Source organism: Chelon labrosus, assembly GCF_963514085.1.
Source record: "Chelon labrosus genome assembly, chromosome: 8".
NCBI classification, from domain to species: domain Eukaryota; kingdom Metazoa; phylum Chordata; class Actinopteri; order Mugiliformes; family Mugilidae; genus Chelon; species Chelon labrosus.
Genome location: NC_140358.1, coordinates 11630083 through 11761091, shown reverse-complemented (window position 1 = coordinate 11761091; position 131009 = coordinate 11630083). Strand labels below are relative to the sequence as shown.

Below are 131009 nucleotides of genomic sequence, written 5' to 3'. Positions count from 1 at the left end.
GAGGAACAAAAAGAAATGTTTCTGTTTTATTTTTTTCTTTGGTTGGGTTGGAAAATATTAAATTGTAAGAGAAACGCATACAGTAGTTCAAGAAACAAGTGAGGAAAGAAAAATGGCCACCTTCATCATCCTAAAATAGTTTAGATGTATTCTGTGTGGGTTTCTTTCTGCATTTATTCCATGTTCTTTTTTTATAGGAGGTTATTTAGAATGACATAAAATAGTGTACTGCTTTCTATGACTCCACTGTCAAAGAAGGATCCTCATGCAGAGCTGGAGCGCTGGCTGTGGGAGACTACCTGCCGAGAGCTGAGGCAATTAAACACAACCAGATAGACAAGCACTAACACCCACCTGTAGGCTCCAATGTTTGACGTACATGGGAGAAATAGAAGGAGGAAAGGTGGGGCGGAGGAAAGACAGAAGAAGTACTGTGGATTCTTAAAAGGATAGCTTGAGGTTTTGCCATTGAATTAATGATGCATATGTTTCATCATCCTTGCTCACTTTCTTACAACGGAGTTAAATGTTATCAGACCAAATCCAATGAGAGAAACTGTGGAAAATATTAAAACAAAACAAAGAGAAAGATTACATTCACTATGAGAATCAGCACCTTGGACGGCAGCAGCTCCAACTTCAGCACCTCACAGTGCAAAGAGCAGGACCTTGACATTTGCACTGTGAGAGCTTTGTCACAACTGCGTCACTATAAACGGCACTTTTGCATCTTAAAAGCAGTCTAAGGGCAGCGACAGCACAGCAACACACTGTTGATTTCACACCTCTTGCCGACAGAATAAAAGACTTGAGGCTTTTGACACATCTGAGTTATTTGTGTGGCTATGTTAAAAGCGTATCAAACTGTTTTCCTTTCAAAGGTCTGTGCTGTGGTAAGATGAAATTCAAGCACATTTCTAATTTATTGCACAGTGGATTTAATGCATTGTGAACTGGGAGAGATTGACAGTGATGAATAGGAGTGGTTGGCATTGTAATTGAGATTTGCTGTTAAAGTGAACAATTTATGTCATTGAGATATTCATTCGCACACAATATTTTATGCTGTGAGTATGTGATTACAAAGTGAATTCCTCTGTCACAAACTCAGACAAGTCAAGGCTTTTGTGATGCCGTCGCTCAGAGTTTATGTGAGTGTGACACATCGCATATGTGGCCGCGTGACAGAAGATGCCTCATTATTTGCCTGTCCTGTCCGGAGGCAACTGAAGGTTGCACAACATTTCTGCGACTCCAGATGAGAAATGGAGACTGATTTTTCCCAGGACAGCAGGCACTGTGAACTCATCATTGGCACACAGAGTGGCGGAACCCAGACAAACTTTCTGTTGAGTCCTCAGGGTGCTGGGCCCTGAGGAGTAACCGCATCTGGGGAGCACACAGACTAGATACAAGTACAGATATACAAAAGCTATGCAAAGACACAGACAGACACACTCCACATGGTGATAGCACACCGTGTGGAGGCTCGTGAAGCAAACGCTGACAAGAATATTGGCAAACTTAAAGTCACTCATACATCTATGTGTAGATACAGAGGAGAAACCTGCACAAACACACAAAGCTGACTCACCTTGGATGACAACATCTTTGGTGTGCCAGTGTTAATTCACTCTTCACCAACTGGCTCTGGATGGAAGTGTTCTGACACACACACACAAGCCCATAGTGAGAACGCAGCAAGGGTCCTGATACAAATAAACAGTGAAGCTGAAAATGGATGGCGAGACAAATATCATCAATCATGCCTTGCAAGATATTCAATAGTATAAACATATATTAAAATGGCACAGTTAATGGCAACACTGCAAAGTGTTAGGGCTAAAGTACATTTGATTGGAGTGTTTTATTCAAACATCCACTTTAAAATCTGAGTATGCAGTCCAGACTCAGTATCTTGTTTCAATTCTGAACGCCTGTCGAACCTTTTTCAAATTCCCATCTAAACTCTGAATCCTCGATTAGTTTAAACCTCCAATGTTCCTTCTCATCTCATTCATTCTGTCAGTATAAAACCTGGTCATTTTTAAAGCTCCAGAAACTTCTGCCAAATATTTATATTTACTCGAAGGAAATACAAAGATTTCATTGAAACAGCAATTTGAATACTGTATTTTAATTCTTAACATTCAATTTAAACATTACAGATTACATCCAAACTCACCTCATTCTGGCTAATATTTTAATCTGAACATCAAGTCTCAGTTTCAACTACAAATAGTGTATTTAAACTCTGAACTCTTTAGTTTAAAGCTGGACTCTGAACTTTCTATTTAAACTGTAAACACTCTTTGTTTTATCCAATATGTTTTATCTAATCTCAAACTCAGATTAGCCTATTTAAACTGGACACATGTGTTTAAACTATTTAGAGGCTATTTGATTTAAAATGTTTAATAACTACGATTATTCTGTTTCAGACTCTGAATTCTGGGAACAAACTCTTGACATTCTGTTGAAACTTAAACCTCAAAGGGATTTTTAAAAGCTCATATGACTTGATTTCCATTTCATTGCCATCCATCTAGTGATGTTTCATTCAAATCTAATTTTGTTATGGTGGTGCTTGAAGGATCACTGCTATCACTGGGACGAGGCCAAGCACCCACTGATGTATTTCAGTGTGAAGCAGCAGATTCAAGAGACCACAAACTTAACCGCTACCTCATTAAACGTAACCTTGTTTAACCTTAAACCAAGGTATCACCCTAAAATGTAAAGATTTATATCATAGGGTCATAATATTGGTCTCCAAAAGTGAGAGTCTGTCATGTCCCTCCAAGGTGACCATGTGACTATGTCTCAGAGCACACAGACACATCCCAATAAATATTTCACCTTTCTGCTGCTCGTGATTATTGCTCCATTACAAGTTATCTGAAGGAGACAGTATTGTAACACAGTCTGACTGGCTTGAGTTTCAAACAGTCAGCGGCCCTTTCTTTTTTTTTCACGTCACTCAGGTGAAAACAAAAGGAAAATCAGTGTGAGCCTTCTGGACTGAAGTATCACGTTCAAGGTCAATAAATATTTAGTGTGTGTGTGTCTGCTGAGTGAGAAAGCTCACTCTGCTGCTAATCTTTTCCAATCAAGCATGGGCTGATGTTGAACTTGTTGACAGCGGAGCACAAAGTCCTTCATCTGTCCCAGAATGCAATGGGAATTGTTACCATATTATCTTAATCCTTCTTTCTCTGTCGAGACTTTTAACATAAAGTTATCAGTCCTGGTCGAAATCATAGCTGCTAGTTTGATCTGCAGGTCTTTGGTACTTTAGAAGATTAACACATCAAATTACGGATTTATTACTTAATCGATCAATGGGGAAATTTGCATGAGATCTTTTTAAAGTTTGACCGATAAAAGTTTTCAAAATGCTGTGTGTTCCACTGTTATAGAAAAATGTACGAGATTATCAGGTTTTAATCAAAAGTGCTGGTGCTAGCAAATGTGAGTTTATAGTATTAGCATGTGGGAGAGCACTGATTTCGTGCTTTCCTTTTAAGCTTGTGTGAGGTTTGATTTCCTTTGCTGTTCTCCCTCCTGCCTCTATCTCCAGTTCTTTAAAAAAAAAAAAATCCTTAAAATAACAAACAGATTAAGATTAAACCCCCAGGCCTTGAGAGACAGAGCTGTTTCGCTGTATTTATTAAATATTTCTGCTTCAAGTGAATTTATGCAGACTTTAATTATGAGCGCAACAACGGCTGAGAAAACAAGAACAACACCAAACAGAGGCAAGAGGAGAACACACAGACACACAAACAAGCTCAACAAGCTTTGGTAAACACAGAGACGCAGAAAATGTACTCTCCTCGCACTTTGTGTCTTCACTCTCTCCCTTTTTCCTTCCAACTCACACATACGTGGACAGACACACCGCAGCTGCCCACAGTCATCTGGGATGGGGCCGGCAGGTTCCAAGCCCATGAGAATTTATGTTTCCAAATGATTAGAGGCGAAGCGAACGGGACGATCTTGGAGGCAGCAGCTGCCCGCCCCACAGCTCCAAGTGGAGCAGAAAATCGGGATAATTTCATTGTGATAATCAGCCTCACTTTCACCCATGGAAGAGGAGAAAGGAGGAGGCCTTGGGGAGAGGGTGTGAGGGTGAGCGATCTATAAACAGAGACAGACGGGATGGAGAGGGAGGAATAAAAACACAAAAGAGAGAAAATGTGTGCTTCATGCCTGGTTAGCTGCTGAATAGATAGACGTCTGTGTGAGTGAGATGTGGAGTCAAAAATCCCTCTTCCTATTTCTTTACTGTCTTTTCACCCGACTCTTTAACTTTAGCCGTAATAATTTTGGTTATGCTTTTGATTTTCAATTGCTTTTGATTTTGTAGCGTCTCTACAAATTAAATAAACTTAAATCTCTACAGCAGCAGCAGTGTGTGGGAAGCTTGTCACCAACTAAACAAACCAAAAAAAATAAATCTCATCTATTTATATCAACAGCTAATTTCTCATCTTGACTAAACATTTTTACACCCCTCTAAAAGTCAGCTGGTGAAGCACACATTTCATATCACACTTCATTTCTTAATCAAACGTGTTGTTGTTGCTCTCCGCTGTGGTTTATAAACCATCTATGCCATCTCGCCATCAATGTTTGTTTGGGAAGTGGTCTGTGTTAATGAGTTTTTTCGCTCACTCTGTCTTAGTGTGTGAAACAGACCTTCTGTTCTGTTTTTCTTTTCCTTTATTGCACATCTAACTGCACAGTGTCCCACTCGTTCCTTTCCTTTAGACTCTTTTTTTCCGTTGATGATCCCATAAGGCTGGACAACCTGCTGGCCACCCTTGTTCCTGTTGTTCTGTCCATACATGTGGAACACACACACAAAAAACACACATCTTGGGAAAGACAAAGCCCCTCTGGCTGAGAGTCTGACACTGGAAAGATCTGGCAGCAACACACGACTTTGTGTGTAATGTCTGTGTCTCCATGTGTCCAATCAGAGTAAGAAACTGTCAGCTATTCTGCTTTGCTGAAATAACCAGGCTTCCCACGATGGAAACACCTACACTGTCAAGAATAGTAGCAAGGGAGGGAGGACCACATGCAAGACACCAAGGGGAGGCAGGAGCAGGCAACGAAATGACTTTAATAAAAACTCAAAAACCAAAACTTAAGGAGCAGAAGGGATGGCAGGGTAATCCAAACATAAAAATCCAAAAGAAACTGGTGAAGACCAAAAACCAAAGATGAACCACAAGTAAAAATCGAAAGGTAACAGCACAGGGGAAATATAACAGACAGCTTGACATGGGTAACAGAACAGAGGGAGCTAAGAAGGGGTAACATCACAGATGACCTGACAAAGAATAAAGCAAAAGGCAGGTTTGTATATACACTCACACACAAGGGTTGATGGTATAATGAGAGAAAGGTGGGACCAATGAGGGGAGGAGGCAAGACAGGTGAGAGGAATCACAGAGGAGGGGAACAGACAGACAGGAAGTAGAAAATCGATTAAAAAATAAAACCAAACAAGTTTAAACAAAACATTCAAAACTCAACACCATGACATAAACAAAATGGACAACTTCATGTGTAAATAAAATGGACACTGGAGAGAAACCTTCTTTCCAGTTTTTGTGCATAATCTCATCATTCACACAAACAACTAAAATGAATTTAGCCAAAGTAATCAGCACTGGCTGAAATGATGTCGTAATGCCACAGTGAACACAATTCTGCAAGACATTTGCACTCTATTACTTAGATGTTTCATGTGTTTGCTGACTTTGACACTGCAATGCACTGGCCCTCCTCTCCACAGACACTGAGAATCGAGTTTTTAGTGAAGGAGAGGTCTACTTTTACGGTAGATAAACTTAAATTATTAATTGTTCAATGTTGTGAGTCTTAACAAGGTGCATTTAGTATGTTTAAAAAAAAAGATGTAAGACTCAAAGTCTTTTTCAGATGTGTGTATTTTACTGCAGGCTACTAGGATGGAATCTAGGATCTAGGATGGAACTTTAAATAACATAAAAGGCTTTTGCTCAAATAACGTGATGTCGTGATTAGGGCTTTACAGTGCAGGATGGAGTGACATGCACGTACATGCTATACAATTAGACTGGGATATTACTTTATTACTTGGGGCCATACATTTCCCTACAGGGAATAAGGTACTACAGCAAAACCTCCAATCATTTCCACGCAACTGTAATTACTGCACAAGTTATTATTAAGGTCAAAGCAGATGAAGGTTACAAGAGAAATTGAAAATCAGCGAATGCTATAATTCAATTTTAATTTTATTTTTATTTTTTATAGAAAATGTAAAGTGCAGGCTCGCAGGCTCATAAAAAACTATTCCTGAACTACACTTCTCGGCTGCACTTCCCGGGCATCCCTCCTCCTCCTCCTCCTCCCCTCACTTTTCCTCTTCCCCCTCCTCCTCCAGAGAGCCTCCCTGCTGACCGACGCTCCCCGTGACGCCTCGACCGGGATCACAGCACACGAAAACCGGCCACATGCGCCCTCGCATCGTCCCCATGCCCCCTGGAAAACGGCAGCAGTGTGGCTGTTTTACGCACGGCGTCGACCACCAGCGTTGATGGGATCCTGGGTGTCTTCATATCGTTGTGTGTGTGTGTGTGTGTGTGAAGTCCTCTCCAGCTGAGCAGCACTTAGTAACAGGAGGCTGCAAGAGCTGTCACGCGTACCGGGACAACACCATGAAGTTGTCAGTCCACCTCCTCCTCCTCCTGTCGGTGTCCTGCCCGCTGTCCGTCTTCAGCATCGCCGGTGAGGAAACTCTTCATGTGTTTTTCTAAATGTTTATTTATGCAAACACCGCTGCATGTGCACCGTATTGTTTATGCAGAAAACGCTTGCAAGATTAACGCCACGACAAACAGACCATGTGGTTCAACATCTGCTAGTAGAGGTTTGTATCAGCTCCTCTGATGACCTAAACGAAAAACAAGTTTACGACCCACTTAATGTCTCTTTACAGCAACTGTTCAGATATTTAACGTTCATGGAAACTGGATCTGGGATGTAGATTTAAAGAGTTAAGCGTTGCTGCTCAACTTTAGCTCCACAATTAATAATTAATTAATTATTGCAAATTAAGCAATTTTTTTTTTCTGGATATATAGTTGCAGTGACAGCAATTAAATATAAATATTTATTTGGAGATTAAAAGATAAAATGACTCATACTTGCAGAATGACTTATCACCCCTCTCCTACACTCCTGCATATAACCGTGATGTGATGGCCTCACGCAGCTCTGTTTCTGTTGAACTTGACTGGTCATCAGAGAACAGGAGCACAGGTGTTAGATATCAGTGTCCATCTCTCTGCGCCTGTCCTTGAGAGTACAACCAGAGCTTATGGCATTAAAGATCCCAACAGTGCGTTGTTGTTGTTTTTATGTTGGCTTACTGGGTGGTAATCAGATGATGTCAGACAGATGTGAAGTCAGATGAGAAGCTGACTGCAGGTCAAAGGTAAACACTCCTCCTGCCTCTCCCTCAGCACAAACATGGTCTCAGATGTCTCCTGTGTCTGACATTATAGCTGTCTCTTATCAGCGTTACTGTCTCTTTCTCTCCAGGGGCGTCATATCAGCTCAGGCTGACTGATGTGCTGACTGCCCAGTTTTCTGGCCACAGCTTTACTGTATATATCCGTGATTTTAACCCTATATATTGTGACATATATGAAGCTTTATTGTTCACTTGTCATTCTGTTTCAGTGTACCTGTAAAACCTGTCTTCATATACAGTGTCCTGTGATTTCCCAATGGAAGGACATATTACAGATATGACATAATATTCTGTATATTTTATCCTAGTTTTCCTAAATTAATCATATGTTTGAGTCCTTTCTGTGCCATCCTGAGTGTGAACATTTCACTACTACAACAAATCATCAATCAAACCATGTCATATTCAGTAGCATGGTGTGTAGGAGAAGAGTTTCAAAGTGAAATGAATTTGCGTTTCCACAGGATGCTGCAGTCAGCGCAATATCTTTCAAGCTCAAAAATGTCTCCAAAGAGAAACCTAATGCAAATTGCAGCAATTATTATTATAGTTAAATATTTTTTTTTATATATATATAGTTTATATGGTTTAAATTATGACAGAAAACGTGATTCTACCTCATTGTAATGATCCACTTTCTACTCATCTATTGAAATGGCAGAATGGTCACATTGAAGGAGGTTTACAGAGGAAGGACAGTTGTTAATCCTTTCTCCTCCTCATTGTTCCAGCTCAGAATGAGTTTGTGTCCTTGGCGGAGATGGAGGACGCCCTGCTCAAGAACCTTTTCCAAGGATACCAGCGCTGGGTGAGGCCCATCCAGCGGGCCAACGACACCATTAAAGTGCGCTTTGGACTCAAGATCTCTCAGCTGGTTGACGTGGTGAGGTGACACCTACACGCACATTTAACACATCTGTTTGCCGCGTCTTGTTTTTCTGAGGCTTTGACCTTAACTTAATCTAAACCGAATTCAAACATGAGTTGTCAACAAAACATAACATAACAAGTTATTTTTTATCTGTGGCTTACAACTGTTCCCAAACAGGGTATTTACCCCAATTTGGAATTTTTGAAAACTAATTCTATATTTGACAATTGATTTGGAAGTTTTAGGTCAATGAATAAAACAGTCTTATTCGAAAGAAGAGACTGAATTAACACTTATAGAAATATACTGTAACCATTTAAATTCAGCCATGTGTCGCTGTCCACGGTGCTGAAGCCAAACAGGCCACTGGCAGCTCCTCAGCGTGGAGCTTTCCATGGCCCTTAAATAGATCTGGAACACTCTCCTCATATCTACAACTACACTGTCTCTCTCTGGAGTGCTCCTTTAATATTTCAGAGGCTGGCTGTGATAGGTTGAGATGGTTTAGGTGTTCAGGAGGGGAACACCGAGGATGCTAATGGACGGGCCGCTCTTCACAGCGTGAAATATTCATTTCAGCCTGTTTGGATTTAACTCTTCATCTCTCCTCTCAAGACAACCGAGGATGCATTAAAAAAGGCCCCTTCGTGTTTCTGTCCAACAGAAAGATATGGACTGTTGGATTTTGGACAAGAGAAATTGAAACAGAGCTGACTTGTAAACAAACCAGCCTCTGTGCATGTCTCCTGAGTCTTTCTGGGCTGCTGCATGGCTCTGAATTAGATTATTGTTCACCTCTGGTCTATGTGATCACCAAAACATCCAATTCCCTCTGACAGCTGAGGCCTGGCCTGGAAGCATTGAACGGCTACAGCTTCGAATACGTCTCTTTCTTTTTTGGTGCGTTTATTTTTGTCTTTTCTGTTCGTTCTTGTCTCAGACTTGCCTCCGGTGATGTGGACATAAGTTAATTGCTCTCCCTCTATCTATTCTTGTCTTCTTCCACTTACTTCTTGATGTATTTATATACGGCCCTGGCTTGGTCCACTGCACCCACCTTTAGGTTTATGTTTCTTTTTCTAGTTTGCTAAGGAGTTAAAACAAAAATCTGTCTGATTTTACCAAAGACAGGATGGCTTGCTTTACTTTCCATCAAGCTTACAACAAGATTACACGATGGAACGGCCAGACTAGAAAGTAATATCTGAATATCTTTGAACTCACTTTTTTTCATCTCTTTCTTAATATCAATATTTTCTCTGTTTTCTGCTGTGTGTTTTAGGATGAGAAAAACCAACTAATGACAACTAATGTGTGGCTGTGGCAGGTAAGACACAAAAATTAAGGTTACATGGTCACTGGGACTGTTATTGAACTGAAACTCTAGTTCCAAGTCTTAAAGAGGATCTTAATCTGCTAGATGCAAACAGGTCTCAGTATTGCTTCGAGTTCATTAAAAAAGCTACTGACATTGTGTCCTGTGTTTTGCATTTATGTTGACCAGGAGTGGATTGATTACAAGCTGCGGTGGAATCCAGATAAATATGGAGGAATCACCTCCATCAGAGTTCCCTCAGAGAACATCTGGCTCCCAGACATCGTCCTGTATGAGAAGTAAGACTGATCTTGTGTTCCGTATTATTTATACGATCTTTATCTGATTTCGAGTGGATTTTAATTTTCATTGTGTAACCAAAGTGTAATACTTTAATCTTTGCCAGAATATAAGTAACTAACTAGTTACGGTTATGCAGCTATGCACGTATGATCAAAAGTTATTTGACTCATAGCAATGACAATATAAAATGCATACTGGATTCTTCAACTGTGCAAATAACAATAAAAATAAATCACAATAAATTACTACTAAATATACATCACACACAAAACCATACAGTCTATAAATGCAGTTCTGTTCAATCTAACTTTGTCTTTTCAGTGCTGATGGACGGTTTGAAGGATCCCTGATGACCAAAGCCATTGTCAAGTTCAATGGTGCCATCACCTGGACGCCACCCGCCAGTTACAAATCTGCCTGCACCATGGACGTCACCTTTTTCCCCTTTGACCGGCAGAACTGCACCATGAAGTTTGGCTCTTGGACCTATGATGGCAACATGGTGGACTTGGTTTTGATGGACAATCAGGTTGATCGGAAAGACTTCTTCGATAACGGGGAGTGGGAAATACTCAGCGCCACGGGGGCAAAAGGAAACAGGAAGGATGGCTTGTATTCCTACCCCTTCATCACATACTCCTTCATCCTGAAGAGGCTGCCGTTGTTCTACACGCTTTTCCTGATCATCCCATGTTTGGGTTTGTCCTTCCTGACTGTCCTGGTGTTTTACCTCCCGTCTGATGAAGGAGAGAAGCTGTCACTCTCTACCTCTGTTCTAGTGTCACTCACTGTGTTCCTCCTGGTCATTGAAGAAATCATTCCCTCCTCTTCCAAGGTGATCCCGCTCATCGGAGAGTACCTGCTCTTCATCATGATCTTCGTCACCCTCTCCATCATCGTGACCGTCTTCGTCATCAATGTGCACCACCGCTCGTCAGCCACCTACCACCCCATGTCGCCGTGGGTTCGGAACCTTTTCCTTCAGACGCTGCCTCGTTTGCTCTGCATGCGAGGACACACCGACCGCTACCACTACCCAGAGCTGGCTCCTGAAAGCCCTGAGCTCAAGTCTCGCTCTGGAGGTCGGAGAGGAGGCCAGAGGACAAACAGTGGAGCCCATGGGCAAGCGACTTCTGAGGGGAAGGAGGACGAGGCCTGGGCCACCATGTTGGAGAAAGCTATCTATTCAGTGCGCTACATCAGCAGACATATCCGCAAAGAGCACTTCATCCGCGAGGTGTGTATAGGATTAACCAAAAAAAGATTCACAGGAAATAATTATAATCTGCAATGACATCTCTGCTTCTCAACAGGTCGTACAAGACTGGAAGTTTGTGGCGCAGGTGTTAGACAGGATCTTCCTGTGGGCTTTCCTCACTGTTGCAGTTCTGGGAACCATCCTGATCTTCACCCCAGCTCTACACATGTTCCTGAAAATCCCTCCACCAACTGCAAGTGAGGATCCACCCTCAAACTAGGAGCCAAACCCAGACGCTATCACAGGCAACTAATGATCTGCATATGAAACATGTTACCACTGAGCAAGAGGACGCCATCACATAGGAATTTGACAGGAGCACTTTGACTCTTTGACTTCTTCTCTTGATTCACTGTGTAAAATGTTGTGTACATCATTAAGTCATCAATAACGTGAATATTTTTGTGCGGGACTGTGTTTCAGATTGTCTTCATGGGATACCATTTTGTCCGTGGATCAGTAAGATAGTCTAAGTGAAAGTTGGCGACACCTGTTATTTTTCAGACTGTTAGATGCCAAAGTCAAAAAAATATCTAAACTTAGAATTCAGCAGCATCCAGCTGGGAGTGCACTAGATAACACATGCTTGTCGTTTCAAAAAGGCTGTCAAGCTAAACTAAATGAAACTTGGAAGTAAAAAGTAAAAAAAACAACCAGCTCCACACAGCATACTATTAAACTATGAAAGCACTACAGATTTTATTAAGCTGATTTCCTCATTATTATTTATGATTCTAACTGACGTCAACTTTATTTTGATGCAAGTTTTCACCATGCTGCAAAACAATCCCATTGTCCCAACTATTTCTACTTTTTTACATAATTGTTCTGTCACTTACCTGAAGCGCACATACCTCTTGTTGTACTTTTGTGTATAGTGTGTATAGTAAGGCAGAGAAATAATTTTATTCTTTCAAGGTACCAACAGTGTTCAATCTACTTGATACATTCATTAGAGATAGTTTGCAAAATACTTTCTCATCCAAAATTTACTTTGTTTCCGTCGCTCCAGTTAGAATTCAGCTTAGTTAAATTACAAAAACCTCAAAAGTACAATATTATGCATTATTCAGCTGTGCTTCCTCACACTAACAAATGATGATATGCTACTATTAATGCTATCTTTACTGTAGTTGTTTATAGCATCATGCACAAAACAGTTACACTGATTTAACGGATGCTGTAACAAATAAACAAGAAGCAGCTAGTACTACAACTATATGGAGGAAATGAGCGCCGTAAAGTAATAGCTGCAGCTGACAGCACCACTCAGTGGTAAACTTGAGGGATCACAGAACACTTTTTTATTTTCACAGCAATTTCTGAAATCAATTCTTATTTCTTCCTCTCATGTGTTAAATGCTGCTTCCATCAGTTTAGCAAAACTTAAACCTCCAAAAGCAATAAAATCTGTAATAAAGGCTTTTTGTGTGAATCCTTATTCCACCGTTGAGAATATTTTTATATTAACTGCATACAACAATTTTATTATAGGTTTACTAAACCATCCAAACACCTTTGGTATAAAGTAATGTACACTCTCTTCACAAACCAAAAACATTATTTTTATATTCTGACATACAGTAGGATAAATGAGTGTTTTTTCATATTCCATATTCCATATTAGACATTGTTTGGTCACACTTAAACACATTATACAGATGTAGGATTGTATTTAATTGCAAAGCTAAGAAAAGTTCATGGCTGAAAGCTTAGAATATAGAACATTTTATAATGTGAACCTGGTCAATGTGTAAATCATTTTAGGATATGTAAAGATAAATGTTTGAGCTTGGCTTAAGTATTATTTCCGTCCACATCTTGATCTATTATCCATTTAGTCGTCCTCATCTTTGTCTTCTACCTGCGTCGACCCGTCTGACTGTCCAGGTGAGCCCGTGCATTGCGCAGCATCTCCATGTAGAGCCTGTTGTTTTCACTGCAATATAATCAGATAAAAGAAGAATACATAGCACTATTTATGAAAAGTTTATTTGTCCTTTGATTTGACATTTGGGCACAGAAAAAATTTTGACCAAAAAAAAAAAAAAAAAGTAACAAGGTAAAAGTAATGAACTAGGTGGATACTATCCCGTGTCAGTGAGATCTTTCTACAGGGATGAATATGGCACAGAAACTGCTTGCACTTGCAGAATAACATATTCTAATATTATGCACTTTATATAAAAGTGGATTATCTTACTCAGCCACAGAGCGGTCAAACATCAGGTTACCCATGTCCATATAATACTGAGCATTTGTTCGAAGGGCTGTCCAGTACTCATTAGCCTGCAGACAAAGGATAAAACTTGCAATCCCTTTCAAGAGATTATGCTGGAACTCTCATATTTAATGAAATCACACCAGACAGCAGCGTTACCTGCTCCTGAATGGTGTAACCCCACTGGTTCTGAGAGTGGTGTGGATCCCAGTATCCAGTTTGTCTCTTCACCCTGATGAAACGACTTGCCTCCTCTTCCTTCATGAAAGGGGCAGCAAGAACCCCTGAAAACAACGCAAATGAAGACAGTGTTATTATAAAACCAGAGGGACACACTTCCCTGGTTGAAATATAAGATTAAAAAGAATGACTTACCACTCAAAAGAGCCGACAGAATCAGAAATTTCATGCCTATGAAAGGTTTATACTGTAAGTAATTAGTAGAAATGTTGACATATATTCACATAATGTGTGACTCTTTGTGTTTGTTTCAGCTCAGCAAAAAAAAGTGGCGTACATAAAGAAGAAATGTTTAAAAAGCAGCAGAGAGTGAGATTTACCTGCAGCCAGCAGTGAGTTGTTGATCAGCTGAAAGCCAGTCCTCAGAGCTCAGAGCTCAGAATCTTTCATCCAAATGTGAAAGTGAACAAGAGATTCTTTCACAGATTTTTTTTTTTCCTTTTCCTGTGAGAGGAATGAATGGACTGAATCAGGCCAGGCCGGTCAGCCAAAGTAACCACTCTTCTGGACGCAGAAGTTGCAGCAGACTATCCAAACATAAAGTACAAACCTGCACTGTGGTCACAGTCAGGCTGTGAGATTCAGCATAAGGACGGTGCAGTATGGACTAATAGTCAGTAGGCAAATGCAGTGCAGGAGTCCTGATCTGAGCAAACCTACATGACAGCCTTATATGTTATTAAACTTTCACTAAGTTTTACGCAGACGTCTTTGAAATAAATTAACATGACTGCACAAAATGTGTTCTGTTTTTGTTGACATTTTTATTGTGTTGGCTACACAAAAGAAAAAAATGCATTATTACACTATAGGTACCCCCAACTGCATTCTTAACATGTCCATATCTTTCTGTTGTTGTGCAATGTATTTTTATATATATTTATATATTTCTGTGAAATTAATATAAAACTGTATTACTAAATTCCTCATGTTTACTTACTGTTGATATAAAATCATGCTACTAACTATATGGTACGTGTTTCAGTCCGCATCAACGGGGCGAATCATGGTAGATTTGTTTGTTTGGCTCGTGGTTCAGTCCGCATCAACGGGGCGAATCATGGTAGATTTGTTTGTTTGTTTGTTACGTGGTTATTAGTTACTATATTAGCTGTTGATAGACATCGAATGGTGAGGGAAACAGGGTTGTGCAGTGGCGGTGTGGAGGGGGGTGACTCCAGGACGCTGGAAGTCACTGTTAAGCCTTCTCGAGGTGTCGTGGGCCTAACTTAACGAAACATCGGTGAAGGGAGGTGCCCACTTGAAAACCCCAATGACATGCTGCATACTGCTGTTGTCTTCTTGTTACGTGGTAGCTATGGTTAGCTGCTGAGCGGGCCATACAAGCCAGCAGCGTTTAGTTAATGTTTTACAATGTCTGAACTATGCTGCTCAATGGGCTTACAAGCCAGCAGCTTTTACTTAGTTTATGTAGATTATAGGTTAATTGTCATATTATATGACCATAGGTTAGGTAGGGTCTCTTAGCTGAACAGGGCCTCTAAATGTGTTTTGCCTGGGATTTTGGCACAAGGGATTATAACATCTTATCCTGTGTATTACTGAATGATTTGGATTTTATGATGTGGTTTTGTACACTTAGTTGTAATCTGTGTATTATTAAACAGAGCAATTGAGTGCACATCCACATAACTTCCACTAGATGGAGTCCTAACCACGGCTAGACATCTAACCAGAGATTTAATAGAAGAGTGTTCACTGTTTTGGAACCAGACATTTACCTCATTTGAGGCAAAATGTTCAAAAATATCTTTCGCAACTATTGAATAAATCATCAGAAGAGGAAAGTGACATCTTCAAGACGTTTAAAAAAACCAAAACATAATCAAAACATGTGAGCACATAAGCACTAAATCAATGACATAAAATCAGGAATAAAACAACAGTAAGAAAGATATTACATCTAATTTCTATGATACAATTAACGAAGGAGGGAAGTGTTAACGTTATAGACACTCTACCTAAGGGAATGTAATTTAAATCAGTTTCTGAATTGAAGAAAGCTCGGCTAAGACTTCAACTATTTCAAAGCAGGTCTCTGGAGTGTTAATTTTGGTTTCTACTAGTTGAGGTGCTGCATTATGTCTCTCATCCTTTAAAGCATGAGCAGGAGCCTTCAAGTGATGTAATATTTACGCTCTTGCTCAGACACAGATGCAGCCATGTGAAAAATGACCGCATAAAAGCTGAAGCGGGGCTAATTCCCAGAGAAAATGAACGAAAAGATCAATAGTCATTAATAATTTAAAGCATTTATGAACACTAGCATTTCTGAGTTTGTGTACACAGATGTGTGAGAGTATTTGTGTTTGGGCCCTTCTTGATGTTTTAAAGTTTTTCTTTGATCATACATCATTTTTGTCCTCCCACACAGCGCACAAACCTTTAAATGTCTTTTTGCTGTTTTGTTTCTGTTTTCCAGACTGTCTGACTCTGACTCTCCCTCACCCTTGTGTGCCCTGCTGACCTTTTCCACAGTAAACTCCTAAGTGTGTGTGAGAGTTCTGACCTTTCTGTGACATCCCATAATAACAGTACAGTGTAACAGAGACAAATGGCGAGCTGGCAGCAGTACAGCAGAGGAGGAGGTGTCACAGGAGGACCCAGATGCACTTCATCGTGCGCGATGGATGATCACACGGTGCAAGAAAATGCTGCATAATAGTTGTTCTTTTAGTACATGTCATGTATATATTGTTAAACAATTATGAACAACGAGTACGCGTGCACAGTTTCGACAACGACACGCACCATGTGCACTCTCACTTGCAGATTGATGGACTTGCACACCTTGGCGTCTTCCGCACTTAAAAGGAAGCAACTCAGACTAAAGCTAAAGCTCATCTGACCCCAATCTATCACACACATGCACACGTATGCGCCATGCTGGAGACGGTGAATATTTCTAATATTTAATTTAAAAACCGGGGAAACGGGCGAGACAAATGTTTAACAAAATGCAGTCTTCTGTTGAAAATTTCATGCAAGTAATATTTAAAACGCGTCAACTGACATGAGAAGACATCTGTCTGCTGTTGCTGAGTTCATGGGCTTTTGCTCGCGCCGTGGTGTTCACATACGTCGCCATATGAGCGGAATAACATGCTGTAGCTCTGATTCTGTTGCTGGTAATTATCCACGCTGGGTTTGCTTTATGTACTAGAAAAATACCACAGGGATGTGGCAGGGGGGAAAAGGACAAAGAGAGGAAGAAATAGAGGCAACGGCACAACATTAAGTCCATTAACAGAACACTCCTCATTTATAAAAGATAGAGAATTAACAGCTCCCCCTGGTCTTAACACTCTTTTCTGTGCTTACCCTTTCCTCTCGATTGTTCAACTCTTGGTGGGAGGTTTGTGCATTTAGATTCCCTCACTGTCCTAATTCTAAATGGAGAGATTTTTCAGCCTGCAAAAATAAAGTGTTGGGCCTTTAAAAGTCTCACGTCCTAAAGATGCTTTCACTAACACAGACCAAGCCTAAATACAATTATATGAGGCAAAACCTAGATTTATTTTTTTTTTGGTCAGAACTGTAACACACGTCAGCAACAGAACTGCTTTTCTTCAGCTGGGACTGGTGCTTTAGTGAAAGAAAGGGAAAGGAGCATGAACAAAGAACCTTCTACATGAGGACAAATTTAACCTTTCAGCATCACGATGGTCCAGAAAACATCTAAATCAACAAAAGAATGGATTAAGCAATAAAAGATTAATGTTTTGGAATGGCCCAGGAAGAACCCAGATCTGTTTCCTACTAAAGATCTGTGGGCACAGATTGTGGCGGGGTGTTGAGAACTGAGACAAACAGCAAACAGGGTGAGTAGGGTTAGACACACCTGTATAGGTAGGTGAGCAAAATGGATTTATGGCCTTGCTCCTGAACCGAAATTATACTAACGTCATGAATCTCTAGGGTGCTGCTAAAAAAAGATCTTCGCTTTAACTAATAAATGTCAGGTGTGTTTAAAAAGAACCCAGGGCTAATATTTAAGCTCCTGTTTCTGAATCTGTAATGCTTGGTTAAAAGAGTCGCAGCAGTTAAAATTTTGCTGGGGGCGAGACTCTTTTGTTTCTCTTTTGTTGTTTGTTTGTTGGTGCAGTTGTGGTCTAAGAGAGCGTGTGTTATTGAGTGCCCCCAGCTCACAAAATCATGAGTGTAGAAGGATGCATCAAAAAAAATAACTATATAAAACTGCGTGGTGCAACAGACCTGCTGTCTAAACACAGACACACAAGTACTGTATTTGTAATAGAACAAACCTATAACTGCGATCTATCTTCAGACAGCACAAGCCACTTTTTATATTTCATGCTATCAGACTTTTGTGGTTCACAGCTTTTTCTCACCTTTGAAATTGATTTGACATTATTTATCTTTGATGTTTTCTTGTTATAGGTGTCATTTTGTGGCACAGATCAAACAGATCAGATCATTATAACCATGAACTGCCAGATTAGATTAACCCCAATAGGCCAACTTTCATCACATTTTTTATTTTTTTTTAAATTAGATTTCATGCCATTTTTAGGGTTTGACATCTTTGATACTTTTTAACATCCAAATGCCACTGCTGGTGACGTGAAGCAGCTGGTGATTTCAGCACTATGGACAGCTCTGCCTTAAACCTCAGTAAAGTTACTGATAGTTATAGCAACACTTTTAGTTCTTAGTTCACAGCTGGCTCAATATTTCTTTGCCAAAATGTGTTTAATGTCACTGCTTTCTCACTGACTGGATGTTTATCCAGCGGGAGCTTGAATAAGGATGAAGGGCATGATCAGAGGTTTTGTGGACCCCACTTTGGCTGTCGGCCTACCCAAAGCACAGACGCATACGCAACACGGGACAAAATCTGACAGCTGAAGAAGCTTCATGGGACAAACACACATGGGGCACAAAAAAGGGCACAAACCGGTCTAACGTCTCTGGCACAGGACGACCATTTGGATAAGTATGCACTAGTGTTCCCTCATTATTGCCTGCCAGATCCTATTTCCAAATGAAATTATTTATGGCCCGGAATAAATAGGTCATTTGATTATGAGCCAGCCTGGCACAAAGAGGAGACAAATATGACAAAATACAGTTGATGAACCTCTTTGTAACGCTAGGAAGGGGGGAAATTGCCGTGTGACACAGGGCGCATTCATAAATGATAGTCTACAGCTGCTGGAGAAGTGGAGGGTGATCTGCGCTTGTTTTATGAGCCAGAGCAGTTACTCCTGTCCAGCACAGAGAAAAACAGTGAGATGAATGACGTGAGTGTTTAAAGCTACAACTCTTCGGCTTTGATTTAAACCGACACGAATCTGGTTTTACCTGGCCTCTTGGGGCAGCTAAACAAGTCTTCTTGTAGTGTATACTAATTAGAAGTTAGATTAGATTAGAAATGTTGACATAAGCACAGTTATTTGGAAAGTATTGGTAAGACGTAAATGATCACTGAGTCCCTTGAGGGAAACAAATGCAGCTGCAATGTTCTGACTGGTGTTTTAATTATTATTATTTATGCAAGTTAGAAGAGAACATTGATGTCATTTGGGATTACATAATAGACTATGACCAGGCGCACTGATAACAAACTACCTTTTGTTTCCATTTGCTCTTTGGGTTTGTACAGAATTATCAAATGAGATGTGATATATTGAAAAATGAACTTCACCGTAAATCCATGTTAGCTGAAGAGGGCATCTAGCAATGCAAACAACAAATGCTGATTTATATCTAAAAACTGACCATCAGTAATTATTTGTTCACTGAGAGACACACCGTAGTCTGTGACCAGATCGGTGGACCCATAGTTTATAATGTAGGCTCCATTGAATACAAATGTACCTAGCACAACTCTTACACACGGAGTTTTATTTCCATCACTTCAAAAGACATTGTGATGACTGACATTATATTTCTGGAGACTGACAGTCATAATCCAGGCATCCATCTTGCTCCTATGGTTTTCTGTGTGTCCCGTTTGTTCTGTGCTTGTGTTTCTGTCTGTGTGCCTGGGCGTGGCTCAGTTGGCCATCCTACCTGCACACCTGAGGCTCATCTAACGCTCCAGCTTCTGCAGTATTCTAGCCTGCATACAGTACACCAACCCACCCTTCATGTTCAGTCACCCAGATGGTACATCCAGCTCTGGGAAAGTTTGAAGGGTCCCACAATGGGACTGTGTCTTCTCAACCTGCAATATAGGTTCAACATAGAATTAAATTTAAGACGCTTATCTCAGTGGATTCACATCTAAATTAACCACTGTGTGTCAATACTCCAAAACCGCCTTTGGTTACCTGTTACATCTGATTATCTCGGGTTCCTGCCTGCAGCGCAGCGCCGTGTCTGCGTGTGTAAGAGAGAGAGAGGGGGGGGATTGTGTTACGTGAACGCACCAATCTCAACTCTTGTCTGTCAGTCTTTTCACCTCACACACAGCTGCCCCCCTCCTCTTCCTCTCTCTCCAGCCTCATGTTCATTCTGCCGCCGAGCCGGAGCAGAGTCGCTGTCTTTAGCCCACACTGAGAGCCCACTGCCGGGCACCGGCGGAGTTCACTGAGCGGTGCCAGGATGCGGTGCCACAAGTTTTGGGGACCGTGTTCGGTTGGATTTTATATTTGGACAGCCGTCCTTTTCAGAGGTAGGCTTGGGTCCTTCTTGATCAGTTTTTTTTGTTGTTGTTGTTGTTGTTGCAGTTCTTCAATGGGTAGATAAATTAACGTGATGAGGGTTGATGAGGCTGTAATTTAATTCACTGACTCATGGCGTAAATTGTGATAAACCTAATATTCCTAAACAGACTGGCGAGGTTTGGTGAGAAGAGCTTTATACAATAAATAAGTTCTCTGACATTAGACACGGTGTATGCAAATATTTAAACCTAAACTTGAGAAATTTTCTCATGCTTAGTTTAGAGTTTGTATTTTCTGTTGGGATGACAGAGATTGACAGAGAACTTTCCGTTAGTCTCTTTTATAATTTTGTGTGAAGCTCACAAAGGTGGACTGAAATGCTGCAATTTGTTTAATGGCAATGGCTGATGAATCTTTGAACTGGCAGCGTGAGGTAGTTTAAAGACTCCACTCTATCTCAATCCTGGTTGTGCATTAGTTCTCCACGCTCTGTCATGTTTCAGTTTATCACCAAAATACTTAAAGAACTGTGCACATGTCTGCATGCATTTAGATGTGTGAACGATAAGAGTGTGCACATTAATGTTTGCTTATTCGTGTGCAACGAGATGCGCATGCATGAATCTATAAATCTCTGCTAAGCCCCATCCCATCATCAGAACCATCTGCAACATCTGGGTTGTTTACTAGTTTCTTACACAGTGGCTTTGCTGAAGCTATACCCTTCAAACCCCTCTTCCTGTGTGTGTGTGTGTGGGTGCATGAGCTATATGTGAGTATGTCCACCGTGTGCAAACTCAAACCTGCCACCTTCCATTCCCCATTCACCTCACCATGCTGCATCAGTCAATGGTCACCTTGTAGTGAAGAATGGATGGGTGGGGGGATGGGGATACTAAATGGATGGATAGGAACAGGATGGATTACATGCCAGTCCATGACAGGAGGCCTTCACGTCTTTTATGGACAGTATTGCGGTTTCACGGTGGGTTGGTGTTGAGTGTGCATCCTGCCTGCAGACCAAAAAAAAAAAAAAAAAACGTACAAAAGATGCACTGTAAATAAAGCTACACAAGTCATGCATTGAACCCAACTTTCTCCATTTTTTAACTTTGACATGTACCAGCAAGAGGAGAACTTGGTAGTCATTGAAAACCAACATTCGTTAATTACTGTAGGCTTTTTAACGTTGCGATTGTGATTTAGTGACACAGACAGCCACACACCACAGCAAGCTTTTCAAACGGGTTATCTATTGGATTTCCTCATTATTTAGTGTCACGACGTGTCACAGCTGACTGTTGGAAGCAGAATAGGGGCTTTGTGCGTGGAGATTAAAGAACGAGTTCGCCGCTTGTAAGCCTAGTGTGTGCACATTCGCTGTGCCGCTGATAAGCAGCTTTAGTTTGTCAAGAGAAACCCAAGACAATAGCCCAAAAAGGAGATGTAGAACTTGTTAGCTTCCTTTAATCAGATGCACGGTTTGGTTACAACTTGTGCCACACGCAGCCACTCGAAATGCGGAGACATAGGACAGATTTCACTCAGATTATTTGAATAAATTTACTTAACAGTAACTTAAAGGTTTAAAAGTATTATTAGCCCCCAGTACATCTCAAATAAATAGTCTCCCTAACTCTTATTAAGACTGAAGTTGCGTGGTACAGAGTTTGCACTATAATAATCTGCTTCAGTTCAATGGAACGCTTCATCTCTTTCCATGTCTTTGAGTTTATTTCCCTCCTTGTGTTTTTTTTTTTACGTCATCAGCAAAACGTATCCCTTTCCTCTTTACGCTCTTTAATCACTGATCTTATGTAAAACTGACTTTATGCACCCAAACAGGTTGTGCTGCCTTCAAGTTAATTCAAAAGTTTGAAAGTGTAAAACAGTATATAAGCAGTTATGGATCTAGAGCCACTGATCTAGAAATGTGGCAGCCATGCACTCCAGCAGAAGTCTTAGCCCTTGGATTAGGATTAAACATCCAGCGGGTATAGGACTCGGAGTCTTCAACCATAGATTATGAACCTATACGTGAATCCGTTCATTCGAAAGTCCATTAACACGCGACACGATACACTCTGATCCCTGCTCACAACTGTGGTCAGTCACATGATGCGGGAAATTATGTGTTAATGGAGGAGTTCATCAGTTGATTTAAACATCTCACACACTGAAAGGTCATGAGCATGTGTGCATGGAAACATAGCGGGTTGAAATCTCATTTTATATCCTTTACGTTCTCTAATTTGTCCCTCTTTCATCCTCTCTTCTACCTCGACTTTTATCCTCATCATTACCCAGTTTACACATCACTCCTTCTCACAGACATATTTCCCTTCTTATACTTTTTATTGCCAACTGGAAGTGTGTTGAAGGCACAGCTACAAGCATGAATGTACGGATGCTGCAAGACTAATAATGGCTAAATATTTGGAAAGGTATTTTCATATGGTGGTTAACATGTCTTTGTATCAAAGTGGCTGGGAGTGCAGAAAATAAAAAAGTGACTTTCAATTTTATAATTTCATATAAATAAACCATGTCACACTTGATGAAATTTCATGTTGATAAAAGGACATCATTCTGCAGTTTTTCTATGACATTGAACAAATAACTGGAAAACATCCCACTCTCCTTTACTGCATTTTCACCTCCATGTGGCTCTGATTTTCCACCCTGCCTTACTTAAATGTTTGGCCTCCCTCCTTTTTTGTGCCTCCAGTGTAATTCCACTCATTTCCCTGACTCTAATCTCCCCTCTATATCTCTCCATCTGTGTTCTGAAACAGGTTAGGTAATAGGCTAGCCACCTGGGTTAAGATGTAGGTTTAGAGCAGCTGAACATCTGGATGCTTCACCGCCGACCTCCCCCGACTGACTCATTCCACTGCCAAATGATTGATAGTGAAATAATGCGGCACTAGACCATTGCCAATGAAGATGTGACCTTAATTTAAATCAATTCACACACTTGGTTAGTGTTAGAGGCAGAGCTGTGTGTCAGCTGTGCACACATGTGAGTGCACATTGAAATTCATCCACGATAACTTCATGGCCAGACTAAAGACGCACTTACTGAAGATTAAGTATCCTCCTTAGTCTGCCATCTTTTGGAGGACGCTTGCTACAGGCGTGAACACAAGACAATGCATTTTCACTCACATGCGCACTTTCATTCACCCAAACACAGTCACACACTTTGTTTGTCGCAGCCCTTCGAACATTATAGTGCCCGAAGCTCGTAATTTCTTCACACAGGGGTTTTCAAGGTTGGCCATAATCTAAAGGAGAGATAGATGGTCTCTGTTTATGTGGGCGTCCATTTGCAAGCTTGTGGACGTGTTAGAATGCACATTTGGCAAGGAGTTGTTGCCACAGAGTCACTGCCATAACAGTGTCATTTGATCATATAATTGGACTGATTGATATCTGAAAGATTTATTGTTGATTGTGACATTTTGGTGAGTGAAAATTAAAAGAGTGGCGATATAAAATGTAATAAGGACCGAATGAAGTTAAATCCATGGACTACATATGGAGATGGATGAACCCTCAGTGACATCATCCATAGGATTCCTGAAGAGCAGTTATTGAAGCTCAGCATGGTGGCCATCTTGGCAGTGTCTGACTTCACCTAGATAATCTAAATGAGGTGGGCGGGTGACACCTAGATAAACTGCTGTTGAAAACACATCAATCAACGTGTCCTCACCATTAATTATGCATAAGCGTTGGTGCAATTTAAATACCAGAGCGATATGGAAATTGACTCCAGTACAGTTGTCATGAATGTGAAAATTAACCATGCAGACCAAAACTGTACTAGACTGTCAACTGTAAAGCTGGACCATTTAACGTGGGGGTGTTTGGGGATTGATGCGGTTTGAAGCCTGGCCATACGAGGAACTGCATGTTTTGGCATTTCTCAGATTGGATGAATTTTTCCGGATCATTGTCACTTGTTCGCTCTTGCTTTGTTTCATCGTGTCATCACTTTGTTATGCACTATTTCCTAATTTCATCACAGTCAGTTAGAATTTTCAACCAAACTATTTGTTCTTCACCCGGTCTAGAACCTAGTAGATTCAAGGTTTAAATTCGGCAGATGTAACATACAGTAAAAGCATTTGTCTCTATTATAGCTCTCCTCCTACATTACCATTCGATTTGCATCAGAAAGGCCCTAGATATGTAGCATTTGTCGTGGTGTTGACTCTCCAGGCCTTCAGGGAACGGCGGTCTGTCTGTGGTTTCTTTGTGCAGCTCAGTACCCCCTCAGGTTCGTAACTCTGGTCCCTCTGTCTCTTTCCGGGATCAGTGCCCTTTTTGTGTTCCGGACCTGATAATAGAGTTAGCTTTTTGTGTCAATTTTAGAGATTTAGAAAGCACTTTATATGGAATAAGATTACTCTGTGTAATGAAGGATTCGTTTCACTACAATGGAATTCAATGTTAGCGTTTCAAGTACTTTCTTTCAAAGACAAGAAAGAACTTGCCGGCAGCATGTAATTTAATGTTCAGTCAAACTGAAGCGGTTGTCTTTTTCACGTCTGTTCTAATATTCCCAGCCCTTTTGTCACCACTGCCTGTTGTTTATTCCTCAGGATTTGCATTACATAATTTAAACCTCAAGGGCCCCAGCTACACAAGAGGCCTCAAGTTAACACTTTCTGCAGCCTGTCTAGCATCAAGATCACTGGTGTGAACAACAGTTGGTGAGGCCTGTTACACTTAAGATGTAGAACCACATGGGCATGGTAACTGTTACGGCACACAGAAGTCTGTAGGGATGTTTTGAGATGTGGAGTAAGCAGCAACCTCTGCAGCTGTGACATCCTAAGAAAGAGGCATTTTTTTCTTGGACCCTGTTCCCTGTCTAAATGGAAAAGGAGGAATTCACAGAAGGAATTCTTGATACTTAGTTTATCTCAGGTCCCTAATATTCTTAATAATTAATTTGAATGGACTGATTATCGTTGGTTTTGTTTCTTGTCACTTATACAAACAGGTAACATAACTTTTGCAACTAAAATGGGAATGCTTGTGTTGCATTAAAATGTGAAACTGTGTGTGAAAGTGCCTCCATTCAAGGATTGTATTGGGGTCTTGCTTTTTAATTATGGTTTTAGCTCACATATGCACGCAGACACTAAATGTCACAATTTGCACAGAAATGTGTAGATCAGCTAAGCAATACGGTGATTTCCAGTTGGCTCTTTTACTCATTTTACTTGCCGATATCAATTCAAAGTTTGATGACATCATTTCTGGATTTCCCAAATGCGCAAGAGTACTATAATTATGTCTAGTATTATAATAGATTACCTAATCTACACAGTAGGGCAGATTACCCTGGCAGAAAGAGACCGATAAACAAAGCCATGATCATTTCTCTGCTTCCGATGTGTGTGCTGGAAAGCAGCTGAGCCTGGATGGGTTTAGCTGGCCACGTCAGGGGCACTAAAACACCCTGATGTAAGAGGTGGTCATTTAGTGCTCGGCCAAAAATAGCAACCCTGTTTTTTTTTTTTTGTTGTTGTTTGGGTGGATGCCTATGAGGTGTGTGTGAGGGAGTAGGGATGAATCCCTCAGGCTGTCTGTTTGTGGATAGACTCATCTGAATTCAATGACCCAGTAAAAATATCTTCAAATGGGGCACCATTGCATAGTTAAATTTCTGAGCATACATTACTGTGAGTGTGGGGCAGAAAGAGAAGAAAGTAACGTGCTTAGATGCCAGCACAAACAAATATATTTTGGGCTGCACAGTTGGAACAGATCAGTTTGCACCAGTCACCTTCTACCGGTTTATTTGGCTTCACTTGCCCTCTACCTAAGTTACTTTATCCTAGAGTCCCACCATTTGTTTGCCAACTCAGAGGTTGGGTCATTTTTGAGGCTTGTTTCTTAACAATCTATTTCGGCTTTAGAATGATCTCTTTCACTGCAGTTAAGAACCAAAATGCTGAAAGTACGAGACAAGAGAATGAAAGGGGGGAATATATCTCGAGATTTGGAAAGGCTTGTGAAGGGATAAAGGCTGGGGATAAAGGTTTGAGGAGAAGAGGTGCAGCGAAACAGAGAAGAGAAGGCAGAATAGCTGTGCGCAGCAATAAAGGAGCCAAAAGAGAGGAAATATGGGAATGATCTACTTTTGATTTTCACTTTATAGATTTCCACATGACATTTAAAACTGCCTACCTCCCTGCAATGTGTAGGTGTGTCTGTGACCTTCTGTCTTTCCATTGACAAAGGGTGATGAATTGCGTCACACAGATTACTGATTATTATAACTATACAGATGATGATTTTAGATGCTGAGCATGGTTTGCCTGTAAACTAAAGTTGATGAGTCAAGCCGAACATTTAATCAGCTCGTCCTCCGGGACTACCCGCTGTACAGTCATATTCCTGGCAATCTGGCAAACATTTAACTTATTTAATGGATTTTCTACATCTCATTGGTTTTCAGTTTGACAAAATCTCTCTCTCTCTCTCTCAAATAAAGAAGCGTGGAAGTTGACTTTTATTTGTCTGACTTGAAATCTTTGAGTAAACGTAGGGTTGTTTTAACAATTGTCAACCATGGGAGTCTGGCCGTCTCTTCCTTTCTGTCATGTTTATATAGAGCTCTGGTGTGTCTGCTAATTTGATTTTCTTCCTATGCAAAATTTCTGCATTGTAATCTGAAGTTTTTCTCATTGCATTGCTCTTGAGGGTGATACATTCATGGACAGGCTGTCTCTCCACCATTATATGGAAAAAAGATTATACAGATATAATTTGCATCTATATGCATCTCTCATTTTTCATTTCCTGCCCATTCGCTTTCACAAGAATCTGCCACAAGGCGCTCGCTTCCAATATTCTTCTAATAAATGATGATGTCAAGGAAACACAGATAAAATTAGCCTGATCTCAAAGGAGGCATTGTGAATATGTGAACTGTGTTAATTTTAGTCCCCTCGGATGGCGATGCCCTCGGGGACACTGAGGTGCGCAGGAGCAGTCTTGGTCTGCTTATTACTGTGAACTAGAACTAATTCTATATGCAGACATCCTCTGATCCTGCAGGATGAGGGAGGTTAGGTAACACAGTTTATACAGTGTTAAACATAAGTACAGACAGAAACAGTGTTAAAAACATGGAAAGTTTGTCAGTAAGTTGTGGCCGTAGCAAAATGCAAAAATGTGATTTAATTTAACTTGACCTGTGACATGATTTGTTTGGGCAGTTAAGCACTTTAAGAGTTTTCACGAAGTTTGAGAGGAAAGATTTTCAATGACTTGTGAGAAAAAAAGTTGACTGAAGCAGAAACACTTGTGCACAAGTGTGCAATGCCCGATCCTTCATTGTGCACACTGATACGTGTTTGTACTGGGTTCACTGGGAGCTGTGGTCTTGAATCAACTCTGCTGTTCTGCTCTTACTCTCCACTCAAAGACCTGTATGCATTCTTACAGAGATGCACAACTATTTGAAGCATTTTGAAGATGTTTTATATATATTTTCTCTGAGCTTTTTAGCCAAGCTGTTATTCCTGTAAAGTGCGTCAGCAGCAGTGCTCTGCTGAATGCATAAATGTATAAATGGTAGTAAAGACACTGGTACATACAGGGTAAGCAGGTGGTCAAAGCCATGGGACAGAACTGAACACAGTTAGCTGGGAGGGAGACCGATAAAACACAGCCTGCTAGATGGGGCTGATCATCACAACACAGCTATCCATCTCAGTGTCTCATTGAGCCACCGGCGTAGTTTGTGTAATGGCCCATTGAGCAAACTTCAGGTTCTCCTGATGACCTCTCTCACCCTGTGTACGTGTTTGTAGGTCTGTGAGGGTCCCCTCTGTTTCATACTAGCCCCAGTCATCTTTGCACAGAGTAAAAAGTGCAAGTCACAGTGATTATTTTTAATCATGAATATTAATGAACCGTCTGTGATTAATAGATGCATAAGTTCAGGTACAACATTAAAACTTTGCTTTCAGTAGTGCATCAGCTTTTTCATTCTTAACTGACACATTCACCAGCTCTGTGGTTTTCAGCTCATAATGTCGAGTCAAATCCATGCAGGTGAACAGCGAGGTCATTCAAGTGTGACTCTTCTCACTACTGAAGAACCCGAATAACTGGATCTCCCCGGCCCACCCCAATGTGCTCCCTGTTATCTATTTTACTCACTCAAATTTAATTCTCACATATGGGTTTATCAAGGGGGTGTTTCATATTCCCAACAAAATCTGTGTTGCTAATCAGATTCTTTCAGAATGTACGTAAGTGATTTGTTCATTTATTCATGTCATGTCTCTAAGTGAAGTAAGATAGTTTTACAAAAAACACTAAATTCTCTGTTAACTTGGACAGAATGACTTAGTCCTTTGTTTTTTGGTGTATTTTTTGTTTTTCCAGCAATGCTGTCATCCACAACGATCCACATTTATGGACTGTGACACTCCCCCCGAGCAGTGTGTGGGCTATGGGGTTGTGTGTATTTGTGACCTTCTGGAGGAGGCTGGATAATATTTTTACTGCATTTTTGATGACACCCACCACAATGCTAGTTATTAAGTACCATTTTGAGTTTGGGAGCCCATATCAGGACGAATTGTTTCCTGACCTTCTCTGCATCAATTGATATTACCTTTAAATGGTTTGACCTTAACATATGGGGATAGCATTCAGTAATACACAGGATAAGATGTTATCCTGTGTATTCTTCTGATAATCAATAATTTGTATAATTCCACTAATCACTGACCTTCTCACAGACCTGATCTGGACAGAGTGGTGACCTCTGACATTTCCTGTAATGACCCACATTATGTTAGAATTGGATGTATTGATCTGTGTTTGTTCCTCATCATTAGCGTGTCTTAGTTTAGCATGTACACAAATGTTATACTGTTATTCACACCAATTTTCTTCTCCTTAGCAGGAAATTAAGGTCAGTGGAAGTAAAGGTTGCGTGTTTGTATACACAAAAAGGTGAACCCAACAACCCCTAAAGTGACACTCAGAATAAACATACAGTTTAGTGCAGAAGTTTCAAACTCATTTTAGTTCGGGAGCCACATACAGCCCAGTTTGATCTCAAGGGGGCCGGACCAGTAATAATAACGTACAAATAACAACAACTGCGAATGTTTCCCTTTGTTTTAGTGCAAAGAAGAACAGGTATATTATAAAAATGTCTTTTCACAAAACATTTTATGAACAAGAGGACATTTTTTTTAAGAAAAATAAGTGCAACTTCAGCTCTTTGCTGCCATCTGCTATTTAGTTCTGGTCTCGGTGTTGTGTTTTGTCCTTAACTCTGACTAAAACAGTGCGACCACTAGTGGACAGATTAGGAATAGCAGTTGATTTTGTTGAAAAATTGTAGTTAATGTCTTCTATGAAGTTTTCACACTTCCTTCTTCTCCCTCCTCCTCTTTCTACTCTTTCCCTATCTGCTTCTCCTTATCCTTTGTAAATTCATCCCATGGGGCCAGGTTGGACACTCTGGCAGGCCGATATTGGCTCTCAGGCTGCATGTTTGACACCCCTGGTTTAGTGTCAAAATCAATATTATTATTTTATATTCTCTTGATCCTACTGGTGAGAACATGCTTTAGATTAAATAACAACTGTGGAACTCTATCCTTTATCCCTTGCCAAATAGGTACACACAGTGCTTATTGTGCTAATCAGCACAAGGAAAATCTTTTTCTTTTTCAAAGTATACCAGAATTTTGAATGTAGTATTTGTGGTAACATTCCTACTAACTACACTTTTTTGTGTGAACTGGCACTGATTGGTTGCCAGAGCTGAAGAGGGGAGCAACTGTATAGCCTAAAGCAACTAGGAGCATCTCGGAACCTATGGTTATACATGTAACTATAGTTATATGAATCCTGGATGACCGCGTCTAGAAGTCCTCAGAGGAGGAATTAGAGTTTGTGTAATTACTGTCACTGCCAGAAGCATGACACGGAAGTTCTGCATTTTAGCTTTAAGTTGTGACAGTTTCATCATACATTTTGATCATCAGATACATTTACATATTTAAAAGGAGAACATTAATAAGAATGACAATGTACAAAATAAAGTATACATATATATATATATTATTATAAATAATATTTGATTAAAAGATAATATGAGAATAAACTGGACTCTTTAGAATCTTCTCCAGCATTGTTTGCCTCATTGCTTCTCTGAGGAACATCTCTTTTATATCCTGTCCTTTGAATAAAAAGACATTGTTAGAGAACAGGGAGATGAATTGAATTTGTGATGAACAAATGATAAGTCTTCCAGTTCTCCGACTTCCTTTGCTTCCCGTTTTCATTAGCACTCCTGGAGTTTTTTTGATGATGCCTCCTGTGGTGTTTGAAAGATGATACCTTTGTGTCAGCTTCTCATTTTAACTTCATCAGTAAGATGATTAAAGAAAAAAACAACAACTCATGGATCTATCCCTTCTTCCCTAGCGTACTCTGCACACGGTCTGTTTGTGAATTAAAGTTGGCACGGTGGTTTGTTTCATTTGAGTATTTAATTCCTTCTGGTTTTATGAGACAAGCGGCAACAGAGAGTGAGCTTTCAATTCTTCTTCATTGACTTTATTAGTTCAGTTATGTTTGTTCAGTCCCAGTTCACGTTCCACAGCAATAAAACACAGGAAAGACACAAGAGGGAGGCTGTCAGAACAGAAGCTGTAGTAAAGGCTGTATCTGAATTTCTGTGCATGTTCAGATTTGTGCAAATAAGATATTCATGGCTTGGTTGTTCCACCTCTTGATTTATTAAGACGGCATAGAACGTAGAACCATTTGGAAAAACAACCTTTACAACACTTGCACCGTTTCCATTCAAGTATGTTTACACACTGAAAGACAATATAGTGCAAACTGTCTCAGGGCTTATGTCTGTGGATATGAATGTATTTGTGTCTGGGGAAAGCAGTGGATCATTCAGTCATCCACAGAAGGTAGTGGAAGTTGGGTGGGTGGATGCACCGGTGGAGAGAATAAACTAATGATGATGTATTAATCCTTGTAGCTCCTCAGGAGCAGTGGAAGTATTTTGCTGTGCTGAGCAGCTTCTTGCAACTCCTCTTTCTCTGACCTCAGGCTCAGTCCTGCCATCACTCTCCTCATTACAGCCTTAATGGGCCAATCAGCACCATGCTAGGCCAAAGGCATACTCCTCTCCTCTCCACAGCTTTACACGTCTGTGTCTATAATCCTCGCTCCTCATTTCTTATTCAAACTATATGTCTCTGATAGAGTTTATTTCCTCCAACCACCATGTGTATTAATGTATCTGCAGACGCTGTAATGTGTACATATATGCTCCTCATGAACACAATATGCACCTGTAAGAGCCATTAGCATGCAGCTGACATCTTGCTGTTGTTATAATTTCTGACAAGTTTAAGTTTAAGCAACCCGTTGACCCTATGAAACCTTTCCAAACCCTTTCAAATCCTTTTAGAAATAAGAATGTGACGTAGATGACCTGCTGTGACATCAGATTTGCACTGCGAAGGTTTCAACCTGTTACACTCTTTGTCTGAAAACCCCAGTGATTTCATCAACAGCGTGGTCTTAATGTGGGAGTGTGACACAGATTCTGTCTCTTTATCTGTCTCTTTATTTTGGGATAAGTGGACTGTGCTAAATGTGTATCGCAAGTGATGTAGAGAGGATCAATAATGGTGATGAGAGCTGGGCCAACAAACACATCATCCTAATCACCCAAGACCTTAAGACTACACCAATTCACGGTCCCGCCGCTCTTTCTGTGCGTGTGTCACAGTCAGCAGATGTATATGCGGATGTCAGCACATGTTTATTTATTCATTATTCATCAAAACTTCTGCCTCAACACATACTCACCTTTATCTTAAACGCTGCTTATACCGAAGGTAACTTTGCAGGGTGAACTGTGGAAACTTTTTGGGACAGTGTCAGCACAGGGAGTGTGTTCAGTATGTGGTGTGTGCTTGAAGCTCTCCCAGGTATATTATAATCTGGCTACCGGCTGGTGCCAGCAAAGAAAGGGTAAAAGGTTAGGGAGACCATTAAAGCTACTTTCTGGATTAGAATTCAGCCTCAGCGTACATGAATAATTTCCAAGGAAGGGGATAGTCCAAGCCAATACACTGATGGCGTTTTAAAAATACCTCGTCTGGAACACTAGAGCACTAGATTTATGGTTTAAAAATGAAAGAAGAAAACCTCCGTCACAGTCCATACGTCAAGGACTGACCTTCAGAAACTATTATGACTGGGTGTACCTTCAGCTCTCACTTACAGCATGTGCTAACCATGGGTGCTTATGTGGAACTGAGTAATCTCCTAATTTCTTCAGTATTGGTTGTTTTTTTATTTATTTTTTTTTAGTCCAGATGTTGGGAATTTAATATAATATGCTGTATCACTCAAACTGGATTTTCCTCTTTCTGCTTTTTCTCCAGGATCCCTGCAGGGGGAGCACCAGCGGAGGCTTTACAAGGAGCTGCTGGCTAACTACAATCGATTAGAGAGGCCCGTGGTCAATGACTCAGCTTCCATCCTGGTGGAGCTGGGCCTCACACTGCTGCAGATCATAGACGTGGTGAGGAAACTGGATTCATCTGAGTTCTTTGTGTGTATGCGGCGTGTTGCTTAGTTTGGGCACCGCGCAGTAAAGAAAGTTTAGCAAGATGTGAAGTTTGCGGTAGGTGTTTAGCTGAGTACCACACTGGTACAGCCTTCACATGATGGCGGCTTAAAGTCCCACAGCAATTTATCACAAGCAAGGAGTGCAGTTAATTGGCCAGACGCAAGAAATATTCCTGTGTCTGTCTACTTAGCGCACTATGAACTATTTTGACGATGGCGTAATGCACTTCTTCTGTTTAACTTCTGTTACATAAAGACCCAATGGACTGAGGCACATACTGTAAAACACACTTGCATTATCACACACATGCGCACACCTTTGAGATCTTGAGATCTTTATACATTGCGTCTAGTGCTATGATTTAACCATTGTCTGCAACGTTGCATCAACTCGCACCTTTCCGGCCACAGTTCTTTCCTCTCTGATATTTCATTGTAAGAATCCACATGGTTTGCATTCATGCCTATAGCTCCACTGAGGTAGTTTGGAGTGAAATGTTTTGCTCCAAAAGGAGTTTATTTCTTTTTCCCGTCCGCATTTTTTTTTCTCGTGTCTAGACTGTAGATAAGAAATGCCAAACTCTCAACAAAAGCTGCTGTCTTGATATAGTTTTTGTGTTTTGTGGGAGTTTTATACAGTTCCTCCTTCTGTCCTTCAGCCTGTGACCCAGAGATTAGCCCAGGTCTACTATCTGTAATGACTTTTTAAACTGTAAAAAAATCTTCTCAGAGTAGTAGGTGACCTTCAGACAAAGCATTGATTTATTTAAAAAAACTGGAAAACCTTGGACGGGCTCTATGTGCATTTGCCAGTCAGTTTGTCTACAGAGAGGAGACAGTTCAGGGAAATGTTAACGCGTTAACTGCGCTGCGTTTTATACCAGCCAGATGTCTGCTCTCATTTGTCAGGACACACAGATACGACGGTCTGTGTGTATTGTGTGTTCTTCCCCACAGGGCCACATGCTTTTCACAGACGGGCAGTTTATGAAATGTTTGTCTGTGTTCTTTTTAGTTGTTGTTATCTCATCTGTCAGAAGAAGACACTAGAGCTTATTTGCCGATTTAGTCTAGCCAGCAGTTATGGTGGTTATGTAAGGTAAACTAGATTTCTGAAGTGGCTGTTTATATTGTTGACCCTTGTCAGAAGGACTGGGTTTTGTAATTACTTTATTAGCCTGTCCCTCTGCAAATTGCTGAGACTGATTTGCTGTTCAAATAACTATGTGATGATCATCTAAAAAAAATGATGTACGAGGGATTGATTTGAATTATGTAGCACTGATCAATGTGTTCAAACCCAGAGGCTTGCTAGTATGCTGCACTTTTACTGTTCACTGATTCCTGAGAACCCTGCTGTTAATTCACCTAATTTATTCATCAGATTTAGAGTAAACAGTGTTGACTGATTGGAGCTCGTATGTTTCTAGGTCAGGTGTCTCTAGGTATATTTTGTTCATACAGAGACTCACAGGAATACACATTCACCCTGTAGGTAGCAGACGTGCTCGCACAAAAATAGTATCAAGAAAGAGCTGTTTGCAGATTAGCAAACATGGTTATTTGTGTTTATTTACCTGCATTCAGAAGAATCTACATTAACGTATTTCGGCTCACTTCTCTGTTCGTTGCTGTCAATTCATTTGGAGTGCTTGAGGATGAACTCCTCTATTTAACCAGGCAGTTTTTGAGCTGCATTTGAGATTTCTTGTAAGGCTTTCTTTCAAACTGTCTGGCCTCAGACTACCAACTGTTTCAGCAACCCTGCATGGATGTACAGTAGCCACAAATCCTTACATGTGTGAATGTGGTAACTTCAGTAATTACTTCAGTCTTCTGACTGGAGTATCTTAAAGTGGTTGCTATTTCTGGGAATATCTTTGACAGGCCCAGCACATTTGACTGTATTGCTGTCAGGGTCTATTACCCTTTATGATACGAAGATTTCTTGTTGATCTGAGACTTGATTTGCAAGATGAATGGATGTTTGCTGCTGTGGAGAAGTTGGCCTTCAACGCTGGTTCACATTTTTGAGGGTTGGAAGCTCATCCTAGACAGCTCCCACATAGAAGCTAACTTTATTTATTCTCATATAGCTTTGATGAGCTGACTTTCCTATAGTCAGTGTTTTCCAGTCTTGTTCGCTGTCCCTGTTGTGACTGAGACGCTGCTTTAGCACACATAATATTTTCCTGTTGCTGCAGTTTCTCCCATTAATGCTTGCTTTATTGCCAAAAGTGGACCTCTGGATCTATGCCAGGACACTCTCATCCGTACTGTACCTTCCCAATAATGCCAGTGCAAACTTGAGTGCAGCGCCTGTTGAACTGTCATCACAGAAGATCATTGGACATTCAGTGCTCAAAAAGCAAAGTCTCATCTTAGCACATATTCTTCAGACATTTCTAAGAGAAGCAGTTTAAGGAGTCATTTGATACACAAATAGATGTTGGTTTAGATATCTTGGCGGTTACAGATGCTTTTGACCACACACCACAGGAATTGACCACACACCACAGTTTTTTTCACCTTTAATGATTTGGTCTTCACATGCAATCACTGGCAGCAACAGCTGAGGGAGGAATCCTGACAGCAAGGTTTCGTTGATGTCTTAAGGACTTTTGATGGTCTTGTTTCTCTGCTTATTTACAAGCTTTGCGGAGATCTGTGTTACCCAGCACCTTGAGCTCTCAAGCAGCACTTTAAATACAGTTGGAATTTGTTACCTGTGTATATGGTTTATCTTTGTATGGGTCCATTGGAGGCATAATAGACAAAACAATTCAAATTGTTTTAACCTCCTGAGACCCAAGCTTTTGTTTGGTATTTTAATTTCTCCAATGTATCTGGGATTAGCAGGACTTAAGAAGTACAAAAACTAAGCATCATCTCTGAATAGTAAGTCGTTTTTGAAAAAACAAAATGTATGTCCTCATATGTGGACAGTGGGATTATTTCAGTGTATAATACAATAAAGTCACCCATGTGTAACAAAATATAAAACTATTTATCTCAATATCTGAACATAGCTGTGCGAAGACAGAATTGCAAACAATGAAATCCCAATGTCCTCAAACGACATTAGCAACATTGATAGAATTTGTTAAATTTGCAAGTCATATTAAACTAGAAAAGTCAATAAGCATAAATAAACAAGTTTCAACTGTAAAATATGATGAGGTTTTGTACCTTGTCCACTGAGACTGGCTGTAGAATGAATCATGTTTTTACACCGATTAGTGTATTGACCATTTGCTACCACTAGATGGCTAATTTGTGTTTTCATTGAATTACTGACACAGACACACATACACACTCACGCGCAGACCACTTGGGGATTTTAAATCTCTGAAGAGACATATATTTCAAATCATTACTTTCAGTTGCAACTTTAGGTCTGGCATCTAGGTCATCTGCTTCCAGAAAAGGCGTCACAGAGGGGTTTGCCATATGTGTCCAACTCAGGGCTCAAATGTCAAAAGGATGAAGAGAGAAAGAATAAATGTACAAATAAAAAGATGCAGCCTTTTTAAAAACGGGAAACTTTTTTGATCCCATTCAACCCTCCTCATTCCTCCCTTTAATCAAAGAATCCACACCAGCGTTCCTGATGTTTTCCCTCTGCACTGGGAGCAAAAATTCTGATGCTTGCAGAAATGCTAATTTCACCCAGCAGCAAAAATATGCGCAACATCATTTCCCAAATGCAATATGTGCACCTTAAATGCATTTCTCAAGGTCATTATATGCTGAAGACACGGGCTTCAGTCTGCAGCGTTAACACTTTCTTTATTGTTTTCATTGTGGAAAATGATAAATAATTCATATGGATTTGTTTTGGTAATTGTTTTTCATTCACCTGTTTTTGTGTGCCTGTTGAATTTTATTTTATTTTTTTTAATAAAATTCCAAATGTCTCAAAATCATTGTGCATCAGTTGGTTGAGAAAAAGAGAAAGTCAGAGCCAGCCTGTCAGTTTAGACCCACTATATTTAGCTGTTGTTAAATTGTTGTTCACTTTATTAAATGGTCCCACTGTGCAGCCTTTCACAGCGCTACGCTTGGATGCGTGCAGCGAGACCAACTTCTACACAGTTTTCCACAGCCTGATTTGTTTTTCAATGGCACTGACTTGCTGATGACAAAAGCGTTGTTTACATGGAAGAAAAGCTCTCTCTTTTCCTCTAACTCCTTTTTCTTCTTCTGTCCTCAGGATGAGAAGAACCAAGTGCTGATGACCAACGCCTGGCTGCAGCTGGTGAGTCAAACTTTCAGAAGGGAACATTAACACCAATTTAATGTGATTCAATTATACTTTTATTACACAATTAACTTCTCAAGACTGTGACTGTGTTCCTCAAATTACTAGTGCCACAAGATTAAGTGCATATAGATGACACTGAATTAACTGCGCACAGGCAGTGAAACAATCAATCTTTAAATTCTTTAATCTTGCTCAAAGTCTAAAAACTGTTGATGTACGTCCATCTAGCTCATAACTTTAAGCCATGTGAAATTATTTCCAGAGCTCACACTGTCATCTTTATCACACTTTGTTTGAATAACAACAATGGATCTCAACCTCACATGTGGGTGAGAGAGAGAATGCGTGGTCCATGGTTTGACTCTGCATGTCATTGTATCTTTGCCGCTTATCCGATAAAGGCAAAATGCAAAAATAAAAAAAAATCTTCGACTCAGTGCATTTATGTGTGCATGTTCAAAGCTCGCATCAGCATACTCAAGACTGCATCCCTTCAGGCGGACTGTCAAGCAGAAAGGAAGAAGAGTGGGGGAAGAATGTGGCATATTTAAGCAGCAGTCAACACGACTGTGAGCGGACGTAATGCCAAGGGGTGAAACATTTCACACCCAGATTCATAGCCTCCAGCCAAATTAGTCTGTGCATCAGTTACAGTTCCCTTGGGGCTCAAATGGCGCTAGGTACGTCTAAGTAAATAGGTGAGCTCTCACGAAGCACGAGAGGAGAACCATCACAAGCTTTTTATGCAAAATTTTTTCAATTTTAAGGCGTTTTTCTGCAGGTTTCAAATGGAATCACTACCTTTGCATGAGATAAACAACAGCTATTTTAGCTATTCAGATACGTAGACATGGTACATATTTGTGGTAAGAAACATGTTTCCAGGAAAAGAAAAAAAAAAATCCTTCTTTGCTTCATTAAAACTTTTGAAAACTTAAACAATGGTAGCATCATTCATATCGCTCCAATTCCATCTTCTTTATGGCACGGTATGGAGATTTGTACTAGATGTGCCATTTTCTAGTAAAGATTCACTTGGATTATGGCCATTGCAAGTTAAATTCCTTTTACAAAGCATAAGAATTATTACACCCATTGTAAATGTGTTACATAATCTCATTGTCGTTTGTTAAAATACATTTCTTTATCTCTTTCTCTCCGTGTGTCAGTACTGGACGGACATCTACCTGAGCTGGAATCCGGAAAACTACCCCGGTGTCCAGAACCTACGATTCCCTTCAGACCAGATCTGGACACCCGACATCCTCCTTTACAACAGGTCAGAGCTGCCTTCTTGTACTCACCACAGCTTTACTTAGGTTGAAAAAGCTTATTTTTTCATTTTTTTTTGTTTAAATAGGTGTTGCATTCTGATATTTTAAGTTTGTAAATTCTTTATATATATATGCTGCATTTTGTATTAAATTCTGCATTTGATTTCTGCAAACTAATACTATATATAGATAGATTCCACTGCATTCAATTGTTGTAACTTTTTCATTGATGGAAAAGTCTTCAAGCAGAAGAACTCAAAATATGGATTTGGGTCAGATTTTGAAAGATGTACATTGATGTCAGAATGCTGCTGGTTATTTTTCATTAAATCAAAACATTAATAATATTCCTTAGTGAACAAGTTGATAATCAGTAGAAGCTGAGGTCAAAGTCCTTATTTTTTATAAATGAGGTTGAGCAAGTTTGGCTTTATGATTCAGGTCAGACCTGTGCCGTTTGCTTGGATGCTTTGTGAGGATCTTGGGTCAATTAGAGATGTAGGCCAGTTGTTTTTCTCCAACACAACTAATTGTGTTTTTTCACGCTTGGGTAAGAGACGGATGTTTGGGTCTGAAACTGAGTTGAAAGAAAACATGAAGAGATGGATTTATTCAGCCACAAAGAAATATACCATGACACAAACATAATGTGAGCCGAACGATGCATAAGAGACATTTGGATTGGCTTGAAAACATAAACAAACTCAAGATAACACTGAGAGGGTGATAGAGGAGCCTCCAATGCTTCCCTTGATGCCTGTATTTCCCCCCCAGCAAACACATTAACACAAACAGCACACACATTACAGGGAACACGAGGACAAGACAAAGGTTTGGGAGTATTAACCCAAATTTTAAAAGCTCAGCTTTTAGACCAGCCAGGATTACCGACACTAATCTCGGTGCTCTCACCCCTCTCTTTCCCCATCTCTTTGCCTTTTATCCTCTCCCTCTATGCCTCCCCTCTCCCTCCACTCCCTCCATCTCTCTTTTCATCTCATGCTATTTGTGTCTTCCTCCACCTCTCTTTCATAACTCACTGTCTCACTGTAATTCACTCTATTCAATCAACTCTTTCCCTCCATATTTCATTGTTTCCAGCCTTCGCGGACTTCTCTTTACAAATCATTCCAGCTACCTGTCTCTGTCTGTCAAAGTGTCGGCATGTTACCGCTGTCCTCCACTTCACTTTTTTTTTTTTGTGACTGGCTTCTCTTGTGCTGCTATCTGCTAAAATCTGTGAAAACACCAACCTATTCTTTTAAAACACCTTTAATCGGTTTTCTGTCAGTTACCTTCATGGAAATGTATTTTTTTAATCTGGGAGATGTACCAAAAAGGATGTACTGCTCAGAAATCATTGTGTAGAGGTCATAGTGAATTGACAACCACAGTGGAGGTCGTCTGTACAAAGCGCGTCTGTACTGACACTGGAGACGGGATGTCCTGTGAAACCATGCAGCTGCAATGAAAGGCTGTCACTGGACACAACAGCACTTGGGCTAAGTGTTAATGTCAGCATGCTAATATGCTCACAGTAACAGCACTAACATTGAATTTTGGCAGGCATGTTTAGTATTCTCATCTTCTTAGTTCAGCATATTAGCATGCCAACATTTTCTAATCAGCAAATGAGTAAATTTCATCCAAGTCTGACGAGAATGCCATTCCTTTCGTAGATATTTGGTCATAAATTGACGTGGTAAGCAGTGTTTTTATTTTGTTTTTTATTTTGGCCTCAAAAATGGCATGGGAAATAAGGAAGGGGATCACCTCCTTGCTGCCCATGCGCTGAGAAATAAATATAATAAAGTCTAGTCTATCTAGATAAATGGACAATTGACAAGATGACTGTCTGTTCCAAATTTATTAACAAGTGCATAAGAAAGTTGCTGAGATTTTCATATAGTAGAGTGACCCACAGGTTGACACAGACATCCCTAAAGGACAGTCGGCACATCTCACTTCTTTTTCCAAAATTCACAATGATCATAATCTAATCCCTTTTATATGTTTTTTTTTGTTTGTTTTTTTTTTGGTTGTTTTACTGAAATTTAAATTGAAAATGAACAACTATGATCATACGTAAAATACTTCCAAAAACAAAATGCAACCACAAACAATCCCATTCACTGCTCGACCAAGACCATGATAAGTATCAAATAGATTGCACAGAAATGTAAATCTTTATAGGCGCTGAGTGTTTTTATTAAGGGACTGGATGGCTTCGGGAAAGAAACTCATTAGTCTGGTGGTGCAAGTTTTTATGGACCTGTGTTTCCTCTCAGAGGGCAGGAAGTCAAACTGTGGCTTGTGTAGGAAGAGTTTAGCTGTTTTTTTGTTTATTTTCAAATCTGGGCTTTAAAAGCAGACTCTCTTCTTTAATTTGACGCTATTCAAATGTGTCCATTAAGATCAGTCAAGTGTCCAATCACTTTTGAGCCACTGAAAATAAGAGACTGTATATGACTGTAAATCCTGCATCAGCAATTTGGAAATGAATACCCTCAAATTAAATTTGAGAGTCTGCACTTTACACCGATCAGGCATAACATTATGACCTAATATTGTGTAGGTCTCCCTTGTGCCTCCAAAACAGTTGTGACTCACAGAGAATCGACATGGGCCTTCTGAGGGTGTCCTGTGGTGTCTGGTAACAGAATGTTGTTAGTGGGGGCCTTTGGGTCCTAAGGGTTGAGGGGAGGGGCCTCTGTGGATCATCCCACAGATACTTGATCAGTTTGGGATCTAGTGAAGTTGGAGGCCAGGTCAAAACCTTGTGCTGTTTTTCATGTTTTCTGAGTTGTTCCGAAAGTTGTTCCTGTTTTTGTGTGTGTGCCTGTGTCAGGCTGCATCCTGCTGGGGATGGCTGCTGCCATCAAGGAGTGTCATTGCTATGGGGTGGGGGTGCCTGGTCTGGTCTAGGTGGGTGGTACATGTCTAAGTAACATCCACATGAATGCCAGGTCCAAAAGTTTCTCAGCTGAATATTGTATTGTCACAAGATGGTCAATAATCTCCTGTTAGTGGTTTTAATGTTGTGGCTGATTGGTGTAAGCCCATGTTAATCATGTAATTGTAGCTTCAGAATGTTTTGGTAAAGAACTACAATTACAAAAGTATATGGACTTAACTGTACATGTATCTGGTTTCCAGCCTTTGCCTTGGTGAAGTCGACAAAATGAACACTAATGTGAAGCTGAACATGAAGCCTCAGTTTACAGCCGAGCAGGAAGCTTTACATTCCCCCAGAGAGAGGAAAATTTACAGTTTTCAGCACTGATATGGATCACTGCTGGAAACACACACACACGCCTAACTAATTACGGCACACACCTCTAAGCTCTCACCATAATAATTCACAGTATACTGCTGTGCATACACATCCATGTAGACCAGTTGCAAGCAGAACCACAAATATAACTTCACACAGTGAATTCGCTTCTTAACCAGCCCACCACATGAACACACTGTCATACAGTTACAGGCAGTAACAGTACAACACACACCACTGACACTACAACACACGATGGGGCATCAGTGCACAGCCAATAACACGCTAGTCTTACTACACCAACTAATTAGAATGTGGCCCAATAAACAATTCACCATAAATCAGTTTCTTCATTTATATTGTTTTAATATGAAGATAGTGATGTTAATGAGTGCTGAGGTCAGGTGTCATCTCAATATGGAGGGAAAAGTCCAAAAACAGATAAAAACTCTCATATTACTTTTCATATTTGAGATCATTGTGCTCACACTGCCCTGCGATAGACCTGTCCAGGGTGTACCGGGGTGGGGCGAGAGGCGGGGTACACCCTTCACCGTGATTCATGGATTTACCATCCTGAGCGTATCCGTGCATAGTGCACAGGGAAAAATATTTTGTTATTCACTGTCATTGCAACAGCTTTGTTCTGTGATCGGCATCCTTTAGTTCAATGATTACCGGATGTCTAAAGGCACTCAGTGTGGTTCCGAATAATAAGCAGGACATTTCGTTTCTAATCTTTTTTAAAACTGAGCACAAAAATCTAACTTTCTTAGTTATGATCTTAATTATTACGATATTGATTTAGATTTTTTTGTCCTTTTTTAACTTTTAGAATAACAAACAGTTGAGACTAATTCCTATTTATTGACTTAATGTTGGCTCCTTCTAGTCTGACATAATAGCTAATGAGTACGTGCTGGCAAACAGTATGTGCGTGATTTTTCGTGTATGTCTGTATGTCTTGTTATATATAGATAAAAAGAAAAGCTATGCAAGCTGTTGACCTCCTCTCTCATTAGAAGTAAAAGTCAACGGTCTCGGTTGACGGGGGATCGATGAGGCACATAAAGGACGTACAACTCAGGTAAACCACAGACTGAATCCTAATTCTGTCGGCAGGGAAGGCAAATGTACAACAAAGACAGACCATAGTGACGGGCCATAAAGATAAAAGGAGAGTTAATCAAATAAATGGCTATAGATTTCTATTGAATGGATGGACAAAGGGGAAGATTTGAAGACTTTTCTGTAAGCATTTAGTAAACATTTGAAAGTAAAAATATATGCTGTCATTAGCACTGACAGTGGTTGAGGAAGTGTTTACATCTGGTACTTAAGTTAAAGTACTAATACCACATTGCATTACTGAGTATAGTTATATTCCATTAATGGTTTGTATAGAAACCAAGTAAAAGAAGAGTTAAACCAGCTGATTCACAGAGTTGGTGACAGCCTTGGCAGCAAAAACATGTGCTATGTGTATAAAATGTACTGAAGTGCAGGATATCAAGGGTTGGTACAGTCCTACGAATATTTATTGAGGAGATGAGCAGACGCTGGAGTGCCAGATCAGAAAAAGACAGACGTTCTGCTAATCAGCAGTGAGGAAGCTGCACAAGACGTTTCAAGTTAAATCAGTAACATTTTTTTTCCCCATCTTTTTCCACAGTTACGTGACATTATCATTATGTAGTTAGCTCAAAATACCAAACTCTTCTTTTTCCTGTTTCCATCCTGGCTTTGTGATTTAGGGTTGAAAATGTTTATAAGTAAGCTCAGATGTGTATATGCTCCGTATACGCCTCTCCCACTCAACTGGAAACCCGTCTTAGATCTCACAGTTTTCTTGTCCGGCCAGTTAACTGCGGCACCTCAAGGCTGTCAAACAGAATTCCTAATGTCAGGAGCCCCTGAGGCTGATTAGTTGACTGCTACATTCCTGGGATGTGACATAACATGCATGGATGGATAGTTCTCTCCTTAATGCAGTCTGAGTCTGAGGCACTGACCTGTAGCATCAACTATACATTACTACAAGCTTCAGAGAAGATGTTAGCCTTCTCCCACATTCTTTATCTCTTTCATAGTTTGTGGCTTTGTGACAGATTTGACAGAGCCTGTGTAATTTCACGACTGGCAACAAATAAAGGCATTACATTTTACTTTAAAGCTAAATAATACTTTGATGCTACAGATTCTCATTTAAAGTAGAATTTTACACATTTCTAATGGTATCTGATGATATATTTCACTTTGCATCATTTTCTCACTTTTAAATCTTTGTGATTTTTGTCTTTTTGTCACGGTTGCGTGTGTATCTTTGTGGGGACAGCAGCAGGTGCTGAGCGAGCGAGGGGAAAGCTTGGTGACTCATGTCCCTTGGTGCAGGAACCTGTCACTGCCTCCATTGTCACTGTCGCTCACACTCCGTTTCCCCCTTTACCCGCTCTGACAAGTGTTCTTTCTCCAGTCTCTGTGTATGTGTGTGTGAGGGTGCGTGGCACAATGGCGACCACTTCCCATTCTCCCAAGAATATCACTTTTCCAGTTGCATGCATATTTTTACATTATTCCAAAGCGTTTTATTACAGGATCTTAAATCACGTTGTTTGGATTTAAGAAAACCTACCTATTATAGGACACGGCTGTTTTTTCAGTGTGTGCATGTCACAATAAAGTAAAAACATATGAAGTTGTTTAACAAAACTCATTTAACATTTTTAAAGGGAAGCTCCTTTTTCTCGTCCTTTTGGGCCTGATCTGATTTTAGAGTAAGGTGTGGCTGGTTAAGGTAATTAAGCACAGGCACTGCCACTGCAAGGCCAGTGGAGGTGCAGAAGGGTGTAACACTTATTGGTGTATTTTTGCTTAAATAAATTGATGCACGCATGGCAGAAGTGTAAGAAGCTAAAGGTTCAGCAAAGTGTCTTGTAAGGAATGAGAATGACACAGTATGTGTGTACTTTCCAAACATGCACGTGAAACCTCAGGACATTCTTTGCTGTGGTGTGTTTTAGCGCTGATTAAACCTTGAATAATACATTGCACAGCCCCACCGTGGCACATCACACACATTCCTCTGACTCTACCTGGAACAACAGTCGATAGCAACAAACACAGTGAAGAAATAAATTACATTACTTAACCCTCCAGTAAATTCTTCTGACAAAAGAGAGGGTCAAATAAAATGGGTCCATCTACAGTTTATTTTAAGATGCACAGTACGTTCTTTTGTCAAGGCAGAATGAGGCTCCGGGATGTTTCAGACACACGGATGTTATCTCGCTCACTGAGGACTGGTTGTGTGCAAGTCGATTTGCATGGGTGTGTTGTGTGTGCCATTATAATGTATAATGTGTTTAGTTTTGTGATTTAAGTCACTGTGGCCTGTGAAGTCCACTAGAAAGCTGATCATGTGACAATAACAACACAGACGCCTCCGAGAAGACAGGTGAGGAGCCCGGTGTGTCATTGCAGCAAACTAGCAGCTGTTCATCAAGTGTGTGGAAATAATTCATTAAAGATGAAGCCCATACTACCATGACATGCAGAATATTTACGTGAGTACTGAAATACAACAAATGTACTACTGTAATGCACACTGATCTGAAAAGACCTCAGCTAACGCTAGCAGAGGAACGGTCCAAATCCTCTCAACAGCAGTCAATTAACAACTTAACTAAACATCCTGAGGTAACAGGACAGGCTGCAAATCAACAACTTACTATTATGCAACTTGCAGTCCTCAACCACTGAGTTTCAACACTATCAGTGGTTTCCTTTAATTGGCGCCATGTGTGACTAGAGGCATTATGTGTGACATAAGTTACATTCCTGTGAATGCAATATCTGAATGAATGAATTTGAATGATTTTTCTTATGTCTTCTTTTAGAATTTGGTCGTCAGAGCCCTCTGTAACATTTCAAAACGTGTTTTGATTTGGCCAATAATCAAAAAACTTTATACACTGTTTGTGACAAAATGTCTAATATAAAAGTGTTGAATAGGATAAAATAATGAAGTTATCACATTTTATTTCCAAAAAGGTCAAAGGTCAGTTTTGACATTAAAATGTACTCCGAAAAAAACACCTCAGTGTCTTCACTACATAAATGAGTGTGAAGACACATATAAACTGAAACTTGACTAGTTGGCAGAGGAATACTGCTGCAAGACAGTAATTGTAGTTTCTTAATGTTTTTGTGGAGTTGACATTTTGCTCAGGTCGTCAAAATAAATAATTCTGATCGGTATTAATCACACATTATTCTAGTAATAGTATTAACATTCAAATGTGAATATACTGTATTTGCAACAACGAATTATTCTGAATGGATAAGAGGCTGCTGCTGTTTCATTTCAACCAATAATAATAATTAAACCAGTGTCAAACTGCATTTAACTGGTGGAAGTTGCTTTCAAAAAATTAGAAATTGGCAAAGGGCTCTTGCATTTGTTCAGCAAATGTTGCATGACCCACAATCATTAAACTGTCTTCTGAGTGAAACTACTAAGAAAAATTACTAAGAAAAAATATAAAAGCTACAGATGATCAAAATAGATATAGAGTAACTAGTTGTGTACCTGTAATTGAGAACATCCAGAGCATTTATAACTAATGTATTCAATTAAATAACACTTTGTTGAGGAGAAAAGGATAATCCAAAACGGATAAATCACAATGGCAAATATTTTCAATTTTTTTAAAGAAGTTAAGTATTATTTCTATTATTATTTTTATTTTCTCTGTTGCCCACATTTCATAATAAAAAGCTCCTGTGAAGAAGGATGCACAGCACTGTTATTCCTGCTTGTTGCTAACGTGGAAAATGAGTTTGTATTGCACACTGACCCTAAATCATAAATTCTTTAAAAGTTAACACTTTTCTAAGGAGTTCACACTCTCCCCTACGCAAGTTCAACAACTTTTTGTTAGTTCCAGCTCCACTGGAGGAGCCAGAGCTCAAGCTGATTTAGGTTATGTGCAGGTATTCTTTGTACTGTATGCTACTCCGAGACTTTGTTCTATTTTGTATTGATTTTTGGTGCTTTTGGGGAATCTTGAAAGTGAAACCAAATCTATCTCAAACTTTAGATATTTCAAACTTTACTTAAACAAGTCTTGCCCTTCAATTATTCCAGCCCGCTGTGAGCTGCAGAACCTTGAATGAGGCATCTGTGTTGTTTTCTCGTGTCACTGATTTGGTTCCTGTCACTGCATTTTTGGCATGGTGATGGCTTTGAATATTTCATTTCACTCCAAGCTGCATTTCAATTGGGTTTTAACTATGTGTGTGTGCTGTGAAGGACCGGAGCAGCAGGCTGCTTGGTCCACAGATGGCTGAGTAGATATATCACTCCACTGCTCGCTGCTGTGACAGGTTAGGCTTGAACAGCAGAGAGACAAACGCTAACAATAGTGAAGCTGTGGGCTGGCTTAACGTGCTGACTATTTAACCTTTTCACCCTTTTCACCCTTTTCTTTTTTTTGAACAGATAATCTTACAGTGAAGTTGCAGAATTTTGCAGTACTTTGAATAACTTTTAAATCATAGCTGAAGCTACATGAGACATGGTCATAATTATAGCAAACTAGTAAATGTGTGCAGAATTACACAGCTTACATTCAGTCACAGGGTTATCTTATTATATATTCACCTGTCTGCAGTTCTAATTGGCAAAACCTATTTAGAAGTAATTGCCAGCTTGTGATTTTAGGCATGATTTTGGAGCGTCACCTCACAGGCTCATTATAAAATACAAAATGAAATTAAAAACACATTACCGTCTGTTCCCGTCTTCCCAGTGCGGATGAGCGCTTCGACGCCACCTTCCACACCAACGTTCTGGTGAATGCGTCGGGCTACTGTCAGTACATCCCCCCTGGCATCCTGAAGAGCACCTGTTACATAGACGTGCGCTGGTTCCCCTTCGACGTGCAGAAGTGTGACTTGAAGTTTGGCTCGTGGACACACAACGGCTGGCTCCTGGACCTCCAGATGCTCGATGTGGACACGTCCACTTACATACCTAATGGGGAGTGGGATCTTGTGGGTAAGAGAGGCTGTTTATGTTCATCACCGCAGGCTAGATGAAAGTTGTCATCGTAAAATGATGTATGCAGTTGTCTTCAGAGATTTTACTGTCTTAGTCTACGACCTAAGAGTGGGGTATTGAATCACCAGTCACAAGCTGAAGGGATAGTTGCTGGAGTTGTTGGCCTACCACTGTGTGACTTTGGTTATTTTAATACATTAATTTGTTCTAAACTAACTAAACAGAAACCAACCAACCAAATGAGGCAATGGTAAACCAGCAACTCCCATTTTCTGACAAGTAAAATCAATGGATTCTAAGCTATCCCTTAAATATGAATGTGAATATTTACCATGATTTTAAAATATGACAACGCAATAACATTCAGGCGTTAATGCCATCCCACATATCCTTATTGCAGAGAGCCCAATTAATTACTCTTATATAAAATAGTTTTCACTGAGGGGCATCATGTGTATGGATGCAGCTGGACGAATTGGAAAGGGGAGAATTTTTGGAAGACCTCCCGAGCTGGGTGTTTCCAGCTGGGACACAATAGAAGAAGATCCCAGTGCCCGGGGACCCTGGGGTGATGGTTAGCTGGAAATGGGTGTCAGGCAGGAGCAGATGGCATGCAGTAGGAGTGTTTGACACACTGCAGGCGTGCAGCCAGGCCATATGAGAGGACGCACTCCACATCCCTAGAGTTGGAGCTGAAGGTGACAATGCTCTGCTGCACCTTTTGACATTTCTTGTTTCTGAGCTTTCTGAACGAGCTACGAGCCCGGTCTCTCTCAGATTTACTCCAGTACAAGTGTGCGTGTTTTAGGGAGTTTTTTTCAGTCTATTCATCCTTATGCACTGATTTTTTTAAATCGTCCACAAAAACATACCTGCATGTCTGTGCTTCCCCCTCAGGTGTGCCGGCCAAGCGCAATGAGCTGTACTACGATTGCTGTAAGGAGCCCTACCCCGACGTGACGTTTACAGTCACCATGCGCCGCAGGACTCTATATTATGGACTAAACCTTCTCATTCCCTGTGTGCTGATCTCCGGCTTGGCCTTGCTGGTCTTCCTACTACCTGCAGACTCTGGAGAAAAGATTTCTCTGGGTGAGAGGCAGATAATTAACACATATATTGAGCTTACTGCATATATCAATATTGATTTAACTGTACGATAAGAATAAGCTAGAAGAAACTGCAATTGCAGTATTTTTACTTATGTAGGTTTTAAAGGTGTATAAGTACACACACATAACAAAAGGATTGTGCATATTTTGCTACAAGAACATCCTTGTATATCATATACTAATCCATGAATACATGCATGTCAGATCACCTCGGAATAATTACATTTCAAAATAAGAGGCCCGTCTGAATCCATTCAATGCAGTGACACTGATGAATAGCTGTCTGTCTATGAGCAGACGGCACTTGCAAGGTGTTTTAGGGATTCCTGGAGCCGTAACCTACCTTGGAAACACCAAAGGACACAAGCTGACAAATGGCTGCCGTCCTGAGAACATAACTGATTACATACATAAGTAATTACATGTATAATTTCATACACCAGTGACCCTGATCACATCATTATGTGCTGTATATGCTCATGTTCTCTCTCTCTCTCTCTCTTTCTCCCTGTGTCTCTCTCTTCGATCTCTGTCTCAAGGCATCACTGTGCTGCTTTCGCTAACCGTCTTCATGCTCCTGGTAGCGGAGATCATGCCTGCTACGTCCGACTCTGTTCCTCTCATTGGTGGGTCATGTTTCTGTGTCTATCTGAGTGCATGTCACAATTGTAAGCGTGTTTGAATGTAAATTAAGAAGGGAATGTGTCTCAGTGAGATTTATATCTTGTGACACTCTTTACCAAATACAGTGGAGGAACTGTAAACTGTAATATTCATTCAGTATACTGTATCTACCCACTTCACATTGCTGACCTCTTGACAGTTTCTTTGAGTATTTCTTGCTTCCAAACATGAATTAATTATTGAGAGTTCTCAAGAAAAGCGGCTGCCTGACGTCTGTCTCCTAACCAATAATAAATAAAAAAACACCTCTGGGTCCAACTTGGGTTTGAGTAGCTCGAGGGTGTCTATAAGTAATTCTCATAACCCACAAGCAGTTGATTGGGTGGCGAGAACTTAATCTGTCAGCACCATTTGTAGACAGGTGAAGGGATGGTTAACCTCTGGGGAGGACATGTTAGGAGGGTCAGCGTTCCTCATTCAGCTGTCAACGCTGAGATCTCACCCAAAATAAACCTTTTTTTCTTGTATGTATGTGTGAGTGTGTGCCTCCATGCTTTGAATTTTAACTCAAATTTTAACAGTTAATAGTCTATCAACGCAATGACTGCCCTCGCCAAGAAAGGCTTGATAAATGTCTAATCAATAGAGTGATTGATCCCTCTTTTTTTCTGGCCACAAGGCCATGTTGGAAATTACTCATGCCTCCTTGCATCATCGTGGCTGAATGCGGATGTGAATTTGTAGCCGTTTGAACTAGACATACATGAAACAGAGTTAGGATGCATGCCTTTTATCAGCAGCCCTTAATCAGTGGATAAGTTAAGTGCATTCATTCAGTCAGACTGGTCTTAACTGGTTCAAGACCATTTGGCTCAGTTTATTTTAATTCTCTTCAGCTGTAATTCATTTTTAATTTAGCTGGCTCAGTCATGAATAACAATGTGACTGAAGGTCTCACAATCATGTTTTAAATTCATCTCATTTAAACTAAACAATTCTACTTTGGTCTCATCTGTCCACGAAACATTTTCCCAATAGTCTTCTGGCTTGTCCACGTGATGTTTGGTAAACTGCAGATGAGCAGAAATGTTCTTTTTGGAGAGCAGTGGCCTTGTCCTTGTTCAGTGTTTTCCTGATGCTGGATTCATGAACATCAGTCAATGTGAGAGAGGACTTTAGTTGCTTAGAGGTTACCCTGGGTTCCTTAGTGACCTCTCAGGCTATTATGCATCTGGCTTTTGGGGTGATCTTTGTTGGTAACATTCATCTTAAATCTCTTCCGTTTGTTCACTCTCCATCTAACAGTGGATTTGTTGATTCCAAACTGTTTAGAGATGGTTTTGTAACCTTCTCCAGCCTTATGATCAACAACAACTCTTTTTCTGAGGTTCTCAGGAAGCTCCTTTGTCCGTGCCATCATTACACTTCCACGAACATGCGTTGTGAAGATCAGACCGTGACAAATTCTTGTTTTTGTAGGCAAAACGATGCACCGAACAATGCCTCACTCTCATTAGACTGATTGGAGACATTTCAGAAAAGGTGGACACTAATTCGTTCTTGAAATGAACTTAATCCTTAATCCTAGAGCTGCATTTACTTTTGCAGCTCATATTTATGCAATATTGGCTCATTTTCCTGAATAAACGTTCACTTTATAAACATTACATACATATTTGCATTTATGTCTTTTGTGTTAGTGTGTGAACATGATGTATGTATTGTAAGCATCTGAGAAAATCTCCCGAGCCAGCCCTTATCTCGCACTCTGTCTCTGCTGTTTTTTGGGGGGTTTGTTTACCTCTGTTCTCTGTCACATATTTTGCACTCCTTTCATTTGCTCTGTTTGAGTTCAAGTGTGCATCTCTTCCCCTTGGCAATGTAACTTATTGCAGTTGGAGTAAACTTGCTGTCCTTTCATGCTACAGTGTGAAATCAACCTATTTTTTGGGGAATTAATTCATTCTTGTTGTTCTACCTGTTAGTACATGCTAATTAGACATAACCACAGGCTAGCTGAAGGGAGTATAAAGTAGGAAAAACATTCAACAAGTAATAAAATGTATGACCTTGTATGGGTCTGAAAAAATAAATAATTCAAAGTGTGCTGATGTTTTTTTTTTTGTACAATAGCCCAGTACTTTGCCAGCACCATGATGATTGTGGGAATGTCTGTGGTGGTGACAGTGATAGTCCTGCAGTTTCATCATCATGACCCTCATGGAGGCAAGATGCCAAAATGGGTGAGTGACTGAAATTGTTTTAATCAAATCTTCATATAGTTTACTAATGCCTATGTTTGTATTAATGTATTACCCTGTGTGTGCGCTAACTCCTGTTTTCGTTCAGGTTCGTGTGGTTCTTCTGAACTGGTGTGCCTGGTTTCTCCGTATGAAACAACCTGGTGATGATCGCAAGCGGCCTGGTTACAAGTACCGCCACTCGTCCCAGCACCACTCCAGCACCAGCTCCATAGAGATGGGCACAGTACCAAGCCTCAGTGTGCCCCTGTCACAGACGTCCTGCCCGCCTTGCCCCACGGGCACCTCTAATGGTTCCATGAGCCTCTACTTTGGCAATTACCATCCCATAGAGAGCCCACACTGCCCACCTTCCAGTGACTCCGGGGTAGCACTTGGAGGACGTGCACATGGCTCTCTCAGTGATGAGGCTGAGCCTCCAGGAGGAGTTGGCAGCGGTGTTGGATGCCTGGGGATGGGAGTAGGCATCCCCCCACCAGAGATCCAGCGCATCTTGGAGGAGGTGACGTACATATCCCAGAGGTTCCGGGACCAGGACGAGGCTGAGGCCATCTGCAGCGAGTGGAAGTTTGCAGCGGCGGTGGTGGACCGGCTATGTCTGGTGGCCTTCTCTCTCTTCTCCATCATTTGCACCTTCACCATCCTTATGTCAGCTCCCAATTTCATAGAGGCGGTCTCCAAGGACTTCACATAACTGGTTGTAACAGAAGAGGAAGAAGGAAGAAGGTGTCAAATATAAGATAATACAAGAGTTTGGGCACCTGTTGGATAAATGAGGGATTTGCAGTGTGTCATGAGAAAAATAATATCTTTAGGAATTTACCAATTACAGTTATTATACAAATGTTCTGAGCCATGTTAAATCACAAACCTAAATTTATTTTACTACTTTTAACATATTTTGAATAGAAAACTGTTTCACACAGGCAGATGAAAGAAGAAATGCACTGGGAGTACTTTAGGCCAAAGTATGGGAATCGGTAGGAAAGTATGAGGAGAGTACTGTATAGATTTTTTACATTAAGATATCAGTAAAGGGAAGATAATGATGGTACTAATTGTCTTTGCCCTGAAAACATGTATATATCATAGTTTCCGCTGCGTTTTTCTTTTAAAAACAGCTGTTTACTGTACAGTGACACGTTTAGCACCACCATCCACCACTCTGCCTATTCCCTATCCTTCTTCTCTATTGCCCTGTATGTACAAAACCATCTTATTGGGGACTAGTTCTGATGATGTACCATCCTTATAACGATGTTAGGCTAGTTACAAAACTGAGATGTTTCACTGTGAATCTTATTGTTTCTTCTTTAACTTGGGTCATCGGATCACTGGACACAGTTTTGTAGCATACTTTCTTCATTCACCAGTAGGAATTCCTATTTTGGATCACTTCTCACTTTGTCTTGTCTGTTCATTTTGAAATATAGAATCTGACATATCCAGTATATTGTAACAAAAAGCCCTGTGTGGACTGGCATTTATTGGCAAGATGCACAGGTGTCTGTCTAAACTACAGTCAAATGTTGAACTGTACATATTTTATGTGAGTGTGCAGGTCTTTTTGCACCAGTTTCTGCTGTAAAAATTGCGATATTCACTCGTGTTTGAAAGATCTCTAGAAATGTGTACATATGTTGGACTTGATGAGTGGTTTCTGAAGAAGAAGAAGAAGAGACTTTTGAACCTTGGACAGACAATAGAAAAAGTCTCAGTGGCAAAACTCTTTTCACTGGAGAATAGATGGTAGATTTATCAAAGGTCCTTTTGTCAGTAAGACTTGTGTGTGCTTTGTAGAAGGAGTCATGTAACTGAAAGTGACTGAAAGTTGTGTTGACTTCCACGTGCCAGTCACCTTTTTATGTTGTAGCTACAGCCATTATTTTCTTTATCTCTGTCCTTCTAAGTGTGACTTTTTAACTGTCTGTGTTAATAAAAGGCTATTTATTCTCTGTAAATAAAAGGTCTGCATAAATCTGTGGCGACAGGCTGTGGAGGGAAGGGAATGCTTGGATTCATTGCAAGTCATCTGGAAGATTCATCACAGAAATCTTCATAACAAAGTACAATTACAACCAACTTTTACAGGTTCAGTCTGATAAGTAAACTGAAATTCGAACATGTTATTTTGTGGCATTTACATAATGGCTGAAATCTGTTCCTCAAACCCTTTCTAGTTCAGTTACAGGCTAGAATAAATCCGCCACAGTCTTTAACTTGTGGAGCGAAACGACAGCCAAAGACTATTCTACAAGTTGCAAGTTCAATCATGGTGCAGGCTGATTTACCGCAAGCTGCCACACTGGAAAAGAACAGACCAGCCAGATGCCTCCCGCACAAAATTTAAAGCTTCAGTTAACGAGGATATTATGAGGGATACTCTGAATGAGAATTGCAAATGGTCGCAACCCAGTAGTAATCGCAAAACAACGGCCTATCAATAAACACAAAGTCACCATCAGTGTCCTCGCTGATAATTAACGTGATTAGTGAGACGTTGCAGCTTTTGTGTTTTTGCCGCCAGCTTTTATCGCTGTGACGCATTCACTTTGTCACAGTTTTAATGGACCGAGGTGTCCTTACCATGAGTGAAAGGCAGAAAGAAAGCGACTAATTTGAGTCTTTACCATGAGCCTTGACATGTGTCGTCACACAGGACTGGGTAAATCCAATGGTTTTTTTTTTTATTCAGTTTACTAAATAAATATACACAGCTATATAAAGCTGGTCTTCTTAGCACTAGAAAATAGTTTTTGGTCTTTGAATAGAAGAGAAAATCAAATACAAAAAATCTGCTCTAAAATAGGCCGTGAATGTGGGGCATGTTTTCCTTCTATGATTTAGGAAATATGCTCAGATTTTTCCTTTTTTGTGAGGCCAACAAAGACACCCTCTCAACTTCCAGTTGCTTGATGTTTTGTGGATGAACTCCAACCACTAAGACTGGGCCCAGATTTCAGGCTGAATGGTTGATGATAAAGTTTTATTTTAGTAAGTGTGCAGACTGGAGCGCAGTTAAAAACCTCAGAGTGATTCAAACGAGACAGGAAACTTATCTCTCAAATACTGTCATCATCATGTGACTGCTATGCAGGTAATGCTCAGGTAATGATTAATTTCATTGTGCATTCAGCATATTGTTGCCTGTGTGTGAGAGATATTGAGAAGTATTGAGATCTGCCTCCTGCACAGTATTGTAATCATTTATTAAGGGAACCTGGGAATGAAAATGAGTGAAACAGTCCGTGACAGAGGCGGATGAAAGTGCTGCAGCTCATGGGAGACACTTTGAAGAAGCTTTATCAGAGGAGATTCAATAGGAAAAGAATCTAGATATAAATGAGACATCAAACCATATGATCTGAGACTGAAAAAATGGCTACTGGGGTTTGAGCCAGTCATACTTTAAATGTATGAAGCAGTAGTTATTGAACTGTATCTGAATACATTTGCACCATTAAGTGGAACAATGAAGCTGCCCTGTGATTTCAATCACATCAATGAGTGTGGTTTCTTTGATTCAACTGTTGATCAGTGCTCTACAATGTCAGGCCTAGTTCTTTAGACGTTAGATAAGGTTAAATTTTGTTGGAGAAGATATGTCAAATCGTAACAATAAACAGCCAACATTAAGTCCAAATAATGATTTTACAATTCACTTATTCATTATTTCAGACGACCAGAGCAAAATAAAACCATTGGGGATATAAACTGCGTGTGGCTTAAATGGTGTTCTTGAAAGGAAAGAGAGAGCGGAAGAGATTAAACCTAAAGGTCACAACCAGTCAGTGGGGCACTTAAAAGAATATGACATAACTGTGGATAAAAAGAGAATCTCTGCCACAAGTAGATTAAAGATAGAAAAACGCTTCATGATACAGAATAAGCTCTGGCATGCCATATGTTCATGTGAGTGTGTGTATGAGCCTGAAGGCTCTCACGGCATTTTGGCTGAAAGACAGGCAGCCTCTCTGTACAAACTGTGTTTAAGGTTAATCCCACTCTCTCGGTTTCTGCTAGACAGGCCCACCTTGTTTTGTTTCACTTACCCAGAGGGTTACACCCTAGAGGGGTTTCAATATAATGTGAGTGAGCGTGTGAGATTACAAAAAAAAACTTCTCTATACTATACTGTTCAGCAAAATGCACTGCCTCTTAAAAGCTTTTGAACCCATCAGAATTTTCCACATTTCTGCAAAATACCTAACTTGAGCTAGACAAACATTTAGCATGCTATCATTCTTAAACTAAGGTGGAAGGTCGTTGATGCTGTCTTGGTGCACACAAACAACAAACGTCATGGGAAGCAAGAAGTGTGAAGGACATCCAATGAGCAACAACAACCTAAAATGTCAGGGAAACACGCCCAAACTGTCACAAATGAGTAGTGATTCTAGCCCTGAACACTTTGAATCAACCAATATGTCTGTCATTTGTTGTCTTGCACCAATTTTCCTTGTCTTTAGCATCGTCTGTCTGCCAAACCCTGCCAGTCTGCCGCCATCTAATACCCCCGCCAGTCATAAATAAAGTCATGCTTCTCACCTTCCCTGTTTATATCTGGCTTCTGCATGCAGTTCCAGCTAGTATTCCTGACACAAACACACATCAAATATTTGCTGGTAAGAACTTGAGTTGTATCTGGTTACTGCTTTTTAGCTTCATTTGACTGAGTCATTAGAAACTGAAGACTGTCATTAGAAAAAGGTGACCAAATTCTGAGGATATTTAGGTATTATGTTTTATGCCTTGATTAATCCAAAGACCAGGAGGTAAGGAAAACAGAAATACTCAGCTAAAAGCAGTTTTTGGTTTTGACACTTTCTGAATTCACCAAGAATAATGATTTAGAAAAATAAGCACTAAGTGAATGATGCAAGAAGAAGGAAGGGTTTTATAAATATTGTATGTTAATGATGTTATCTGTTATTGTGGGAAGCTTCTTACTTCCCCACAATGTGACCATGTGCCCACTGACATTAACTCTCAGTGCATATACCGATCAGCCGCAACATTATAACCACTGACAGACAAAGTAAGGTAAATAACACTGACCATCTTATGGCTATACAATGTTCTGCTTGGAAACTTTTGGACCTGGCATTCATGTGGATGTTACTTAGACATGTACAACCCACCTAGACCAGACCAGACACCCCCACCCCATAGCAATGACACTCAGTATATCCACCATGTTTAATAATTCAAACCACAGTTTGTCTACCAAATTAAAAAAAAAAAAATGAAAAGTGGATTTTGTGAGAGATGTTCTAATTACAACGAACTGTTACGCCAAAAGGAGAAATTCTGGAAGAAGAAGCGCTGATGTTGTGTGACTGTAGCAAACCCAAACACATTTTTGTCGTGAGGGAAAAATGTGGATCTTCTAAATCAGTTTACTCTTGTAATTATTCAGGGATTTTGGGGACACAGAGCAGTCACTCACCACATTACTCATTTTAATGAGAAATCTGTTTGCTCTTATATTCCACTGAGATGAGAGAATTTAATGGGGGATCAGAGAACACGAGTAGCGACGAGAAGGTGGCAGCTCAGAATATTGAGTGCAATATAAAATAATCCATTCATATCATTGTTTTTGTTCTGTCATGATCACCCTTTGTATTTCAATGTTCTTTAAAGTATGGACACTTCGGTAAAGCCTGTCTGCCCTCAGAGGACCTAAACTAAATGTCTGAGACTGAACAGAAATACTCCATCACCATAATGTCTTCAAGCACCATGTTCTGTGCAGTGGGCTTTTATATTTTGCCTTCCCTATACACTCTTCCTTATGCTTCACGTCATCATATTGTGTATTTTATTGTAAAAATTAGTTAACAGTCTTGGGAAAACAATTTTCCATTAGAACAGATGTGTGTACCCCAATCTCATCAACACCACCTGGCATATGTAGCAAACCCCCAGTGAGGAACAACAGCTCGTCTGCTGCTAATGTTCATCTTCTTGAAAGACCTTCAGAGACAAGAGGTTTCTGAGATAACGACATGCAGACGTTGTTGTCGCTGCTTTTGTGTTTGTCTTTGTTGTTTTCTATCAGGCCCGAAACAGGAAGCTCCGATGGGTGGATCTAATGGCACAGAGTCGAGGTTGCAGCGAGGCGATACGGAAGGACTCCGTGCATGTACAACGCTCGCGCCACCCCATTTGGACGCCCACTCGCACATAAACACAAACACCCTTGTACGCCACCAACATAAACGCATTCACACATACACACTCATACTGTGCACAGCAGGGGCTTGAGCGAGACCAGATTGCATGTTCGGAGAGTGTCAGACTGCTGAGCTCAGCGTGCAACTGATATATACTTCACAGGGAATCAAAAAGTTATGATCCAAAACAGGCATTTTTCCTTTTTTTTCCCGGGAGATTACATTCTAATCTGTGATGGTTAATAATGTAAATACAGTGGCTGATTTGCTGTAGGTAATTTATGTTGAAATCCAATCCATAAACAGGGATGGGGGAAGGTAGGTTAAAGCGAGGAAAGGGCAGGAAAGTAATGAAATCCATGAAAAAGTTATGGGATGAAGCTCAATCTTATTACCACCCTATAAGGCAGCGACCTCTGCCTGCTGAACTGCTGGCCCAGCGTTATTATTTAAAAGAAAAATGAAGCTCTCACTGTGTGTTTGTGTGCTTGGCAGGTGGAGTATAGGTGGGTGGGACTGTATGTGTTTACGGTTGGTAGAAGGGATTTGGCAGCCAAATGTTATTGCTTCCTCGTCACACATCACCTTCAAACCAAAGATACCGGACGTCACAAGAGGCCATTACCGCCTCTCTTTCTCCCATTTCACATTTCCTCATTTCAGTCCCAATCAATCCACCACTCCCACAGTCCCCCCGGGGGAGGGTGAAGTTAAGAAACAACCCTTCTGGATGCTGCTGCCACACCAGATGATTTGTCTTTGCTTGCCCCGCACGCTGCCAGGCCACCTGTCTGGTCCTTATGTCCAAACAATCTCACGCATCTCACAGGGCATTGGCTAGATTGCTTAGATCACATTCTTATTCTGTTGTCGCTCTCTTGCTTCACTTTTCAGTCACATTTGGGGTGCGGTTCTACGGGCCGTCTGTCCATTCATCACTTAGGTCCAGAATAAAATAAATCTCTCTTGTCTGAGATTGTGCTGTTATTGATCTTTTAGCATTGCCTCTGTCAAGGAAAAGACCAAATAAAGAATGTTTTTATTGAACTTGTACACCAACAACTCTTCAATGAATTGAAACTGTATATATAAATGTCAGATGAATACCTATGACTGATTTTAGTGATATATCTTAACAACTGCTGGATAGACTGCTGAGAAATTCAACAAAAACAATGAATATTGATGCTCTGACTTTTCATCAAGCACTAGCACCATCAAGGTCGAATGTCGTGGTTTTGAGTGGAATACCTCAACAGCAGTTAGCAAAGGGACATTAAAATGAGCTGAGAGGAAACAATAAGCACAAATAAGACGAGGCCACGGAGAATATTAATGTTGTACTCGTCCGGTCCTTCTGCAGCAAGGGTAAAGCTAAAGGATTAACAACTGCGCTGACGCCCAGCCCACATTTCCGGTTGTTCCAGTAATGTTTGACACCTTATGGCTACAGCAGCTAGACATGTAATCAGCAAAACTCTGCAAACCACCAACACAGTTCAAACACAGTTGTCTTAAAGGGGCGTACACGCAGGATGACAGCAACGAAACTTCGGCAGTGTCAAGTGAGTGGATACCACAAGCAAATCACTGTATATCGGCACATGGTTTGCCCCAGTCATACAGATTTTGCCACTTTGCCATTATGCAACGCTTTGCAGTACTTGAGATATTTATGTTAATTATTTAGGTCTTTTCACTGGCTCCTTCTATAACTGTTGAGATTTTACTGTCAAGGTCTATTGATTGAGATTCGGTGATATTTAAATCCACTAAATGTGGCAAATCTGAAAGCTGCAGCTTTTCTTTCTCGAAATAGTTCATGGAGGAATCAGGGGTACAGTTTGTCCTGATATAGAAGCCAGCCTCTTTTTGGTTTCAATTTCCTGACTTTTGGATGCAAATGACTTCTCTATGCAAATGTCATGCATTTATTTGCATCCAAAATTTGCTGATATTTAGTAGGTGTTCTTCTGTTTATCTTTGCTTTTCTGAGCCTCTGGCTTACCCGCAACCCCACAACTGAAAATTTGCAATAATATGCATACTGTAACAATGTGTTTCTTTTCATCAAACGCTGCTCACATTTCCTCCAAAGCCCAAATCCAATAATTATCCTTTTGTGAAGAAGTTGAAAGAGGTGAAGAGGTGTCAGATAAACTTAACTGCAGCTTTTGAACGTTTTCTTGATTTTCTTGTCTTGGCTTCCACAGCTTCTTTTTAATTGCCATTCGCAAATTACGGAGATTTTGCTCTTTTGTACTTTACACTCCTCTCATTGTCTTGTTTGTCTCTTATTTTATGTTATTTTATCTTGTTCTCTCCTCAGCCCAGTTTTCTTTCATATGTTCTGTGTTTCTGTGCATTTGCTGTGCTGTTCCGTTCCATTCATTAAGACGTTATTTAATTAATTCTGTCATGACACTTTCATTTCAGTAATAAGCTGTGATTCATTTCAGTGGGAGGACAAGGGGGACAGACTGAATGCTAATATGAAGCGTTGCCAAATGGGAGAGCAGAAATGGCGTTGGCGGGACCGGGATCCTTGTCATTCATCAGTCTGGTCTCCTCTCACTTTACTCAAGATTCTACTGACAGAGCAGAACCCTTCTTCTCTCTCTCTTGGCCAGAAGTCTGCATTACTTGACCCTCTCTGCTGGCCGGAACCGAAAACATGAGTTTTATATGTTTTGAGACGTCTGAGTCTTCCCAGAGAGATATGGTGCAATTAAATATATATTCACGTCACACGCGGACAAATGAGCACAGCGACTGCAGATGCGTCTGCCAAGTCGCGGTCCTGCCAAGTTTCAAGGACAACCACGGAGAAAGCAGACATCTGAAAAAGTTATGAGGAGAATTACAAGATAGATCAACCTTGAAGCCTAAACACTGGGAAAACAGAGAAAAAAACAAAGATCTTTAAATTAGGAATGATGCCATATCCAAATGCATCATAGTGACTGAACCACCTACAATCTAACCATTAGTTCCAATGTCCTCAGGAGCTCAGAGATCAGAGTGCAGGCCACAACTCTGACTGCTGCACTGACAGGGACTGAAACTGATCAGTCTTTGTCAATTTATTTTTGACTGAAAAGAGCAAAGACGTAACGCAAACATGCTACAACCAGTCCCTACTAGAAAACATGCAGGGAAACACGAACAAGCACAAAACCAGTCCATACATGATTCTCTCTGTTTCACCAGCAAACACGAGGTGATTCATGAGCCATAATCCGCAGGCATAAAGTAATCTGAGTGAATGTGCATTTGGATTATCAGTCTGCAACGGTCTAATCTCAAACACTTTCCCAACTGTTTGACTGAGAGGCAGTGAAAGAGCTTGAGCCATTCTGCAAGCTTCACCTGTACAATGTCTGTTTAAATGAACTTGGAAGGTAACCAGGATACTGCCTGTGAGTTTACCTCCTTATCTGGCAGATATCAAGCATGTAACGTGTCTGTGTTGTCAGCCGCTCATCAGCTGCTGTTTAGAGTTTCCTCCGGCTGCTGCCACACCTTTATCTTCGAATCAGTAGCTTTTATCATCGCGATGCATTCACTGACAGCTGCTGTGACAGGGCTACCTGCTCTCTGATCATATCTTGGATGTGCAAATAGTGTTTTCTGTTGTGCCTCTCTTGCATCATGCTTCCTTGCCAACCATAAAATGTGTTCATTTCTTACGCTTTGAATGCTGCTTCAAAACACCTAAGGATTTTACAGTCATCACCCACGCTTAGTGTATACTGATCAGGCATAACATTATGACCAATCCGCCTAATATTGTGTAGGTCTTCCTTGTGCCTCCAAAACAGTTGTGACTCATCGGAGAATGGACATGGGCCTTCTGAGGGTGTCCTGTGGTGTCTGGCAACACAATGTTGTTAGTGGGGGCCTTTGGGTCCTATGGGTTGAGGGGAGGGGCCTCTATGAATCAGGCTCCCACAGATACTAGATCAGTTTGGGATCTAGTGAAGGCCAGGTCAGCACCACGTGCTGTTCTTCATGCTTTTTGAGTTGTTCCTAAATCGTTTTTTGTGTGTGTGCCTGTGTCAGGCTGCATCCTGCTGGGGATGGCTGCTGCCATCAAGGAGTGTCATTGGGGTGGGGGTGCCTGGTCTGGTCTCGGTGGGTGGTACATGTCTGAATGTCAGGTCCAAAAGTTTCCCAGCAGAACACTGTATCGTCACAAGATGGTCAATATTATTTGCGTCTCCTCTCTGTGATTTTAATGTTGTGGCGGATCGGTGTAATTAAGACTAAAGATTTCAGAAAACCTGTTATTTCCTGGAAAAGTGTTGGTTCAACTAATCATGTGCCTATACATATATATATATATGACCACAGTCCAGTTGATTCATCACAAGGAGGCAGCTGTGAGATGGGGATGCATGTTGTATCTCTGCTGAGTCTTCAGGGAACAGACTCCCAGACAAGGGACAAGAAGCTGATGTGAAATTCCATCAAACCAAATGAATGCAAATGACCCCAGCTGCAAAGGCTCACAGAACACCCTTATTCAACGCTGACACACACAGTTTGCTGGAGAAAGCATGTGCATATGGAGACTTGCACACATGCATGCTCTCACATATTCTTAACGTCAACTGGCACATTCTTAACGAGGACGATAATGGTCTCATCCTCGTGTTTTTCCATTCGCTAATGTCCCATATGTGCTCGCTTGGTTAGAATCTAGCCCTTCTGCCTGCTTGCATTCTCGTCAGTGTGTCCCAAAGTGCCTCCCTTGTGTCTGAATAGAGCATCTCATCTCAAAGGAACTATCATTATTCCCAGTTTCCTTTTGTAATGAAATGTAATGGGCCTTTATCATTATTATTTCCTAAAAAAAAAAAAAAGTGTGACAACAATAATGATACTCATTGTTCTTCATAACATTTTTTGACATTATTTCTTTTGCATGATTAAGGCTTTTTGTGACTGAATAACTTTCAGTGTCTCTGTTTTTCATGTAGCATGTAATTGTTAATACACTTGTTAATGTTGTATTCTGTCAGTGTTTGATCAGATGTTACCAAAAAAACTTGGATCCTTCATAATCAAATAAAGGGACGAGCATAAAAATGAATAATGCATGACCAAATATTTATTTAAATGCCTCATATATAACCTTTACAATTATGTGCATTCCCAGGAGAGAAGTTAATTCTGGTGCTGGGAGTTAAAGTTTCACCGCAGAAAACGTCGCTGTGGAAACCAGGCAAAGTCCAGTCCAGGCTTAGAATTTAACAGCTTCATGTATTAAAGGAAGTTCACTTGGTTATGATTACTAGAATTCACATCAGCATGATACTAGATTTTCAAAGGCCTCCATTGGGAAATCGTCAAATGGACACTTTGTTAAAAAACGAACTTTTTTTTTTTTTTTTACTTGAGCCAGGATCTCAGTGCTGCTCTCCTCTCCCTTCTGTCTTTGTCATACCTCATTTGACATGTGTTTGTCATGACTTGTTTTATCCCCCTCAGGAGAATGCAGACACAGTGACGAGCCTCGCCAGACTCCCCCTCCTGCTTGCTATGGGTATAAAACCTTATCGATTCATCCATCACTGTACAGACTACAATGGGAAACGGATGAAAGACTCCATCTAAATGCTTTTAACCTTGATTTTTTTATGTGTTTCTCCACATGCAGTAGATTTCTGAAATGGTTCTATTCTATTCTATTCTATTCTATCTTGGTCTGAAGAGCTCCAACTTGAGTAAGGCAGCTGCAGACCATAAATTATCCTTGTCCAGAGCCTGTTGTCTCCTTTTAATAGTGATAAGAGATGTGGGGGTCATGAGGGCTGCTGCTTAATGAGGACCTGTGACAGAACATAGCGCATTTTCTAAGACATGTGACACTTCATCAAGGAAGGACTGGACAGGACAAGCCCTGGGAGAAATGACCTTTACAAACATCAATGGAATCACTTTCAAATGGTTTAATAATGTGCCTCGTTTTCTGTCACAGGAATTCAATGTGATATACCTGATGAGCCTCGCTATCCATCTTGGATGACTTTTAGATTGTCATGAGACACAATTTGAGAATTTTTTAACCGACATCAGTCGTTCACGAGAGGTCTATTCACGCCTCACATTTCCCAAGTGTTAATATCTCTATAATTGGTGATTCTAAATTTGCCCTAGGTGTGAGTGCAAATGGTTGTCCGTCTGTCTGTGTTAGCCCTGCGATAGACTGGCGATCTGTCCAGGGTGTACCCCGTCTCTCACCCAGTGACAGCTGGGATAGGTTCCAGCCCCCCATCCACAACCCTCCAGAGGACAAGCTGTTACAGAAAACAAATGAATGAATGAATATCTCCCAGATATTCAGGAGAGCATTCGTCACTTACACACGCACTTCAAAGTAAATCTTCTGGTGATGCTTTTCATCATTTGTGCTCCATATCATTTAAGATTAAAAAACAAATAGACAAAAAAAAAATAAAAATAGGAAAAATGTTGCACACAGATGTTAGATTAGGAACAGTGATTCATTATATTATATATATAGTGAAACTGAATGAAAGGCCTCGGAGGAAACAGTGTAAATGTTCCACTTCATTTGGAATACTCTTTAAAAGTTAAATTTTTTCTTTGTTTGTGTTCAATGGTCTCTCCCACAGGTGCAGCTCTACTGCTTCTACGTTTACCTACTTGTCCCGTAGAATAAATTCCAACATGTTTGTGGAAGTGGCGCCATCTGGTTGTGATAAGCATTACTTCATCAAGATTCTGTTACTTCTTTTCTATCACTGGGACAAACGGATCATTATAAATGAGCTATTCTTATTTAAGTCTTCCCTTTTCTAACACAAGAAAGTGGGCGTTCAATCGTAGATAGTATCAATATTGTATACACTTTATTTAAAGGGAAAACAGGAAGATTTAGGAAATGCATTTTTCCACATAAAGACGAACACAACAGTAACTTGCTCCTGTTTGCAGAGACACTAAAAGTTAATTATCGTAAGAGAAAACAGAAACTGAAGAGGCGCCTTGAGATTCATCCGAGAGACGTTTGAACAAACAAACTCTTTTTTATGGACACTTAAAGACAACTATGGACTTCTGTCAGTTACTCTAATGTACTGGCCCTATCTATGCTATTTGGTATAAGGACTACAGTTAGACACAATGGCAACTTATTTAAGTCACAAATAATTCCAAAACCACCCCAACACACATTAACACAAAGCTACACATCTCACAGACTGTCGCGTTCTTCCCTCTTTGTCTTAAAAATGAAAAACTGTGTTTTAAGGCTGGAGTCATTCACATATACTACATCTTTTATGTTACAGTCAAACTGGAAGGCCACAATATCCACTTCTTCTGTCTGTTTGGATGGAGAATGAGACTTCTGATTAGTTTCAAGCATTTGCTAAAATATTAATAATAGTTATTTGACTGTCTTTTTAGGTTATTTTTTTTTTTTAATAGTTCTCCATGTAAACACTGGCTCAGACTCAAACCACTGTAGGACATAAATTCTCATCTCAGGTTACACTGCGTTAAACTTCCAATACGACAGCTTTTAGCCAGCATTAATTCACATCTGACACTGCATGTCATTTCACCATACATGAGAAAACATATGGTTTTCACAAAACTGAGGGAGATAAGAACGTGACATATTTGAGCAAAGTGTGAAGATACTGTCAGCATCACACAGGGCCTTTGACCTCTGATAATCTCTGACTCTTTTGTCACTTGCCCTCCCCCGCCTTGTCCTTGCTTTTGTCCCGCGGCATGCGGCCCATATTAAAAAATTCCAGGTTCGGCCTCATGTCGGTGAGGTGGGCGAGCCGGTTGGACATGGCGAAAAAAGCAGCGATGGCAGCAATGTCCCAGGCATCCTCCCGGTCGAAGCCAACTTCCTCCAGAGACTGAAAGTGCTTCTCTGTGATGGTGTCGCAGCGACACACTGCCATCGCAAAGTCCAGCATGGCGCGCTCTCGAGGCGCCAGCTCTGCATTCTCATAGTTAACAACCACCTGGATGAAAGTAGGGAGAGAGATAGTTAGACAGGACAGAGAAAATAGTGCTACAGTAATTAACGAAACACACAAAAACACATCACAAAATACTGACCAGAATTGCATGCATACTTTAACTAATCTTGTGTTAACACCACAGTAACACTGGAGCACAATTACTGAAATTAGTGAAAAACCATAACAGATCTTATACCTGATCAGAAAGAGTAGGTTTCTTTGAGTAGATGCGGTGAAGCGCACTGTGGGATACCACACAGTAAAGACACCTGTTGTGAATACTGGTTGCCACTACAATCAGCTCACGGTCCGCTTTGGTTAATCTGCCTGGAACACAAAAGATATAAAAATCGCATGAAATCAGCAAACACATCAAACATATACATATAATGTTAAAATAAGCCACAACACACATCACGTGGGGTTAAACGACAGTGGTGGAATCTAATCATGCACCTCTATGTGAGTGATGTAGCTCCGATTTGGGAAATGAGACATGTCCCAATTTGAGTAAGTTAAGCTAAGTTTTCTGACGTAAAAGCTCATATTAGCACATGGGTTTTGGGTTGTAGAGTTTGTAGGTTGTAAAGTGCTATTTTTATTTTATAAGATGTAGGCGTAAATGCTCAGAGGTGGAGTGGCTGATGCTGATAAGACAACACATTAAAACAATAAAACCAGAGTGTATTTATTTATTATTATTTTAATAGCCACACATGGCCTAGGCATAGTTTGATATGATCACATATTAGAGAGTTTAAGTGGAGTGAGTCACTTCCTGCCTTTTTAACAGCATTTTTTCTTAACTTGAAAAATTACAAGTTGAAGCTCTCTCTGCATTTTCCATGCGACAACTTCTCAATCAGTCTAGCACCAGGAACCAAACTACTCTGTGGAGTTACAGCTTGAAAACTGTTTAAACATTGTAATTCATGATGCTAAAGAGCAGTGTTTGGAATAACGCCGTTTAAAGTAACGGCGTTAGGTAACGCCGTCATTTTTTCAGTAACGGGGTAATCTAACTAATTACTTTTCCCGTCGTTACAACGCCGTTAACGTTACTGGACGTTAAATGCGGTGCGTTACTATACATCGATTGAATAAACTGTGTAATCCGAACGCACCCCTGGCTCACCGCTAGTGAGGAGGTGGGTTAATAACGAGGTAAGCGATTATGATTGGCTAAGGCAGAGTCATGTTTCATGGTAGCCAATCAGAGCCAGTGGTTTTACACACATGACAGCACACGCGCCACACACACACACAACAGCTCAACAGAGATTCGATGAAGCAGCAGAGATGGCGAGTCAGGAGCAATCCGATGAAAAGTTGGCATTTTCAAGGTGGAGATATAAGCACTACTTCAATAAATAAAAAAATTCATTGTGGTCAAAGGGAGGAACGTGCATGTAATGTGTACATTATGTCCAGGAGCAAAGACTTTCTCGACATCCGCTGTAAGCAACTCTAATTTAATGAAGCATCTCACAACGACACACGCATCTACAAAGCTAGTGGCCAAAAACACCGATACCTCCACCACAGACGATAGCTCGCCGTCTAAACCCTACCGAAATATAAATATTATAAAAATAAATTTAATATAAATATAATTATAAAATATATATATAAATATCAAAAGTTATGTACAAACACCTGTCTGTTCTACTCATTTCAACTGACTTGTGAAAACTGCTCAAAAAAATCCAAATTCTTTGACATATAGCAACTTTTTTTTTTAACAGTAACGCAAATAGTTACTTTACCTGGTAATGAGTTACTTTTATTATAGAGTAATTCAGTTACTAACTCAGTTACTTTTTGGAACAAGTAGTGAGTAACTATAACTAATTACTTTTTTAAAGTAACGTTCCCAACACTGCTAAAGAGATAGTCAAAGTTAAAAGCCTATAAAGTAAAAGGCAGCACACTAAAACCCTGGCAACTATCTCTTTTACCAGTAATGGTCTCCTCATTATTACGCCGCCTGGCTCCGAAGAAACCATGTGCTACCTTACAGTTCATATGACATTATTATAAAATAACAGTCAACTGACGCATCAGCCGACTTTTGGGTGAAAGGTGTTTTCTTTTGAAGGAAGTTGCTCCCACATAAATCTGCAGTTCTCATTTTTAAAAGCTGTGGCTCTGTGGTTTGACAGAGCATTAAGGGTGTGGTAGAGAGTAGACACATTCATTCAACTTGCACTCAGCATCACTTTAACAGGAGAACAGTTCATGCTGATATTTACCTATTGCCAGTTCATTAGGTACAATATGAAAGCAATCTAATATAACAGTGCTGAACTAAACAGTGTAAGCAAAGATTAATTCTAAATGATTTATCAAAGCTATAGTGTCATAATTCCTGGATCTTACTAGGAATTATGGATGGATCTAATGTTTCTTGTGTCTGAGGGGGACACAACAGAGAAACACAACAAACACACACCTGTCTCTTTGTTCATTAGCTCGTTGTAGTAGGCGAAGAAGGCTCTGAACTCTGCAGGTCTGTGAGAGAGGACTTTGAAGACATTGGGCAAAAAGCCTCCCTGTAAAGAAAGGTACGGTTCAGCAGGCAGACAGTCAAAGTTAACGCATTAAGTAGAGTTAAATGCCGTGGAAAAGTTTAGACCTTTGATTCCACTTCCTCCATAAGCTCCACTATATCATAGGGTAGGTCTTTTTTGTAAGGAACTGGATATCGACCGATTTTTTCCGTAGGAGAGTCGCTGTCTGTGGATGAATGCCTGGTCCCCCACGCCGCCACCGCCGCCTTTCCCCGCAACAAGCTGCCTGGCCGGAGAGACGCCTGCATTGAAGGAGGACGGTAGAGATCATGAATCATCCGGAAACACAACAAGACAAAACAAGAATTTGACTACTTACAAGTTGCGAAAACGCCGGAGGTCGAAGAAGCTTCGAGACGAGTTTACTCGCCATGTTTGAGAGCTGGAAAGTCGTCTAGTTTGAGATTAATTTCAGCCCTTTCTCGGACAGTTTCAAATCTTCTAGGAATTACTAAGGAAACGAAACAAGTAATTGCGAGGTTTTAGGTCGTGCTGTCGCTGAATTAACAATGTTGTTTATCAGTCTTTTTAACTTTCAGTCCAACTTTTAGTGGATTATTTGTGATGATGATAATAGTAACAAGGTTTACCTGTCATATACCGACGTGCAGCTTCGTTTATGTCTGTCAGACTATAAACAGTCGAGTGAGAGGAACCAATCAGAGTGCAGTATTAAGTCACGCCTGCTCTCTGTCCACGCCCTCATGCGCTATTCCTCCCCGCCGCCAGGTGTCAGGCTGTATGAGGACTGATGCTAGTAACGTAAACGTATTAGAGGATTTATGGCTGCGTATAACTGCCAACAACCCCATAGATAAGTAAATCAATTTAAGTTTGACGCTCCGAGGGTTTTAGCTTTGTGCTTATAGAAAAATATGAAAGAAACCTGCTTCACAACAATCTACTTCCTGAGAGACAAAACCCAGGGCAACAGAAGTTCACCTAGCGACCCTGCCTTGACCCGGAAGAGACTTTGTCGCGAGCGAATAAGCGACAGGTTTTCATTCAATAAGCGTGAAACGCTTTGGATAATTTATCAAAACAAAACTATTAATCAAGGACTGAGTGAACATAAAGCCAAAAAAAAAAAAAAAAATGTTTTACCATGTAAGTATTTGTATTACTACCCGAATGTGGACCGGCTATTAGCAGTGTGTGGATATTTTGTTTATTAGCCTAGCGTGGCGGTAGCTAATGTAGCTGTTCTGAACTTTTCCATATCCCCACTGTACATTTAGATTAACGTTGTTGTTTTATAGTCATGGAGAGAATACGCCAAGTTTGTCTTTTGTGTTTTATCATCATCACCACATGTAAATTCATGTAATGGTTTGCAAAATAGTTAAAACAGTGTGGGGCGGCACACTGGGACAATGGTGTGGTGGTTAGCACTGATGCTTCACAGTCAGAAGGTTGCCTGCGTGGGTTCTCTCCGGGTACTCCGGCTTCCTCCTACCATCCAGAGACATCCTCGTTAGGTTCACTGGTGATTCTAACTTGGCCATAGTTGTGCATGTGAGTGTGAATGGTTGTCTGTCTCTCTGTGTTAGCCCTGCGATAGACTGGCGACCTGTCCAGAGTTTAGCCCGCCTCTCTCTGCGTCCCTTCACAGGACAAGCGGTTACAAAAGCTGAATGAATGAAAAAGCATGTATCTTTTGTGTTCACAGATTTCCTTGGAACATGAAATCTTACTACATCCGAGGTATTTCGGTCCTAATCTCCTCAACACTGTGAAGCAGAAGCTTTTCACAGAAGTGGAGGGCACCTGCACTGGCAAGTAAGTGGCTTCATGATGATGATGTGTTATAGTCAAAAGATACAGATGCTGTAATGGCAAATTAAAACGACAGCGAGACACAAACCAGCCGAAGTCTACAGATGGAGTCCAACTTTTATTTTGCGATCTAAGTCTTCATAGCTGTATTGCTTAAAATATTCTTGCATGGAAGGGGAACATCTAAATTTAGTGTTTTAATGTTTGTGTCTGTTTTTCAGGTATGGCTTCGTCATTGCAGTCACCACCATTGACAACATCGGGGCAGGTGTAATCCAGCCAAGCAGAGGTTTTGTCCTCTATCCAGTCAAATACAAGGCCATTGTGTTCCGCCCTTTCAAAGGAGAAGTGGTGGATGCTGTGGTAACTCAGGTTAACAAGGTGAGGGACAGCACAGTGGAGATGTATTGTACACTTTTGCAGCCGGAGCATCATATAATGTACTAAACCTCAACGTGGTCTGTTGACAAGCTCCCCTGCCCTTCTGGTGTCTGGATGATACCTTAATCCTAACTCTGTTTTCAGATTAAGCAAGTAGTCGTCAGATGGCATGATTTTGGCCAAGATAATTGTACAAAACGCACCTGTAATTTATACAAATTTATATTATCAAATTCTACTGGTGGTCTCTATTGTTGAAGTTCACATATTTCAACTTTATTGCAATAGTGTACTTCTGCTGAGGAGTGTATTCCTATGTAGTGGCTGATTTAGTGAAATAATGATAGTGGAAACTATGTCTTATCTAAATTGTACTTTTCTCTGTTTGTTTTGCAGGTTGGATTGTTCACAGAAATAGGCCCCATGTCTTGCTTCATCTCTCGCCATGTGAGTCAGCTAAACATACACTGAATTAGTTGTCATTAATACTCTCTTCAGTTCATATTGTATACTATATTTATCTCACAAGAAAATTCTTTTTGCAGTCCATCCCCTCAGAAATGGAGTTTGACCCCAATTCTAATCCACCCTGTTATAAGACAGTTGACGAGGTATGGAAATGTATTGTTTTGTTATGTTCTTACTTCCTTCATTTAAAAAAATCATAATTTTACATAAATGTAAAATTTATGAAACTTACTTTGGTTTTAAAAAGTTTTGAAATTAAAAAAACCTCAAACAATACAATTAAGAAAGGTCATTTATAGGAAACTGAAACATAGAAAACAAGGGTAGAACAGTTTTGCACTGAACAATGTTTTTCTTATTATTTTCAAGGATATTGTAATCCAGCAAGATGATGAGATCCGGCTGAAGATCGTGGGAACCAGAGTGGACAAGAATGACATTGTAAGTGGTTTTCTCTCCTGAGAATCATATTTTACACAGTACTTTTATATTCAGGAATCACTATATGTTAATGTTTCAGTAAGTTTAACAACCAGCTTTCCCTTTGTTTTCAGTTTGCCATTGGATCTCTCATGGATGATTATCTGGGTGAGTATTAGCCCACAGAACAGTGCTATAGCTGCTTGTTACATGGCTTTAAATTATATACAATTGTGATACATTCACGTTCTCCTGGGATGGTCTCATTTCCAGAGTTGGGAATTTGCATGACTGGAAACACGTTTTTCTGATTCTTCCAAAATCAAGTTCTTATAAGACTGTTTCATTCTTTGTACTGTGATCGTTTGTTGACCGTGCCTTCTTTATTTTCAGGTCTTGTGAGCTGATTTGCCCCAGGGGAGCACACTCCACATGGGACATTTCATATCGAAGCCTGTTTATACTTTTGATGAAGCTAATCATTTTTCTACACTCAAGGGTAGAGCTCGCCAAGCCCCATCTATTATTCTTTTATTATTTTGGTTTACAGCCTTTATTTGTTGGTTTTATTGTAACTGGTGCAATTGAACAGCCATTGATAGCAATGTGGCACCATACACTTCAAAAGTCATCTCTCAAAGTCTTGTAGTTATTTTTTGTTACTTGTCTTTTAATGTAGCATACTTTCAAACACCCTAACATACTGCTCGTTTCTCTGGACCACGCGTTGTAATAAAGAATTGTATTTGTTATTTTACCTTTGTATTCTTGTCTCAGTGTCACAGTCAGATATTGTGAAATGTGAGGAGGTTTCAGTAAATTGGTGCAGACCGTGAAGTGAAACGTGAACGTGGAAATTTCAAGGGCACATTGTCCTTTTAATAGTGATAAGAGACGTGGGGGTCATGAGGGCTGCTACTTAATAAGGACCTATAACAAAAACATGCAGCATTTTCAAAGACGTGACACTTTATCAAGGAAGGACAGTACAAGACAGGCCCTGGGAGAAATGATCTTTACAAACATCAATTGATTCACTTGGAGCTGGAGTGGCTGATGCTGATAAGGCAACACATTAAACAATAAAACGACAGCGGTGGGAAATAATCATGCACCTCTCTTTTAGTGACGTAGCTCTGATTTGGGAAATGAGACGTCCCAATTTGAGTGAGTTAAGCTAAGTTTGCTGACGTAAAAGCTCATATTAGCACATAGGTTTTGAGTTGTAGGTTGAAGAGTGATGTTTTTATTTTACAAGATGTAGGTGTAAATGCTCAGAGGTGGAGCGGCTGATGCTGATAAGGCAACACATTGAAACAATAAAACCAGAGTGTACTTATTTATTATTATTTTAATAGCCACACATGGCCTAGGCAAAGTTGGATATGATCAGATAACACATCAGCCGACTTTTGGGTGAAAGGTGTTTTCGTTTGAAAGAAGTTGCTCCCACATAAATCTGCAGTTCTCCTTTTTTAAAGCTGTGGCTCTGTGGTTTGATATCTTCGATGCATTAAGAGTGTGGTAGAGAGTAGACACATTCATTCAACTTTCACTCAGCATCAGTTTAACAGGAGAACAGTTCATGCTGATATTTACCTATTTCCACTCGACCTTACTTACACTCGCTTGCCAGTTCATTAGGTACACTAGTGTATATAACACTCCCGAACTAAACAGTATAAGCACTTGAAACAGTGTGTGAAAGGTAGTTATTACACTGTATGATCATCTTGGAGGATGTGGTTTGTTGTGCTGTTAAACTGTATTGAATTAAACAGTGAAGTGTTTCTGTTATTTAGCCTAGCCCACACACTACAATGGGTTTGTCAAAATAATAGAAACACTAGTAAGTACAATACACAGCAGTTCAATAGTACTTCAAACCACAGCCTCTAAAATGAAAACAATTGATTCATCAGCTCTTAAACTAATGCTGAATACTACAACCTCCGTGAAGATGAAACTTAATGCAGGGCTGTTATATCAGAATGCATTTGTTTCCATGAGCGTACCTAATGAACTGGTAGGTGAGTGGGGCGGACTGGGACAAAAAATCTGCCCTGGCATTTTGGAACAGACTGGCCCACCACATTCGATAACACACAACTTTTCAGTCTTTTTGGTCTCTTGAATGTGTATACCAACTGTGCAACTATTTAAAACCTTAAGCCACGCAATGAGTTAACAGGAATCAGTGAGAGTGGACACATTATTTACTTCCAAAAAGAGTAATTTATTAACACTACAAAAATGTATATTCCACCACTCCATCACAGTAATGAATCTTAAAGCAGCATTCATCCATTTTTACTGGTGAATACCCTTTGCACTACTGGATTTTTGGAATTTTGTTGTGGTTGGTGATCCAAAAAGTGGGTGGTGATCCAAAACGTAATTGCATAAGATTCTTTATGGCTGCATATAACTGCCAACAACACCCATAGATAAATAAATCAGTTTAAGTTTAATGCTCCAAGAGTTTTAGCTTTGTGTTTATAGAAAAATATGAAAGAAACCTGCATCACAACAATCTACTTCCTGAGAGACAAAACCCAGGGCAACAAAAGTTCACCTAGCGACCCTGCCTTGACCCGGAAGACTTTGTTCCGAGCGAATAAGCGACAGGTTTTCATTCAGTAAGTGTGAAACGTTTTGGATAATTTATCAAAACAAAACTATTAATCAAGGGCTGAGTGAACATTAAGCCAAAAAAAATAAAAAAAAGTTTTACCATGTAAGTATTTGTATTATTTCGCGAATGTGGACCGGCTATTAGCAGCGTGTAGATATTGTGTTTATTAAACTAGCGTGGTGGTAGCTAATGTAGCTGTTCTGAACTTTTCCATATCCCCACTGTACATTTAGATTAACGTTGTTGTTTATAGCCATGGAGAGAATACGACCAGTTTGTCTTTTGTGTTTGATCAGCAGCAGCACATGTAAACGCCAAACAAAACTCACCTGTAATTTATACAAATTTATATTATCAAATTCTACTGGTGCTCTATTGTTGAAGTTCACAGAGTTTAACTTTATTGCAATAGTGTACTTCTGCTGAGGAATATATGTCTATGTAGTGGCTGATTTGGTGAAATAATGAGGAATGTGGGAAATTATCTAAGTTGTACTTTTCTCTGTTTACTTTGTAGGTTGGATTGTTCAGAGAAATAGGCCCCATGTCTTGCTTCATCTCTCGCCATGTGAGTCAGCTAAACATACACTGAATTAGTTGTCATTAATACTCTCTTCATTTTATATTATATACTATATTTATCTCACAAGAAAATTCTTTTTGCAGTCCATCCCCTCAGAAATGGAGTTTGACCCCAATTCTAATCCACCCTGTTATAAGACAGTTGACGAGGTATGGAAATGTATTGTTTTGTGTCTTATTTTCTTCATTTAAAAAAAAACATGATTTTACATAAATGTAAATGAAATACATTTCCTTACTCTTGTTTTAAAAAGTTTTGAAATTGAAAAACCTCAAACAATACAATTAAGAAAGGTAATTTATAGGAAACTGAAACATGTGGTAGAACAGTTTTGCACTGAACAATATTTTTCTTATTATTGTCAAGGATATTGTCATCCAGCGAGATGATGAGATCCGGCTGAAGATCGTGGGAACCAGAGTGGACAAGAATGACATTGTAAGTGTTTTTCTCTCTTGAGAATCAATCATGAATCATATTTTACACAGTACTTTATATTCAGGAATCACTATATGTTTTAATGTTTCAGTAAGTTTAAAAAACAGCTTTCCCTTTGTTTTCAGTCTGCCATTGGATCTCTCACGGATGATTATCTGGGTGAGTATTAGCCCACAGAACGGTGGTATAGCTGCTTGTTACATGGCTTTAAATTGTATACAATTGTGATACATTCCTGTTCTCCTGGGATGGTCTCATTTCCAGAGTTGGGAATTTGCATGACTGGAAACACGTTTTTCAGATTCTTCCAAAGTCAAGTTCTTATAAGATTGTTTCTTATTCTGTTGTTTTTATATTTGCACTATCTAAGCCAAATTTTTTCTCACATAACGACAATAAAGTATTCTTGATTCTTGCGTCAGTGTCACAGTGTTTTCATATATACGTGGTTAAAATTTTGTATATTAAAGTCAGATTTTGTGAAATGTGAGGAGGTCTCAGTAAATAGGTGCAGACCATGAGGTGAAACGTGAACGCGCAAATTTCAAGGCCGCGCACGTGATGTGACCGTAAATACGTCAGTGAAGCGCGCCGTCGTTCTTTCTTTCTCTCGTCCTGAAGATGGCGGCAGGGGTGAGTAAGATGGAGAGCATTGAAGCCATGGGGCTTTCTTTACAGTTTTCTGCCGCAATCCGATGAAAATCAGTGCCATCTGCGTTCTTATGTAGCATATTTTTACGAAAACGGCACCCACTGGTTGTTTGGTGCCCGTTGACGGTTTTATTTAACAAAAAAAAATCCATTCAGATTTCATTCTGACTGAGGTTAGCTCTAGCTATCCCGGCGACGCATTGAAATTGAATGACGACGCTTTTAGCCATGGGTTGTGCCACGTTACCACATCTGTTTCATACAGAGAAAACCTTTTACTTTTCTAAGACTTTTTATCTTGGCTTATACGTCCAGATATCATAACGTAAATCTGGTTTGTATGTTGAGTTTATTGTGAACAGCTCGAAGACCGGTTATATTACCAGAAGTGATGGCTAGTTAGCATTTAAAGCAGGCTAATAACCACGCTGAAGAAGCTCATTCTTTATAGTAGGGTAATTAAAGCACGGTCGGTCTTGCTAGTAGCTGGAATTTATTACAGTTTTCTAATGTTTCACAGTTGTACCGTGCTCCCCTTTTTGCACGGTCAGTTTTTATAAATGGCTGAGCATGGTGTCATTCATTTGTGTGTAGTATTTAAAGGCCAAGTTACTCATGAACTGTCCTGGTACCTTTAATTTACAAATTCTGTCTATCCCAGACCTTTCATAGTATTGCATCATTACAGAAGTGTTTTGGACTGAAGCCTATGTCGTAGTAAAACCCTGAGATATTTCCATTAGAGTTTTCTTAGGCCAAATTAAAAGCTGAGAAAATGTCAAGTGTTTTAAAATTGGCCTTGTGAAGTGGGATATGATTGTTGATGAGTCTCCCCCTTCTTTCAGACCCTGTACACGTACCCAGAGAACTGGCGGGCCTTCAAGGCCCAGATTGCAGCCCAGTACAGTGGTGCTCGCCTCAAAGTCGCCAGCAACTCCCCTGCCTTCACCTTCGGGCAGACGAACCGTGCTCCTGCCTTCCTTAACAACTTCCCTCTGGGCAAGGTAAGCGCTACAGGTCTCGAGTTAGTGGGATGCTCCTGGTTTGCAGTTGAGGGCTTTTTCCCCCCAATGACGTGCTCACATTGTGACATGTTGGGCTTTTACCAGTTTGATTACACTGCTGTTTAATACATCACATCTGCACATGCACTGCTTGATTCTTTGCAGACACATTTTTCTGTTGAATTTGTAGGTACCTGCCTACCAGGGAGATGACGGCTTCTGTCTGTTTGAGAGTAATGCCATTGCTCACTACCGTAAGTCATGCATTTTGATTCTTGGAATTTATTTTTGTTACAGTAGGTTTCTCATGACAGACGTGTAGAGACGCTCAAATGTTTAGAATCTATTGTGTTTCAGCTTTGGCATTGCATTTGATGTTCATGCAGAAATCTTTTGTGTTGGAAAGTTGGCCAGAAAAGCTCTCCACTGGGAACTGATTACCCTCTGGTAGAGATCTGCCAGGCCGTTTAAATCTTTTAGGTGGGCTTTAAGCTGTGACAGAAGAATAATGGCGATGTAGTTTTTAGTAGATGCAGAGGTTTTTTTTTCTTTTTTCTGTTGATTGAAATAAGTAAATCCTCATAGTGTTACCAGACTCCCATTCTGATGTAGACTGGATGAGACATGGATGAGTTTTATCAATTCTGAGAGTTCATAACATAAATATTTTTATATTATTGCTACATGAAATGCTGACTGGCTATGAAGTGTCATTTTTCTAAAACTATTTTCTGTCTCCCAACAACAGTGAGCAATGATGCCCTGCGCGGTGCAACCCCTCAGGCAGCAGCCCAGGTGCTGCAGTGGGTGAGCTTTGCTGACTCAGAGATCATCCCTCCGGCCAGCGCATGGGTCTTCCCCACTCTGGGGATCATGCAGTTCAACAAGCAGGTATGCAGGTCAGCATGTTCTGATTAAAGTTGTGATTATTTGGTAGCTGTGGTGGAAAGTGGGCAGCTGGCCACAGTGCAGCAACCCTGTTGTTGTGACTTGGCACTAGACTGTGTAGTAAGTAATTGTTCTGTCTGGATCTGCCCAGGCCACAGAGCAGGCCAAGGAAGATGTGAAGAAGGCCTTGGCTGTCCTGAACCAGCACCTGAACACGCGCACCTTCCTTGTGGGAGAGAGAATCTCCCTTGCTGATATCACCGTGGTCTGCTCCATGCTCTGGCTCTACAAACAGGTTTGACATGCACATAGCGGATAAATCGCAACAAAAAAAAAAAACTAAACATTTAGATTTAGACGTTTCTTACAGCAACACCTGATCTCCAGTGATATTTTGGTCACCTGTGTCCCCTCTAGGTCCTTGAGCCTTCTTTCCGTCAGCCTTATTCCAATGTTACCCGCTGGTTTGTCACCTGTGTCAACCAGCCCCAGTTCAAGGCTGTCCTTGGGGAGGTCAAGCTGTGTGAAAAGATGGCCCAGTTTGATGGTGAGTCGCCAACAGCAACATCAGAAGGCACACAAATGAATCCCCAGACTGGTTGTAGAAGGGAAATGTATAATTTAAAAGATTAAATGAGACATTCCTCGTCATGCAGTTTTAATTGTTGACTCAAACGTTAGGAGTGATATGAAATAAAATTTGCTGTATGACTGTTTTTTGTATCTAGCTTTATGGTATCCTGTTATTTGCACAGTTTTCTTATAAGACTTGTGTATAAGTTTTCTCATTCTGGGGTGTACAGAACTGAAGTGTTGGGTTAATTTGTGTGAAATACTGAATTAATTTCAAAGTCAAAATACTTGAAGCTTAAATATTTTCTTCAAAATCCCAGGCAGAAAGTGTTTCCACAGATTGCAAAACAAAAGATGGATAATTGCAACATTTAACAGAAAACACATTTTTTATTGTTTTGTTCCGTTCCTCCAGCCAAGAAATTTGCTGAGATGCAGCCTAAGAAAGAGACCCCCGCCAAGAAGGAGAAGGGAGCCAAGGAGGCAGCCAAGCCCCAGGAGAAGAAAGAGAAGAAAAAGGAAGAGAAGAAGCCTGCACCAGAAGAGGAAAAGGACGACTTTGATGATGTCCTGGCTGCAGAGCCCAAAACCAAGGACCCCTATGCACACCTGCCAAAGAGGTAGAAATCTGTTTTTCTTTCCTGTACCTTTAGTCATTCAGAAGATGTCCACTTTAATCTTACACTTTACAGATTTGTTAATCTGCAGTTCAGTCACATGAGTGCTTGTCTTCTACTTGAAAGGCATGCAAGTCAGTGAGGGAAGACACAGTCCATGGTGCATTTGCAGCTTTCAGTGGCTTATTGAACATTAAATTTATTATGATGGCAACAGACCTGCACACAAACAAGAAAATCTTCTTCTCTGGGGAGGGATAGATTGTCCCCTGTCTTTGGGCAAGGCGGTGTCCATTTATGGCACCAAGTCTTAATCTGACGGGGGAAGAGAAACGAAGACCACATTCATCCCAGTCATCTCTGATCAGTGAGTTAAAAGGCTGGTTCATGCTGTGGCCACAAACGTACTGATGGGAAAGATCTAAAAGCGAATTCAAAGATTCATATTTCCGAAGCACCCATGTCATATTGTGTGGTGAGGAGAAAAAAAAAAAAAGAAAAGACATCCGTCTTGATTACACTTTGTAATTTTGTTCACTGAGCTCATTTCTGCCCCTTGCATGCACCGACAGCAGATTCAAGTATGATCTGATCCCTTTTTTTCTCTTCTTTTAGCTCATTTGTCATGGATGAGTTCAAGAGAAAGTATTCCAACGAGGACACCATGACATCAGCCCTTCCCCACTTCTGGGAGCACTTTGACCGCGAGGGGTACTCTATCTGGTACAGCCAATACAAATTCCCAGAGGAACTATCACACACCTTTATGAGCTGCAACCTTATCACAGGTGAGACTTGGCAACAGCCACATAACACCAAACACTTTGATCCAAAGGGAGTGACTATTGGTGTTCTGTGTTGAACTTTGAGAACGTACGTTCAAATGCATGTTTATTTTTATATGGTGGAGGTAGGGACATGTTATTGCTGGTTTATGTGTCAGGCGAGTCCTAAGGTCAATGCAAAGCCAGTTCTGCCCATATGTGAATTTGACTGAGGCTTTCATTATTTGTCTTTCGAAATAGTTGTGATAAGTTTTCAGATGGGATCTATTCTGCACATGCTTACTGGCATGCCTAGTTTACAGATTCTGTAGTGACAGACTTTTGGTTATTCATTTTTTTTTTCTTCTGCCAAATGCCAGTAAAGCTTCATTTGAGGTCATTTCCAGAGAATGAATAGCTAGTCATAAGTAAACAAGGGCTGGTCGCTAAGGCCTATGCTTGTCTTGGGAGCCTGTTTGAAACTTGAGTTATCTAGGGACGCCTCCTGCAAAGTTCTTGGAAGGAAGACACTCTGACTGAATTATTAGGTTACTAAATGTTTTGAAATTTGATATACTTGACTCCTCCCAAAGTGCTCATCTATTCCACAGTAAGGTCCCATGGTAGCCCACCCCAAGGCATGTGCTTTGCTTTTTTATATTTAATTAGGAGTAAAACAGGTGTCCCCTGTCATTGGGCAAGGCGGTGTCCAGCCATGGCACTTAAGTCTTAATCTGACAGGGGAAGAGAAACTGTAATCCATATTCATCCCAGTCGTCTCTAATTCAGTGAGTAAAAAGGCTGGTTCATGCTGTGGTCACATTGAATAAGACTGAATATTGTTCTTCAGTTTGGACCCTTTCCTTCCTCCCCATGTTTGGAAAGTCTGGGGACACAATGTTTATGAAATTTGCTTCAATAGAAACAAAGCCAGAGTGTTGACTAGATAATCATTGTCTAAAACCCCTCGCTGTTGTCCACAGGCATGTTCCAGCGCCTGGACAAACTCAGAAAGAACGCCTTTGCTAGTGTCATCTTGTTTGGCACCAACAACGACAGCAGCATCTCGGGCATCTGGGTCTTCAGAGGCCAAGATCTGGCCTTCGAAGTAAGTATTCAAAAGGGAGCACACACTTGATACTTGGACTAGAGAATTTCCACAACCTCAGGCATTTACTGGCTCGTTGTGACTCTGATTTAGTCAGACCTTTGATTGCAACTCCACGCTTCTTAACCATAGAAGCGCAATATTAATCAGTGATGTTACAGTAAGCATTTTGATATTGATAGTGTATGTGGAGAATAGTTGTGCGGGTATTTATAGTCAAGTATTTACCTTGCAAGTAGATGTCCCCTGTCTTTGGGCAAGGCGGTGTCCAATCATGGCACCAAGTCTTAATCTGACAGGGGAAGAGAAACGAAAGACCACATTCATCCCAGTCATCTCTGAATCAGTGAGTAAAAAGGCTGGTTCATGCTGTGGCCACAAACAATCAAGCACTACGCTTGCCTTTGGGGTATTTAAACGGGGTAAAGAAAGTATGACGTGCAGGTATTTCCAAATTCATTAGTTTCTGGTTATTGTCGCTGGCCAATGTTGACTTTTAAACTCTAAAATATAGTCCTTTTAGAAACCCTTAGCTACAGTCAATTGCTACTCTGTCAGATAGTGTTTGACATTCACATCGTCACACAGCTTTAATGCAAACTATGCGATGGCTCAGCTATCCCCTGCTGGGAACAATGAAATGCGTAATCTAACATCTGATATCGGTGCCGGTACGCTGTCAACTCAAAAGCTGAAGGTAATTATTTTCATTTCCCTCCTAGCTTTCTCCAGACTGGCAGATTGACTATGAATCATATGACTGGCGCAAGCTGGATCCAGAGAGCGAGGAGTGCAAGACCATGGTAAAAGAGTACTTTGCCTGGGAGGGAGACTTCAAGCACGTGGGCAAAGCCTTCAACCAGGGCAAGATCTTCAAGTGAGAGGACACTGAGACAGTCCAACAAAAGCACTCTGCGCTTCTGCTCTCCGACACTTAAACCTATGAACTTTCAGCCACACGTGCTTAACTGCAACCTTGAATGACAGTGTTTGAAGACGAGTAAATTTGTCTCAGTGGCCCCCCCAAACTGGTTTTTGTTTTGACTTGCGAAATAAAGAATTTCCCACAATTCCATCCAAGGGATTTGATGCTTGTGGTGTGTGACTTGAGTCAGAATATCTGTGTTTCAAAGGTTTGGGCTTTGTTCTTGTATATTAGTAAAATATCACCTAATGCATTAAATTTTCTAAATTCTCAGTCAAGAATGTTGCAAGAACCCTTGAAAGTTGGTGTAAATGAACCTTTTATTTGGTCAATAAACAGACTTGAATAGCTAATGCAGTAGCAGATGAAAATCTTTATTTGACATCCTGTTAAAAGTTGACATCCGTGCTGCCATTTTGTAGAAGTGTGTGCAATACACACTGACATCACTGGTGCACAACCATTTAAAACCACAAGCCATGGGTGTTGCTGGGTTTGTTTCCGGATGTCAATTAAGACTTTGTCCAGCAGGGGTCACTAAAATGACACATTTCAACTTGGCATCATGTCACTGCAACCTTTCGACTAAATATTGTCAGTTTGTGTACATTGCTTTTGAGAACGGATTAATACTTTCTGCATCTGGCTTTACAAGAAAAAAGGCCTGAATGGTTTGAATTGGTCCCCAACTGTTCAACCCTTGCACTCTTCCATAAACCCTGCAGAGGGCAGGCAAGATCTAAAGACGTTGCGTGTTGAATGGAGCGCATCCAGAGAAAATGACTGGTCTGAACTCTTGTGGTTTACAAAGATGAGAACGTTGTCTGCTTTAAACTATGGGTTCTTGTTTTGATTTGTCTGTACCTCCCTGAGGGAAAGAGGCCTGGAAACCTTTATAAGGAACTCCTCTTGGAGCCTCCAGGGCAACGGCCATTAACATGAAATGTGTGCTTTAATTAAACGGTTTTCCCCTTCTGAGTCACTAGAATCTTAATATATTTTACCATAAGTGAGTGGAGTTTGTTTTAAGTCATTTTATGAATGTGCATTCGAATTTAGAGAACACAAAAACGATGCTAGTAACTTCTTGACATTGTTGCAATCTCAACCAGATCTCTAAGTTAACCCACTGCTGTTCATTTTGATATCGTACACTGGTGCTGCTTTGATCTATTTACTTGAAGGGCGTATACAAAAGCTTATGCGGTTTGACCACACCCCAGTCAAATGCTGAAATGCCAGGTTTCAGAGCTTACTTCTGCAACTTGGTATCGTTGGAAAAAATAAAAAAAAAATAGCATGGCTAGACCGCTGATTCGGTTGACAGTTTCATGTCAGACTGGATCCCTAAACTGAAGGTGAAGTCTTTCTTTTGTAATGATTTTTGTGTACGAACTGTGTCAGTTCGAGCTGATGTGGAGACAAAGCACTTGCTTTCATCGGACACACCCAACAAATGAACACGTTTGATCGTTGGTTGTTGACTGTTCCCACATCTGCACCCTGGCTTGTCCTTGATTCCTTTGTTTGGTGCTTTGTTGTACGTGGCGGCAGGTAAAATAGAGACGCATTTAAAGAGTTCATATACTTGAGGTTCATATTATGAACGCGCATCATGTTTGAAAGCCAGTTTAGAGCTGTTGGGTAATACTTTTCGTGCAATTAACACTCCGGGATATGTTAAATTCTGCAGTTTAGAAGCTCTTGGGTGGATCTCCGTGCTTCCTGTCTGATTCATGCATCCACACACACATGAGAGATGCACAAGAGGGGACTCTCATCCCAGAGTGAGTCAGATGTGTCATTTTTTCCGACTTACTAAGCGTGATTCAGGATCATTCTGGCCCAGCCATAGTTCCACCATAGCGTTGAACCAGGGAGGCCATTTTAGTTTGTTCTGTGGTCTCATGGAAATCAGAAAATGGAAATGTTCCCACAACAGCGAAGCGCCCAAGTCCTTGAACACATGACTCACCCATCCTGTGGATCACGGTGGAAGAGAGCTGTAACTTGAGCAAATAACTTCGACTTCACCCACAGCACTGCAGCAGTTACAACACTGCTGACGGCTAACCCTTCGGTTGCTGAAGGAGAGGTGTTACAAAACCTTTTTTCACCGCGCAATCAAATATGAATGAATGCCAGCAGAGACCATACACTATGAATGTTTCCGAGGCAAGTTTCCTGCGCAATAGCAGAAACGTCAAGTCCAGACAATAATCCTTATTCCTAGTCGTCCTTATTTGTGTTTAGGAACTTCAGAGTTAAAAAGCTAAACTCAAGCAAGCCACAAGAACAATAAGCAGTTTTATGCCAACAGCAACATTTTCGCTTCCAGTCCTGCCAACCTTCCTCCCTCTGGTCTTTATTTCTCTCTCGGCCACACACTCACAACTTTTTCCTTCCTCTCTCCTGATCCTTGCTCTCTGGACATTTTTCGACGTCCTTGCACGAGGGGAGAGTGGGTGGGTGAGTGGGGGGGTTTTTCTTAAAAGCAGTTTGCAGCAGTGAGGAGCGCTAGTGAGGGAGGAACACAGAGAGAGGCTGTATTGTTTCACCGCACAAGGTCCCTGTGTGGCTGTCAGCCCCCAGTAGGAGCTTTAGGCATGGTATGCATGTGCTGAGCATCTGGTGGTTCAAGACACACATCTGGAAAAGGGTGAGGTAGTCAGCGGATGGCTCGGAACGGCGAGGTGAAGAAGTGAGGAATCGGAGTCTGAAATGGAGCAACGCAGTTTTTTTCTCCAGACATTCTTCTTGTATGGGTTTACTGTTTTTGTGACTCTAAAATTAGCGAGTTATGATTAGCCATAGGAATGTGGTGATATTTTTAGGTTGTTGAATCCCTACATATATGCACTTTCCTCCTCTTTAGGGTGTTTACTACGGTGGCCGAGAGAGGTCAACGCACTTCAAGTTGAGAAAACACATGCAAATAGACTTCAAACACAAAAACGCGCTGCAAACTCAGAAAAGCGCTGCAAACTCACACAATGGAAATATTTCCATAGGACCCTACAAAGGGATGGACCTTGTTTGTTCAAAACCATAGACTGCTCAAATCAGCAGCGAGGCCACAGCGTTAGCCGACTGCTAGCACGGTGGGTTTGTTTTGAGCAGTCTACGGTTTTAAGCAAACAAGGTCCATCGCTTTTTTTTTATTATTATTATTTCTGTTGTGTGGATTTGCGTTTCGACTCACACCATATTTGCTGGTTTGAGTCTATTTCCACGTGTTATCTTAAGTTGCAGTGTGTTGAGCTCTCTCGGCCACCGTAGTTTACAGCCCCGCTACAGTGTCTGCGCCTGATGGCCAACGCAACTGTTGTCAGGGGGACGTCTCTAGGAGGACAGAAACAACCTCAGCCACCGCAATCCCACCCTCGAACTTTTATGAGGTTTCCTGAGACTGTAGTCTGGAATTGGGCTTCAACAACCGCTAACAAACACACACACACACACACACACAGCCATACGCGCAGACACACTGAGCAACATGAATGGCGGCAGGAAAATGTTCCTTAGTCAGCACCAGGGGGCCACTTCACCTCGAGTGTCCTCTGATTGCATTTGAGGAACAGCCAGGAACGTAAATGCTGAAATTAAATTCAAGAAAGGCAGAGTCAGGACTTTGACAAATGCATGTTATGAAAAAGTAAAACTTTCCCTAATAGGTAGGAATGACTATTTGCATACAGCGTGTTCTGAAGTGCATCTGCTTTTATTAGACAAGAAATGTGACCTTTGGATGTTCTGTTTCGGTGTGAGAAGCGTTTCCTTCCATTAGTGCCTTTCAGGGGTGTGTGAGCCGCACATTTCTCTGTGGCACGAAAACACAGCACAGTAACTCAGCACTGCAATGGAATGAGGGAGGTCAAAGGTGAGTCCTCTGAGGGGAAATAGCTGGAGAAGGCAGAGAGAGACAAGATGATATAGCAGCGCAAGAGCGTCCGCAAGTAACAGCCTTAAGCTGAGGCATATTTAAGAGAGGTGGTTGTTGGTGGTCGTTCCGAGGTGGGGTTTTTTTGTCGCCCTGCATTGTAGCGGCTGCCAGCGTGAGAGTGCGGAGAGGAAAAGTGCGCGACACGAGGGAAGAGAGGAGAGGTATGTAGGGAAAACAGACAGCCCCTGCACTTTTGGACATGAAACCCCAGATTTGCTTCTGGCTCATATTACCAGAATGTGGAGGTGGGGCATGTTGTCAAACTAAACTATAACTGTAATATGGACTAATAATAATGCACTACCATGACTACCATTATTGATCCTTGTCTCAGACCAAAACAAAAAACAAACAAACAAAAAACTTTTGCAATAAAAGATTAAACAAATTAAAAGTTAAAAAATTATTTCATCAACCATTCAGCTGCCATGGCCTTTGCCAAGGGTGCAGCATTGTTTATCAGACTACAATGAATTTTAAAGTTGGTCATAATTGCTTCACGGCTGTGGTTTGGGTGTGTTAAATGTTTAAGCTGGCCCCAGGCAAGCCTTTATGTTCCCATAAATAAGCGGCCGCTCTCGCAGGTTTAAGAACAAAAATCGGCTACCCGCTTTGTCCGACTGCTTTTCCGGATGACTAACAGACGTCTTCTCGCAGTGTTCTGGTAAATAATAGAGTGTTTAGACCTGAATGAGCTTCCTGAGCAGACTGACCCAATTGATTGCTTCATGTATAGACTTGCTGGTGGTTTACATCCCTCCCACAGAAAGAGAGTTGGGACTTTTATAGCTATGAGTGGAATGTGCGGCTCATGAAGGTATCTGCCTGTGTCGTCGCACAGCAGATGGGCGGTGGCGGCACGGGGAGAAAGCCCTCGTCACACCTCTTAGTTCAATAAACAGGTAATAGTGAGTGATTATCAAACACTGTAAAGAAATCATGCAGTAATCTAATCAGACTCAAACACAATGGTATTTGTGTCTGCGTCAAATCATTTGCTGCTACTTCATTTACGGACCGGGCTGATGTGTTTAAACAGGACTCAGTGTGACTTGAAAGTGTGGCAGCAACGGCAAGACCAAACCTGTGAAAGGTGTTCCAAGAATCGGCCCGGTTTGGATGAGTCTGGCGTGCAGATACAAACAGACCGTTCATGATGAATCGGAAAAACAGGAAGGGGGGCAGATCATCATGCCTACAAACACTCAGAAACTTTGTGTACCAAAGTAGAGCAGAGTTCCTTACGACATTACACACTTTGTGGCATGTGATATTTATCCATACACACACAGGGCATTGCTATGGAAACGTCCCTGCAAGTACCTGCCCCCTTGCTTATTATGTTGCTATAGCAGCCATCCCAGAATAGTCTTTTTTTCTTTTTTTTCTCCCCTGTCCCTCCCTCGTGTTCATGACTCACAACTTGCAATGGAAACCACAATTCAGTCTGTCTCTCATTCCCCTTTTCTCCCCTTGCATTCTTTTCTGCGCCAAAGGAACAGCTTGCCTTTCTGAATCATCAGCCTGTGTTTGTGTGTATGCAGTATATTATATATATATATGTGTGTGTGTGTGTGTGAGTGTGCAAGGGAGCGCACGCTGAGGGGAATTCCAGGAAGATTACCAATGATGAGTTACTATGGCGATAGCAAATATCAGGCGGTGTGACCCGTGTGTTGCGAGATAGTGTATCTTGAGTACTGCACACTGTCTTTAGCTGACTGTGATTGCTTTGTAGCTGTAATCTCTCCCTTCGTTTTGTTTTGAGAAGTCCCAGCTTGTGCACTGCTTACTCACAGGCCTCCCCGGCCAGAGAGCCAAAAAGAAAAAAAAAACAACAAAAATAAATCAATGACCTACGCCGTAACACGCTGCGTATGATGTGACATGCGTGTAGTAATTAGGTGACAGAGAAGTTTTTGTTTTCGTGATGTGGTGATCGGGGGCTTTATCTCTCTGGGTTCAGCTGCATGGGTTAACTAATTTTCCAAGAAGATGATGAAAATTCAATTATAAATGCTAATTAAATCAAGATAAATTACATTGGATTTAAAAAAAAGGTTCACTTAAATGATGAAGCCCTTACTTAACTTTAACTGCAGTTTTACAAGTCAGGATTACTTTAACAATGTAAGAGAAAATGTTCAAAAGATATATTTGAAATATGTTTGGAAATACTTTCATTATAAGTAGTGAAAGGAGACATTTAGATTCTTCCACGAGTGAAGATACCCCATTACCAGTATACATAGCGTCCTTCATTCAAAATTGCTTAATTAAAGCAACCTGGGGCAGTCATCTGTATTTTTATGTCAATAACAAATATCAGTTATCAAAAGTGAAAACTATGCGACAGCAACAGACGTTGCTCGGAAGTGGACTTTGTGGTAAAGTCTCGTCTCATTATCCCGCAGTTTTGTTCACTGCTGTTCTGACAGCTTCATGTTCGACAGCAGCAGGCATCTGTTCCAGTTAAAGGTATCTACAAACCCACTTTACAGACACAGTTCCTGACCCGCTGACGGACAAAGTGGAGCATTAAGCTGCTAAAAATATGTGAGGTGGAGACCAAAAACAGAGCTAAAAGAGGAGCGGCTGGTCAGCTTATATTCGTCTGGTAGACATAAACATAACTCAAAATAAAAAGGACAATGTTACGCAGTAAATTCAGATTGTGGCATCAGGACAGTTGCTAAATCTCTTATTCTTAAGTCAGGTTGAGGTGGGGCTTTTTTTTTTTGGTAATCAAATTTCATAAAAGTGATATAAATACATGCAAATTTTTGCATGTTGTTCATTTCTGAATGGTTCTCTTTTCTTATTCCTGTTTCATTTCTTGGCATGAAACACTGCACGATACCCCGCAAATGTGTTTGAGGGGAAGTAAAAACAATATGTTCAGTCAATTATTTGCCAAGATTTGCGCTTTGTTTTTAAGGGACACCATGCGATGCTGTTGAAATAAACAGTAACGAGAGAAAAGAGGAAAAGAAATCGACAAAGCATCATCCTGTTTTATTTAAACTGGAAACAGGAGTAGGAAAATATGATGAGTCTCTGTTTATTTCACAATCTACCCTTCACAGGACAAGCGGTTACAGAAGATGAATGAATTTCACAATCTTTTTGACTGCACTCCTTCAATCCTGTGTTCATCCATCAAAAAGACAAGCTGGATTTGTGGTTAATTTCTTTTGACGTTCTCTGATACTGACAATGCCTCTCTGTCAATGTTTATCTGACTTCAGCATTGACTGGCTAAACACTTCACACAACACTGACAATGTTGCATTGTGTAAAAATTTAATCTAATGACGTTACAAAGAACTCCTCTATTTGCACACAATCCAGTTTGTATCGGGATCGCCTGCTTTCGACTGGTTTCTGCAGACGCAAACTGAACTTTTAAGTTTATTGACGTTTTCAAGTCACCACAAATGCGGCAAACAAGAGGCATTTCAGTGCAAGCTGGTGCTGTTCATGTAAATCACTATTTTGTTTGGGATCACAGCCAGTGAACATTACGCTCAGTCTTGCTTTCAGCTCAGAACACACTTAAATACAACAGACAGATACTTTTAAATGCATGCAGTTACAGAACAATTTAAGTTACAGATTTTTAAACCTTGCTCATGAGATACTTTTTATTGTAGCCACTTGTCATAAACATAAAACGAAAGAAAAAGTATGATAAGATAAGACAGAGGGGAAAAAAAAAATAAACCCTTCTATTGTACCTCAGTCTCAGTGTCTTGCAAATGATCTTGATGAATCATGCAAAAAGGCATTTTCCAAGTACACTGCTTGCATTGTCTGCATTTAGAAAATAATTTAATATGCAACATTTTTCAAGTGCTATAATACAAGTATTTTCTTTGTCGGTACATTTTATCAGCCGTCGTCACAATAACAGTTCCTTTGGGCTAAAAACTGTAACATGTGCAGTCAAGGCTCACTCCTTCCGATTACTCATTTTGCTTTTGATTAAACCTGCGTTGCACAATCAAATGTGCAACTCACACCCATCTGGCTGCTATGCCTACAGGCAGACAGTTGCTCAATGAAATTTAAATAGTGATTAGGCGTTGTGTCAGTTTTGTCTAACGATATCATAAGCTGGAATTTTGCTCAGGCCCGCGCCGTGTGACTTCCCTCGTCCTGTGGGAGACGTTACTCACACACACACACGCACACAATCACACATTCAACCGTCCATCCCCATCTAATCCTCTGATTTTACTCCCCTCGGCAGTCTGAGCTGCCCTGTTTTCATTGTAGTCGTGGGCCGTGACTCATCGTGCGCCTGAGCCAAGCTATTTGCGCTGGTTCACACTGGCTGACACACCTAGGACCAGGAAACACACCCATTCCCACATATCCTTGTATTCAACCACAGTGACCTGCCATAAAGCGATGATAGGGAGAGGGGACTCAGTTTGTGAAAACATGCAAAATATTCCACGTTTCCTTGTTTCCTTATACCCACAGTCTATAATTTAGTTGCCTCAAAGCTAACTCTCATGTTTATCGGCCTCTAGTCATGTGTATTAGAACTAATACAGATTCATCTATTAGGCGTTCTTCTGGATTCATGTCATTGGTGTGACCTGCTTAAAAGCTGTACAGCAGCATACAGTTTGGACAAGCACCTGCTGTTTACATGCGGACAGATCATAGAAGTTGTCTGCAAGGAACATGCAATTTCTGTAAACTGAAACTCTTCTTCAAAGGCAACGGGAGCCACGCCCCAGTGGCCAAAAGGCAGGTAGCTGAGCAAACAGGTGCAGTAGCAAGACACTTTGTGTACAGAGGATCATCTTTGCTTAAAATGTTATATTCCGTGCAAAGTCAACATCAAACACATTAAGAATGATCTCAGTGGTTATTAAAATTATTTTGTACACGTGTTCTCTCTCTAATGTAGAATCTAAACTTTCTGAGGCCTCCAGTGATCTGTTTTACGTTTGAAACATCATTTACTAAACCTGAACATTGTTTGTTTAAAAGGCCGTAACCGGTCCAAAGAGTCAATATCTCACTTCACTAAGAGTTCTTTAGGATCTCTGCTTCTCTTGCGCATGGTTGGGGTTACTCCTTTTTATCTCAGCGTGTCCACATCTACAGACATCTATGCACACAATCAGCTTCTCATCTTTTCTTTTGTGGGAAAGCTGCACCCTGTTCCTTTGGGACATAGAAATTATGAGCTCTCTTGACTCACGGCGGTGCAAAATGTGGTAATATTAAAAATGTGTCTGTGCACGTGTACCGGCGTGTGTGTGCACCACGCCCTGTCCGCTCCGCACAAAGTTGCTTCCTTCACCTTCGTGAGCAAAGATGTGACATACGACATACGAAAGGGATGTGGGTGGCATTTCTAGGAAGCATTTTTAAGGCGTGTGCATATGTTATACCACAGTTATGTACATATACAGCCGCATGCTAGCCCATTTGCAAAACTACTAAAAGCTAAGCCAGTCAGTTCCAAGCAGGTGTGTTTGTGGGTGTGCCAGAATATAGGAAAACTGAAGAGTAGCTCATAAAATTAGAAGAAACAGAGATTACAAACAAAAATATACAATACCGAACAGGAATAGGCAGAAGTGATGGATAAGTGGTGGTGAAGTCCAAATGATAGTATTACAAATGTCTAAGAATCCAAGCTAAAACAAAGGAAACTATACTCGTTCAAGTTTTACCACTTGTCCAAGTGGCTTCTTCGGTTCTAAATGACTGGTGAGGAGTTTAGGTTTATATTCGGATCATCTGGGGATGGTGCCCCTTTAAAATTTCACATGACTGGGGCGTGTCAACAACCCAATACTCACCTGCAAATGGAGGGAGTTTGTCAGATTAACCTGGATATTGGTTCTTTCAAGTTTCAAGTGGGAACCACCAACCGGTGCTGCTCTGAATAAGAAAACCTGCACTCCCACGCAGTCATTTAGGACGAAAGAAATAGTTGTGTGGAAGAAGGAAAAAGCTATACTAACAAAAACCTACCCTTATATAAAATAGTGTTAAATAACATCTGCTTCTTAAAGTCAGTTAAAAAAAACACATTTGGAGCATGAGGTGTCGGTGGGGGCACTAAAAGACATCTTGTGTACAAAAAGTTACCGAACCCATGTTTCATCAGACATTTTCATCTACATACCTGTTGCTGACCCATTCATACCTGCAGTCCGTGGCTGAGTCTGTTTGAAGTGCCACCCAGTATGAATTTCAACATATCATCTCATCTCTTCTTTCATTTCTCTGTTGCAATGAATCATAGAGACTCTGTCATCTGTGAAATATTTAATGCATTGCTTGTTGTGTAAATACCTGAAATGACGGCGAGTGATAAGAGAAGCAGCGCTGAATGACAACAGAAACTCCACAGAAATATTTTAATGTCCAGCAAAGTGCGTATGGTCTTCCTACCTACAATTACAGAGGTTTCAATTGCTGTTTTGTGTTTATGAAAGTGCAGGTTAGAACAACACGCGATGCAGTGCATGCTGTTAGAATCTTCAATACTTAGCAATGCAAATACAAATCCAGAAAGAAAAGCCATTTTTATCAAAATGTACAGTTATTGATGCTCACTAGTTCTTTTTGGGCATCGTTAAAACAAAAGTCTTAAGTGTAAATCCTGCCTTGTAAACAGGCACTTTGCCTTTTGTGTCTCACTCCTGAGTCATTTTGTTAATGATAACGTTGTGTGAGTTTGTGTGCAGCGGTTTAAATGCGGTAATAACCCGTTTATGTCATTGTCTGTTGTATGATTAACCCATTTTGTGGTGTGTTACTCTGTGTACTTCGGTGCTCTTCTGTAACTAAAACCAAACGGTTTTAAAACGAATTCAAGCTGTTTTAACACAGCTCGGATTTAAAGAAAAAACAAAAACGTAGGTTTGCAAAATAAAGCAAGAATCTCCACATCCATTCCAGAAACTTGTAAGAGTTAAGGTGTACGTGTACTTATGAAGAGAAACTGTTCAAAACTAATGCTTCATGTTGGAGATAGACATAAGTACCAAGAAAGTCTGTAAATACAATCTATTTCCTTGAATGTTGCATATCATTGAAGGCCTCTATGTTAAGCAGTGGGTGGTCCCATGCCTGCTGAGGACCACTCCCTCACACAGGTCCCCTCCCTCTGCAAAACAGGAGCCCTACCCAGCTCCCTGTCCAGCCACTCTGCTCAACCCAGAGAAGCAGCCGCACGGGGAAAAAAAGAGGTTAAAATCAACTCAGAGCAGAAGAGGGAGGGAGAAAGGGGGGGAGAGAAAACGCCCTGGAAGTCTGGTCGATCGAGTAATAGGAAAGAAGTGACAGAATCCTTACAGACTGCGGAGTTGAGACAGTGTGAAAGTGCTTTTCTTGGGCTGGGGAGAAGGGGACACGTTTTCAAGGATGCTCAAGCTGGTGTGAGGCTTCTTGGGCGCAAAGGCTGCGCACAGGTAAAAGATGCACGTTTTTCTCAAATTAAATTAAAGTTCATCTTTTTTTTTAATATTGTTTAATTGTAATTGCTTTTCAAATTTTGCCAGCTGGACTTCAGACTGCTTCAGTCTCAGCTGCGCTGCAAACTTTATTCTGCGTAATTCTGCTTTATTTGTAATAACTTGCTAAAACTTTAAAAAACTTTGTTGCTGTTCAACATTCCTGTGACATAACAAGAGGCTCATGTAGGTATAATGTGCATCAGTAGTGAGATTACAGTGCCTTTATCCTGTTTTATTATATCTGCTTATCTCGTGTGGCGTCCATTGGCTTGTCCTCAGGGGAAGTTTTGCTTGGAAAAGTTCTGTATGTTACGTGTCTGTGCTGCAACTAGTTTTTTTTCTACACATCTGTACGGTGGAAGGGATTTTGTGAGGAAATCATCATCCTTTTCAGAGAGTTAAGTCTAATAGCGCAGGGCATGAGAAGTGGGTGTGTACCCACAGCCACCACATGAATGCAGAGGAGTTGACTGGAGTTGCGCACTTCACTTTTCCTTTAACAAAGGTTGTTATCCAAGATGCATGTGTGAGTTGAGTCCCCTCTCGTAGAATTGATGCTTACATGACTTAAATATGAATTAAGAACAGGAAGGCTGTCCAGTTGCGTAGTGATTTGACTGTTGCGCAACGTGGATGACCTTTGCATACACATTAACCACTTTCCTATGGGATCGCTTTTTTGTACTGGACTGGAATATCCAGAACAGTAAATGAAAGCTGTATGGAAAAAGGTGTCGAAACTACAAAGGATCAGGTTGAATTTATTGACGTTATCATTCGTGCGTTTCTCTTATCTGTCCAACGCCCTTTGCTGAGACTTGGAAGTTTAAAAAGTAAAGGTACTTCCCGATGAGAGCCTGTGGTAACAGACTTGGGTGTGGATCCCACTCCTTCACCTCCCTCCTCCCACTTCTTTTTTTTCTTCCCTCCCTTCTTGCTTCGCAGTCTCCTCACAGAGGCACACCCTTACAGTCAGGGGAAAAAAAAAACTCTACACGCTGCAGATAGTCGTCGCACTATATCCCTACACGTATATCCAAAGTTATCCAAAGGGGTGCCAGCAAAATGAAAAGTACTGATAATAACTTGTTTTTCTGTCTGGTCCCTGTGTTGCCTGGTGCTGTATAATTATCAGTCATGTGTTACGATGAAAATCTCAAACTTTTTAATGCAAGCTGAGTTTGTGGAATGTTGACAGGGTGTAAATCATTTTTTTAGAAATAAGATGTACCTCTTTTTCACGTTGTGTTACATGCTAAGAAGTTGAAAACTACCCAAACTACGCTCTGAAGCACGTAGGCATGCTTTTATGCCCAACATCCTAAAGTCTCAGAGCGAGAGAAATTTATTTTTCTCAGTTTTACCTTGGGTCTCTTAACCTGGGCTGCCGGCCAGGGTGTGCAGGGGGAGAAGAAGGGAGCAAGACGGGGAAGGAGAGTCAAAGAGGGAGTTAGTGAGGGGGGATGGGCGGGGCGGGGGTGAGTAGGGGAGTAATGGAATGTAGTGGTTTGGAAAGACAAGCTAATTGAAACCAGGTTTGAGGCATAGAGGGGGGGGGGTAAGACTTTGCACGTTTGGAGAAAGAGAAAAACCCATTTCAGAAACCCAAACGTTACGCCTATAACATATTTATAACCTAAATGGCCTGTTTTCATGTGCGGTTTGCGCTATAATCATTACATGTCGTCTGGCCTGCGTTTGATATGACGTGCATGTGTTTAAGTTGAAAGAAGTAGATAAAAAAGGTCAGAAGAAATCCTTTGTTGAATCTCGGCTGTAAGGCAAATTTCACTGTGTGCAGTTGCCTGTCCTCCACAGCTCCCTCCAGCCACACCCAAAACTCAGTTCAGACAAGAGCTGCTGCTGCTTACTTCACTCTGAACAGTCTTTTCTACAATGCGCACTCGGCCCACGTTGCCTGCCCAACTGCCGTAAATGTCTGGCATTTCTCATATTGCTCTTGTCAGGGTGATTGTTTATGACAAAGGCTGCTCCGTGTGCCACATGGTGACACGGGGCTAAAAGGTCGTTGAATAGTAGGTTGTCCTTTAAACCAGGATACGTTTGAATTCTAAAAATTCACATCTTAAATGATGATTATATGGTGGAAAGTATTATATGTTACATGTTATTGCAAGAGGAGATTTGCTGTATGCAGGGGCGTTGACTTATACAGGCATAATAAACAAGAACATTCAAGCTTAGGTCTCTGTGACCGCCTGTAGGTGTAACGCCTGTCAGTTAACTGGGCCTCATCTTGGCCCGAGGCGAATACTGTTTGTCTAAATACTTGCGCCGTCTACAAGTGCACCAGTACAGAGGCTATATTATGTTGTCAGTTGAGGCATGTAAGACATCTAGAATTCCAGAAACCACACTGTGGACTTTTGATGCAGCTTCACTGGTTAAATTTTGCTCAGTCACTGTGGCTAAGATTGGCAGTTAGTTCCACTCATGCCACCACCATGACGAACAGCACCTTTAGAGGGCTACCTTATGAGGGTTTGAAGACATATCTAAGTGCCATTACATGTTCCCGCGCTGCTGAATGACAGTACGGCCGAGAGGAGTGGTGCTACGCGTTCGTGCCAGTGTGAAACGTAAGGAAACTGGTCTCTAGCACACTTCCTCTGCCACTTCCTCTTGGGTGCGTTGAATGACAGTGAAAAGAGCGAGGTGGATGTTCTGAATAAGTTGAAAGAAGAGAGAGTGCTTCGAAACCTTTCTTCGCACTTGGCATGCATTTAGAAGCAAAGCCGAGCGCTCGGACATCCTGGAGTTCCAGATGAAGTCCCACCCTTGGGACTGGTTACATAGAACAATAGCAAATTTGTAGATGCTCAAGATTTCCACTGGGGGAAGTTTAGTTTCCTAGCAGTTGCAAATAAACATTTAACCATAGAGTGCGAAGGTCTAGAAGGTTTAGAAGGTCTTTCTAGGCACCCAGCAGCCACGCCCTTCTCCTGTGCTGGTTTGGAATGTTTCAGCACGTCCTCAGTATTCCCTGTGCAGCGCCTATCATTAGCTTGCCTTGTTGTTGAGAAATAGTGATTTGAGAGGTGTCATAAGCTAAACGTCACAAATCACATATAACACTCCAGTAAGCCACACCCATGCACGCGTATCCAATTTAGACTTGTTTACTGTAGCTTTAAGCTTGAAGGAATATTTTCCAAAAGGGCGTAATCATATTTTTGCTTGATAAGCCAATAGTTTGCACCGCCACTCTTCCAAACATCTGCTGCGCAAAACCAACCCAAAACAAGAACTCTTACGCAACTTTTGCAGCATTGTACAGTCTACCTACCCCACCTCGCTGTCTGAACAACAGCACTACACCCATAAAAACTGTTACGTTGCCCTGTGTGAGGAATGACGCGAAGCATCTGTTACCAAAACTCTGCTCTGACTGAGGCGCCCGAAATGTCAGGGCAGCAGTGCTTGGAATGTAAATTCAGAAATACATTCAGCTTTGTTTAGGTTTTCTTTATCTGGTGCAAGATACTCAAGGATGGCACTCCTCGCCATCCAATAACTCTCTCTCTCGCTCTAAACAACTCTGCACAACTCTGGTGTGGTCTAAATACTAAGTATGAATATGTACCCTTATGCTCTGTATATCCTTTAAGTTTTACAACTAAGGAAGACTTATGTATATATATATATATATATACTCTGCTGCTTTGGTAGCCTCTTCCTGACCTTCTTTCCTGCTCCATGAATGGACTTGCGTTTGTTCAAACAGCAACTGTCAAATACTGAGACAAATAAACTGCCAAATTAAATTGCGTTAAAGCCAAGGCAGTTACATGGCACGACCTGTCTAAGGTTGCTAAGGGTGTCAGTAAACCTCTCGTGACATCCAATTTATGAAGCACAACTGTGCAAACCCGCTCTTCATTGTTCTTGGCGTAACTAGTTGTGCCGGTCCACAATTTGCATCCGTTACCTAACTATTCCATATATCTCTGTGCAGAACAAACTTATCCGTGCTTCTCTTTATCCTATTTATTTCTTTGTTAGTTGCTCAATGTCATTGGCTCTGAAACTGCTCATGGGCACCATCCCAGGATCACTTCTCATTTCAGAACAGAACAGCCTAAAAGTGGTGTTTCGCTTTTGCAGAAACGTTATTAAATGTCAAGTTAAGTCTACAGCACAACACTGAATACACTGTCTCAGTCAGATTTAGAGGCCCGACAATTGCAGCAGTGTGTGATGCACTTCACAAGAAGAAAGGAAAAACAGGAGAGGGAATTCACAGTGAGATCCTCCCTTCCAAGATGTTTTAAGTGGTGTAATAGAGAGAGACTCATAACAGGAGTCATGGGTTATTTGGTCATTACCGTCTCATACACTATATTATCTTCCTGTTACTGTGATTTTGAGAACTTACATCTCAAAATATAATTTACGTGGAAATCAGGGCACAGCCAAAGTATGCTTTCAGCACAACTCCTGGTTTTGTTTGTGAACTTGTAAAAGCAAGAGAGGAGCTTTTTAAGAGTTTTGTTCAGTTTTTCCACTTGGTGCATGACTCCTGCCAAAGTCACAATGGTTTAATCAGCAGCAGGCCAAGTTGGCGTCAGTGGGCAGGCCTTGGTCTTTTGCAGGACTTGTGGTTTGGTTCATGGCTATGTGGACTGTGGAGTGCAGAAAAGAACCATTTATTTTGACGCTCATTCCTTTTATATGCGTCACACATGCATGTCCTATCTGCTGTTTTTGAGGAGAGACTGAAGGCTGTGGCCTGCTGTGTCTCTTTTTGTTGTACTTGCTGTGTCAAACTACAATGCGGCAAAGTGAACAGGGAGTCTATTCTGTTTTGACAAGACTGATCTGGTCAATGCTGCTCTCCCTCCCTCTTAGCCTCGCTGCACTGAGGGCTTTTTATTTGGTCATAATCAAATCTTATCACTCACCAGCACCACTGTGCGTGATACACTTACGACTGAGCTGTAATCACTGTCACACTGCTCCTCTCTTCTGTTCACCAAATTGATTGGATTTGGCAATCATCTTGGTGGATTGACGGAAGCTGCTTTGATCAGTTTCCAGTGAGTTTTGATGTACTTGAGTACAAACTATCACAGTCAAACACTTCAGGTATGTGCTTACAAGGGATAGGAGAAAAGATGAGGCCTCAGGTGATCATGACAAGTTTATGTTAGTTTAGATAATGAATATGTTCAGTTACTCTTCATTGCTAAGAGTGTTTTTCAGGGTGCCTTTAAACGTGCATATCTCTCTAAACGTGGTGCTCTTGCTTATTTGAGCAGAACCTGGAGGTTTGGGGGGTGTGGTGGACTGACAGCAGGGGACGGGCTCTCAAGCAGGGTGCACGGTGGGCGGCGTAGAATGAAGCTGGAGTCAGAGAGAAAGAGGACATTTCTTTGGAGTTAGTCACCGTGGGGAGAGGCTGGGCTGCCTTCCAGCTGGCTTGACGGCTCTATCAAGGAATGTGTGTGACTGGAGGATGGGTGGGGCCGTGCACTGAGCTGCTCCCTCTGCAAGCAAAGCACAGGGGCGAAGCGATGCGATCTGGGTTGTGGACTGCGGCGTGGTATTTCTACTCACACTGCATGTGTTTTTGTTTGTGTTCCCCCTTTGGTTAGCGACCACATTTTGGTTTACTGAGATACCTGCGTATGTGTTTATGTGTGTGATCTCACCAAGGTATCAAGTACAAAGGGTTGGGCAACCTGCTTATTATCTTTTTGGTTAGTTGAAGTTGATGTGGGCATTGTACATGAAATGAATAAATAAAAAAGACACTTTACTGATTTCTTCCAACATAATAAAACTGAAAGTTATAGTACGTCAGAATAATATAAAAAAAAAAAACTCACATACAAAAGCATAATAATTTACACATCTCTTTATCTAATTTTACATCTTGCACCTTTTAAAAATGTCAGTCAGCCAGTACCTAAAAGACACGGCACTCTGATTAATACGACTCAGTAACAAGAGTACGGGCTAGAGAGTGTACACAGCTGCTGTGGCGCAATTCTCCCCACACAAACATAATGACAGCCACGTATTGGCTGGCATTTATCTCAGCTATGTGCTATCTATGTCAGTATAAGACCCACTCAAACATGCAGTCAGTAACAAAAACATTCCTGGTCAAAACTTTACAGTGTTTTTACAAGCTTTGCATCAGCGTTAGTGGAACGCTCACTTTCCCTCTCGTTCATTTTCATTGGTATTAAAACCTGACTGTTTAACAATTGTTTCTGTCTCACAAACACAGTTATTTGGCATAATTTCCACTAAAGTAATGAGCAGTTTACTTTATTGAATGCGGGGCTTTGGGGAGGGGGACGTTAATGATGGGGTAGGAGAGTCTGTCTCCGAAGAATGTTTCTGAGGGACATGTTCCCACCGGTGGATGCCTGTCTGTGCTCACATCAAGTCTGGTTCTGTTTGTACTGCAACGGACAAAGGGAAGGCTTTGTTTCATAATATGCTGTTAGGTTGACAGAGGAATCCTCAAAAGACATGTAACATGCTGGGCTAGTTACTGCGAGTAGAAGTAAGACTGACTTGGCATGCAGACTTACAAACAATCTACATAAAGAACACAATTGCATATAAAATTTCCTACGCTGGCTTATAAGGCTGCACGTTTCTGCTGTTCTGTTTTTTCATACTTATCTCAGCAGTGAAACAAGAGCAGAAGAATTCATGAGCATATTTTAAGAGTAGATTTCCTTTTCGAAATTCCTTCAGAACTAGATTTGCTCCTATATCTCGCTTTCGAACTCCAGCAAGCTTAACCGAATCCTGGATGGTTAGTGTGTTCTTTTCTGCAGACATGTGGGGTACGCCAAACAAGTAGCTGGATTTATTTACTTAAAGGGAGTTTTGCATAATTACTTACTAGGGTCAATACTGCTGCCACTGGTCGGTTACTCATTAAAAGCAGTGAAGCCTCTGATTGGCCGTCACCGGTCCATTGAGCATGTACAGTGAAATGCCATGAGTAAATCCCGATTGTAACCATTGTATTTAGGGATATTTGTGTCATATGGAGACACACCTCTTAACACAACAGCTTTCGTTATTTCACCAGCATGCAGCTGAGCATGGCATGTAGTGAGTGACAGCTTTCTTTGCAGCATCAGAAATACCTCATTTGATTTACCTTTAACAATCATGTTAAGTAAACCTGAATCCTGTTTTTGTTTTTTGTCAACAGAAGTCAAGAGAAGGATCAGACTAAAGCCCTTGGCTTTGCTTGAGCAATCCAAGGTAAGTGTCATTAGACATGATACGAAAACGCAGCACACCACAACTGTTATTGGCTAAATAAAGGAAAGAAAACTGTCTTTCTTACTTCTTATCACTTCAATCCAAACCACTGTCTAGTCAGAAGTATACTTTAATTGGGCCAGATGCCCAACCTCTGTTGGAATGTTTGCTGCAAAGCTTCCTTTGAACCTGGAAGGTCATGCCTCCACCATTCAGCTGTGAAAGGCCTGCCTTGTAGAAACCTGACACTTGGCTGCTTCTGCGCCCCATGCCTCTGTTTTGCGCGCCTTCTTCCTCCCCCAGCGACCACCTGTTCCGCCCGAACCCCTTTCCCCTTCTTATGAAACAACCCTGTCAAAAGCCCGCCAAACTCACACTGTTTTAACTGTTTGTAGTCTGCAGCTGTGGATAATTTATTCCTTTTGAGAGGAGGGACAAGCTAGCAGTAATTAAGATATTAAACCCGAACTGTATGCCGCTTCTGACGGCCAGTGACAGGACATAAGAGATGTGTAACCAGAAATGCTCTGGGGTTTCACTCTAGTTAGCGAGAGCTTTTGTGTGGCTGGCTTTCCACACATCCCCCCTTTCACCACACTTACCAAGACATAATAAAACATGAAAAACAGACAAGCCTGTCTGTCTCCCTTTACCCTCATTTTTCTCCCGGCTTGCAAAGTTTCTTTCAGAGCATTTTGCAAAAACCCCAGTTTTGCTCAGATAAGCTTTTTGATGACATCACTAATCAAATTTAAGAATGTGTACACTCTGGCATATCAGATAAATGAAAGATTGAGGACTGTTTGATTGTCATGTTATTGCATTGCTTTGAGTCACTGACTGCATCTCTTATAATTCCAAGAACATGACGCTTAACTATATAGCACTTGTTTACACACACAAATCTGTAGACATAGGATCTTTGTGGCTTGAGCTGTCATTATTTGCCCTTTCCCCAAGTATAATTTATGCCACATTATGGCATGTTCTAAATTCACATAAACACAGGCAAAAAAGTGATACTTGGGACTGAACACAGCAAAGAAAGAAAAAGGAGACATCTTGCTGATATCAAATAGGTTGCCCAGTGTGTTGTTTCAAGCTTCTGAAGACATTCTTCAGTGATTGTCCCACATTTCATTTTTGCTTGGATGCCTTTGCATTTCTTCACTGTACGCGTTGCCTAACATTCCAGTTTCGCAGACATTCCTCTCCTTTTCTTACTTGCGATCCTCACTTTCTTTTTCTTTTCTTTTTTTTTTACCATTTCCTCTTTTCTCCACATCCCTCCCTCTTTCTATGTTCCTTCCTTCCCTCCTATATTGCTGCATGCCACAGGTCCTCCCTGCGGCTTTCTGCCAGAAATATGTCAAAACTGTGAGAACAAGGACGGACCACGTTGTTCATTTTCAGTCATGAAAAGACTTTATGCAAGGAAAAAATGTGGGAGGAGGAAAAGTTTAAGAATGTATTAATTACACCATATGTGATTATGTATAAAAATAAATCAAAGGATAAGGGCAGAGGCAAAGAAAGAGAGATATTGTTAATCCTTAAGTGGGAAGGTTTTTGTAAACGCAAGAAAGTTCCTTTCCCCTTGAGCCATTTATTTTTTTTTTTTTCAAAACAGTTAATCCAGCCAACAATAATACGGGCCTTGTTTCTGCTTAAGTGCTTCATATTTACTGTTGCCCTCTCAAGCACTGAATAGTTCTATGCAGTGTCAATAAGCCCACGTGAAAGATAGATCATGTGAAAAGTTTGTCACATATTTTAGTCTTTTTTTACTGATTGAATTGAGCGAGGATGTGGATATGTAAAATGGACCACTCAATGACCCATGGGGAAAACAAATTCCTTTTGGTTCTAGTCTCACGCAGAGATCAGAAGGGCATGGTTAAGGCACTATAAGCGGCGGCTGACTAAATTGACGAAAATTTGTTTCATACAAGTTAATTGAGTAAAACTGGGTCTTGCACACTGCTTTGTTAGTCCCTTCCGTATTCACACATTTGTGCTGTAACTGATGCATAAAACTGTTGTGGCTTGAGGTCTTAAAAGATTCATGTTTCAAGGTGCAATCGGGTCACACTGACAGACACAATGAACTGAGAAGAGGGTGGAGGAAAGAGGGAGAAAGAAAGGGAATATCAGGTTGTAGGAGCCTGTGAGTGGTTGGCGTCATGTTTGGCATAAGCACCATACTATTCTCTGGTATTATCACTCCCAGAGGCCCTGACTTGTGTTATTTGGTTTAATATTACCTCAAAGCATTGCATGCATTCTTTAGAATTCCCAATCACACAGAACCCATCTATTTATTGACATGTGTTAATTGGTGTATATGCGCTCTTGGACACAGTCCAGTCCAACAAACTAGGGAGAACACAAAAATTGTTCTTTTTGATTCTTATATTGCACATTCACTCATTCTTGCTGTATGCATGGAATCAGGCCAGCAACATGGCAATATTTTGATACACAACCTAAATTTAAGAAACTTGCATATATTTTAGACTTTTGACATCCATAGGACTTCTTATGGATGAAATACAAAATATAGAAACATGTTTTGTCAGCAGACAAACGGATCACTTTCCCATTTGCACACAGAGACACAAAAGGCTATATGCACCGCCTTGGTGCATATGTGAAACAATAGACTTTGCAGTGTGTTGTTTTACATCCGAGCAAATAAACAAAAGCATTCGTGTTGTTTTCTTGTAACCTTCTCATTCATAAAATACTGTATATTGGCAGTGTAGCAAGAGTGGCAGATGGTCGTTGAGTGAGGGATGCATGTTACCAATCCTTCTGAAACAGATGTTTCTTTATCTTTGCCTCAGGTTCCTCTTGCTTCCAGCAGCTGGTAATCTTGCTGAACAGTGTGGCAGTTTCAGTGAATGAGGAAGGGATTTGCGGCTTACTGGTGTAATTGCATTATTTACAGTGGTGCAAAACTGCTCAGAAGTACGGTAGTAGCATAGTATAAAGTATAGTAATAAAATGCAAAGTTAGGAGAAACATTAATTGTTTTGTTTTTTTTCCTCATCATAGTGATCGTAATTGATCCTACGGGAATTACTGCTTTAAAACTAGAACAATTGCAATGTGTTCTTCCTCACAATTAGTCTCTCATTTGGCTCAAATGAAATGTTAGAGGCACTGAGGTAGCTTTTGAGTTTTATATGTGGATTCTGCATAGTCAAGTGTATTTGGACTTCTCTGGTAAAAACACCAGCAATCAACCATCATAATATCAATGATATCCTGCTTCTCTTGTGTTACCAATGGACAGGCTCTTGTCAACCATTTGTATTGGTTGACTATAGGCAAATCGAATAATTGCTGCAACCAACTGAATGATTGCGGCAGGCAGCAACAGAATTATTCTTACGGAAATGCTTGTGGTAATGTCAGTGTCATTCATCAAACAAGCACTGCAGTCTGGAGGCCTTCTGGATACTAATTATATGGTGATAGTTCAAGTGGAAACATGGGTTGTTTGTTTATGTTAAAGATTTCAGTTTAATTTCAGAATCAGAATCAGAATCAGCTTTATTGGCAAAGTATGTGTGTACATACATGGAATCTGACTCCGGTAACTTTGCTCTCTTGTACAGAAACACACAGAACTTAAATAAGTGAAAAAAATAAATCTCAATGTGTACACATAAAATAAAGGATAAGGGCAGATATATACAACAATCCAGGTTTTCTTTATCCATTTCTTTATGTAAATGACAGAGCAAATAACTGAATCCCAAAAAATTTAAGTCACCAACAAGCATGTGTATTATATGAATGCAGTGTACGAAATGCAAGCATGCATGAAACAATGGGTTATCTGTTTCAGAGAGGAGGGTGGGTAGGACTCATCAGCATGTTTGAAGAGGCATGTCTGGGAGTGATGTAAACACACCTTATTATCATGATGATTACTAAAGTTCTCACTAGAGTGTACACAGATATGGAAAAGCTAAGAATGTTGAAATTAGTTGTGTTGATATTAGTTGATAAAAATGTGGTGAACTGTTTTGTAATCATTATTTATTGATTGATAGTAATACTATTATAGGCACCAGTATTCATATCTAAAGTCAAATGACCAAACGAAATAAATAACATGAGATGATTTGTTGAAGGTCTTTCAACAGTAGACAAATGAATGGTTCTTCTGGACTGAAAATGACATGTGATGGTGATAGATCACATGTCCATTGTGTGTGTATCAATGTATGCATATGTAAATGTTTACTTGTTTTACTATTAGAATAGTGTTCATAAATGTGTCCGTGTATTAACGAGAGAGAGGATACATTAAGATGCTGATGTGATGTGTTACTGTACATTTCTGCACCTTAGTGTGCATGTTTTCATCAAGTGAGGCAGCTTTAACCATCATTGTTATTCCTATTGACTTTGGAGCAGTTGTGTAGGCGCATGATTGGGCTGCTTTCCTTTTCAGGGTGTGGTCGGACTTCAACCAAATTTCCAAAACAGAACATCCTAGAGGGAGGGAGTTGATGGGTTAGTGTTTTGGGTAGATAGAGGCTGTGTTGTCTGAAAGACGTTTAACACCATCTAGTGTTCACCTTTGGGTCCTATAACGCAGACTACTTAGAGAGCAGGGCAGGTTGAATTTTTCATTTAGTCCAATGGACAGTGTTTGAAGTTTATAAGAACATGTTGTCTAGAATGATTGATTTAATTTTAATGCTTATCCATGTCTTTCATATGTGCAGGAAAACAAAAACAGAGTTTCCATCACACCAGGGCTGAAATAAAGAAAAACAAAAGCAAGGTAAGATTACGATCCCAATAATAGTGGTATCCTCTGGTAAGTTCTTGCCAGCTACCTTGTAATATTTGTATGATTGTCATGACAGATGGCTGATGAAGAGGAGACCAGAGAGGTGCTCTTTCAAGACTGGGAAGGTCCAGACAAAACTGGCTTGACCATAGAACAGACAAGTGAAGGAGAGATCTTTGTAAAGGAGGTGAAAGGAGAGTCACCTGCAGCACGGTCTGGAAAAGTCTATGAAGGTAACAAATTCATTTTTTCTCCTCAGATCAGTGTTTTTCTTTAAGATTTGTTACATCTACTGTACATACTATTACATACTAATACTTAAATACTTAACAGAAGTTTTTGCTGCTATCTCAACTTCATTCATAGGTGACCAGATTGTGGGTGCCACAATCTACTTTGATAATATGAGCTCTGAAGAAACAGCAGAGCTTCTGAAGACACTGAACCGACATAAGGTTGGACTGAAACTACAAAACAAAGGAGACAAATCCCCTTGCTACTCGCCCTTGAGCACACCTTGTCGTTCACCAATGGGCACCCTTACATGGGAAGGCAAGACCCGCTTTGGAGGTTCCAGCCCAGACATCATTCTTGTAAGTTCCTTTTGTTAAAAGTAAATTCAAAATAACACAATGAACTAACATATTGTAGTACTCTAATGTGTCCATGTTATACACTTACCCCTGTTTTTTAATCAACAGAGTGGGGATGATGAGGATTACAAGAGAATATACACAAAAAAGATTAAACCAAGGCTGAAGTCTGAAGACCTTGCAGAGGGAGTAGATGTTCGTACAGAACGACATAGCAGCACGAGCAGCGATGGCAGCACGATTACTACCATCACTCGCCGCATCACTACCTATACAGTGGATATGCCAAGTGGCATAAGTGAGCAACTTGAACTTTCAAGCCCAGACTTCAAAGGGCTACGACATGAATCTGGAGATGGTTCTCCTCGTATCAGAATCTCACATGGGAGCCCTTCAGGTAAAGTGGGAGCAGACGAGGGAGTTTTTGAGTCAAGCAATATAACTTACACTGTGCCAAAAGTTAGCTCCACTGAGACACATTGGGGTAGTGGGGGACTTCAAACCACAACAAATTTAAGAGAGGAAAAAGAAAGTACAGATCTCAGATTTAAAGGGCCTAGCTTTGGAGTAACCATAGGTAAAGGCCAGGAAAGCTTTGAAATCTCAAGAGGGAGTGGAGAGGAAGGACATGGAAGTATTCAGGTTTCTGACTCAAACATGACTCTAAGAGACAGCACAAACACTGGCAGCAGGCATGTTACAAGAGGGACGGGTGGTGCAGTTGATGAAAACGGAAGGTCTTTTAGTCCTGTGGGAAATTTTGGCCCCAATCTAGGTGAGGGGGGAAAAGTGAAGGTATCTGAATTTACTATCAGTCAGCCACAGACAAAAGGGTTAGGGAGTGTTGATAGAACAGGAGGATCAAAAATCACATTAGGTGATGTTACCTCAGGATATTCCTCAGTGCCAGGAAAGATTTCAATGACAGGTATGGATGACAATGTTACAGGTTCAAAGTTGAAAGGTGAGATTGATATCAACCTGACAGGCACGAAGACAGGAATTAAAGATTCTGAAACAGTCACTGAAGTTCCAGGATACAAAAATGAGGGCAATGTAAGTGGCATAAAAACATCAACAATCAAGATCCAAGCCAGTGGACTGAAAGTTGATGCAAAAGCTCCTACAGTTGACATTAACACAACAGAAGCTTCTGGTAAAACCAAGGATGTAAAAATAACAGGACCCACATTTACTTTGCCATCTGTGCCAGTTCGGGAAATCAAAACAGAAGGGCCAGAGGATGGATTTGAAATGCCCAAAATCAAAATGTCGTCACTAAAACTTAAAGGTCCAGAAGTGGAAGTTGCAGCCACTCCCAATCTTCCCAAACCTGACACTGATGTGAAAGTGCCTGAAGTTGACATGAAAGCTCCAGAGGTTGACACTGAAAGGCTTAAAGGTGAATTTGAAATGCCAAAAGTCAAACTGCCATCACTGAGCATTACAGGTGCAAAAGTGAAGAGTCAAGATGTTGATGTTCTTGTTAAGAAAAGTACTGACATAGAGGGTCCTAGTGGTAAGATAAAAGGGCCAAAATTCAACATGCCAACCATTTCAGGACCTAAAATCTCTATGACAGATGTGGATTCAAATCTGAAAGGCAGCAAACTCAAAATTGGCATGGATGTGTCAGCTCCAAAGATAGAAGGAGACATGTCAACACCTGATGTAAACATCAAGGATCCAGAGGTTGACATTAAAGCTTCTAAAGGTGGATTTGACATGCCAAAAATCAAAATTCCATCATTTGGCATCAAAGGCCCAAAGGTGGAGGGCCCAGGTGTTGATGTAAATCTTCCAAAGGCAAATACTGATATAAAGTCACCAAAGCATGAAATGAAAGGCCCAGAAGTTGATGTGGAAGGTCCTGATGCAACCCTCAAAGGACCCCAAATCAAACTGCCATCAATATCAGGACCTAAGCTACCAGACTGGGATGTTAATCTCAAAGGACCACAAATTAAAGGAGATGCTGATGTGTCTGTTCCAACGATTGAGGGGGACATAAAAGCTCGCAAGGGGGACATTGGAGGACCAGATGTGGACATTGAGGTAAACAAGGAAGGAATTAAAATGCCTAAATTTAAAATGGCATCCTTTGGAATGAAAGGTCCAAACCTCGAAGGGCCAGAAGTGGATGTCAGGCTTTCTAAAACTGAAACCGATATTAAAGCACCAGAAGTAAAACTGAGCGGACCAGACCTTGACATTCAGGGTCCTAGTGGAAAGATCAAAGGATCTAAATTCAACATGCCAACAATTTCAGGACCTAAAATCTCCATGCCTGATGTGGATTTCATTCTGAAAGGTCCCGAAGTCAAAGGTGGCATGGATGTGAAAGCTCCAAAGATTGAAGGAGACATGTCAACACCGGAAGTAGACATCAAGGGCCCAGAGGTGGATATTGAAGGTCCTAAAGGTGGATTTGAGATGCCAAAAATAAAAATACCATCATTTGGAATTAAAAGTCCAAAAGTGGAAGGCCCAGATGTTGATGTCAATCTTCCAAAGGGAAGTATTGATGTAAAGGCACCAGAGGTTGACATTGAAGGCCCAGATATTGGTGTTGAAGGCCCTGATGCAAAACTCAAAGGACCCAAATTCAAGCTACCTTCAATATCAGGACCCAAGCTACCAGACTGGGACGTTAATCTGAAAGGACCCAAAATAAAAGGAGATACTGATGTGTCTGTTCCAAAGATTGAGGGGGACATAAAAGCTCCAAAGGTCAATATTGAAGGACCAGATGTTGACATTGAGGGGCACAAAGGAGGATTTAAAATGCCTAAATTCAAAATGCCATCCTTTGGAATGAAAGGTCCAAATGTTGAAGGTCCAGAAGTGGATGTCAGCCTTCCGAAAGCTGACATTGATGTTAAAGGACCAGAAGTAGATGTAAGCGGACCAGACCTTGACATAGAGGGTCCTAGCGGAAAGATCAAAGGGCCAAAATTCAATATGCCAACCATTTCAGGACCTAAAATCTCCATGCCTGATGTGGATTTCAATCTGAAAGGTCCCAAAGTCAAAGGTGGTGTGGATGTGAAAGCTCCAAAGATTGAAGGAGACATGTCAGTACCGGAAGTAGACATCAAGGGCCCAGAGGTTGATATTGAAGGTCCCAAAGGTGGATTTGAGATGCCAAAAATCAAAATGCCATCATTTGGCATCAAAGGTCCAAAAGTGGAGGGGTCAGATGTTGATATAAATGTTCCAAAGGCAAGCATTGATGTAAAGGCACCAGAGGTTGACATTGAAGGCCCAGATATTGATGTTGAAGGCCCTGATGCAAAACTCAAAGGACCCAAATTCAAGCTACCTTCAATATCAGGACCCAAGCTCCCAGACTGGGACATTAATCTGAAAGGACCCAAAATAAAAGGAGATGCTGATGTGTCCATTCCAAAGATTGAGGGGGACATAAAAGCTCCAAAGGTAGACATTGAAGGACCAGATGTTGACATTGAGGGACACAAAGGAGGATTTAAAATGCCTAAATTCAAAATGCCATCCTTTGGGATGAAAGGCACAAACGTTGAAGGGCCAGAACTGGATGTCAGCCTTCCTAAAGCTGACATTGATGTTAAAGGACCAGAAGTAGATGTAAGCGGACCAGACCTTGACGTAGAGGGTCCTAGTGGGAAGATCAAGGGGCCAAAATTCAGCATGCCTAACATTTCAGGACCTAAAATCTCCATGCCTGATGTGGATTTCAATCTGAAGGGTCCCAAAGTCAAAGGTGGCGTGGATGTGAAAGCTCCAAAGATTGAAGGAGACATGTCAGTACCGGAAGTAGACATCAAGGGCCCAGAGGTGGATATTGAAGGTCCCAAAGGTGGATTTGAGATGCCAAAAATAAAAATACCATCATTTGGAATTAAAAGTCCAAAAGTGGAGGGCCCAGATGTTGATGTGACTCTTCCAAAGGGAAGTATTGATGTAAAGGCACCAGATGTTGACATTGAAGGCCCAGATATTGATGTTGAAGGCCCTGATGCAAAAGTCAAAGGACCCAAATTCAAGCTACCTTCAATATCAGGACCCAAGCTACCAGACTGGGACGTTAATCTGAAAGGACCCAAAATAAAAGGAGATACTGATGTGTCTGTTCCAAAGATTGAGGGGGACATAAAAGCTCCAAAGGTAGACATTGAAGGACCAGATGTTGACATTGAGGGGCACAAAGGAGGATTTAAAATGCCTAAATTCAAAATGCCATCCTTTGGAATGAAAGGTCCAAATGTTGAAGGTCCAGAAGTGGATGTCAGCCTTCCGAAAACTGACATTGATGTTAAAGGACCAGAAGTAGATGTAAGCGGACCAGACCTTGACATAGAGGGTCCCAGCGGAAAGATCAAAGGGCCAAAATTCAATATGCCAACTATTTCAGGACCTAAAATCTCCATGCCTGATGTGGATTTCAACCTGAAAGGCCCCAAAGTCAAAGGTGGCATGGATGTGAAAGCTCCAAAGATTGAAGGAGACATGTCAATACCGGAAGTAGACATCAAGGGCCCAGAGGTGGATATTGAAGGTCCTAAGGGTGGATTTGAGATGCCAAAAATAAAAATACCATCATTTGGAATTAAAAGTCCAAAAGTGGAAGGCCCAGATGTTGATGTCAATCTTCCAAAGGGAAGTATTGATGTAAAGGCACCAGAGGTTGACATTGAAGGCCCAGATATTGGTGTTGAAGGCCCTGATGCAAAACTCAAAGGACCCAAATTCAAGCTACCTTCAATATCAGGACCCAAGCTACCAGACTGGGACGTTAATCTGAAAGGACCCAAAATAAAAGGAGATACTGATGTGTCTGTTCCAAAGATTGAGGGGGACATAAAAGCTCCAAAGGTCAATATTGAAGGACCAGATGTTGACATTGAGGGGCACAAAGGAGGATTTAAAATGCCTAAATTCAAAATGCCATCCTTTGGAATGAAAGGTCCAAATGTTGAAGGTCCAGAAGTGGATGTCAGCCTTCCGAAAGCTGACATTGATGTTAAAGGACCAGAAGTAGATGTAAGCGGACCAGACCTTGACATAGAGGGTCCTAGCGGAAAGATCAAAGGGCCAAAATTCAATATGCCAACCATTTCAGGACCTAAAATCTCCATGCCTGATGTGGATTTCAATCTGAAAGGTCCCAAACTCAAAGGTGGTGTGGATGTGAAAGCTCCAAAGATTGAAGGAGACATGTCAGTACCGGAAGTAGACATCAAGGGCCCAGAGGTTGATATTGAAGGTCCCAAAGGTGGATTTGAGATGCCAAAAATCAAAATGCCATCATTTGGCATCAAAGGCCCAAAAGTGGAGGGGCCAGATGTTGATATAAATGTTCCAAAGGCAAGCATTGATGTAAAGGCACCAGAGGTTGACATTGAAGGCCCAGATATTGATGTTGAAGGCCCTGATGCAAAACTCAAAGGACCCAAATTCAAGCTACCTTCAATATCAGGACCCAAGCTCCCAGACTGGGACATGAATCTGAAAGGACCCAAAATAAAAGGAGATGTTGATGTCTCCGTTACAAAGATTGAGGGGGAAGTAAAAGCTCCAAAGGTAGACATTGAAGGACCAGATGTTGACATTGAGGGGCACAAAGGAGGATTTAAAATGCCTAAATTCAAAATGCCATCCTTTGGAATGAAAGGTCCAAATGTTGAAGGTCCAGAAGTGGATGTCAGCCTTCCTAAAGCTGACATTGATGTTAAAGGACCAGAAGTAGATGTAAGCGGACCAGACCTTGACATAGAGGGTCCTAGCGGAAAGATCAAAGGCCCAAAATTCAATATGCCAACCATTTCAGGACCTAAAATCTCCATGCCTGATGTGGATTTCAATCTGAAAGGTCCCAAAGTCAAAGGTGGTGTGGGTGTGAAAGCTCCAAAGATTGAAGGAGATATGTCAGTACCGGAAGTAGACATCAAGGGCCCAGAAGTCGATATTGAAGGTCCCAAAGGTGGATTTGAGATGCCAAAAATCAAAATGCCATCATTTGGCATCAAAGGTCCAAAAGTGGAGGGCCCAGATGTTGATATCAATGTTCCAAAGGCAAGCATTGATGTAAAGGCACCAGAGGTTGACATTGAAGGCCCAGATATTGATGTTGAAGGCCCTGATGCAAAACTCAAAGGACCCAAATTCAAGCTACCTTCAATATCAGGACCCAAGATACCAGACTGGGACATTAATCTGAAAGGACCCAAAATAAAAGGAGATGTTGATGTCTCCGTTCCAAAGATTGAGGGAGACATAAAAGCTCCAAAGGTAGACATTGAAGGACCAGATGTTGATATTGAGGGCCACAAAGGAGGATTTAAAATGCCTAAATTCAAAATGCCATCCTTTGGAATGAAAGGTCCGAATGTTGAAGGTCCAGAAGTAGATGTCAGCCTTCCAAAAGCAGACATTGATGTTAAAGGACCAGAAGTAGATGTAAGGGGACCAGACCTTGACATAGAGGGTCCTAGCGGAAAGATCAAAGGGCCAAAATTCAACATGCCAACCATTTCAGGACCTAAAATCTCCATGCCTGATGTGGATTTCAATCTGAAAGGTCCCAAAGTCAAAGGTGGTTTGGATGTGAAAGCTCCAAAGATTGAAGGAGACATGTCAGTACCGGAAGTAGACATCAAGGGCCCAGAGGTTGATATTGAAGGTCCCAAAGGTGGATTTGAGATGCCAAAATTCAAAATGCCATCATTTGGCATCAAAGGTCCAAAGGTGGAGGGGCCAGATGTTGATATAAATGTTCCAAAGGCAAGCATTGATGTAAAGGCACCAGAGGTTGACATTGAAGGCCCAGATATTGATGTTGAAGGCCCTGATGCAAAAGTCAAAGGACCCAAATTCAAGCTACCTTCAATATCAGGACCCAAACTACCAGACTGGGACATTAATCTGAAAGGACCCAAAATAAAAGGAGATGTTGATGTCACCGTTCCAAAGATTGAGGGAGACATAAAAGCTCCAAAGGTTGACATTGAAGGACCAGATGTTGATATTGAGGGCCACAAAGGAGGATTTAAAATGCCTAAATTCAAAATGCCATCCTTTGGAATGAAAGGTCCGAATGTTGAAGGTCCAGAAGTAGATGTCAGCCTTCCAAAAGCTGACATTGATGTTAAAGGACCAGAAGTAGATGTAAGTGGACCAGACCTTGACATAGAGGGTCCTAGCGGAAAGATCAAAGGGCCAAAATTCAATATGCCAACCATTTCAGGACCTAAAATCTCCATGCCTGATGTGGATTTCAATCTTAAAGGTCCCAAACTCAAAGGTGGTGTGGATGTGAAAGCTCCAAAGATTGAAGGAGACATGTCAGTACCAGAAGTAGACATCAAGGGCCCAGAGGTTGATATTGAAGGTCCCAAAGGTGGATTTGAGATGCCAAAAATCAAAATGCCATCATTTGGCATGAAAGGTCCAAAGGTGGAGGGGCCAGATGTTGATATCAATGTTCCAAAGGCAAGCATTGATGTAAAGGCACCAGAGGTTGACATTGAAGGCCCAGATATTGATGTTGAAGGCCCTGATGCAAAACTCAAAGGACCCAAATTCAAGCTACCTTCAATATCAGGACCCAAGCTCCCAGACTGGGACATTAATCTGAAAGGACCCAAAATAAAAGGAGATGTTGATGTCTCCGTTCCAAAGATTGAGGGAGACATAAAAGCTCCGAAGGTAGACGTTGAAGGACCAGATGTTGACATTGAGGGGCACAAAGGAGGCTTTAAAATGCCTAAATTCAAAATGCCATCCTTTGGGATGAAAGGTCCAAATGTTGAAGGTCCAGAAGTGGATGTCAGCCTTCCTAAAGCTGACATTGATGTTAAAGGACCAGAAGTGGATGTAAGAGGACCAGACCTTGACATAGAGGGTTCTAGCGGAAAGATCAAAGGGCCAAAATTCAATATGCCAACCATTTCAGGACCTAAAATCTCCATGCCTGATGTGGATTTCAATCTTAAAGGTCCCAAACTCAAAGGTGGTGTGGATGTGAAAGCTCCAAAGATTGAAGGAGACATGTCAGTACCAGAAATAGACATCAAGGGCCCAGAGGTTGATATTGAAGGTCCTAAAGGTGGATTTGAGATGCCTAAAATCAAAATGCCATCATTTGGCGTCAAAGGTCCAAAGGTGGAGGGGCCAGATGTTGATGTTAAACTTCCCGATGCAAGTATTAATGTAAAGGCACCAAAAGTTGATATTCAAGGCCCAGAAATAGATGTTGAAAGTCCTGATGCTAAACTTAAAGGGCCCAAAATCAAAATGCCATCAATATCAGGGCCCAAAATGCCAGATTGGGATATCAATCTCAAAGGACCAAAAATAAAAGGAGATGTCGATGTGTCTGTTCCAAAGATTGAAGGTGACATAAAAGCCCCAAAGGTGGACATTGAAGGACCAGATGTTGACATTGAGGGACACAAAGGAGGATTTAAAATGCCTAAATTCAAAATGCCATCCTTTGGAATGAAAGGTCCGAATGTTGAAGGTCCAGAAGTGGATGTCAGCCTTCCGAAAGCTGACATTGATGTTAAAGGACCAGAAGTAGATGTAAGAGGACCAGACCTTGACATAGAGGGTTCTAGCGGAAAGATCAAAGGGCCAAAATTCAATATGCCAACCATTTCAGGACCTAAAATCTCCATGCCTGATGTGGATTTCAATCTGAAAGGACCCAAACTCAAAGGTGGTGTGGATGTGAAAGCTCCAAAGATTGAAGGAGACGTGTCAGTACCGGAAGTTGACATCAAGGGCCCAGAGGTTGATATTGAAGGTCCCAAAGGTGGATTTGAGATGCCAAAAATCAAAATGCCATCATTTGGCATCAAAGGTCCAAAAATGGAGGGGCCAGATGTTGATATAAATGTTCCAAAGGCAAGCATTGATGTAAAGGCACCAGAGCTTGACATTGAAGGCCCAGATATTGATGTTGAAGGCCCTGATGCAAAACTCAAGGGACCCAAATTCAAGCTACCTTCAATATCAGGACCCAAGCTCCCAGACTGGGACATGAATCTGAAAGGACCCAAAATAAAAGGAGATGTTGATGTCTCCGTTCCAAAGATTGAGGGAGACATAAAAGCTCCAAAGGTAGACATTGAAGGACCAGATGTTGACATTGAGGGGCACAAAGGAGGATTTAAAATGCCTAAAATCAAAATGCCATCCTTTGGATTGAAAGGTCCAGATGTTGAAGGACCAGTAGTGGATGTCAACCTTCCTAAAGTTGACATTGATGTCAAAGCACCGGAAGTAAAACTGAGTGGACCAGATCTTGACATTGACAGTCCTAGTGGTAAGATCAAAGGGCCAAAATTCAACATGCCATCCATTTCAGGACCTAAAATCTCGATGCCAGATGTGGATTTCAATCTGAAAGGTCCCAAACTCAAAGGTGGTGTGGATGTTTCCACTCCCAAGATTGAAGGAGATATTTCAACACCTGAAGTAGACCTCAAAGGTCCAGAGATTGATATTGAAGGTCCCAAAGGTGGGTTTGAGATGCCTGACGTTACAACTGATGTTCCAGAAATTGGCTCAAAGAAATCAAAATTCAAAATGCCCAAGTTTGGATTTAAGGGTCCAAAAATAAAGGCCCCAGAATCCGATGTGAAATTGGTACAAGGGGATATCAACGTCAAAGGGAAATCTGGTAGTTCTGAAGGTCTTGATCTTGATATGGGATTTACTGGTCCAAAAACTAAAGGAACCAAATTTAAGATGCCAAAATTTGGTTTCAAAGGACCAAAGGTTGAGACAGCAGAAATGGATGTCAATCTTCCGAAATCTGGAGCAGAACTAAAACTACCAGACGTTAACATTGAAGGACCAGAAATTGAAGGTGGCAGTCCTCGTGGAAAACTCAAAGGATTTAAGATCCCAACTGTAGACTTCAACCTGAAAAGTCCAAAATTCAAAGGTGATTTGTCAGTTCCAACAACTGAAGGCCCAGATGTTGACATAAATCTTCCAAAGGCAAGTATTGATGTAAAGGCACCACAGGTTGACATTAAAGGCCCAGAAGTAGAGCTCGAAGGTCCTGACGCAAAACTAAAAGGACCCAAAATCAAACTACCATCAGTATCAGGACCCAAAATGCCAGATTGGGATATTCATCTGAAAGGACCCAAAATGAAAGGGGATGTTGACGTGTCTGTTCCGAAGATTGAAGGTGACATAAAAGCTCCAAAAGTGGATATAGAAGGACCAGATGTCGAAATTGAGGGCCAAAAAGGAGGATTTAAAATGCCTAAATTCAAAATGCCATCATTTGGTGTGAAAGGTCCAAATGTTGAAGGGCCCGAAGTTGATGTCAGTCTTCCTGAAGCTGAAATTGACATTAATGCACCGGACATAGACCTAAGTGGACCAGACCTTGACATCAAGAGCCCTAGTGGTAAGATCAAAGGGCCAAAATTCAACATGCCAACCATTTCAGGACCTAAAATCTCCATGCCTGATGTGGATTTCAATCTGAAAGGTCCCAAAGTCAAAGGTGGTGTGGATGTGAAATCTCCAAAGATTGAAGGAGACATGTCAATACCTGATGTAGACATCAAAGGTCCAGAGGTTGATATTGAAGGTCCTAAAGGTGGATTTGACATGCCTAAAATCAAAATGCCATCATTTGGCATCAAAGGTCCAAAAATGGAGGGGCCAGATGTTGATGTAAAACTTCCGGATGCAAGTATTGATGTAAAGGCACCAAAGGTTGATATTAAAGGCCCAGAATTAGAAGTTGAAAGCCCTGATGTAAAATTAAAAGGACCCAAAGTCAAAATGCCATCGATATCAGGACCTAACATGCCAGATTGGGATATCAATCTCAAAGGGCCCAAAATAAAAGGAGATGTCGATGTATCTGTTCCAAAGATTGAAGGAGACATAAAAGCCCCAAAGGTGGACATTGAAGGACCAGATGTTGACATTGAGGGACACAAAGGAGGATTTAAAATGCCTAAATTCAAAATGCCATCCTTTGGGATGAAAGGTCCAAAAGCTGAAGGGCCTGAAGTTGACTTCAGCCTTCCTGAAAGTGACATTGATCTTAAAACGCCTAAAATGGACATCAAAGGTGCAGACATTGATATTGACAGCCCTAGTGGTAAGATCAAAGGGCCAAAATTCAACATGCCATCAATTTCAGGGCCTAAAATCTCTATGCCAAATGTGGATTTCAATGTGAAAGGCCCCAAAGTCAAAGGTGGTGTGGATGTAAAAGCTCCAAAGATTGAAGGAGACATGTCATTACCGGACGTAGACATCGAGGGTCCAGAGGTGGATATTGAAGGTCCCAAAGGTGGATTTGACATGCCTAAAATCAAAATGCCATCATTTGGTATCAAAGGTCCAAAAGTGGAGGGGCCAGACATTGATGTAAAACTTCCAGATGCAAGTATTGATGTAAAGGCACCGAAGATTGACATTGAACGTCCAGATGTTGATGTTGAAGGCCCTGATGCAAAACTCAAAGGACCCAAATTCAAGCTACCATCAATATCAGGACCTAAAATGCCAGATTGGGATATCAATCTCAAAGGGCCCAAAATAAAGGGAGATGTTAATGTCTCCGTTCCAAAGATTGAGGGAGATATAAAAGCTCCAAAGGTGGACATTGAAGGACCAGATGTTGACATTGAGGGACATAAAGGAGGATTTAAAATGCCTAAACTCAAAATGCCATCTTTTGGGATGAAAGGCCCAAATGTTGAAGGGCCAGATGTTGATCTCAGCCTTCCTGATGCTGATATTGATATTAAAACACCTGGAATGGACATCAAAGGTGCAGACATTGACATTGACAGCCCTAGTGGTAAGATCAAAGGACCAAAATTCAACATGCCATCAATTTCAGGACCTAAAATCTCAATGCCAGATGTGGATTTCAATCTGAAAGGTCCCAAACTCAAAGGTGGTGTGGATGTGAAAGCTCCAAAGATTGAAGGAGACATGTCATTACCTGATGTAGACATCAAGGGTCCAGAAGTTGATATTGAAGGTCCTAAAGGTGGATTTGAGATGCCAAAAATCAAAATGCCATCATTTGGCATCAAAGGTTCAAAGGTGGAGGGCCCAGATATTGATGTAAAACTTCCAGATGCAAGTATTGATGTAAAGGCACCAGAGTATGACATTAAAGGGCCGGAATTAGATGTTGAAAGCCCTGATGTAAAATTAAAAGGACCCAAAATCAAAATGCCATCAATATCAGGACCCAAAATGCCAGATTGGGATATCAATCTCAAGGGACCGAAAATAAAAGGAGATGTCGATGTGTCTGTTCCAAAGATTGAAGGTGACATAAAAGCCCCAAAGGTGGACATTGAAGGACCAGATGTTGACATTGAGGGACACAAAGGAGGATTTAAAATGCCCAAATTTAAAATGCCATCCTTTGGGTTCAAAGGTCCAAAAGTTGAAGGACCAGATGTTGACCTGAGCCTTCCGGAAGGGGACATTGATGTTAAAATACCTGAAGTGGACATCAAAGGGGCTGACATTGACATTGACAGCCCTAGTGGAAAGATCAAAGGGCCAAAATTCAACATGCCATCAATTTCAGGACCTAAACTCTCTATGCCAGATGTGGATTTCAATATGAAAGGTCCCAAAGTCAAAGGTGGTGTGGATGTGAAAGCTCCAAAGATTGAAGGAGACATCTCAATACCTGATGTAGACATCAAGGGTCCAGAGGTTGACATTGAAGGCCCTAAAGGTGGATTTGATATGCCTAAAATCAAAATGCCATCATTTGGCATCAAAAGTCCAAAAATGGAGGGGCCAGATGTTGATGTAAAACTTCCAGATGCAAGTATTGATGTAAAGGCACCGAGGGTTGACATTAAAGGCCCAGAATTAGAAGTTGAAAGCCCTGATGCAAAACTAAAAGGACCCAAAATCAAAATGCCATCAATGTCAGGACCCAAAATGCCAGATTGGGATATCAATCTCAAAGGGCCGAAGATAAAAGGAGATGTCGATGTGTCTGTTCCAAAGATTGAAGGTGACATAAAAGCCCCAAAGGTGGACATCGAAGGACCAGATGTTGACATTGAGGGACACAAAGGAGGATTTAAAATGCCTAAATTTAAAATGCCATCCTTTGGGTTCAAAGGTCCAAAAGTTGAAGGGCCAGATGTTGACCTGAGCCTTCCTGAAGCTGACCTTGATGTTAAAATGCCTGAAGTGGACATCAAAGGGGCTGACATTGACATTGATAGCCCTAGTGGAAAGATCAAAGGGCCAAAATTCAACATGCCATCAATTTCAGGACCTAAACTCTCTATGCCAGATGTGGATTTCAATATGAAAGGTCCCAAAGTCAAAGGTGGTGTGGATGTGAAAGCTCCAAAGATTGAAGGAGACATCTCAATACCTGATGTAGACATCAAGGGTCCAGAGGTTGACATTGAAGGTCCTAAAGGTGGATTTGACATGCCTAAAATCAAAATGCCATCATTTGGCATCAAAGGTCCAAAAGTGGAGGGGCTAGATGCTGATGTAAAACTTCCAGATGCAAGTGTTGATGTAAAGGCACCGAAGGTTGACATTAAGGGGCCGGAATTAGAAGTTGAAAGCCCTGATGTAAAACTAAAAGGACCCAAAGTCAAAATGCCATCAATATCAGGACCCAAAATGCCAGACTGGGATATCAATCTCAAGGGACCGAAAATAAAAGGAGATGTCGATGTGTCTGTTCCAAAGATTGAAGGTGACATAAAAACCCCAAAGGTGGACATTGAAGGACCAGATGTTGACATTGAGGGACACAAAGGAGGATTTAAAATGCCTAAATTTAAAATGCCATCCTTTGGGTTCAAAGGTCCAAAAGTTGAAGGGCCAGATGTTGACCTCAGCCTTCCTGAAGCTGACCTTGATGTTAAAATGCCTGAAGTGGACATCAAAGGGGCTGACATTGACATTGATAGCCCTAGTGGAAAGATCAAAGGGCCAAAATTCAACATGCCATCAATTTCAGGACCTAAACTCTCTATGCCAGATGTGGATTTCAATATGAAAGGTCCCAAAGTCAAAGGTGGTGTGGATGTGAAAGCTCCAAAGATTGAAGGAGACATCTCAATACCTGATGTAGACATCAAGGGTCCAGAGGTTGACATTGAAGGTCCTAAAGGTGGATTTGACATGCCTAAAATCAAAATGCCATCATTTGGCATCAAAGGTCCAAAAATGGAGGGGCCAGATGCTGATGTAAAACTTCCAGATGCAAGTGTTGATGTAAAGGGACCGAAGGTTGACATTAAGGGGCCGGAATTAGAAGTTGAAAGCCCTGATGTAAAACTAAAAGGACCCAAAGTCAAAATGCCATCAATATCAGGACCCAAAATGCCAGACTGGGATATCAATCTCAAGGGACCGAAAATAAAAGGAGATGTCGATGTGTCTGTTCCAAAGATTGAAGGAGACATAAAAGCCCCAAAGGTGGACATTGAAGGACCAGATGTTGACATTGAGGGACACAAAGGAGGATTTAAAATGCCTAAATTTAAAATGCCATCCTTTGGGTTCAAAGGTCCAAAAGTTGAAGGGCCAGACGTTAACCTCAGCCTTCCTGAAGCTGACATTGATGTTAAAATGCCTGAAATGGACATCAAAGGTGCAGACATTGACATTGACAGTCCTAGTGGAAAGATCAAAGGGCCAAAATTCAACATGCCATCAATTTCAGGACCTAAACTCTCTATGCCAGATGTGGATTTCAATGTGAAAGGCCCCAAAGTCAAAGGTGGTGTGGATGTGAAATCTCCAAAGATTGAGGGAGAAATGTCAGTACCTGAAGTAGACATCAAGGGTCCAGAGGTTGAAATTGAAGGTCCTAAAGGCGGATTTGAGATGCCTAAAATCAAAATGCCATCATTTGGCATCAAAGGTCCAAAGGTGGAGGGGCCAGATGTTGATGTAAAACTTCCAGATGCAAGTATTGATGTAAAGGTACCAAAAGTTGATATTCAAGGCCCGGAAATAGATGTTGAAAGTCCTGATGCTAAACTTAAAGGGCCCAAAATCAAAATGCCATCAATATCAGGGCCCAAAATGCCAGATTGGGATATCAATCTTAAGGGACCGAAAATAAAAGGAGATGTTGATGTGTCTGTTCCAAAGATTGAAGGTGACATAAAAGCCCCAAAGGTGGACATTGAAGGACCAGATGTTGACATTGAGGGACACAAAGGAGGATTTAAAATGCCTAAATTCAAAATGCCCTCCTTTGGTGTCAAAGGTCCAAATGTTGAAGGGCCTGATGTTGACCTCAACCTTCCTGAAGCTGATATTGACATTAAAACACCTGAAATGGACATCAAAGGTGCAGACATTGACATTGAGAGACCTAGTGGAAAGATCAAAGGACCAAAATTCAACATGCCATCTATTTCGGGACCTCACATCTCTATGCCAGACGTGGATTTTAATATGAAAGGTCCCAAAGTCAAAGGCGGTGTGGATGTGAAAGCACCAAAGATCGAAGGAGAAATGTCAATGCCTGATTTAAACATCAAGGGTCCGGAGGTTGACATTGAAGGACCTAAAGGTGGATTTGAGATGCCTAAAATCAAAATGCCATCATTTGGTTTCAAAGGTCCAAAGGTGGAGGGGCCAGATGTTGATGTACAACTTCCAAAGGCAAATATTAATGTTAATGCACCAGATGTTGACATTAAAGGCCCAGAAGTCAATGTTCAAGGTCCTGATGCAGAACTAAAAGGAACCAAATTCAAGCTACCTTCAATATCAGGACCCAAGCTACCAGACTGGGACATTAATCTGAAAGGACCCAAAATAAAAGGAGATGTTGATGTCTCTGTTCCAAAGATTGAGGGAGACATAAAAGCTCCAAAGGTAGATATTGAAGGACCAGATGTTGACATTGAGGGCCATAAAAGCGGATTTAAAATGCCTAAATTTAAAATGCCATCCTTTGGGATGAAAGGTCCAAATCTTGAAGGACCAGAAGTTGATGTCAACCTTCCTAAAGGTGACACTGATGTCAAAGCACCAGAAGTAAAACTAAGTGGACCAGACATTGACATTGAGGGTTCTAGTGGGAAGATCAAAGGACCAAAATTCAACATGCCATCGATTTCAGGACCTAACATATCTATGCCAGATGTGGATTTTAAATTGAAAGGCCCCAAAGTCAAAGGTGGTGTGGATGTTAAAGCTCCAAAGATTGAAGGAGACATCTCAATACCTGATGTAGACATCAAGGGTCCAGAGGTTGACATTGAAGGTCCTAAAGGTGGATTTGACATGCCTAAATTTAAAATGCCATCTTTTGGGTTCAAAAGTCCAAAGGTTGAAGGGCCAGATGTTGACCTCAGCCTTCCTGAAGCTGACATTGATATTAAAACACCTAAAATGGACATCAAGGGTGCAGACATTGACATTGATAGCCCTAGCGGAAAGATCAAAGGGCCAAAATTCAACATGCCATCGATTTCAGGACCTAAAATCTCTATGCCAGATGTGGATTTCAATGTGAAAGGCCCCAAAGTCAAAGGTGGCGTGGACGTGAAAGCTCCAAAGATTGAAGGAGACATGTCATTACCGGAAGTAGACATCCAGGGTTCAGACGTTAAAATTGAAGGTCCTAAAGGTGGATTTGATATGCCAAAAATCAAAATGCCATCATTTGGCATCAAAGGTCCAAAGGTGGAGGGCCCAGATGTTGACGTAAAGCTTCCGGAGGCAAATATTGATGTAAAGGCACCAGATGTTGACATTAAAGGTCCAGAATTAAATGTTGAAGGTTCTGGTGCAAAACTAAAAGGACCCAAAGTCAAACTACCATCAATGACAGGACCTAAAATGCCAGATTGGGATATTAATCTGAAAGGCCCGAAAATAAAAGGAGATGTGGATGTGTCTGTTCCAAAGATTGAAGGTGACATAAAAGGCCCAAAGCTGGACATTGGAGGACCAGATATTGAAATTGGGGGACAAAGAGGAAACTTAAAAGGGCCTACTGCCAAAGGGGAAATGGATGTTTCCATGCCTAAATTGGATGTAGATATGAAGGGTCCAAATGCTAACCTTGCTGTTGATTTTGAAAAGACTGGGGTTACATTTCCTAAGTTCAAAGGTCCTAAGTTCACAATGAAATCCCCAGAAGTAAAAGAGCCCATGAGAACCACGTTCAGTGTGGGAGCAAAAGGGTCTAAGACAGATATTAGCCTTCCAGATGCTGAGGCAAGTCTTGATGCCCCTGATATTGATGCGACTGTAAAGGGGAAAAAGGGAAAATTTAAAATTCCAAAAATGAAAGGAAAGGCTAAAAAAACTGACGCCAACATGGAAACACCTGCTGTAAACCTGGATGTTGACACACCCAATATTCATGTGAAAGGAACAAAGGTAAAGAAGCCTCTGTTCGGAAAGCTTCATTTTCCTGATGTGGAATTAGATATCAAATCACCAAAACTGAAAGGCGATGGATCTTTATCTGAGGGATTTAAGTCATCTGACATAGATTTGCCATCTGCTAGCATGAACACTGCCATTGATAGCCCCGGTAGTGCAAATGTCAGTTTGGAAAGGACAGGTGTGAAAGTAAAGACTACTCATATTAAAAGTGGGAAAGGTGATCCAGAAGTTAGTGCAAGTGTTTCAAGTGAAAGAGCAACTGGTGGCCTTCAATATCCAGAGGGTACAGTAACAATTCCAAAAATCAAGGTACCAAAATTTGGTATACTTTTGCCTTCAGTGCATGGCCAGGAAGGTGGTGAACTTGCAGCCAGTGGCCAAGTCAGTTCACAAAAGATTGACATTCCCAGTCCAGAACTGAAACACAGTGAAGGCAAAGTAAAGGCAAAAATGCCAAAATTGTTTGGCAAGTCAAAAGCAAAGGGCAGTAGCACAGGTGACCTTCATGGACCAGAGGTTGAGTTGAGTTCTAGTGGAAAAGGTGGCAAGGCCTCTAAAGAACTAAGTGTACATTCTGGGGAACTGGTGGGTGGAAAATTAGTACTCGAGGGTGATCCTGGACTCAGTGTGTCAACTAAAGGCAAATCAGCCTCACTGGATCTATTTAAGAAATCAAGACATCGGTCTTCTTCTCTGAGTGATGAAGGGGCACTTGCAGATAGTTCTCCTTCAGCTCACTTAGATGCAGAAGCTGGTGACATTGCATTAGATCTAGGTGGAAGCAAGGTCAAGGGAAAGAAAGGCAAGTTGAAGTTTGGGACATTTGGAGGGTTTGGTGCAAAGTCAAAGGGCTCATATGAAGTGACACTTGGAGATGACAGTGAAGCAAGAGTAGAGGGGAGTGCAGGTGTTTCTTTACCTTCAAAAAAATCCAGATTGTCTTCATCCTCAAGCAGTGACAGTGGTTCAAGAGGTGGTTTCAAGTTCCCAAGAGTTGAGCTATCTGTTTCACCAAAAAAGTGATTGTGAGGCAAATTAAACTCTCTTGTGTGCGCCCACATACATTCTCCTAATATAGAAAAATTCTTTATATATGGGGACATGCACGGACATCTCAGCATTGCTAACGATAAGTTTTTTTTAGCAATTAGACTGGTGCATGAGAATGTTTAAAATCCCCTCAAAATGTAAATAAGATTCATTTGTATTGTAATAATAGATGTCGTTTTGTTTGTACATAGTCCAGATTTATTGAACAAACACCATCTCATGAAATTTTCACCAATAGTTTATTATAGGTCTTATCATTGTGTCCTGTTTCATTCTATTAAATGAATGTTGTTATGAATGGGTGTGGTGTATCCAGGGCTCTATTATGCATAACATTTACTTACAATAGTTATTCTGAAGGAATAAACACACATACAGCATAAACACTTTACAGTTTTCTAATGTATGAAATGGTTTTATTTTCAAGCTTTGAGAATATATAATCAGTGCAGAAGCATATTTACGCAACATAGAGCTGGCCCTTTATAACACATTCTGAAGAGTGATATTGTTGTATATACCATAATTGCAAAGACAATCACTGTTTGGAGATTCTTTGAAGTGCTGTCAGTATTTTTCTGGTCATTTTAAAGAAAATGTATTTGCCTAAATACAGTACTACTTACCACAAATCCGCTTGTTTATTTGAAACAGGTTCTGCTTCTTAATCCTGTGTTATTTTCACAGTTTAAGGATACTTAAGGATACTAGTATTTTATTTCATTTTGTCACTCCATCTTTGTATACACACCTTGTGCTTGCATATAAAATGTCACAAATAAACAGTCACTTTTTGTCATTTGTTTGCAGACAAATTTGTGTTGACAGAAAGTTGCATATTATTGATCAATTATGAGGGAGAGCATGATTTTTTTGGGTATATTCTTTTGTTGCATTCTGCTAAATAAACTAAATAAAAAGATTTATCGAACTAATGTTTTTTTAAAGCAGAATTTGCAGTGCCTTAACATGTAATATGATTATAAGATACAATTATTACTTATTTCTGAATGTGATATTCTTGAATTACCATATGTATATGATCCTATATTGTCAAGTATGTGACTTGTCACTTGTTATACACTTTTCAAAAATGGTCAAGAGACATACTTTAACAGTTAAAACCGGATAAATGCATACATTCAATGCTGTGTAAATTTCATTACAAATAACACCCAACATGCTGTGGATTGTACTACTCCATTCATAAATAGTCTAAAAGATAACTAATGTCACAATGTGTATATTAAGTACATTCATACAGTATAACATTCAGAAGGGTTGTTATTATCAGAAACAGAAATGTAATAAAATATAATAAAAAAGTGACTATGATAATTTCTGTTTCAACAACTTGATGACCTATTATTACAGAGCGTATGAATTGGATTTGGCTATTTATTTTCCTTGGTTATCTACTATGTAGAGAGACAAGTCCAAATTTGAGTAAAGCATTGTAATACTTTATTCATTCTAAAATACTAGTACCAATAGATACTGAAAACTCAGACAAAACCCTACAACCCTTTACCTACTTTGTGTGTACCATTTAGCTAACATTTTGTACATCATATATTGATCAAGCTGATGCTCATGTGCGTACAACACAAAATTTAATAAACAACATTGTCTAATTCTAACCATTTGTGATTATTAATATCCATAAATATATTCTTGTCCTACTGTATAGCTAAGATGTCTAGTTTAGCTGGATCTCTATCTCTCCACAAAGCTGAGGGGAGCTGAAGATGGCAGCAGTTCACCACTGCACGTGACCCCATTGCAATGCCACATGGATTTTATTATTTAAGAAAAAAGTAGTAATAGTAACACTGAAGAAATGGCATGGGATTGGAAAACATTAAAGAAAGAGCACCTTCACTGTTAAAAGTATCCAACATTCGTGGAGGTTAAAGTTGAGGACCAGGTGTTAACTATGGTCTCCAATGGTGAACTGACATGCTTTTCAAACCACATCATTCTCCCTGTAGGGCACCATTTTACTTAACTCTTTGCCACTTAGAGAGAACAATCATTATTCAGATATCTCCGAGGGGCTGCTTATCGGAAAACATCATCTAATAGTTAGATGATGTAAAATTTGTTATATAAAACAGTATATAAGGAACAGGGATACATGTAACAGGATTTAAAGTGCAAACACTTTATTTTGCTGCCCCTTAACGTTTCTGAATGTGAATTTATTTACAGGTTTTTGCTATTACAAAATATTATCCCACTTTTCGCCTACAGCATAGCTCAAGGTTGGCTTAAATGTGGGAGTGTAAATAGAGAGTATGCCCATTTTGCAGCTGCACCTTTGGTCACTAACTTAAATGACAGATAAAATACATGGATGTGGGTGCCCTTAAACAAAATGTTAAATACGCCACCCAGTGGTTGAATTACATTACACCACCACTGTCACACACATTTGATACACATTTTGATTCTTCAAATAGATTTTTTAAATTCACATAATAATGTAAATCTTTAAGTCATCTTTAAAGCCTTATTCATTATTTTTAAGTTCACATTATACTGTTAATTACTTTTTCCATAGCACTTCATTTCAACTGGTAACTGTTAAAAATCCTGGTCACATTAAATTTCATTATCACTAGTGTTACAGACATATGGTTCGTAGGGTAAGGGTTTGCGAAAGCAGAGTTTTACCTCAAACACAGGATGTGATCCCAGTGTTCCTGGTTGCTTGAATGCAATTGTTGTGGAGTGCAAAGGAAGGAAATTATCAGGAGTTTCCTTTAAAAGCGGAAAGTGCCCCTTTCCTTTCTGGAGAAGCAAACATTTCTGCAGTGAAACTGGGACGCAGGAGAAGAAAGAGTTGAAATAGTCATGGACATCGTCTCTTTTGGCCATTCATTTTAGAAGATAACTCTACAGTTTGAATCCTGAGGATTGAAATCAGTTTCTCGGGTAAGAAGAGAGATTCCTAAACGTAGCGATTAATTGTTTGCAGGTTTTCAAGATATCTGTTGAAAATGAACATTTATTATCACAGATGAAGATGGTGTAAGTAAGAGATTTTAATTCAACCTCAAGCCAATTTATTTTACTACATTCTGCATTCTGGCTATGTAACGTACTTAGTTATGTTCAGATGTGTCTGAAATAGTTTATGCTGACTCAGAAGATAGTAACATTGTCTGCTATTTCAGCCATAAATGGGATACTAATTTTCTCATAAATGTTCACTTTGCCGCTCCTCACTTTTGTATGACTGAACGTTTGCGTATCTTTTTTATGCACACCAGGTTAACGATGTAATAGCAAAGGGTTAGATGTAGGTATTTTCCCATATTGCACTGAAATTAGGAGCACTATTGATGAATACGAATGAACACACGAGTACTGGTGAATATATCAGCACATATTAGGGTGTTTTAATTCCTTTTTTTGCTGAGCTTGTTAGTCACTGCCCAACAAAGCTTAGAATTTGATATGTAAGGCCTTTCTTTCATCTTTTCAGGAAGTATTTAATTTATATTCACGCTAGGATCATGCAGTGGAGGTGGAATGGGATACCATTCATGTTTTATGCATCCCACATAAAAATCTGAATCATCCGCCATGCAACCCTATGAGCAAAATGTAAAATAAACATGCCTTTTAAACATAATGTCTCTTGACAATTAGCTGGCAGTTTATAAAATATCTATAGCAGGGCATTTATTTTGCAGTCCTTAAGCAATTAAATTAGTATTTTTTTTTTTATTAATTTACAAAATTACTTTCCAGTAATATAATTTATAAGACAACAGCAGACATTTTTAGGGATTTAGTTATTACAGATTGATTACTAATGCAGGCAGGGCTCATCTATCCATCTTGCACACTCAAAGAATAACTAGCTAAGCACTATGTTCAGTGGGGAGGCAGATGTTGGATGATAATGTGGTTTACCACGCCAGTCTGACATCTGACATCTCATGTGTCATGCAGCGTGCAGCCAGATGGTGTCCTTGACTTCTGTAAGAATAAAAGAGGTTACCCAGTGTGATGGCTTGATGCTATACATTAGATCATATCTCACTCTGATGGGCTTTCATTATCACGGTGCACCTAGTTTTTCTGGACATGTACATAGTCTCTTCAAAATACCCCATTTATTTTCATATGACAATACGAATTTTCATTCAGATTTTCATGCATTAAGAATCAGTTTTAATATACCAGGGCTTGTTTAATAAGGTGCTTTTATTGTTAGTGGTAAAATTGCTCAACCTTTTCTCCTACTTTACTTCTACAGATTAATTTCCTTAACAATTTCCAGGCACAACACACCACATACTAAATATAATTTAATTTAAAGATAATATTGTAAAAGGAGATTTTATGTTGTACTCAAGAAGAGGTATATGGAAGACAAAAATAAATGCATCTGGGGCACAGAAGGAAAATATCTGTCCAATTACAAAAACACGGGGAGCCCTGCGTTCATGAGTTTATGCATACAGCTAATATTACCTGGGGTGTTAATGACATTTAATGATTAATCACTCTGTCAACGGGGAATTGCCAGAGATAAAAATAAAATTATGAAACAACATAATTAAATTGTGTGTCACAAATTCAACCACAGCAGGGAGGACATTATTTACATTTTTTAATACTCGTAGTTAGGAGTGAGTGTGAACTACAGTTTAATTTTAATTTACACACAATGTACCTCATGTTGTTATAGTATTTAATAGAAGCGGTTATAACATCACTACTATAACAGGTGTGAGGAATATACTCTGGCTTATGATCAACCAAAAAAAAGGTCTTGGTGCATTTAATAAATGGAAAACATTAATTTCGACACCAAAGATGATCACGATTTCTGTTGTGAAATGGTTCATGTCAAAAGGTGAAGGTCTAAGGTACATAAGAACCAAGATGGATTCCTTTACAAAGGAAACCTTGGGGAAACTGAAGCAGTGCTTTGGCCCTTCGTTCAGAGGAACTCCTGTATACTGCACTTTTTAGGCTAAAAATAACATTATATAAAGTAAAACAGTTGTATGTGTTGAGGAAGCCCTGATTAATTATTCAGTGTTTTGTCTCTAGATGGTGAAAATCATGTGTGAAGCTCATCCAGTGCCAGAAACAATCGAGCATGAGCAATGGATATTCCACACACAAAGGGATCATTTTAAAACATATAACAAAAAAGAAACACTGAATACATGATCAAAAATATAATTTGTAATGTATTCTATTAGATCTGTCAAAATTAGTAAGTCATTTTCAATACTTCTGCAACAGTCGCTGTTTGTTAGCTAGATCTAGATCTTAGCATGATAGCTACTATGCTAACAACGCTAACAGTGTTAACAAGCTGACTTGTACTTGCCTAGCAACTCGGCTAAGTGCAGCATGTAGCTTGCTAGGTAGGAAATGCAAGGACCAGAAAGCATTCAAATTTAACCAGACAAAAATAAAATTAACCTTAAACCGTTTCTCTAAATTAGTCGACATTTTTGATACAGAAACAACAACTATTTTTCTGGTATGGAGCTCTGAATGTCAGTAGATGTTTGAATTTCCAGGACAGGATGCATTGCAGCCCTGGTCTCCTGTTGTGTTTGGACAGGTAGGCTACAGTGTGCATATGATAGTCATACACTTATGGACTAAATACAAGTACTCCTAATTTAATTTGTGTCCATAGATGTTATACAGCTTTTTAACCTCATGTAGTTTCAGACAGTTGACCTGAATAATGCAATGACTTGAATATTTCTTAATGTGTAATTCTTGATCTCACACTAGTGCTGAGGGAATCTGTATTAATTGCAACCTTTGCTAATACTCTAATGGTTTCTGGCAACAGTAAGACAAAATAAAAGTAATATTTCTTTTTAGCTGTTGAACAAGATGTAAGCATTTGTGAAGGGGGGAAAAAGGCATACATTTCATCCCCACGTTTAAATTCATTAATAGTCAAAGAATGGAGGCAATTAGTGGAAGATATTTTAACATATTTCAGAGGTCAAATCAATGTAATGTCTACATAACTTACCAGTAATGGGCATTTACGATTTAGATAGTGGACACAATAGGCGATTGAGTCCAAACCTGCAGTGGGAGGTAGCGTAGGCGGATGAAAGCATTTTGAGTGCAAGGTTCTCCGTTCACTCTAGTCATGGAAGTGGAAATTAGGAACAAGTACAGAAAGACAATTCTGGACATTTTCATCTATTTCACACTGGCAAAACTCAAGTTTGCTGTGATTCTGTGATGCAATGGGAACACGTATTTAATAGGTGGCTAAGGTGCAAAACATCAACGCCCATTAAGTTATTCTGTTGTAGAAAACCATAAATCCTGACCAGACACTCTGCAGTATCAAGTAGAAGAAGAACAGTCTTTTTATTCATTTCAAAATTCAATTACCACCTGTCCTATAGGCATGCACAGTTTTCACTGACAATGGGATCCTAACAAAGCACTTAAAACATCAAGATCCAATAGTGTTGACAGAATACCCTAAAGCATACCTCAGTACCATGTGTTTTCATACATTCTTGATGCTGTCAGCATGTG

The 131009-nt window shown here is 40.6% G+C and overlaps 7 protein-coding genes across 7 annotated transcripts; 5 read left to right on the top strand and 2 right to left on the bottom strand.

Annotated features, from left to right (window-relative positions):
• Window positions 1-6647: 6647 nt before the first annotated feature.
• LOC311491531 (neuronal acetylcholine receptor subunit non-alpha-2-like) lies at window positions 6648-12742 on the top strand. The gene is made up of 6 exons (XM_084549466.1): window positions 6648-6786; window positions 8266-8417; window positions 9688-9732; window positions 9910-10019; window positions 10345-11260; window positions 11337-12742. The coding sequence occupies exons 1-6, from the start codon at window positions 6717-6719 to the stop codon at window positions 11499-11501; spliced, it is 1458 nt and encodes a 485-aa protein (XP_084405592.1). The 5' UTR covers window positions 6648-6716; the 3' UTR covers window positions 11502-12742.
• A 399-nt stretch (window positions 12743-13141) lies between these two features.
• LOC311491350 (uncharacterized protein C3orf85-like) lies at window positions 13142-14699 on the bottom strand (the record flags this gene model as incomplete). Its single annotated transcript, XM_084549255.1, has 4 exons — window positions 13142-13220; window positions 13485-13570; window positions 13662-13842; window positions 14683-14699. 4 exons carry the CDS (start codon window positions 14697-14699, stop codon window positions 13142-13144), a joined length of 363 nt encoding a protein of 120 aa, XP_084405381.1.
• Window positions 14700-20333: 5634 nt separating this feature from the next.
• LOC311492079 (neuronal acetylcholine receptor subunit alpha-7-like) lies at window positions 20334-54165 on the top strand (the record flags this gene model as incomplete). The annotated part of the gene is made up of 9 exons (XM_084550222.1): window positions 20334-20403; window positions 32869-33008; window positions 37269-37313; window positions 38489-38598; window positions 47678-47925; window positions 48826-49020; window positions 49580-49666; window positions 51798-51907; window positions 52014-54165. The coding sequence occupies 9 exons, from the start codon at window positions 20334-20336 to the stop codon at window positions 52617-52619; spliced, it is 1611 nt and encodes a 536-aa protein (XP_084406348.1). The 3' UTR covers window positions 52620-54165.
• A 9354-nt stretch (window positions 54166-63519) lies between these two features.
• On the bottom strand, window positions 63520-69402 carry LOC311491957 (uncharacterized protein). The gene is made up of 6 exons (XM_084550044.1): window positions 69277-69402; window positions 69006-69137; window positions 68752-68928; window positions 68569-68668; window positions 66313-66443; window positions 63520-66116 (listed from the first exon to the last, which is right to left on the bottom strand). The coding sequence occupies exons 2-6, from the start codon at window positions 69057-69059 to the stop codon at window positions 65829-65831; spliced, it is 750 nt and encodes a 249-aa protein (XP_084406170.1). The 5' UTR covers window positions 69060-69137; window positions 69277-69402; the 3' UTR covers window positions 63520-65828.
• Window positions 69403-69648: 246 nt separating this feature from the next.
• Window positions 69649-72483, top strand: polr2g (RNA polymerase II subunit G). Its single transcript, XM_084550045.1, has 8 exons — window positions 69649-69793; window positions 70356-70465; window positions 70684-70843; window positions 71240-71290; window positions 71389-71454; window positions 71681-71752; window positions 71866-71899; window positions 72125-72483. The coding sequence occupies exons 1-8, from the start codon at window positions 69782-69784 to the stop codon at window positions 72136-72138; spliced, it is 519 nt and encodes a 172-aa protein (XP_084406171.1). The 5' UTR covers window positions 69649-69781; the 3' UTR covers window positions 72139-72483.
• Window positions 72484-75898: 3415 nt separating this feature from the next.
• eef1g (eukaryotic translation elongation factor 1 gamma) lies at window positions 75899-82076 on the top strand. The gene is made up of 10 exons (XM_084549984.1): window positions 75899-76020; window positions 76884-77042; window positions 77233-77296; window positions 77791-77933; window positions 78082-78225; window positions 78348-78477; window positions 78919-79123; window positions 79736-79908; window positions 80868-80992; window positions 81715-82076. Exons 1-10 carry the CDS (start codon window positions 76009-76011, stop codon window positions 81871-81873), a joined length of 1314 nt encoding a protein of 437 aa, XP_084406110.1. The 5' UTR covers window positions 75899-76008; the 3' UTR covers window positions 81874-82076.
• An 11058-nt stretch (window positions 82077-93134) lies between these two features.
• Window positions 93135-125786, top strand: ahnak (AHNAK nucleoprotein). Its single transcript, XM_084550303.1, has 6 exons — window positions 93135-93308; window positions 100558-100610; window positions 105356-105414; window positions 105500-105656; window positions 105790-106016; window positions 106125-125786. The coding sequence occupies exons 4-6, from the start codon at window positions 105500-105502 to the stop codon at window positions 124428-124430; spliced, it is 18690 nt and encodes a 6229-aa protein (XP_084406429.1). The 5' UTR covers window positions 93135-93308; window positions 100558-100610; window positions 105356-105414; the 3' UTR covers window positions 124431-125786.
• The last annotated feature ends 5223 nt before the right edge of the window (window positions 125787-131009 follow it).

Excerpts from the sequence above, each read along its gene's own strand:
- LOC311491531 (XM_084549466.1), top strand. The coding sequence starts at position 6,717 with ATGAAGTTGTCAGTCCACCTCCTCCTCCTCCTGTCGGTGTCCTGCCCG. Across the intron at positions 6,787-8,265 it reads GTCCGTCTTCAGCATCGCCG|CTCAGAATGAGTTTGTGTCC; the intron begins GTGAGGAAACTC and ends TCATTGTTCCAG. Across the intron at positions 10,020-10,344 it reads GACATCGTCCTGTATGAGAA|TGCTGATGGACGGTTTGAAG; the intron begins GTAAGACTGATC and ends TTGTCTTTTCAG.
- ahnak (XM_084550303.1), top strand. The coding sequence starts at position 105,500 with ATGGCTGATGAAGAGGAGACCAGAGAGGTGCTCTTTCAAGACTGGGAA. Across the intron at positions 105,657-105,789 it reads GTCTGGAAAAGTCTATGAAG|GTGACCAGATTGTGGGTGCC; the intron begins GTAACAAATTCA and ends CTTCATTCATAG. Across the intron at positions 106,017-106,124 it reads CCAGCCCAGACATCATTCTT|AGTGGGGATGATGAGGATTA; the intron begins GTAAGTTCCTTT and ends TTTAATCAACAG.
- LOC311491957 (XM_084550044.1), bottom strand. The coding sequence starts at position 69,059 with ATGGCGAGTAAACTCGTCTCGAAGCTTCTTCGACCTCCGGCGTTTTCG. Across the intron at positions 68,669-68,751 it reads TGGAGGAAGTGGAATCAAAG|GGAGGCTTTTTGCCCAATGT; the intron begins GTCTAAACTTTT and ends CTTTCTTTACAG. Across the intron at positions 66,444-68,568 it reads GCTAATGAACAAAGAGACAG|GCAGATTAACCAAAGCGGAC; the intron begins GTGTGTGTTTGT and ends TTTGTGTTCCAG.
- eef1g (XM_084549984.1), top strand. Across the intron at positions 77,043-77,232 it reads ACAACTTCCCTCTGGGCAAG|GTACCTGCCTACCAGGGAGA; the intron begins GTAAGCGCTACA and ends TTGAATTTGTAG. Across the intron at positions 77,297-77,790 it reads TAATGCCATTGCTCACTACC|TGAGCAATGATGCCCTGCGC; the intron begins GTAAGTCATGCA and ends TCCCAACAACAG.
- polr2g (XM_084550045.1), top strand. Across the intron at positions 70,466-70,683 it reads GAGGGCACCTGCACTGGCAA|GTATGGCTTCGTCATTGCAG; the intron begins GTAAGTGGCTTC and ends TCTGTTTTTCAG. Across the intron at positions 71,455-71,680 it reads GTTATAAGACAGTTGACGAG|GATATTGTAATCCAGCAAGA; the intron begins GTATGGAAATGT and ends ATTATTTTCAAG.